The sequence below is a fragment of the Balaenoptera ricei genome, chromosome 15 (genome assembly GCF_028023285.1).
Source record: "Balaenoptera ricei isolate mBalRic1 chromosome 15, mBalRic1.hap2, whole genome shotgun sequence".
Lineage (NCBI taxonomy): Eukaryota > Metazoa > Chordata > Mammalia > Artiodactyla > Balaenopteridae > Balaenoptera > Balaenoptera ricei.
Genome location: NC_082653.1, coordinates 10,013,379 through 10,135,274, shown reverse-complemented (window position 1 = coordinate 10,135,274; position 121,896 = coordinate 10,013,379). Strand labels below are relative to the sequence as shown.

The following is a 121,896-nucleotide window of genomic DNA, read 5'->3' as shown; positions in this document are numbered from 1 at the left end:
CAGAAAGGTCACTTTCAAATACTTATAGACTTTGAAGCGCAGAGCTTGATGCTTCTTTTAAACACATTTGCGAGGTCTTACCTTAATACCGCGATTGCAACATCCACTTTTGAGAGGTAAATTTACTTATCCTCATTTTGGCCTAGCTTAGCTAATTCTCCATTTTTCTTTTATTTAGAAATAGTTGGATTAAAAGAAAAAAAAAAGAAATAGTTGGAATTAGTCACAGAAAAGTGTTAAGGAAGGATCTGGGGTTTTTTGGTGTTTTGGGGTTTTTTTTAGGCAGAAGTCTTGAATTTCCGTGGATGCCAAGAGCAATAAACCCTCGGCCAAAAGCAGTTGCTTCTTTGAGCATATTACGAGACTTTAATTAAACTTTGAAAGCTAACTCATTTTCTTTGAAGAGAAATGAGCATTCCTTATTTAAGCGGTTAATGATTTTGTTTGGAAACAAGAAAACAGACCTAAGGGAATAGCTAGGACTGAGAATAATTACTCCACAAGAAGTATATGCTTTCTCCACTGGAAAAAGTGCCCCTTTAAATGATTTACATGGTTACAGAATCCATAAAATCAGTGGTGCCAAGGAGAGAAGCAAGCAAAGGTATGAATTAGCTGCTGTGGTGTTTAGGTCTCAATCAAGACAAGGTCGGAGTCACAAGGTTAGTCAAATATAGCTCTTTGATGGATTCAACATAGGCTCCCAATACCAAGGAAGGGCCTAGAACCAGCAAGGTTCTGCCATTTTGTAACTTCCAACCACAAGCATCCAAATGTCCTGGGGTAATTTGTCGAAGGGGTGGTGGAGAGGGGGTAAAATGAACATGTAGGAACCAATGAAATTGTAACTACTGCTGAAATACCGTTGCTCATGTGTCTATATTTGAAGAAGACACGCAGAAAACCCACCTTAGAAATTACCCCACCAGCCTACTTTTCGCAGTTTATTAATCAGAGAATGATGATATATGTCATTTCATGCATGTCCCACGTGTTATGAACTGCAAAGAACCACATCACCTTGAAGGTAAAGGAGCTGCCCACCGCCTGGGGGCTTCTGACCCACATGACTTCCTTCCTCAGTCCCAACAGATTGAACCAGGAGACTCTGCCTGATCCAGAGTTGGGACAAATCATACCCAACTAAGTAGGATAGTGTTGATTTTCTGAACTAAACGGGAAACAGTGATGGCTAACTATTTTACATTACTATGTCTCAGATTAGATGAGCATAAAAATGCATCATCTCACTATTGTCTTATGAATCAAATATCATCCCCATTTTGCAGACAAGATATCCAAGGTTCCATGTTATCTTGTCTTAGGGCAGGCACCCCGCCAAAGGGTTGAGCTGGGACTTCTTGCCCAAATGAAGAGCCAGTGTTCTCATGATGAACCCTTCTTTTCCCCAGATTTGAAATGTACCTGTTTCATCTAACTCCTGGCTCATTTTCTTTCTGGACTTTCTATGTATCCTGACATGTAAGTTTCCTGTTTGGGCTCAGGGATCTGCTGAGTTGTAAACAACGGGAGTTACTTTTGAAACTCTATTGAAGGGCTTCCTGTAAATGTGCAGATTTTTAACACCTTCCCTGATGTTAGGGTTTAGCTAAACTGTCACCTGACTCAGTGGCTCTTGGCAAGTTCTGCCGCCATAAAGGTGCAACTTTTCCACCTGGAGGTGGGCCTCTCCCAAGCTGTCTCCAGGCCCTCTGCAAATGCACGTTCCTCATGCAAAGCAACAAATCCTTTCCCAGAACACTTGTCTTTAAGCAGGTTCTGGGCGTGCCAACTGAAAGCAGAGGGCCAGCAGGAAAGGTGGAAGTTTATTCTTTTTTTTCAGCTTTACTGAGATATAACTGACAAATAACAGGAAGTTTATTCTTAAAGTCAAAAGCCTTTTGAGACTCCCTCAAATCATCATCCATCAAGTATCAAAAACAGTTGTGAATACACAGAACCTATAGAGGAAGACACAACGCAGGCAGGTCTCAAGTTAAAAGAACACGTTCTATGGCAGCTGTACTGCTCACAACCTATTCTGGCTTCAAAGATTAAGGCCGAGAAAACAGCCACACACACACATACACGCTTACAAAAACAACCGCAAACACACGTGGAAACATTCATAATCTTTGTCCTAGCAATCCCTCAAGGAGGAATTCACCCTGGAGTCAAGTGCAAGAAAAATTAGACCACAAAGATGATCAAAATCAAAGTCTGAAGGAAACATGAATACTGTCTAGCAATAGCTGATTAAACATTTTTGTATTATTGCAGATATTTAAAAAGGATTAGCCAGAAATGTGCTTTACCTTGGAAAGATGTCTCAAGTATGTGAGAGGAGGAAACATATTTTTCACTTAAGTAAAACAATTCTCATACATTCGAATCTAGAAAGACATAAAACTTAGCTGTAGGGTAGTATCAAGTGTGAGAAAGGATGAAAATTCTGAATACTTGGGACTAGGGAATATTAGTTTAGATCAGCGGTCCCCAACCTTTTTGGCACCAGGGACTGGTTTCGTGGAAGACAATTTTTCCACAGACAGGGGTGGGGGAAGGTTCAGGCGGTAATGCGAGCGATGGGGAGGGGCAGACGAAGCTTCGCTTGCTCGCCTGTCGCTCACCTCCTGGCCTGTCGCTCACCTCCTGCCGTGTGGCCCGGCTCCTAACAGGCCGTGGATTGGTACCGGTCCGCTGCCCAGGGATGGGGACCCCTGGCTTAGATCCTTCCATTTCAATTATCTAAATGATTGGGTTTATCTTGCTCTCAGTCAACAGAGTGGCTGCTTTACCCTAAATTTAGATGAGTTCAGGTCAAAGAACATCAAACCTCGGGGAGGAGGGCATCCGCCTGCAAAGGAAGTTGACACGCAGAGCTCACATCAGGTCAAAGGCCATAAGGACACAACTCCTAGACCTTTCCTGGATGTCAAAAGACTCCTTTCCAGGATGCTGCGGTACCCACAACCATTACATAATGAGCCTGATGCTGTATCTTGCAAAGACACAACACAGCACAAGAGGGTACTATGCCAGGAGGACATTACCATGGTCCTGCCCTTATGTCTGTCCTCAAGGAGCACTTTTCCCACCACCCTCTCTAAGACTCTTCCCTTGGAATTAAATCCCACCTCCTATGTGATTCTCAGCCCATCCCCTTCTAAGCAGCCAGCCTGTTAAGTATGAGATGATTAAAAATACTGTCTCTCTGGGAATTCCATGGCGGTCCAGTGGTTAGGGCTCTGCACTCCACTGCAGGGGGCACAGGTTTGATCTCTGGTCGGGGAACTAAGATCCCGCATGCAGTGTGGCATGGCCAAAAAAAAACAAAAACAAAAACCAGAATCTGTCTCTCTGCCCAGTGACGTGTAACCAGGTATGGATGGGTTGAGATGTGGGATCATCTAGGGCCTGATAAATTTTCCACAGCTACAAGCGAACACAAGCAAAGTTCTCTAGAAGGAGAGGACTCTAATAAAATGCCTTAAAAAAGAAAGATACCAACCAGCAAGTGGTTAGTTGTGTGTGCTTGAGTAGTGGGTCAAGCATAGATGTAACCAGATGTGTAGCTTCAATTCCAGGACCCAGAGGGTCCCAAGGGAGCTGGAAATGATTGTCAATTAAGGATTCTCAGGGTTTTTAAAAAAATTTTTTGGCTGCGCTGTGCAGCATGTGGGATCTTAGTTCCCCCACCAGGGATCGAACCCGCACCCCCTGCATTTGAAGCGTGGAGTCTTAACCACTGGACCACCAGGGAAGTCCAGGATTCTCAAGTTTAGAGCAGAAACTACCAGAAAAACTTACATACACGCCTGGTGGTGAAAAAAAGAACCATCCAAAATTTATTCTCCAACAGACAGACAGCATCAGCAGGTAAAAACTACAGGGGTTTCTCCGTAGATCATACATTCACAAGGCATTATTAGCTTAACAAGTGAGAAAGCCTCTGGTGTATTTTCTGTAACAATATCCACTTCACAGTGTAAACAGGTACTATTATTGTGTTCACTTACAATTCCAGAAGGAAAGGCACAACTTGGCAAAACAAAAAAAAATTTTTTTGGATCCTAAAGTCAGGTGCAATTACCGAGAGACAGACTTGAGAACAGTTGCAATCCACTTTTCCACATAGAGGGGCAAAGACTTCACCCAGAAATGTGGGTCTTTCTTTCTCCTTCCGTGTTAAATCCTCAAGAGTAACGCTTCATCGGCTGCTTAATATCACATATACAAAAGGGGGATTAAGAAAAAGAGAATCACAACAACATCTTGAACTTCCAGCTGCTCCCACCAATACATCAACTCTTAGGTTTACGACAGGGCCTAGGAACACTTCAGCGGTCATCAAATAAGAAAATAGAGACTATAGCTACAAAAATAACACATGAATGAGGTAGATAAATTAAAGCTTTCACATCCAGGACTTGCCTGTTCCAACTTGGTAGCCTTCATGCAATACTCAGAAAAAAAAAAAAAAAATCTTCATAATTACTTGGCATAAGTCACAATCAAGGAACTTCTGGTACAAATTAGTATAAGAAGTTATTAGTATATAATAAGAAGACACGCCCTTCTGGTGAGTTTGTTTCTTCAAGAACGGACACCCAGCTCTTCAGAGTAGGCACCGGTGAACTAAATTAAGTCACCTGAGATTCCCTGCTCAGGTGCTCACCTCTCCTGGTTTTAGGAAGAAGAAGGGCATCTGGAAAGCTTAGGGAGGACACCTTGGCACTCTTGGGGCTCCAACTGAACTGTATTTAAATAAGCAGCAACACGCACACCGACTCTCTAAGGACTAAAATCTGTCCACTTGAGGGCATTCTACTTAAGGTTCCAAGGTTGAAAAAAAATTTGGAATTCTACAACCTTGGTTTAAAAAAAAAAAAAAAAAAAAAAAGTACATTCAAAAAAGAAAAGAAAAATGGGCATAGGGTTGGGAGAATACCAAACAGGTCCCTAAACAGACGACAGACCTTGTCCATTTACCCGCATACAGTCACCGCAGAAGTAAGTATACAGTACCCACCCACCCCTCCCCCCAACCCCCAACCAGGCAAAACAGTTGTCTTCTCCATGGTGCGTCAACACCTTCCAACTTGAAGTAGGTGACAGTCTTTGGAAACAGTTACTCTAGGTTGTACAAAGGTTTTATGCATATAGTTTGTTGCAAGTAACAAAACTACTTTGCAAGACCCGCTTCTTTCCAAAATTAAAAAAAAATACTAGTCTATATTTGTTTTAGTATGAATTTTTTTTTTGATTTTTCTTTGTTTGTTTGTTTTTTGCAAAGCAGCATAGCAACATTGTGATTGTAGGATGTGCCTGAGGTTGTGGTCACAACTGTAAACATTATTTGCACATCAGGAAGAAAACTGGAGGAGATGGGGGTCTTTAAGAAAAACAAACAAAAAAGGGACAGTTCTAGAGAGGTCACTGCACTGCTCCTTTGACGTGCGTTCTCCTGTAGCTTAGCTGACGGCGATCTTGTTTTCCTCCAGGAAGTGAGGGAACTGGTGTTTGGGGACGCTGTCGGCAGCTCCCGGCTTCTCCACCTCGGCACTGATGGCCGACTGGGAGCCATCCATCTTGGAGGTAGCGGTGTTATTCACCACGGAGCTGGCCCCCAGCGACACCGGGAGGGTGGGAATGCCACCACTCTGGATCACGGAGATTTCGTTGGTCTTCATGGCCAGACCACCATTGAGCATGGTGGTGTACTGGTTCCACACAACAGGGTCCACGTTCACCGAAGGGGCCAGGATTTCCTTGGGAAATATCTCGGGGACCCTCTTTCCGTCCGTTCCTAATAGAGCCATGGTGTTCTCGATGGCCAGCTTCCTGCCACGGCGTGCCGAGCTATTGTTGGCCCCATGCGTCATATAATGGACCTGTGGGAAGAGGGACAGAAAGGTTTCCACCAAAACAGAGATGGGATTGCATGTGGGCAAACCAAAGTCAAGTCTGCCTATGGGTTTGGTCTATCTAAACTTATATTTTAAAATTAGATTTCATACTAAAAAAATCCAGATATTGGGCTTCCCTGGTGACGCAGTGGTTAAGAATCCGCCTGCCAATGCAGGAGACACGGGTTCCAGCCCTGGTCCGGGAAGATCCCACATGCCGCGGAGCAACTAAGCCCGTGCGCCACAACTACTGAGCCTGTGCTCTGGAGCCCGCGAGCCACAACTACTGAGCCCACGTGCCACAACTACTGAAGCCCATGCGCCTAGAGCCTGTGCTCCGCAACAAGAGAAGCCACCGCAATGAGAAGCCTGCGCACCGCAACAAAGAGTAGCCCCCGCTCGCCGCAACTAAAGAAAAGCCCCGGTGCAGCAACGAAGACCCAATGCACCCAAAAATAAATAAATTTATTAAAAAAAAAAAAATACAGATACCTATTCTCTTGGGGGAAAAAAAAAAATCAGATCATCTGGCAACCATGGATCTACATTCCTGCCTAGAGGCAAGTAAGGGCAACAGAGGTGGGGAATACACACTCCAATTTTCCCCTCCCACTGTTCACATGTACAGTTTTGTCAACACCTACTACATAGCAGCGTTGTTTCAAGTGCTAGGGTTACAACTTGTGAACACACAAACTTACACAGTTAACAAATGGTACGGAACTTAACACATACAGACACGGAGTATAAGTAAAATGGGGAAATCTATAAGACCAGTAGGTTACATCAATGTCAATATCCTGGTTCTTATTTATTCTATAGTTGTACAAACTTCTATCACTGGGAGAAACTAGCAAAGTGGGTAAGCATCTCTGTATGACTGCTCCCTTCGCATGAATCGACAATTACTTGAATAAAAATTCGAGTTAAAAAAATAATCTTTGAACAAAACAGACCCTGGCCTGATGGAGCTGACATCCTAAATACATAGTGTGTCAACAAGAGTAATCACTGCTGCAGAGAAAAATAAGCCTAGTTGGGAAGGTTACACGAGGCCACGGGGAATGAACGTTATTTCATCTATGGTAGCAGACAAGGCAAGGACTCTTCTGAAGAGGACAGAGATCCTACCACTTACTGCTTCTTCAACCTGGCCGGCCTCCTTTCTGCAATTATTTTCCTGGTCTGGCTTTTGAGTTTTCAAATCCCTTTCTTTATAAAGAGTTGAAGAACGTGGTGGGTACTGGGTTTCAAGTATTCTCACGTCACTTCACTGACATCCTTAGAAGTTAGTAGTTATCCCAGCGGGCTCAGAAGTGACTTGCTCTTCATCACTCCAAGAAATTACTAAGATGTTCCTGGCATCATGTGAAACACTAATACAACTCAATTAATCTCCAAGCAACCCTGAGGTCATTACCACTTTCCCCATGCCTGAGAAACCGAGGCACAAGAGCCACCTGCCCAAAGCCACTTACGCAGCAATAGCAGCTCCAAACCTTCCCCAGATTGATTCCAAGGCCCCTGAACAAATTTAAGCTTTATATTTCTGGAAGTTGGGATTACAGATTAAATGACTTCCATGTTCCTCCCCTGACATTTTTGCCACCTAGACTAAAAAATTAAAAGAATATAGTTTTTTAAATAAGTACTTTTAATTTCTAACATGATATGAGGTCTTCTAGGTCAACTTTAAAATGAAGTTTCAACCTTTATTCTCACTACAAAGAATTCAACTAGTCTACTCACTGGAGAGCTGGCTAGAGAAAAGAGGCCCAGAGAAACACACCTGGAACAAAGTAGAGGCAGGACCATGAGGGAAACCCAGGTTTCCCATCCTGTGTCCTTACACAGGCCACTTTCGATCCTTACGTGGGACAGTTTCCCAGGTAATATCTTAGGTGGAACCAACTTACCCTAGCAATAGACACAGGACATTCTTTGGAAGAACCCAGCTGTTCAGTTTCAAAGAAAGGCCAATAAACCTGGAGGCTTTCTTCCTTTAACTCCAGTGGCACTATATATACGTTTAACTCGTGGTATTTATTTCAACCTAGCAGGCCAGGAAAACAAAAACCCACGTACAGGGTGGTCATCAAGTCTGAAAGCACAGGCAAATCCGTAAAGGATTTATCAACGCTACATTACGATACACGACAAACATCATCCGCGTTTCCAGACTTGAACGATTTCACGCACGCACTGACTACAATGAACAATCCCAACTTCAGAGATGTCGTAATGTGAGAAAGTCTCTTTCTTCTTTTTTCTTTTTTTTCTTTTTTGACTGCACTGCGAGGCTTGAACTCACCTTCAAGTTGCCTTTGGTGGTAAAAGCTCGCCCACAAATGTTACACACGAAAGGCTTCTCCCCGGTGTGAGTCCGCTCGTGAATCTGAAGCGCGCTGGCAGATGAGAAGTTCTTCCCGCACCTCGTGCAGCCGTGCTGCTTGGCCTGTCGTCGGGGCTGGATGGCAAGCAAAGGTGTCACGCCTGGGGACATGGTCGCGGGACCAACAAACGCACCAGGAACTTCAACTTTGACATAGGCTGGCTGGGCTCGGATAAATGTCGGTGGGCCACTGCTCCGACCTGGTGTGCACAGAAAAAAAAAAAAATCCCAAATTATCATCCTACAGTCATTCATTCTTCAATCCAAAAAGAAAAGGAGCTTTGACCACAACTGCCCCACTGTTTGACAGCCTGGAAATAGCGTTCAGGAAATTGACACCTTGGAAGCAGCTTTCCTTTTACTTGTTTATCTGCACGGAGAATGACTCCAACACTTCAGAGAAGGTTACTATTTTGGCTTTAAAGGTATCGGCAACACAGTCACAGGCAATGCAATTCCAAGTTCAAACTCCTGCATACAGTTACCTTTATAAAGTAGGCCCTGACACTATCTTTCTGATGCTACGCTGTTGCTGTTCCCCCATTTTTGCCATTAATGCCGTCAGTAGGCACCCCATTTATATGGGGCGCGTTTAAAATAGGTTAGGTTCTTTTCTCTCCCTCAAGAGTTATTAATTTGTGAACTTTACATAAGGGAGTGGGATTTCAGAATCAAGGAACCATGGCTTATCTCACTGGCCAAAAAGCAGTGCCCACTTTCTCAAACATTCTTCTACTGGAGCATTTACTTAGGATTACCCACGTTGCCCTCACAGGGCTCAAACACAAAAATAAAAACCCACCAAAATTAAGTATGCTGTCCACACCCAGCCTGCAAGAACCGTCGTAAATAAAAGCATGTCTCTACTACGACAGAGGTAGTTATTATTGCCCTCTATCCAGAAGTACCCACAGAAAGGCTAATCGCCCTACAGAGGAGCTATTTCACATATACCACACTCTCCATTTGTCAAGTTCAACCCAGGTTCCTTTTGGATGACTCTGTGCCCAGAATGGACCTAAGTTAAATCCAAAGCTCTATCACCTTCCGTCTCAGGGCGGCTGTTCTCGGAGCTGTCCGCTTTGCCACCGGCATCAGGAGACTTGGACTTGACACTCTCCGCTTGGCTATTGGCTGGGGAGACTGCCTGGAAGGACGCGGTCTCCAGGACATCTGGACTTCGGCTTGGATACTCCTGGTCCCCCAGCACTGAGGAGGAAGAGTCGTTGGTCAAGCCATCACTCTCCACTGAACCATTCTCTCGGCTGCTCTGTCGCTGCAGGACAAGACCAGCGAGACCCGTCTTCCCTGGGGCATCTAGGGAAGCCACCGAGGACAGCCCTAGAGTAGGTGATGCCGAGTGGATGCTGGGAAGGGGCATGGGGACCTTCGAGGAGCTGCCAGGGGCCTCCTGGGAGCAGACTTTGTCTACATCGATGCTTTCGACATCGTCGTGACAGACAACGCTTGTACTGCCATTTTCACCGACCATCATTGGCTCGGGACCCGTAAAGTCACAGGGATTCTCCGGCAGAGGCGTGTTGGGAATCTGACCGCCCATGTGCATCCGAATATGCTGCTGCAGCATGACCGCGTTGGTAAACTTCTTCTGGCAGATGGGGCACGAATGCTGCGTCTTTATGGATGTGTTGGTCCGGTGCACCCCGAGGTGCGTCTTCAGGTTGCCTTTGGTGGAGAAGGCTCGACCACAGATCTTACACTGGAACGGCCTCTCCCCGGTGTGGGTGCGGTAATGCATCTTGAGGGAACTTTGGCAGCTTAAGACACGGCGGCATATGAGACATTCGTTGGGGTCGATGGTGGCCTTGTCGATGTTCTCCACCAGCTGCTGCAGTTTCATGGTCTCTGACCCCGGCTCGGGTGTCCCACTCCCTTGGAAGGCACCAACCCTCGGGGAATTATGGTTTAGCCCCACCCCAGGTAGGATGGATCCATCCTCACTTTCCGGAGAAGGCCCGGGCTGCAGGTCGTTGGGCAATGGGCCACCCATGAGGTCCTTGGGGTTAGTCCCCGAAGAGAGATTCTGAGGTAGCCCTACATTGGGGGTCCCCGTCGCAAGGACGGGTTTGTTGTCTAAGGAGAGCCTGGATTCATCTATGGGGCCAGGGCCAGAGAGCGCGTAGGGAAGGCCACTGCCTGCCGCCATCTTGTCGTGGAACTCGGCAAACAGCTGGGGGTTTGCCTTCACCTGGGGATGCCGATGAAAGTGCACCTTGAGGTTGCCCTTGGTGGTGAAGCGGTGGCCGCAGACAGAGCACACGAAGGGTCTCTCTCCGGTGTGGGAGCGGAGGTGGATCTGCAAGGAGCTATCAGTCCCAAAAACCTTGCTACAGTACTTACACTTGTGCTTGTAGAGGACCTCGTCCTTGGGTTTGACATCTACCGGGGAGACACTCGGTGGCTTCCCTTTCCCTTTCTTGGACGGGTCTAACGCCACCGCGGAGAAGGGGCTCTGGAAGAGCACAGAGCCTGGGGCCTGAGGTAGCAACGCCCCCGGGAGACGCGACAGGACGTTGGGGAGCACCCGGGTCCCATCTGGCTTCAGGGCAAAGGGCGTCAGCCCCGGGGACACGGAGCTGGCAGCGGAAGGGATGCTGGTGTGAGGTAGCTTGGCTGGCTTCAAGGTGTCCAGGGGCAAAGCCGGGCTCCCCGCCTTCTGGCTGAGCAGAGCCACAGCCGCCGAAACCTGCTGGGACACGTGGCCGCCCAGCGTCTTCAGGGAGTCGGCTCCGGCCACGCCGCTGGAGTGGAGGGCGTGGGAGGCCCACAGGTTCACCTGCACGCGGATCTGCTCCGTGAGCTGGATTTGCTGGAGCTGCTGCTGCTGCAGACACAGGATCTGCTCGAGGACCCAGGGGATGCTGCTGGCGCCGGGCAGCGGGGCTGGGGGCGCGTCCGCGCCCCGCTGGTTCACGGCCACCTTGGTGCCCCGCAGTGCTTGAAGCGTGACGTTGGTGTTGGCCACTTTGCCTTTGGGTAAATAGCTAATGTCCTGGGGTGTAGGCGGCAGGGCGGCCTCCGTCTTTAAGTACACAACGGACTCTGCCCCCGGCTTCTCCCTCGTGTCCCCTGAGCTGCCACCGTCCTCTCTGTGACCGTCCTTCCTGCTTGGGCTGCGTGGCTGGCGGCTCAGCACAGCCCCGGAGAAGTCTTCTGAAGGCACCGGCCCCTCGCTGTCGTTCATGATGAGGACAGGTGGATTTTTAGTGCAATTTTTCTTATGGTCTAAGAACTCCGAGAAACTGAAGAACTCGGCACAGCATTTCTCACAGATGTGGGTCTCCTCCCGCCGAGGCCTCTTTATCCCTGCTCCGTCCACGTTCACGTCATCGCCACTCTCTGGGGGGTTCATTGGAGTACCTGCGACAAGACAGAAAAAGCTAAGAACTCTACCCAAGAAAGGATGTAGGGCATTTTCTTGAGAAAAACCACAGCTCACAATCCAGAGGGCTTCGTGATCTGCGTCCCAACACGCACAAAACTGTGTAAGGGAACGAGGCATCCAAAGAGTCTCAGTGAACCAATCACTTAGGTAGCGGGTCAAATCATAACGCCCCAAAATGTCCAATCCTAACCCCTGCACCTGTGCAAGTGACCTTCTTTGGGGAGGGGGGGGAATCTTTACAACTGTAATTAGGGTGGGTCCCAAGCCCAGTATCTGGTGTCCTTAAGGAGAAAAGAAAGGGACATGAGACAGAATAAGGCCATGCGAAGCCAAGGCAGGAGTTATGTGGCTTTTATAAGCCAAGGACGGCTGGAAGCCAACAAAAGGTAGGGAGGAGGCCTGGTACAGACTCTCCCTCAGAGGCTCCAAAAGGAACCCTGCAACTCCTAAATTTCAGGTGTCCACCCTCCAGAACTGTGAGAATAAATCTGTCTTAAACCATCTAGTCTGTGCCAACTTATTAAGGCAGCCCTGGGAAACGCATACAATTCATTAAAATAATCCCCTTGGAGCTCTGGCCCTCACCCTCAACTGAGAGCTGGCTTGAAAGCCAAATGGATTTCATGCCACCATAAAATGATGTTGGAAACCTGCTCAATTCATGGCCGCTCATCTCCATCCTGGGCCCATCAAAAGTGAAATTGCAGTAAGTCACTCATTCAGACAATGTGGTAAGTGTACCTTCCCACCAGGGACAATGAAAGTTTAAAGGTGCTAAAAATTATGAGAGCAGTAATAAATTCACCTATAATATGGAGAACCGTACACGGGAAGATCAAGCAGATAGTCCGAGGAGTATTTTCATACAAGAAAAAACACACTGAAAAAAAAAGGAAAGATTGCATGTCCAAGAAAAAAAACTTCACTGACCTTTCTGATTATGAAAAACCTATAGAAATGCCTTAACAGGACATCAAAGGATTAATAAGCCATTAAACAAAGAAAGAAGCCCAAGAAAGGAAGGAAGGGATGGGAATGATGGATTTTATTCCTCACCTTCCATTTGCAACTTCTACTCTGTTACACAAAAATCAAACAACCATCCTATTCTGGGTAGTTCTATTCCTGAAAATGAGTGGTCCCTGGACTTCTTTTGCAGTTGGGTCCTATTTCCTTCACAGTGACTGCTAGTCTGCACGTTAAAATGCCTGTCGGGGAACTGTGCTTTAGCCAGATGCCTGAGTCCTGGCGGGTGGAGAATCTCTAAGCTACTTTATTTTTCTCATTTCTTGCCTAACCTATTATATGTACACCTTACCACTGAGAAGTCATATAGGCACACGTCAGACCCAGCAACTCCAGGTGTGCAGATCCAAACCACAGACATTTGCACACGTATACAAAGATCCATGGAGAGGACTTCCCTGGTGGCGCAGTGGTTAAGAATCCACCTGCCAGTGCAGGGGACACGGGCCGGGAAGATCCCACATGCCGTGGAACAACAAAGCCCGTGCGCCACAACTACTGAGCCTGCGCTCTAGAGCCCATGAGCCACAACTACTGAAGCCTGCACTCCGCAACAAGAGAAGCCACCGCAACAAGCAGCCCCCACTCGCCGCAACTAGAGAAAGCCTGCGCGCAGCAAACAAAGACCCGACACAGCCAAAATAAATAAATAAATAAACTTATTTTTTTAAAAAATCCATGGAGGAAGAAGGATATTTTTCACAGAAATGTTTATAGCCACAAAAGAAAAAAAAAAAGGTAAATTTTGGTTTACCCACAGTACAAAAACGATGCAGAATTTCCGTATGTCCTGACATGGAGACAGAAGTTAGGTGGAACTAGGTTACAGAACGGTTTGTAAGGTGTGACCATTTTTGTTTAAAACAAAACCTATTTGAAATGTACAAATGCATGGGGGTAAGGCCAGGCAGTATCCACTTATCTTTTAAATAAAATGATCACTTTGTAAAGCCAACTAACCCATTTTGCCTCAATTCTTTGGGTGATTACATTTCCCAACAGCATGGATTTTTGACTGAGGAGTCAGTCAACAATTTGGGGAGGGGCTGATCTTGCAACAAAGTGTATTTCTCTTGAGAAAGATCTATGCTTTCCATCAGATTTTCAAACACTGGTTCTTTTACATTTCCGTAGCACGGTGGCCTTAATAAATTGACTTAATTTTTCCTAATTTCAGACTAAATAATCATCAGAAGTTCTGCAAGGTGTATGTGGGTCGGGGGTGAGCCGAGAGAAAGAAAACAGGTCAGGAGCAATCCATGGAAAACAGGTTTGATATGGTGGGCTTACCCCTCAGGATTTCTATTAAATGTGTAAAATCATGACAACCACATAAGTTAGATGCCTGTGTTAAGTGATGTGATTAATTTAACAAATGTTTTTTGAGTGCTGACTGTGAGCCTGGCACCATCCTATGACCTGAAAGTGCAGATACTGTACGTATTCAGTGAACATCAGTTTCTCCACCTTTTCTATTTCAGCGGCTTATCCGGTTACCTGGGCAACTAGGGTTGCTGAACACAATAATGCTTGTACCAGTCATTTAAAGCCTCACTCATTTAACAATACGTCTCGCCTCCTACCGAGTGCAAGGCAGGGGCTACGGGGGCTGATGAAAAGATGAGCAGTCTACCAGCCTCCTGTAGTCCAGACTAGAACCTCCAGGTGCCCTGTGCTCCATACTACACTCATCCAACCCTATTAAACATCAGCCCCATTTATAGATGAGAAAAACAGACTCGGAGGTAATGTGACTTATACCCAAGGCGGCAACACAATGAAAAATCTAGTCATAGATAACTTTTGAGCACTTACTAGGTACCAGGTGTAATTTACATGTTATTAACAACTCTTGAGGTAGAGACTATTATACTTAGCAGAGGGGGAAACTGAGGCACAGAGGACACTAACTTCCCCAAGGTAGGGCATGTGGTAAACTGCGAAGCCAACGTTAAAACCCAGGCACGCAGGACCCAGACCCTCCCTTTGAACTCTTCCTTGATACACTTCCTCCCAAGCATAGTATGTTTCTTCTGTTGAGAGGGGCAACTATCTTTCTTCCCACAGAAACCCCAGGAGGGACAGGAAGCTTGAGGGGTCAGGTTTGGGGGTGTGGGGAGGTTAACTTAGGACACAATACACCCCTGCTACTTCCATGTGGAGTGTAGCAGGTAGGTACCTCCTTCCTTCTGGCCCCACAACTGCTCCAAAGCAATCAAATTTCCAAGAATCAAGTTAAAGATATTCGTCAATTCCCAGAACCCTTAAGATAGTATCTATTGGTACACTTTCCCAAGACTTCTAATGCGGTGTTTGCGGGGTGGTTGTTAAACTGGCACAATCTTTCTGGAAGTACAATCTTGGCAATTTTGTGTCAAGAACTTTAGAAGTGGAACTTAAAAAGTTTCTCTTGGGAGGGAAATACACCAGTAGGCCGGTGCCCATAAATACATACAACTGGGACTTCCCTGGTGGCGCAGTGGTTAAGAATCCGCCTGCCAATGCAGGGGACAAGGGTTCGAGCCCTGCTCAGGGAAGATCCCACATGTCACGGAGCAACTAAGCTCATGAGCCACAACTACTGAGCCCGTGCGCCACAATTACTGAAGCCTGCGCTCTAGAGTCCGCGAGCCACAACTACTGAGCCCGTGTGCCACAACTACTGAAGCCTGCGTGCCTAGAGCCTGTGCTCTGCAACAAGGGAAGCCACTGCAATGAGAAGCCCGCGCACCACAACGAAGAGTAGCCCCCGCTCGCCGCAACTAGAGAAAGCCCGCGCACAGCAACGAAGACCCAACGCAGCCAAAAATAAATAAATAAATAAATGTTTTAAAAAATTTAGAAAAAAATAAATAAATACATACAACTTCTTCAGAGCACAATCCACCAACATCATGATTTTAGTGCAATGCTCCTTCCACCCAGCAATTCCCTTGTTAGGAGTTTACTTTCTGTGATACCAGGATACAGGTTTCATAGTAACAAACAGCCTAAACAAAAAAGGATGCACTCTGGTCCGTCAGTATGGTTCTGATTGAATAAATCAGGGTACAGGAAAAATGACTACTTTGTAGCCTTCAAAAATAAAGTAGATCTTTATTATATATGCTTGCTCTATAAGACAACCGACCAAGACTGATTTCAAGAGGAAAAAAAGTGTAGAGAACAGGATGTATAGATAATGTGCTCCCCCCTCTTTGTGTTTGGGGATAAAGATATAAGTATGTACGTGGGAAACTTTTGAAATAATAGATGCTGTGGCTGGTCCCTGCCTCTTGGAGCACAGGCCTGGGGTGGAAGAGAAACTTTAAAAGGTATACACTTTTGGGGCTTCCCTGGTGGCGCAGTGGTTGAGAATCTGCCTGCCAATGCAGGGGACATGGGTTCAAGCCCTGGTCTGGGAGGATCCCACATGCCGCGGAGCAACTGGGCCCGTGAGCCACAACTACTGAGCCTGCGCGTCTGGAGCCTGTGCTCCGCAACGGGAGAGGCCGCGGTAGTGAGAGGCCCGCGCACCGCGATGAAGAGTGGCCCCCGCTTGCCACAACTAGAGAAAGCCCTCGCACAGAAACGAAGACCCAACACAGCCGAAAATAAATAAATAAATAAATTAATAAAGTTCCTCCAAAAAAAAAAAAAAAAGGTATACACTTTTGGGACTTCCCTGGCGGTGCAGTGGTTAAGACTCCACACTTCCAATGCAGGGGACGCAGGTTCGATCCCTGGTCGGGGAGCCACGTGCCGTGCAGCGTGACCACAAAAAAAAAAATAAATAAATGTATACACTTTTGTACTTTGGCTTCTTTTTAATTAGCATGTTACATCCCTTTTCTCAGCCATTCTACTTCTGGAAATCTCTTAACAAAGCTCATGTACAAATGCTTATTAAGGGCCAAAGCAAAACTACTACCATCCTCCACAAACTGCAACAAAGCACTCACTTCAGACTCCTATACCTTAACTCACTTATCTTCGTAGCCCCGTAAACAAGCATCTTTGTTCCCAATTTGCAAACATGGAAACTAAGACTCAGAAATAACTGCCTCAAGGTGCCATACTGGTAAAACACAAGAGCAGGGATTATACTCTTAAATACTATTGAAGAAGGGAACTAAAGTTAGTGTCCTAATTTATAATTGTTTCTTCTAGAGCAGTTTCTTGAACTTTTTTTCATTTTACCCCTCTAGGAAGGCTTTTAAAGTTTTTTTTCCCTAATCACCCCCCCAAATTTTAATACCACCAATATACTATATTATCTGTTTATGCACTATGGTCCTTTGGAAGGCCACAAACCACTGTAACATCAATAAACATTTCCACCCCCCCCCGCAAAAAAAAACCAATTTTCACCCCCTTGGGGACAATATTCCCTTACTGACAATGCAGGTTTTAAAGGAGATAACTCTTTAAACTGGGGCCAATGAAATTAGACAGGAAAAAAAAAATGGCAACCTTATTTTCACTCAGCTGAATTAAAACTTAACATTTCTTTCAATTATGAGCGTGGGGAACATAACCTCAGCGGTATTTGCAGAACCCATGCCTATGTCATCAACAGAAAGCAGGTATTTTCCTATGATGTCAATGCGGTTGCATTACTGGAAATTCTGGTTACCTGACTGACTGCTAGATCTCCTTTATTGTGTTCATAAAGAAGCACATGTTACTATATCACAAATGTTTTCATTTTTACTAAGTGTTATCTCAATGCAATTTATTTCCTTGGTATTTCTATGTATCTTATTGTATGCATTTAAATACATTCTGTTGAGAAGGGGTGAATGTGGCACAAAAAAGGTTAAGCTCCCTGCCTAGAAGGATCCAACAGTTCCCAAGAGTGATTTACAACCTGAATACCAGCTTGCCTGCACTGTATACACAAGCTTGCCTCTTCTGTAGCCTCCAAGCAATACCGGCAACATCCCACTTGAGTCTTCAAACAGCAGGAGCTCTGTTTGCTGGTGCAGTAAAAAGTACTTCGACATCCAGACCACCACTGGCAAATACTGAAAGCGTATTTGCCAAAGAGTAAGCGGACTCTGTTATGAACAATCGCTGGGTATGCTTAAGTTAACCCTTCCCAAAAGGAAAAAGCAAAGTTCAGAGGGATTACACAGCAACTAGATCTTCCATCCTTCCACCCCACCCCCACTCCGAATTTTAGGAATGTTATCTCTCAGCATCTAGTTATCCAATAAGTTGGAAGAATGCAGTAAACCCAGCAGGGGGCTTAGATTCAATCACTGCCAAATGGATAGAAAATACTCTTACTATTGTATAGGAAGAAAGCTCATCTGCCAGAGGCCAATCAAATTCTGGAGCCAGTGAAAATGCTTAAGAAACAAACCTGTGTATCTCCAGAAAAGCATTATGCCTCAAGCTTATCTCCCCCCCCCCCATTCCTATATTAAAAGAACTACAATGAGCAGATTATCTAGAGTACATAAACATCTTCTACCCCACCCCCACCGGTAGGATAACTGCTTACCAAAAAACAAAAGGAAACTGAGATGTCCTTAAGTACTGAACCAGTTCAAAGAAACTGGTTTACCAGTTTAATTTTACATCTGAATTCAGCAATCCGAGAAACACTTAAGGAACAAGCCCTTAACTCAATTTGTAGGTGGCAAATTAGAGCAGTAATTAACTTTCTATTTAATTAAGGTACAAAAAAAAATTGTTCCAAATGGTCTTGGATCAAAATTCAAGTTGGCTGAAAAGGAAAAGGAAAAGAATCAAAGTTTCTTTGGGCTAAGGTGTGCGAGCTCTGCTATTTACGCTGTAGAGATACGTCCCATATTGCCTCAACTGGAGCTCATCTTTTAAGCAATTTGTAAACTCCATGAAGGCAGGAGCTTTTGCTGCCTCCTTCCCCAGATCCCCCTAGAACAAAGCCTGACATAGACTTGAAATCTAGAAAAAAAAAATAGATGGCAATGATCAGAGATTCAGTTCTTACATGGATTTAGAGCTTTTAAAATTTTTAGATGCTTTTTTAAACAATCAAAAGCACAACAGGTTAAGGATGATGAAAAAGGGAGTATCTTGAACTCTTCCCATCATTTTTTCCAAGGCAGTAAAGCCCAGAGCACCAAATGCAAACTCTGCTTTATTTTCGACTTGCTTCCCAGGACCTCTTATTCTAAAGCCTGCAAAGGCACATCTCAAAAATTAAAAGGGAGGAGGAGAGATAACACTCAACCAGCCGAACACTCACCATAGCTCCCTCATCTGATAGAAAATCCCATCCCATAACCAACTCTTCTAAAACCACGATAAACACAGCTTCTTGGATTTAGAGCAAGGCTCAAATCAAACAGGACAAGGCAACCCTGGGCAAGCCATTGCAACCAGGAGTTAAAGTTTACTCTAAAATGAGTAAAAATGAGGATTACAGATAATGTCGTTGAGGTCCCCAGCCTGGTGTCTGGCACACAGTAGGCTACAGATAAAACTGCAGAATTATCTCAACTTGGCAGTTCAGTGCCATCTTGACACAATAAAAAATAAAACATTGTTATTTTGAACAAAATTAATTACTGATCGCATTTCCAGCACACAGTGGGTCTTGTATAGTTGAAACTATCTAAATAAACAGCATGCTTCATCTCCATGGTACAGAGGAAGAACCCAAAAGCTCAGAAATCAAGGTTACACAGCTGAAAGTCATACAACCAGATTGGAATGCACACCTCACTCTAAAATCTTACGAAAACCTAACTTCATTTAAAAAGAGGAAGCATTAACTCTATCCCTCCCTCCCAAGATGGCTCCCCAACTCCCCACCGTGGGAAGGCAGCAGAGGCTTGAAGGACCAACTAGCATTGACTTGTGCAATTTCTTTTTAATGGAACAAAAGCGGTGTGGGCAAGTTGTAGCCCCTTTCAGAAACTCAGATGGAAACACAGAAAGTCGGCCTGCAACATTAACTAACGCTTCGATCAACAAGATTTCCCTCTCCCTCTATTAAAATATAAGCTCCCAAGTGCCCTATTCTCAGAATCCTTACCGCCAATGTAGGTCATTTCAGTTTAGAAACTGGGGCTAGGCAGTTATTTGAAATTTGGGAATCTTAATCGTTGATGGCTGTAATCCAGTTTAGCACAAAGGGCATTTGAAACTCTTTTGAGAAAATGCTAATTTTCCTGTATGTAGCCTGAGTCCCCTGACCACCTGCAGATTTTTTGATCTGCTAATTTTTTGCCGGACTTCATTTTCCTCCCGCAAAAAGTACATTCTTTATAAGTGGGTCTCAAATTGGTTTTGCAAAATAAGACCAGTCTAAACTGGATTTTTAAAATGATACATACAGGCTGCTCAAATACAAAATGCATCAGTTAAAATGTACTGCTTGGGAAAGCTACCTTCTGTCCCATGGTGGCAACTGGGGGACTCTGCAAACACATTCGAGGATCGAAGAATTCTTTCCAAGAATTCCAAAGACTTGGCAAAGAAAACCCGGCACAGCCAGGGATAGCTCAAGCAACCGACTGGAGTCCCTAGCCCAGCCCAGCGCTCTCCATCCCCCTGCCCCAGCCTGTCCCACCCATCAGGTGTGAGCCGGTACCTGCGAAGGGACCCGCCTCTCAGCAAAGGGCGAGGTTCCAGGCTGGGCCTCCAGGGGGCGCCCGCGCGCAGCTCGGCCGTCCACTCCAACCCAAGCGATCAATAGCAACTCCCCCTCCCAAATCGTGGAGGGAGCGCACAGCCAGGCCCGCGATCCTAACCAGCTCGGGTTAACTGATTGCAAACTCCAGCTACCGTTAATTTAAGAAGCTCCCCCTAAGGTGCCAAACACCACCAAAAGCCCCACTTGAGCGCGCCCACCCAAAATGAAGCGGGTAGGGGGAAGGGGAGGTCAGAGCAGGACCAGGGGAGGGGTCAGAGCCAGGAGCTCGCCCCTCCTCTCGGGAGGAAGCGGGCGGGCAGAGGGTTAACCCTTTTGTTCCAGGTGGGCCAGGCAACGAAGTCTCTCCATTCTCCCCCCCACTCCCCCTCCCAAGGCACAAAGAGAGTCCACTCTCCTCCGACCTTGGGTGCACGCTGCCCTGACCATCGGACGCCCGAAAACGCACAGCCGCCCCCTCGGTCAAGCCGATCTCTTTAATTTGCCCTGGAAAAATGTTATTTGGGGGGAAAATAGGGATTTACATTATATTACAAATTTAGGAAATTTACCACATTCCCTCCCCGAAATAAAAGGTACGGTAAACAAAACGTAGCGACTGTTTTCCCATCGGAGTTGCGGCTCGGAGAGTCTGGGGTTGCCGCGCACACCCCCATTACGGGCTGGGAAATTAGAAAGCAGGCGGCGAGAGGAGAGAAGCCACCAACAAGGCCCAAGAGGACGTTAAAAACGCCCCCTCCCCCCACGCGTACGCGAAAAACTTATCAGGCGACAATTTGGCGGGCCAGGACGGAGGGGAGATAGTGGGAAATCGACTGGCTCCTAAAGCCCCCTGGGTTACATGATTAGGAAGAGAGGAGTTTGCTCGGCCGCTCCCGACCGGGCTGGGGGTCCCGAACTCCTCCAGACCCTGTAGACGCGCGGCGCGGAAGCGTGGGCCGGGTCAGCCCCCAGAGCTCGCCCTGGCCACGACCGCCCAGCCCTGGCCCGACCTCTCCCCTCTGGCCCCCCGGGGCGCGCGTTTGGAAAGCCGGGCGCCCTAGAAAAGCCACGCAAAACGCCAGGCTGGTGCACCCCAGCGGGGCTGCTGTGCGCCCGCGACCCCCGCCCCTGGGGGCCCGCACCCCTCCCGCCGGCCGCGGTTTATTTTTAGGAAGTCGGAAATCAAAGATGGCTGGAGGTCAGGCCCCGAAAGGTTAGGGCGAAGATCGGCAGGCGGCGTAGCCCCGGGAGAAAAGAGGAAAACCAAAAAAGAAATTTTTTTTAAAAAGGAAAATACTGTGCTCTTCTCCTCCACCTCTTCGGGCCCTCCAATCCCCTCCGCAGCGCTGGTGGCCCGCACCCCAGCTCCTGGGGGTGGGGAGAGGTCGCGCCCCCTCCCCCCTCTTGGCCCGGGAGGGGCGCGTGCAACAGATCGTGCTCCCCCGGGAGGTCTTCCTAGGGTGCGCCCCTTCCCCAGCCTCCTACAAAGACCCTAACGGGTGAGGGAAAGAGTGGGGACCCCCGGGGTCTTTCTTTTAAAAAGCAGCGCCAGGGAGGGAGGAGGGGAGCCTAAGTTACAAGTGGGGGGGAGGCTACTAGTGAGGGGAGTGGAACCAATTACGAGAGGGGCAGAGGACAAGGAGAAGGGAACCTTTCAGGAATGAGGGACACAGGAGAGGCTGGGGGTCAATTTTACAATAAGAGCGAGACCTGGGGGTGAAACTTACACAAGAGGGGAGAAGCGATAAAAGGGGAGAAGTGTAAAATTAACGAGGGTGGGGGTGGGGAATGAGGCTGCCGCTCTCCTCTGGAACTAACTGAGCCCCCAGATCTCGGTTCCACAGCCTGCGGTGGTAGCCGTTGGCTCCCCAAAGTCCGCGCCTTCGAGCGTCCCGCGAACGTCCCGGAAACTGCCCGCCCGGGGCGTGCGCCCCCAGCCCCACTCACCCGGCTCCCCCGCCGCCGGCGCCGCTGCGGCCGCATCTGCAAACTCCGGGGCCGGCTGCTGCGGCTGCTGTTCGCCCTGGTCCTCCTCCGAGTTGATGTGTTGGGGTTTCGCCTGCTTGCGCCTCGACATGGTGCGAGCATCGGGGCGCCTGGAGAGCCGCGGTTATTTGCCCACTCCGCCACAAATTCCTGGAGTTGGGAAATTTACCCCCCTTCGGCCGGAACGCGCATGTCCCAGTAATTATTATTATCAATAATGCATTGCGATTTATCATGAGCCCTGACAGCTGATTGGCCTGGGTCCAAGACCTCAGAGATCATTTAAATAGGCCCTCATTGATCAGGGAGGGGCGAGGCATTCTGGGCTTTGTAGTCCGGCCCTACAAGCGACAAAGGCGTGTTCCTCGAGGGAGAGCAACTAATTAGCATCCGGGCTCAGATTGGCTGGATCGTGGACGAAATCCGAGGGGGACCCATCCTCGCTTCAGCTATCTGAGTCCTTGGAGAGAAAAAGAAAAATGATTGTGTATTTACTAAAAACTTGGAGCTTCCGTAACAGTTTTGGAACGAGCGTATTCGGTAGTGTGCTCCAAAAATTACTTTTGTAAGGTTGATATCCTCGCAAGCCGGGGAGGAAGGTCTTTTCAGTGAAATATTTTGCCTCAGTGTTTACATCTACCAAAAGACAAAAAAACAAAAACAAAACAAAACAAAAAACTGAGATTTGACCCGTGTCCCCTCCCATCTACTTTTTCACTGAAATGTTTAAATTGAGTCTGGAGGTATCTGAAGAATGGTAAATGGTGGTATATTCAACCTTCCCACCCCATCTCAACTCTTAAGGTGGCCTTCAAATTTCCCAAATTTCAGATTATCCCCTCACCATGATATATTTCCTTTAAATGCTAAATAATAACCTCCAGGATTCATACTCAAAAGGTTTGGTTTACTGTCAGTGCAGACCTTGATTTTTGGTTTGGGTTTTGGGTTTTGTTTTTTTTTAATTTAAAATGACTAGATACTAAATATAGAAAAGGTAGATTAAAAGCAAATATAGTCAGAGATAATATCAAAACAAGGAGGGACTGCACTTTTTCCCCACAAGCCATAAATGTCTGATAACATCATTTTATTACTGAGACAATCCTCTTACATCTCCCATGGATCAGCAATGGGCATTGTCATAGTAACTGGGTGTTGCCAAAGTAATCATTATCGGAATTTTTTGCAATATGGACTTTACTATGGAAAAGATGTGTAGTTCAAAGTGATTGCATCATCCTGACTCGGAGATGCCTGGAATTTTCTAAAATTGTGTATGTGTGTATAATATTATATGTATACACACCTCTACAGTAAATCTCTATATTTTATTCCATTAACTGCCTTGCATGATGTAAATGCTCAATAAATGTTGAATAAATGATGAAATCTTCAGCCTTCTAAGTCTTTGATTAGTGTTTCCCTAGTGCCTCTGGGCATGCGTCTGTATTTAGCATTTACTTCATTGTAAGGAACTGTGCAATTATAGACCCTTCCTCCACATTTGTGCATTGCATTTTCTTGATTAGTTATTCATCAGGTTCCCAGCTTGTTAGAGTTTCTTGTAAGCTCATTGGGAATGCAAGCAAAATAGAATGCTAAGCTGATAAATATGTTCACCTGGGTGTTTGGACAACCCAAGGCAGAAAATAAATCAGCTTGATCATCTTTTTGATATTCATGGCCATCAATAAAAACTTACTGAAGGAAGGAAGGTTAAGCTCCAATTTTTGAGTCTTTGTTTGAAAATGCTTGGCATTGTTTTAAGTCCCCTAAACCAAAAAAGATAGAATTACAGTCAACAGCCCAAGTTGGAAAAGTAAGAATTTGGTTTAATAATACATGGAAGCTGTTTAGAATTCTCATACTGAGTAAAAAAGCCAATTAACAACTGCCTCACTGACTAATCTGCTTATATTCCCAACACCTTTTCTGTGTAAGGTGGTGTGGTAGATGTAATTTACCAATCTAAATGCATGTGCACTAGGTTTACAGCTCAAGAAATGTTAGTGGTTTAAGGAAAACTTCATTTAAGATATAGTTGTTTATACTTATTTTAGTTGGTGATAGTGAAAACACGATGCCATTTCTGCTTAGAACAAGGTATTAAAATTATGCCACTTGAGTCTCCAAGTGATAATAATAATAATTGATTGAGCTCCTGGTATGTGCCACAGGCTGCACTAAATGCACACTTTCTCCTTTTATCTTCCAAGAGAGATTGGCATTGTTTTGTCCATTTTGAAAATGAGGAAACTGAGGTTTAAGGACGTGAAATAACTTAATTAGGAAGTGGATGAGCTCAATCCCTAAGCCCGATTTCAAAATTCTTTTATCACATCCCAATGCTTGTCGTTCAGTGGTAGCTGAATATGGACAAGATAGCTAAACAAGAAAAAATTGTGGTAAAAGAAAACATATGTTAAATTAAGCCTGTCCTGAAAAATCCACAGTCTGTGGAAATAACTTCTACAGAGAAAGTCAAAGAGAAGTTTTCCCCAAAGGAAAACCTTCCATGAATATTATATTAAGAAAAGAAAGGCACAGTACACTTTTTGAATCTACTTCCAACTGATGAGCCAGGAGCTAGTAAGCTAGAGGTGAAGTAAGACCCTAGAACAAAGGCGGGGGGGGGGGCGGGCAGTAAATAGAGCATGGCAGGGCAGAAGGCCAGTCCCTAATCCACGGTAATTTTTTGGATGATTTAATATTCCCTAAGACCAAAAGACCTGGGTGTGATCAGAGTCAGGGGGGAAAAAAATATCATTGTAAAGGATGGTATTAAACTTTGTAATGCCTTTTGTTAGGTGACTGGGTTTATGTATAATCCAGTCCTTCTCACTGTTTGCCACAGGCAGAAATTGTTGGAAATCGACTTCTTGTTATATCTTTCCTCAAGCAGTCTATGAACATTGAGGCTTTACTGTGTCTAAGGGTATCTGGGATACATAATCCCATTTCAGCTTCATTAAAATCCTTTTTTATTCCCATTTCATCCATGGCAAAACAAACTCAAAGCTCCCATCAGCGCCTCGTGGGTACTAACAGTTGTATGCTGAATATATGAATTCAGGAACTTTCCAGTTAAGGGTATAGGTCCCTGTGGAACTCAGACCTTCCAACTCTGTCCACAAAATCCCACCTTTGCTCTGCAAGGAACTTTCTTCCCTTCTACTCTTTACCCCTCTTCACCTGCCCACTTCTACTAAGCCTCCAGTCTCAGTTCAAATGTTTCTTCCTAAAACCGGCTTTTTCTCATCCAAATTAGAACGGTCTCACCTATTAGTGTCGATCTGCTAGAAGCTGGTTCTTTCCTTTTATAGCATAGTTCAAAGTTTATAATTATAGATTGAATTGTCTATGTATTTATTACTTGTTTTTCACACTGCAGGCTCCACAAGGGCAGACACCTTCACCACTATGTCCTAAGCACTTAGCCACGGTAACAGAACACAGAAGTCACAATAAATGAACTTGGAGAATGACTTTGGAGACCTGAATATAAAATAGAGTATTAAGGGACTTCCCTGGTGGCTCAGTGGATAAGACTCCGCACTCCCAACTTCAGGGGGCCTGGGTTCGATCCCTGGTCAGGGAACTAGATCCCACATGCATGCCGCAACTGAGAGTTCACATGCCTGCATGCCGCAACTAAGGAGCCCACGAGCTGCAACTGAGATCCAGCGCAACCAAATAAATAAATAAATATTTAAAATAAAATAAAATAGAGTATTAAAAGGCAATTACTGTTGGTGGAAATGTAAAATGGTGCAACTGTTGTGGAAAATAGTATGGCAGTTTCTTAAAAAAATTAAACGTAGAATTACGGTAGGATCCAGCATTTCCACTTCTGGATATACATCTGAAAGAACTGAAAGCAGGGACATGAAGAGATACTTGTTCACCCAAATTCATAGCAGCATTATTCACAAGAGCTAAAAGGTGGACATAACCCAAGAGTCCATCAACAAATGAATGGATAAACAAAATGTGGTGTATACATACAATGGAATATTATTCAGCCTTAAAAATGAAAGAAATTCTGGGACTTCCCTGGTGATGCAGTGGTTAAGACTCCACGCCCCCAATGCAGGGGGCCCGGGTTCGATACCTGGTCAGGGAACTAGATCCCACATACATGCTACAACTAAGAATTCACATGCCTCAGGTAAGGAGTCAGCGAGCCACAGCTAAGACCTGGTGCAACCAAATAAATAAATAAATATTTTTTTTAAAAATGAAAGAAACTCTGCCTTGCTACAGCCTGGATGAACCTTGAAGACATCATGCTAAGGGAAATAAGCCAGTCACAAAAAAGACAAATACTGTGTGATTCCACTTCTATGAGGTACCTAGAGAAGTCAAATTCATGGAGATAGAAATTAGAGGGGTGATTCCCAGGGGATGGGTGGAGGGGGAAATGGGGAGTTATTGTTTAATGTGTATGGAGTTTCAGTTTTGCAAAATGGAAGGAGTTCTGGAGATTGCACAATAATGCGAAATGTTCTTCATACCACTGAAGAGTTCACTTAAAGATGGTTAAATGGTAAAATTTTATGTTATGTGTATTTTACCACAATTGGGGAAAAAAGGCAATTACAAACTGATGGTTGCCTAACTATATACATTTATTAAAAATCACTGAAATGTACACCTATAATGGGTGAATTTTATGATATGTACAGTGTATCTAATAAAGTTGTTTTTGGTCAGAAGAGCCTTCATCAAAAAGTCTACAAATAATAAATTCTGGAGATGGTGTGGAGAAAAGGGAACCCTCATACACTGTTGGTGAGAATGTAAATTGATACAGCCACTATGGAGAACAGTATGGAGGTTCCTTAAAAAACTAAAAATAGAACTACCATATGACCCAGCAATACCACTACTGGGCATATACTCAGAGAAAACCATAATTCAAAAAGAGTCATGTACCACAATGTTCATTGCAGATCTATTTACAATAGACAGGACATGGAAGCAACCTAAGTGTCCATCGACAGATGAATGGATAAAGAAGATGTAGCACATATATACAATGGAATATTACTCAGCCATAAAAAGAAATGAAATTGGGGCTTCCCTGGTGGCACAGTGGTTAAGAATCCGCCTGCCAATGCAGGGGACACAGGTTCAAGCCCTGGTCCGGGAAGATCCCACATGCCGCGGAGCAACTAAGCCCGTGTGCCACAACTACTGAGCCTGCGTGCCACAACTACTGAAGCCTGCGTGCCTAGAGCCCATGCTCCACAACGAGAGAAGCCACCGCAATGAGAAGCCTGCACACTGCAATTAAGAGGGGCCCCCACTCGCCACAACTAGAGAAAGCCCACGTGCAGCCACAAAGACCCAACACAGCCAAAAATAAATAAACTTTAAAAAAAAAAAAGAAATGAAATTGAGTTATTTGTAGTGAGGTGGATGGACCTAGGGTCTGACATACAGAGTGAAGTAAGTCAGAAAGAGAAAAACAAATACCGTATGCTAACATATATATATGGAATCTAAAAAAAAGGAAAAAAAAAAAGGTCATGAAGAACCTGGGGCAAGACGGGAATAAAGACGCAGACCTACTAGAGAATGGACTTGAGGACATGGGGAGGGGGTCCAAAGCTGGGACCAAGTGAGAGAGTGGCATGGACATATATACACTACCAAATGTAAAATAGATAGCTAGTGGGAAGCAGCCGCATAGCACAGGGAGATCAGCTCAGTGCTTTGTGACCAGCTAGAAGAGTGGGATAGGGAGGGTGGGAGGGAGGGAGACGCAAGAGGGAAGAGATATGGGGATATATGTATATGTATAACTGATTCACTTTGTTATAAAGCAGAAACTAACACAATTATACTCCAATAAAAATGTTAAAAAAAAAAAAAAAGAAGGCAATTAGGGGGAGTTCCCTGGTGGTCCAGTGGTTAGGACTCGGCAGCTTTCACTACCAGGGCCCAGGTTCAATCCCTGGTCGGGGGCCTAAGATCCCGCAAGCCACGCAGCCAAAAAAAAAAAAAAAGGCAATTAGATATTTGGTTGTCCCTATAATTGAAAGGGCCATAATTACATGTGTGGTTTTTTTCCTATGTGGGATTCCCAGCATCTTAAGCTTGAAAAACTGAAATGGCAAGGCTGGTGTCCGTAAATCATGTTCTGCCACTGCAAAAGTATTGCCCCTTTGGGTCTCTAATTATTCATGCCAGGAAATGGTCAAGTGGACCGATGTGGTAACCGCTGCTGCTTTAATTTGGGAAATACACAGTTTGGAGTCGGGAAGTATAAAGAGTGGCTTTTTTCTCAACATGGACCAACCTCTTGGAGGCTCTGGACTCATCAATTTGATATCTGCCTGCCTCAAAGAGAAGGCTTTATATGTCTGGAAACAGCTGCTGAAATCTAGAGATTTAGAAGTTGAGCTAAAGTTGCTTCAGAAATCATGCTTGTAATTCACTGGGAGTGCTTTCTTATGGGGCCAAACATCCACTTTCCTGAGTGTCCTGGCCCAGAGCCCTTCTACTGGGATGATTAATAAGTGCAAAGTCTGGCTAATTGCAATCATCACCACTTAACTGATGATACTGCCTCCTCGTTTGATATCTCTCTGCTTGTTGCCATTTTATCACTCCCAAATTGGTACTGAACAATTTCTAGCTCCAATTAGTCTTCCCGGTTAATATATCCCCTGATATGTTGAAGCCCACAACTGTGTACTCAAAAAGAGAAAAAAAGTAAAACTATTCCAGCAAGTTCATTAAAACAGGAGTGAATTTCCAGAAATGAGAATTTCTCCTGCAGTTTCTTCAGCTGAAGAGGAGATGGACTAGGAATAAAGAAGTTGATGCGACTGGGTTTTTTTTGTCCCTCAGTCCCTTGCCGGGCTCACTGTGGTCCATGCACGCGGGTCTTTAGGTCAGTCTGGAGCACTCACACGCTGCAGAGAAGGTTGACTCTCTTAAGTCCATGGCAGGGGTTCTCAGTGGGGGGCAATTTTACCTCCTCCCCCAACTGGGGACATTTGGCAACACAAGAGCGCTACTTATATGCTAGGTAGAGGCCAGGATCATGCTAATACCCTACAATAGCCCAGGACAGCCCCGGACAACAAAGAACTATCTGACCCAAAATGTCAGTAGTGCCGAAGCTGAGAAACCAGGTCTATAGGAAACATGATTTCAAGGCCATATTAGCAACTACCTAATCCTTTTTTTTTTTCCCCAATAGTAAAATACTTTCTAATTAAACTAAGTACTAAATCACAATCAAATCCTCTTATCTGGACTTCCCTGGTGGCACAGTGGTTAAGAATCCGCCTGCCAGGGCTGCCCTGGTGGCACAGGGGTTAAGAATCCCCCTGCCGATACAGGGGACACGGGTTCGAGCCCTGGTCCGGGAAGATCCCACATGCCGCGGAGCAACTAAGCCCGTGTGCCACAACTACTAAGCCTGAGCTCTAGAGCCTGCGAGCCACAACTACTGAGCCTGTGTGCCACAACTGCTGAAGCCCGCGTGCCTAGAGTCCGTGCTCTGCAATAAGAGAAGCCACCGCAATGAGAAGCCCGCTCACCACAATGAAGATCCAATGCAGCCAAAAATAAATAAATAAAACAAAGAAGTTTAAAAAAAGAATCCGCCTGCCAGTGCAGGGGACACGGGTTCGATCCCTGGTCTGGGAAGATCCCACATGCCACGGAGCAACTAAGCCCGTGAGCCACAACTACTGAGCCTGCGCTCTAGAGCCTACGAGCCACAACTACTGAGCCCGTGTGCCTAGAGCCCGTGCTCCACAACAAGAGAAGCCACTGAAATGAGAAGCCCATGCACCGCAAGGAAGAGTAGCCTCCGCTCGCGGCAACTAGAGAAAGCATGTGCGCAGCAACAAAGACCCAATGCAGCCAAAAATAAATAAATAAATAAATAAATAGAATTTTTAAAAAATCCTCTTATCTTCTATGGAGAACCAACTAGCGGTTACCAGTGGGGAGAGGGAAGGGGGGACGGGCAATAAAGGGGTAGGCATTAAGAGGTACAAACTATTATGTATAAAATAAGCTATAAGGATTCTAAATCAGCTATACTCCAATAAAAATTTTTTTACAAGCTACAAGGACATACTGTACAACACAGGGAATATAGTCAATATTTTATAATAACTATAAATGGAGTATAACATTTAAAAATTGTGAATCACTACATTGTACACCTGTAACTTGTACAATATTGTACATCAGCTATATTTCAATTAAAAAAAAATCCTCTTGGCTTCTCCAGGGGAACCTTGTTAACCTCCCCCGACTAAATCAAAGCCCTGCATTCTGGCCTTTTCTTTCAAAGATTATACAATCTTATATTCACTCGTTGGGATGATTTGAGTAATTTTTCTGCTTCTTCTGCAGATGAGAGAAAGATAACATTTGAGTGAATTTTCTTCTCATCTTGCTTCCATGAATATCATAACTTTTACAGAGTTGAGATCCATTTGAAAATACATCTTGGCATTCTGTTTCTTTCACTTGAACAGGATATCATCAGCCTTTTCTACCTCACTAAAAACAAATCTTTGTCAATGTGTTTTATCAGGTAATTTTTTCACTCGTGGATGAACCTTTAATCTAGTTAACCAATCCCTGTTATATATTTGAGTTGCCTTTATTATAGAGAATAAAGTCCGTGAACTTTCTGTTCACACAGCTCTGTCCAAATTTTGGATTTCTTTTCCTAAGACCTCGTATCCTGAGTCTCTCTGCAATGAATGTTGGTGTTTCACAAATTCACAACCCTTCAAGAGCTTTTGAAAATACTCTCTTATTCCTTTGTGGGCTCTTGTGCAAGACATGAGCCTGGGTAACGTGAGTGATCAAGCTAAAAGGGTAAAACCATAAACATGCTTATCGGGACATTCACATATTTCGTAACTGGACCGGAGAAATGTATAGATTTTCAAAAACAAGTTGAAGGTTCAATTGATTGAACAATTTTTCTGCTAAAAACGCTTTCCACTGCATTCCCTTTTGTAGCAGTTGTGATTCATTCTTTAAACATTTCTGTACTGGCCCCTGCAACCTTTCCTAAAAGTTTTCTCTTCTTTCTTTTTTTGATTACCTACCAGACACACATCCTGCCTCCCCCTTCCAAAAAATACCTATTCTGAACGTGTCTTTAAAAAAATATCACCGAGGAGGCACTTCTGTCCATTTGCCACAAGCGTTCTTTATTATAACAAACCTTTAAGAGCTAAAAGCCCAGCACACAGGAAAGTTTACTGTCATAAATATCTATCTGTCATTGCAATATAAATTATAATTGAAAATAAACTTTTCAGAGAACTCTGCCCAACACGCAAAAAGTGAGCCAGTGAGAGCGAGGCAATTAAGAATGTTAATTGGCACAGAGAGAAAAGCAAAGGACAGTCATTGTTAAGATAACTGGTCTATAAACACCTAAATGGATTTTGTGAAGGGGAAAAAAGAAAGGACCATCTTTTGACCATGAAAGGGAATATAAAATGTCCCTTTCTTTGTTTTAATGTGTGGAGAGATTTTGACTTCTTTTCTCAGCTCTGACTCCCAAATAAACAAATGACTTGGCTCTGGTCTGGTTACAGAGACTGAGATGAGGCACCTAAATGGAGGGAAAGAGGGAAAAGCAAAGAGAGCAGACAAGAGCAGAAAGAAGCAAAGGTTGAAGAAGAAAAAATAGGAGGGAGAGGGAGGGGAAGGGGTGATAAGCGTAGGGGAAGAAATACAGACACCAGAAGAGAAGGAATAAAACTCCCGAGAAACAGAACAAGAGTTAAGCACAGGGAAGAACAAGAAAGTTTTCATCTATTTTTCACCCTTCAGGTGATCTGAAACTTGTTGTTTTGTTTGTTTTTGTTTTGTTTTGGGGGTGTTTTTTGTTTGTGTGTTTTTGTTTTTGTTTTTTTCCGGCTCTGCCGTGGAGCTTGCAGGAGCTTAGTTCCCTGACCAGGGATCGAACCCAGGCCCCCAGCAGTGAAAGCGACGAGTCCTAACCACTGGACCACCAGGGAATTCCCTGAAAGTTCATTTCTTAAACTGGGCAGCGTGGACAAGCCAGGGTATGGGTCCTGCCTTTGTAATTTCCCTCCAGCCTGTCTCAGTCTCTCCAGACCTTGTTTCCTTCCCCAGTAAATGGGGAGACTAATCTCTATTTGTGGCATTGCCCCGAAAATTAGAAACGATTGTCGTAAAGCCTCTGGCTTAAACTGGTGTTCAGGAAACATGTATCATCATCATACATATTTTTTCAGGCTCCAGCAGGAATATTTATCGAAGGTTTTTAATCTCATAATATTAAGTAGACCTGCAACATACATGATAGTTTTGGGGCCAGAGTTATTTTATTTACTTGGCCATTCATTCATTCAACAAAGAATTATTTTGTCCAGTAGGTACCAGGCCTTGGGCTGGGTGCTGAGGATTTTAGGATGAAAAAACTCAAGTGGTCACAGTCTAAAATGGGCAAAAGGGAATTCCCTGGCTGTCTAGTGGTTACAACTCCGTGCTTTCACTGCCGAGGGCCCGGGTTCAGTCACTGGTGTGGGAACTAAGATCCCATGAGCCAAGAGGTGTGGCCAAAAAAAAAAAAAGGCAAAAAAAAGCTGATGTCAACACTATTGGGTCATGCAAAAATGGTGGTCTAGGGTACATGCACTCTGCCTAGAGTGGGGCTGGGATGGGATGAAGCCGTGAAAGGCATAAGTCGCCTTGCAAACTAGTCACTCTGTGACAGAAGGGGCCCTGGTCACCTCACTCGCCATTTCGTAAACAAATACCTTTAATATGTGTCAGCTAGAAGTGAATGCTATGAAGACAGTGAAAGCAACAGAGAACGTCAGAGGATGCTTTTTTTGTGGAGTAATGAGGAAAGACCTCACTGATAAGAAGACATGTGAGCGGAGACATGAAGGAAATGAGAGCCACGCTGATATCTGTGGGAAGGGCATTCCAGGCAGAGGTAACAGACAGTACAAAGTCCCTGAGGCAGGAATGTGTTTGACATGTTTGGAGAACTTGAAAAAGGCCACTGGGGCTGGAGTGGAGTGAGTGAGAGGTAATGGGGGGGCAAGCACACGTATGGCCTTAGAGATCGTGACTCTAATTTTTTTTTTTTCAATTAAAAAAAATTGTGATAAAATACATATAAGATAAAATTTAGCATCTTAATAATTTAAAATTATACAGGTCAGTGGTATTAAATGCATTCACATTATTGTGCAAACACCACTACCATCCATCTCCATGACTCTTTTCATCTTGCAAAACCGAAACTCCGTACCCATTAAACCGCAACTCCCCACTTCTCTCTCACCCCAGGCCCTGGCAACCACCACTCTACTTTCTGTCTGTAAATCAGACTACTCTGAGTACTTCATACAAGAGGAATCATACAGGGACTTCCCTGGTGGCGCAGTGGTTAAGAATCCGCTTGCCAATGAAGGGAACACAGGCTCAATCCCTGGTCTGGGAAGATCCCACATGCCATGGAGCAACTAAGCCCATGAGCCACAACTACTGAGCCTGCGTGCCACAACTACTGAAGCCCGAGTGCCTAGAGCCCGTGCTCCACAAGAGAAGCCATCGCAATGAGAAGCCCACGCACCACAAGGAAGAGTAGCCCCTGATCTCCTCATGTAGAGAAAGCCTGCGCGCAGCAACGAAGACCCAACGCAGCCAAAAATAAATAAGTAAATAAATAAAAAGAGGAATCATACAGTATTTGTCTTTTTGTGACTGCCTTATTTCAATTAGCATAATATCCTCAGGTTCATCCATGGTGTGGCAAGTATCAGAATTTCTTTCATTTTTAAGGGAATAATATTCCTTTGTATGTATATACCACATTTGGCTTATAGCTTTACCCATCAGTAAACACTTGGGTTGCTTCCACCTTTTAGCTATTGTGAATAATGTTGCTATGAATATGAGTATAGAAATATCTCTTCAAGACCTGGCTTTTAATTCTTTGGGGTATATATATATACCCAGAAGTGGAACTGCTGGATCATATGATAATTCCATTTTTATTTGTATTTTTTTATTTTTTTTAATTTTTATTTTATATTGAAGTATAGTTGATTTACAATGTTGTTTTTGTTTCAGGTGTACAGCAAAGTGATTTAGTTACACATATCTATTCTTTTTCAGATCCTTTTCCCATATAGGTTATTACCAAGTATTGAGTAGAATTCCCTGTGCTATACAGTAAGTCCTTGTTGATTATCTATTTTATATATAGTAGTGTGTATAATTCTATTTTTTTTATTTATTATTTTTATTTTTGGCTGTGTTGGGTCTTCGTTTCTGTGCGAGGGCTTTCTCTAGTTGCGGCGAGTGGGGGCCACTCTTCATCGCGGTGCACGGTCCTCTCACTATCGCGGCCTCTCTTGTTGCGGAGCAGAGGATCCAGACGCTCAGGCTCAGTAGTTGTGGCTCACGGGCCCAGTTGCTCCGCGGCATGTGGGATCTTCCCAGACCAGGGCTCGAACCCGTGTCCCCTGCATTGGCAGGCAGATTCTCAACGACTGAGCCACCAGGGAAGCCCCCTATAATTCTATTTTTAATTGTTTAAGAAACTGCCATACTATTTTCCTTTTTTTTTTTTAAATTAATTTGTTTATTTTTGGCTATGTTGGGTCTTGTTTGCTGCGTGCGGGCTTTCTCTAGTTGCGGCGAGTGGGGGCTACTCTTCGTTGCGGTGCACGGGCTTCTCATTGCGGTGGCTTCTCTAGTTGCGGAGCACAGGCTCTAGGTGCGTGGGCTTCAGTAGTTGTGGCACGTGGTCTCAGTAGTTGTGGCTCACGGGCTTAGTTGCTCTACGGCATGTGGGATCTTCCTGGACTAGGGCTCGAACCTGTGTCCCCTGCATTGGTAGGAGGATTCTTAACCACTGCGCCACCAGGGAAGTCCTGCCATACTATTTTCAACAACAGATGCACCATTTTATATTCCCACTGACAGTATACAATGGTTCCAATTTATCTGCATCCTCACTAACGCTTGTTATTTTCTGGTTTTTGATACTAACCATTTAATGGGAGTGAGGTAGTTTCTCATTGTGGTTTTGATTAGCATTTCCCTAATGATTAGCATGTTGAGTATATTTTTCTAGGTTTGTGTATATTATATATCTATCCCAAATAAAAGCTGCTATGACCTCTTTTTTCCTTCCCACCATTTACTTTTTTATTTTCCCCCCTTCTATTTATTTTAAATGTCATATCACAGTGGCACCTTAACAAATAGATACCCAAATAACTGCCAGGACATTTCAAAGTTGTAAAGAATAACTCAAAAAGGGTAACTAGTAGAATGTTTAAGAAAGTCTTAATTGTCCTGCACCAAAAACACGTAAGAGTCGAAATTTTTAGATAGGCTTCATCTTAATATGACTGCTAAGACAATCACAGTAAAACAGCCCTCCCTTTTTAAAAAGAACATTGCTTTTTGTCTAGTGAGATGCAAAGTCATTGGAAGGTTTCGAGCAGAGGAAGGACGTGACTTTCCTTAGGTTTTAGAAGGAGAACTCTGAATGCTGTGATAGACTGCACCTCGAGGGGAACAGGCAGTGGAGACTCTATAGCAATAGTCCGGGAGGGCAAAGATGAAGGGTTGGCTCAAGGTGGGAGAAATGTTTGGACAGGAATATATTGTGATTGTGTGGCTGATAGGACTTGCTGACAGACTGGATGTGGGTGGGAGAAAGAGAGGTCAAGGATGATTCTTAGCTTTTTAACCTGAGCACCTGGAAGAAAACAAGTGCCATGTCCAGAAATAGGGAAGGCTGGGGGAAGTCAATATGGCTGTGGAGGCTTCATTACTCACTTGGGACTTGTTATGTTGGAGACACCAATTGTAGATTCAAGTGGAAACGTTAAAGCAGGAGTTGGAGAGACCAGTCTGGAGTCCAGGGGTGAGGCCCAGGAGACTGGAGACATCTGCATGGGTAAGATGGGATTTGAAGCCTTGGGACTGGTTGGGATCAACTAGGGAGTGAGGGGAGATAAGGAAGAAACAAGGGCAAAGGTGAGGCCTGGGGAACACTGGGGTTTAAAGGGGGGAAGGTGAGGAGGAACCTACAAAGGGGACCGAGAAGGGCCGTCATCTCCTGAATCAGAACCAAGACAGAGCCATCCAGGAAGCCGAGAGAGGAAAGTCTTCATAATGGAGGGTGTGATCCAAGGTCTGAACACAGGGCTGCTCTTTCAAGGCAGGTGGACCTGACTGGTGGTTCGGTTGGGTAGAGATGGCTAGTCAGCAGGAGAGAGACTCCACTGGGGCCATAGGGGCAAAAGCTGATGGGAAAGGGTTGAAAAGGAATGGGAGGAGGTAGTGAGTAGGACCAACACTTTTGAAGACGTTTCATGGTAAATAGGGGGAGGGAAGGGTGGAGTGGGGCAGGAAGGGGGGCTTCAGGGGGAATATGAGCTTAAGGGAGGTGTTATAGCAGGTGTTGGATGATGGGAGCAAGGATTCAAGTGAAGAGGAGTTCTTGATAATGCAGGAGAGAAAAGGAACAATTACCGAGCAGTGATCTTAAGAAGGTGGGGAGGGATGTGGTGTTGGCCTGTGATATGGTCCCATACAGTCCATCCATAACGGCAGAGAGGGAGAACATTTGGGCCCACATCAAGATAAGTGGGCTGATTTAGCTTGGGGGTGTGTGGAAGTCCTCCACCAACAAGAGTACAGAAGGGGAGAGAGCGCTGAGTATCAGAGGAGAGAAAGGAGGGGTAGAACAGCCTTCCAGGAGAGATGGAGAATGGATGGGAGAGGGAAGCGCGGGGGGTGGCCCGGCCCCCGTTGCGGGTCATGCATGTAAGAGAAGCCAGTTGTCACGGTTGTGAGTTTTCCCCCAACCTTCTTCAGCTGTTTCCGTGCAGGTGCAGAATGGGCTAAGAGTTGGATTTCACCCAGAATGGGGTTTTAGCCCAGAAAGTCCACAAAGAAGGAAGAGAGCAGTGGCATCCCGGGTGAACATGAGGCGGGTATCATGATGGACCGCAGAGCCCAAGCCTGATAGGATGGGACAGGGGTGTAGAAGAGTGAAATAATGACAGTCAGTAAATGTGGAGGTTACAGGAAGGTCAAGGAATTGGTGGACTTGGGGTCCCCAAAGGACTGAGCTAGAAAGGTACTGGGTCAGAGAGAGAGATGCTTGATATTGAGCTGGTGGAGGTGATGTTGCTATTGGAATCGAGGTGAGTTTGAGCCCGGGAGTGTGCACTGAGACGGGGTGTGGACAAGATCCCTTGTGGAGGGGTGGTCGAGGAAAGGAGCAGCTGGGAATCAAAAGGGTTATCTTCACAGAGATGGAAAATGTCAAGAATTATTACAGGTGAGCGAGATATTGAGTCTGGTAACAAAATCTTCAAAAGCTGAGGAGCAGGATGTCCAGGTCTGCAGAGGATGCAGCGAGAACAGGGGTGTGGACAGGAAAACCTGAATTCTGGGTCTCCAAGCACTGAATGGTTTGAGGAGAAGAGAAGCAAAGAGCTCAGGTAGCCCAAGTCCACGCTGGTAGACTTGGGTGTCACAGGGAAGAAGCCACCCCTTGAGAGAGCCGGAGGGGAAGCTGTGTCCCCAAGGGCAAACCCAGGGTCAGTTGGAGCAAAATGATGCGGGGACATTCAGAGAAAGGGGTGAGGATAAAGGAGACTTTGCCACAAGGGACCAGAAGGCCCTGGAGGAATGTTGCGGGTATTGAGGATGGGGCTGGAGATCGGGTCGAATAAGTACCTGGGTTTATGGAATTGGTTATTCAGGACCAGGCACTGTTTTAACCACTTCGCATGTATTTAATCATGTACCCTATGGGGTAATTACTATTACTATCAGACTAATTTTCCAGGGCAGCAGATTGAGGTACAGAAAGGTAAATGACTCAACCAAGGTCTCACAGGGTTAGGGCCAACTTTCAGAACTAAGCAACTTCCTCAGGACCATGTCAGCAAACCACAGCCCAAAGGCCAAATCCAGCCTGCCAATGGTTTTGTATGACCCGCAGGCTAACAATGGGCTTTACAGAGGGAACCTTCACCATCTCGTGGAGGACAAGAAACATTACTATGAACTCCAATCAAGCAATGTTATTCTCCAGAAGAATTCCATTCTTCTCACTCACAAACCTATATTGAAAAATAAATTATAATCAAGTATTGTTATATCTGGAAGTTCATCAATTGAAATTTTGTTTTCTCTCTTGTGTAAGTATCTACATAATATCCTTAGTTTTGCCTCTTGGTCCGCAAAACCTAAAATGTTTCTATCTGGTCCTTTACAGAAAATGTTTGCCCAACTCTGTATTCTATTCCAATCTCTCTCAGGAGAGGAAATGCTCAATAAATGTCAAGTCGTTATTGCTGATGTTGTTATTTTCATCGTCTTTGGCACCTAATTCATAGGACTGAAAACAACCTGGTTGTAAGTTATCTTGTGAGTGGTGTCACCCAAAAGGTATTAAAAAATAAATGTTAGCTATTGAATGAATGGGCGAATGAATGAATGAATGAGCGGTGGGAGGAGGGAAGGAGGCAAGAAGTGGGGGTGGGCATTGATAGCATCTTTCACCAAGACAGAGAGCATCTCAAGACAGGGAGGGTCAGAAGCGGTGAGTTCAGTTTCAGAAACTTTATTGGAGGTGAGAGTCGATTAGGTCAGCATAAACCCAGGGAATGCTATTTGAATCTAAGCAAATCCATCATTGTCCTCGGTATCTGACCCCTGAGAGAAAATTCCATAGCTATGCAGAAAGCCCTGTATACCTCTGGGATATTTTTATAGGGAGTATAAAAGAACTGGGTGTGGTTGGGCAGATGGGGAGAAGATTCTGGAAGGCTGGACCTTTGAGAAGAGTTTATCAGGAAAGACCAGTATTTATCGGGTTCCAACTAAATTAAACACAATGTGCTGGGGCCCTTATGTAATTATCCTCACAATTCTGAGAAAGAGGTATTGTTATTCCCATTTTGCAGATGCAGAAACCGAGGATGGGAATAACTGTAACCTGTCTCAGGGCTCACATCTCGGAAGCAGCCAATCCAGGCTTTCTATCAGCTCCTCTGACCGCCAGTCACCCATTTGCTTCTTCATGCAACCTACGGGGCAGGCAAGGTTCTAGGCCCCAAGATTCAACAATGAAGGGCCAGCTTCTTGGAGCTCAGAGCCCAGTGGGGAAGACAGACAATAGGCACGTAATCAACACACACACACATGTTGTGAAGGGTAAGATAATTAGAGAGTGACCAGAGATGGAGACCAAAAAGAGTTGGGAAGTTCATGGGTGACCACTCTGAGTCCAGAGCTGATGAGCTAAAGGAAGAATGTTCTAAAAACAGCAAGGGCCCTGAGGCGGGAATGAGCTCGGACAAGTTGAAGATCAGAAATGAGGCCGCCGTCCTTGGACAGTGCCCAACAGGAGAAAAGGTACTCCCGTCTTGTCAAAGGAAGTGCCCCCAGGTGGAGTGAGCTTCGTGTCGAGGTTTCAAGAAAGGCTGAAAGCTGGCTGGGACTGGTCTCCTTTGGGATGGATCTTTCTTTTATTATTTGTAATCATTTCTTCTATGCCATTTTTTCCCTTCCTCTTCTTTTTCTTTTGTGTTTTTTGGCCCTGAGGTCTCACTGGTTATAGAAGAATAATCCACGTTGAAATGAATTGCTCTGGGAATTCCCTGGCAGTCCAGTGGTTAGGACTCCGCCCTCTCACTGCCGAGGGCCCGGGTTTGATCCCTGGTTGGGGAACTAAGATCCCACAAGCCGTGCGGCACGGCAAAAAAATAATAATAATAAAAAATAAACGTCTTGAAATGAATTGCTCAGTTGTCAGGAAAACATAATATCTGCTTTTTTAAAAAAAATTGCCACATAGTTACCAAGACTTGGAACACCATTATTTATGGAAATGAGGACTGTGGTGAAATTAAGGGCTCATAACCTCAGCCTTGTACTCAGGAGCTGCGTCCCTGGATGACTGAGCCTCCTGACCACGTATACCAAATTTGGTGCATTTTCCTGGCGAGAAGCTCTCCTGAGATTCTCAAAGGGCCTTTGTGCCCCTCCCACTGTCCTACATCTAAACTCTCCATCAGGGTTTCTTAAGCTTCACACTATTGACAACTTGGGGGTGGATAATGCTTTGTCCGGGGGCTGCCCTTTGCATTATGGGATGTTCAGCAGCATCCCAGGACTCTACTCACTAGAGGCCAGTGGCACCCCGTCCCTTCAGTACGACAACCAAAAACGTCTACAGACATTGCCGCGTGTCTGCTGGAGAGGGGGAGCAGAAATGGCCCCTGGTTGAGACCCCCCGCTCTAGATGGCTCATGGGGATACTGAGTCATGAAATATGACAACAGCTGCCCGCCCTGATGCATGTTGGCCCTGTTGCCCTACAGCACTGTTCCCCTCCCCACTTTCAAGCAATCCTTCCTAAGCCACGGTCCTTCCCAGAGGGCCCCTGACTCTGAGACTAACGACGCTTACCTTGACCCAACCGAAAGAACTCTTCAAAGCATCCAAGGAGATCCTGTACCTGCCACCAAACGTGTACTATGCACTAACAGCACTCGAGGAATCATGATAAGTGTCATCGTCACCACAAAGAGAAGCTATTTTAATAAACACTTGTAAAATACTGATCCCATCAATCAATATTTTAGACGGAACTCTTCTTAAGTGTGGGGCAGATTACACACTCTGTATCTCATCATTCTCCTTGTACCACTACAACTTTATACTTGCTCAGCAGCTATTTCCTGAATACCTGCTCTGTGCCAAGCCCTGAGATCCACAGGGCAACCCAGCAGTGAGTGGCACCCCCATCACTTGCTGTCTTTATTTACCCTGCTCTGTTGTTTTCATAGCAGAAAATTTTCATACCAGACACTGTATTCTTTGCATATTTATTTGTCTCGTCCACTAGAAAGAAGCTGGGATTTTGGACGGTTTCTTTCACTTCTAAATCCCAGCCTTTAGAACAGGGCTTGGCTCACAGCAGGGATTTTTTGGGAGAAGTCTTTTGAACCTTAAAAGAGAAATCTGGGGTGGAGATAGAACTTGGGGAGACACCGGTTAATAGGTGGTTTAGAAACTGCAGGAGCAGATGACCCCTGGGGAGAGAGTGTTCAGTAAGAGGTAACAAGGTCCTTGGGGCTTTCGATGTGGTCCCAGAAAGGAGGCGGAGCCCAGAGGGGTGAGTGATGGTTAACGGAGGGGCTTTCTCCAGAAGGGAAGCAGGACTTGTCTACACTCCTGAGTATCTCGATGCTGCTGAGAGACGAAGATAAGGGCTGGAGAAAATGCCTATTGTATTTAGAGATAAAGGCCAGGAGGCCAGGGAGCGCCCTTGGTGACATGTGTAAGGACAGTTTCCACGGATAATGGAGGCCAAAATGAGGGGAAATGAGGCTATGGTAGCAAAAGCCTTTTGATAAAGAGGATATTAAGGAGAGGAAAGAGATGGGACAGTAGCTGGAAGGGAATGGGGGGGGGCAAGGCAGTATTATTATTATTTTTTAAAGATGGGAGAGATTTAAATGTTGGAGGGAAGGATACAATTCAAAAGGAAAACTCGAGGGACTTCCCTGGCGGTCCAGTGGTTAGGGCTCTGTGCTTCCACTGCAGGGGGCACGGGTTTGATCCCTGGTCAAGGAGCTAAAAAAAAAAAAAAGGAAAAGGAAAGCTCGAGTCTTCAAGAGGGAGATGGAGTGAGGAAGGTTCTGAAATGTCAGGAGGGGCTGGGAGACAGGGCTGGTCTCAGGTGGAAGGTCCTTTAACAGGAGGAGAGAAGCTGAAGACCTTCCAAGGGTGTGCAATCCCTCCACGGTGGGTCCCTGCCTCTTCTCCAGCTCGTCTCCCATCTCCCTCCTCGGCCTCTCATCCACTCTGCTCTGCCACCTGCTCCCTTGCCTTTTTTCAAGTCCTCCAACCAGGCTCCTCTGTCTCGCTTTTTCCTCTACCTGGGACATGTGCAGAGATCCATGGGGCTCAGTCCTTCACTTCTTCGGTCTCTGCAGTTCCGTCCCTTTTTCAGAGATCTTTCCTGACACCCCCCTGCCTCCCTTGGGTATTGGCATCCTCCTGCTATCAAGGTCCTTGTTATCATAAGCATCGTGCCCTGGTCTTGCTTGGGTTTCTCAGCAAGATCCAGCAGTGTATCATGCATTTTGCTCATATTTATTCCTTATCTGTCCCCTCTTAATGCCTTTGTCCTGTTTACTAAGGTGGGGTGTAGCCCCACCACCTGTTACAGTGCCAGGCAGATACGCCTGAGAATGGATCTAGGGATAAGTGGTTTACGTACTGGGCTGGGGCAAGTTGGGGGTGTCCCCTTCTGATGGAGTCCCCTTCCTGCACGATGAAGGGCATGAGATCATGACTTGTGGTGATGGGGTGTGAACTGGGGAGCAGCTAGTCAGAGATTTGAGGACTTGGGAGACTAGGTTAGGGAGAAAGTGGAGAGTTGGTTTAATTTGGGGTTGTGCATCAAGGGTTTGGGGGAGGAAATTCATAAGGGTCTTGACGAGGGTGTTGCTGGAATGAAAGTCTCTGCAAGCTAGGTGAGGAAGTGTTAGGGGAAACACTGACTGAAACCGCCCACCCTCGCCAGGCAAAGACAGTAACAATTTGCATGAGTTATTTTACAGAGGAGATCCTGGTAAGGAACAGGGAACTAACAAGCCACCACCAACTGGAAGAATTCGGGAAAGGCCAAAAGAAGAGAGGAGACGCCAGTCCGCGCGTCCTACCAACCTCCCAGAATCCTTCTCCCTGGAATCCATCTTGGCTGAGTGATGCGTGCACCACCAGAAAGGACCCTGAGTCAGAATGATTGGCCAGAGACAACCCGGAAACTAATCACATCACCGTAAAACCTGAGACTGTGAGCCATGTGGCAGAGCAGTCCTCCTGGGGTCCCTTATCCTCCCGCTCTCCACCCACCTGCCCCTTCCCAATAAAGCCTCTTGCTTTGTCAGCACGTGTGTCTCCTCGGACAATTCATTTCTGAGGGTTAGACAAGGGCCCAGTCTTGGCCCCTGGAAGGGGTTCCCCTTCCTGCAACAGAAGGATGAAAACTAGTTTGGCAGAAATACCAGAAAATCCCAGAGTAAGCAAGAAAGGAAGGAGGAGAGGGTGGGTGCTACGTACTATTCTCCCCGTTTTACAGATGAGAAAACAAAGGCACTGAAATGTAAAGTGACCTTCCGAGGTTCCCACAGCTGGGACCCAGTCTGCATTGGAACCCAGATCTGCCACATTCCATAGCCAGACTCCTCAGCCTTGGCTTTAAGGCATGATTTCAGGCCAGTCACCTAAAATGATTCTGGTTTCTGAGCCGGAAAATCAAAAGGAAGCATCCCCAGGAGGGGTTTTAGGTGTGTTCTAAGGTGGGACAAAAAAATCTCTTTTTGAGATTTCAGGTCTCTGAGATCTCTTTTGTTATGCTTACATTTCAATATCCTCTGGATTTTTTCTGTCTCCTCCCCACTCTCTATTTTTTAAATTCCTTTAGTGTTTTGCTTGAGGTCTGTTGGGTGTGGCTGAAAAAAATCTAAACTGGAGGCGTGGAAGCTTCTTGCTCAATTTATCAGGTGACTTAATATCACCAGTTATTATGATAATAGTTTCTCCTGTCAACGCTTTTGAGCCCTTTACATGTGTAAATGAAGCTCTTCTTTAAGGCAGCAATTTTTAACCTGAAGTCCAAGGTCTGTGGATGGGACCACGAAGCCTTTGCCATGGTATAACAAATTTTGTGCATACCGGCATATTCTTCTCCCAGGGAAAGAAGTCATAACTCTCATCAAATTTTCATGACCTCCCCACTTTCAGCCTCCAAGTCTCCACCAGCTTCTTTTCAGATCTTCTCGTACCACAGGGCCTTTGCGCCTCCCTGCCTGGAACCCTCTGCCTTCCCTGATCTTGTTAATGACTCAAACTTGAGCCCTAGCTCAGGCATCTTGTCTTCAGTCCTGTCTCCCCTTCCTCCCTGACTAATTCAGGCTCCCTCACACATGACCCTTGGAGAACTGGATACCTCTCTACTAGCGTTTATCATAGCTACGATTTTGCTTATTTGTGAGTTTATATGACCAAGATCTACCTCCTCTAGACTAAAGGTGCCACCTAAGTAGGTGCCACATCTATTTTACCCAATCTTGTATCTCCAGTGCCTGGTATAGCGTGCCAGACACCTAGCAGGTATGCCAAGCTGTAGTCATTGGGCATACTCATGTGTCAGAAACATGGCTCAGACTGAGTTCCAGATCTGAAGACTGAGGTTCAAAATATACCATCTGGGCTTCCCTGGTGGCGCAGTGGTTAAGAATCCGCCTGCCAATGCAGGAGACACGGGTTTGAGCCCTGGTCCGGGAAGATCCCACATGCCGCGTAGCAACTAAGCCTGTGGTCACAACTGCTGAGCCTGCGCTCTAAAGCCCGCGAGCCACAACTACTGAAGCCCGCATGCCTAGAGCCCGTGCTCCGCAACAAGAGAAGCCACTGCAATGAGAAGCCTGCGTACTGCAACGAAGAGTAGCCCCTGCTCGCCGTAACTAGAGAAAGCCCGCGCGCAGCAACAAAGACCCAAGGCAGCCATAAATAAATACATACATTTATAAAAAAAAAAAAACCCGGGCTTCCCTGGTGGCGCAGTGGTTGAGAATCTGCCTGCCAATGCAGGGGACATGGGTTCGAGCCCTGGTCTGGGAAGATCCCACATGCCGCGGAGCAACTGGGCCCGTGAGCCACGATTACTGAGCCTGCGCGTCTGGAGCCTGTGCTCCGCAACAAGAGAGGCCGCGACAGTGAGAGGCCCGCGCACCGCGATGAAGAGTGGCCCCCGCTCGCCGCAACTAGAGAAAGCCCTCGCCCAGAAACGAAGACCCAACACAGCCAAAAATAAAATAAATAAATAAATAAATAAATAAATAAATAAATAAATAAATAAAAATTTAAAAAAAAAAAAAAAACCCAAAAAACAAAAAAACGAAATATACCATCTGTACCCATTTATCGTGTACCCAAACCCATGCCGTACACATTCGTTACTGCCCTATTTTTCCAAGAATACCTTTCATTTATCGAGATGATATTGCATAGAGGTTAAGAGTGTCCTCTGGAATCAGACTGCCTGGATTTGACTCCTGGCTCTATCTGCCATCTATGTGGCCCCAGTCAAGTTGGTTCAGCTCCCTCTGGGCCTCACTTACTCATCTGTAAAATGGGGATAATAATACATACATTATACACCCATTACGAGGATGACTGCAATCGAGTACACATGGTGTGTACTCAAGTTAGCTACTCTTTCCATGTACCAGGTTTCACATTAAACTCTTACTGATTTTTACTCTGAGCCCCTAGAGATTATCAGCCCAAGTTTCAGGCGCATGCGTCTTTATTAATGTCTCAGAAAGCTTGAAATGGAGGTTGTAGGCTCAATGCCTGAACAAAGTGCAGGAACCTCTCTTTACCGATGCATCTCCAACTGGCTAAATTCCGCTTTTCAAAGAGCAGTAATTATTTGCAAGAGATGGATGGCAGGAAGTGAATGAAGGAATAGATACATTCTCAAGATCCAACCACAGCTTGGACATCTTGGGGGCTGAGTGGGTCAGGGGATGAATTTATTGGCTTCCATGTCAGATGCTCTGTGGGTCGTGAGATGTGCCTTTGGTCCTGACGTCAGCTAAGACTGGATCTTCTGCAGGATTTGTCTGTCAAGCACATTTGCTGAAACATCTTGGCTTCATTACATTTATGAGTTTTAAAAGCATGTAAAATATTTTATGTGGTTCTTGCAAAAGGGTAGCAACATAAATAACCAGCTGGGATAGGACGATCTTCAAGAGATGGGGTCTGTTGGCTCACCAGTGTCAGCTCTGCAGACATCCCAAGTGTACAGAATATTCCATTTTCTCTTTCCTGCTCTGTGCCCAGGAGGCTGACCTTCGGGGACTATAGTCCCTGGCTCCTGTGACATCTGGGTTTTTGTTGGCTTCAGACAATAGGGAGCAGGGGCTGGAGATGGGAGGTCAGGAGATAGTGAGTTTGGGGTGTTGACCCTTTGGCCGGCCATGGTTCGGCAGCGGCTGTGTCCCTCTACTGAAGGCACAGCTCCCTTGGGGTGGCCCTCTCCGGCAGCTTTTGCCAGGTGCTTCTAACTGTTCCTTCCTTTTGCCTTTTCCGGCCTAGAGGAGGCAAGAGCCCCCTGCTATTGATAGCCCCAGGGTGCTTCCCTACCCCTACTGGTTTCTCTACACCTGCTTGCACCTTTGTAAATACGCCCTTCATTAAACTCTCCTGTTAGCCTGTTGGAGTGAGCCGTCTAATTCTTGCTGGGACCCTGAAATGGGCTTACATATTAATATCGGATTAAGGTTAGAAATCAAACTCTTAGAGGAGCTTGAACTTTTATGTTGTGGTGGCTTCCTGTCCCAATGGGAAGAAAACGCTTCCTGTAGAGAGGTCAAGCTCAAAACTGTAGCCAAAACCCCCAAATATTTCATATCTATCAGGTGCCTTTTACATATGAGGCACTAGAGGTGCAAGCTCTACATGATTTCAACTGTCCAGGAAACATCTATTTTAGCAGAGAAGACAGACAACTCAATAAGAAATCATCATATAGGAGGAGCATGGCTTAGTAGTTAAGAGTACTGGCATTAGAGTTTGCTAGGGCTGCTGTAACAAACCAGGTGCTTTAAACAGCAGAAATGTATCGTCTCACAGTTATGGAAGCTGGAAGTTCAAGATCAAGGGTGGGCAGGGTTGGTTCCTTCTGAGGGCTGCAAGGGAAGGGTCTGTCCTGGGCATCTCTCCTTGGCTTGTAGATGGGCGTCTTTTCCCTGTGTCTCTTCACGTCACCTTCCCTCTATCATTTCTGTCTCTGTGTCTAAATTTCCCCCAAATGACATGAGTCATTCTGGATCAGGGCCACTCTAATGCCCTCATTTTAACTTGATTACCTCTATAAAGACCCTATGTCCAAATAGGGCTACATTCTGGGGGGGGGGGGGGGAAGGATGACAACATATCTTTTTTGAGGGGACACAATTCAACCCATAACAAAGTCCAACACAGATGAGTTCAAATCCAGGCTGGGTCACCTGGGACAAGTTATTTAAACTATTCAGTGTTTCCATCTCATCATCTGAAAAATGGGGATAATGCTGCAATCATTTTGCAGGATGACAGCAAGCATGTTATGAAATAATGGGTGGGAGAATGCTTCAAAAGTGCCTGGCACATGAACAGTGTTGATTAAGGGTGGGCTTTTATTACTCTGGTGCTAAGGTGTTCCACTCCTAGGTGCCATCTCCATTTGGATGACTTCAAGCGTCTCAAATTTTCCTCTACCCAACTGGCTCCTTTTCCAATCTCACTCATAGGGAAAATGGCACCCAATAACCGAGTTGTTCAAGCCATCCACGATTCCTCTTTTCTCACCATCCCCATTTCACTCCATCAGTGAGCCTGATAGGCATCCCTCCAAGGACACGTCATATTCTGAATTTATTCCCTTCCTTCCCTCTCTCCCAGTTAGATCGCAAAACAAGTCATCAACGTCCTCTCTCAGACAGTATCTTCAACAAGGCAGTGGCCTTGCCTTCTATAACTCATACTCTATATAGGAGCCAAAGGGGTCTTTTAAAAACATGGATCACATCATATGATATTGCTTATATGTGGAATCTAAAAAAATGGTACAAATGTATGGTGTAAATGTATTTACAAAACAGAAATACAGTCACAGATGTAGAAAACAAACTCTGGTTACCAAGGGGTGAAGGGGGGGAGGGATAAATTGGGAGATTGGGATTGACATATACACACTACTATATATAAAATAGATAACTAATAAGAACCTATTGTATAGCACAGGGAACACTACTCAATACTCTGTAATGACCTATATGGGAAAAGAATCTAAAAAAGAGTGGACAGGACTTCCCTGGTGGTGCAGTGGCTAAGAATCTACCTGCCAATGCAGGGGACACGGGTTCGGGCCCTGGTCTGGGAAGATTCCACATGCCACGGAGCAACTAAGCCCGTGTGCCATAACTACTGAAGCCCGCGCACCTAGAGCCCGTGCTCCGCAACAAGAGAAGCCACGACAATGAGAAGCCCAAGCACAGCAACGAAGACCCAATGCAGCCAAACTAAATAAATAAATAAATAAATAAATATTTTTTTAAAAAAAAATTAAAAAGAGTGGATATATGCACATGTATAACTGATTCACTCTGCTGTACAGTAGAAACTAACACAGCATTGTAAATCAACTATACTCCAATAAAATTAACTAAAAAAAAAAAACAACACGGATCTATCCTGTCTGTTCCTTCTCAAAACTCTTGATGACTTCCCACTAAAATTAGAACAAACTCTAGCATTCCTTGCTCTGGCTTCCCAGGCCCTAATGAGCTGGCCTCTGCCTGCCTCGCCCTCACGAGTCCCTACAACCGCCCCCCCCCCCCCTTGGTCACTACATTCCAGCCACATGGGCCTTCTTGTTCGTCCTCTAAGACAACAAGGAGGTCCAGCTTCAGGGCCTTTGCACCTGCTATTCCTGTCACCTAGAATGCCCTTCCTAGAACTTTGGCTTTCTCCCCACTCCATTCTGGTTTCTGCTCAAATATGACCTCTTCACAGAGGTCTTCCTTGGCCACCTTTCCTGATGATGTTGGCTCTTCTGCCCCCTCCACTTAATTGTATCATTTTATAGTATTTTCCTCATAGCACTTACCCTCAGGAGTTACCACATTTCTATACTTGTTTATTTATGGTCTGCCTCTGTCATCAGAATGCAATTTCTCTATCTAATAGCTGAGAACTCCCTTGCTCATGGCTGAATCGCCAGAGCCTAGAACAGCGCCTGGCGCCTAATAGGCACTGAGTAAACCTGCGTGGGGAGGGGGACGGGAAACCAGTACAAAATGATAGGCCTTTCTCTGCTCCCTCTTCCTTCCCCCCCCCCCCCCGGAACAAAACCAGCAGCGGAGGAAAGAACCAGCTGTCTGAAAGAGCTGTCAGGATTCTTGCTTCAGAAAGATGGCTAGGGGCTGGGAAGCTGGGACCGGTCTAGAATGGGCAAGCACTGGCTCCTGAGAACTGCGGTATCGCACGATGTAAAGCGTGGGTGGGCTGGGGTGACAGATCCACTCGGGGTGGAGGCCGGGAGCACTGCGAGGTGTTTAAGCCCGTCAATAAAAAAAAGTGACCGCTGCTTTGTATCTGCAGCTACTCAAGGGAAATAAAGCCGTTTGCTTATAAAGAATTTCCATAAACATTTCTGAGGATGTGTATTAGGGGTAATCTTGGGATGTGCATTAAACTAAACAGGGTAGTGTAAACACAGGAACAGGCTGAAAGAGGGAGAATAAATGGCCCAGATTTGCCCTGGCCCAATGGCCTCAGGCAGAAACCCAGAGACTTCGGTTCTTTATTTAAAGCCGGCAGAGACAAGGAGGGGGAGCCCAGGGCACCCCCCACCACCAGCAGATTCTTGAACCATCTCTGGAATTAGGCATATTTTTTTCTTTCTCCTAATGCTCAGTGCTTTGGATTCCTGAAGTCATCTGTGTTGAAACATGAAGAGGTGGCGCCGTTAGGAGGGTGCCCTGTGCCAGGCCAGTTCTAAAAGCTGCGTGTGCACAATCTCATTTCAGCGTCCCGATACCACTACCTGGAAGGTCACGCTATTGTCTCCATTTCACAGATGAGGAAACTGGGGCACAGAAGTGGGATGATTTGCTGAAGGTCACAAAGCTAACTGAGCAGGAGTGGGAGCTCCAGAGCCTGAGCTCTTCCAAGGATGCTCTAGTGAAGGAAAGAAAATGCACACCTGTATCATCGTCTGCATTTTATCACTGAGCCTTTGGATTTATTCTGAGGAATCCAGGGCGCACAGTGGAATGCATCACATGCCTCCGTTCGGCATTGTTAGTCTGTGCAAGAAGATGCTTCTAAAATTATTTATTTAAAAAAATAATAAATGTATTTATTTATTTATGGCTGCATTGGGTCTTCGTTGCTGTGCGTGGGCTTCCTTTAGTTGCAGTGAGCAGGGGCTACTCTTTGTTGAGGTGCGCGGGCTTCTCATTGCAGTGGCTTCTCTTGTTGCGGAGCATGGGCTCTAGGTGCGTGGGCTTCAGTAGTTGTGGCGCACAGGCTTTGTTGCTCCGCGGCACGTGGGATCTTCCCGGACCAGGGCTCGAACCTGTGTCCCCTGCATTGGCAGGTGGATTCTTAACCACTGCGCCAGCAGGGAGTCCCTAAAATTATTTATTTATGTAATCAATGCATGAATGCGTTAGCAAATTTAAAAGGCTCAAAAGGCGGTAATGGGGATAGAAGGTCTCCATCTCCCTTACCCTCTCTCCCAGCCACTCCATTCTCCCTGCCCCAGGTCCCTCTGGGATCAGTTTCTCTGTGTCTTTTTTGAGAGTGAGAATTCATGCACAGGCAACAAACATGCATATGTTCACACACATGCCTTTCTGTTTACACACTGTCTTACTTGGTTTTTTTTGTTTGTTTAACAGTGTATTTTGGAGTTTATTCCATAGCCCCACCTATAAGATTTACAACCTTCTTTTTAATCACTGCATAGTATTTCACCATATGGATGGACCAAGATGAAGGTGGTCAGAACCCTTAACCTCTACCTAAGTATTTAGGCTGTTTCTAGTATTTTGTGATTATAAGCAATGCTCTGGGTTGGTGAGTGTGGGGCAGTGTGTGTATAATTTTGTACATATGGATGTGTGTATGTAATCTCATACATGCGCAAGGATAGCCATAGGACCAATATACAGAAGTAGAATATTGGTGCCCTTTACAAATTATTTTACAATTTTCCCCTTCATCTCCATCTCCAATCCCATTTCCTTCTCTGTCACGTACAGCTACCCTTGTGTATTTATAATGAGTCCTTCAAATCCACTTTCTGTATCTTCTATTTACGTTGTATATCTTTAAATATACATATATGTATGTATATGCATATACAGTATTGTTTTGCGTATGTTTAATTTATATAAATAATGTTTTGCAAAATATTACACAGAATCCTCTATACCTTTCACCACTTTTCCCTTTTGTTAATGTTAGTATCTTATATAACCACTCTGCAATGATCAAAACTAGGAAATTAACATTGGTATATTACTATTAACATTGGTACAACACTATTAACTAAACTACAGACTTTTTTCAGATTTCAACAGTTTTCGCATTGATGGTTTTTTCTCTCTGTTTCAGGATCCCGTATGGCAGCTGTGACAGTTCCTTGATCTTTCCTTGTCTTTCATAACTTTGACACTTTTAAAGAATTCTCGTCAGTTATTTTGTAAAATGCCCCTTAGTTTGAGATTATCTTATGTTTACTCATAATTAGATGCTATGCAATTTTGGCAAGGATACTACAGAAGTGATGTGTCTTTCTCAGTGCTGTTGCTTCTTTTTTTTTTTATTGGAGTATAGTTGCTTTACAATGTTGTGTTAGTTTCTGCTGTACAGCAAAGTGAATCAGCTATATGTATACATATATCTCCTCCTTTTTGGATTTCCTTCCCATTTAGGTCACCACAGGGCAATGAGTAGAGTTCCCTGTGCTATACAGTAGGTTCTCATTAGTTATCTATTTTACACATAGTAGTGTATTCTTAGTGCTTCTTATTGAGGCCTCTGTGTTGTCAATATGTCATAGGATTTGTGATGTTAACCTTCATCCTTCGGTTAAGGTATTATCCTTATCATTTTCAGCTCTATTGATGATATTAAGTGTGATTCCTTCCTCATGACTGCTGCAGAGAATTCCTCCTTTTTCATATTGTACTTGTCCTTCATAATATGCTGAAAATTTTATTCCTTGTGAAATAAATTATTTAAAATCTTTGGCCAGATCGATTGAAGAAGGGTTAAAGAAAGTGTGTTTCAGTCATACTGTGGAATACTATGCACTATCAAAAAATAAAACCAAGTTAAAAAGAGTTAAAACTATAGATAAAGATGGGGGAAAATGCCCAAGACATATTATTATGTTTAAGAAGTTTCAGAAAAATTAATATTTCCAATACAATGTTTACAAAAATATTCTCAAATTATTGGAATATATTTGGAATGCAAAATGGTCTAGAGGAACAGCCACAGATTTACAATAGCCAAGATATGGAAGCAACTAAGTGTCCATCAACAGATAAATGGATGAAGAAGATGTGGTATATATATACAATGGAATATTAGCCATAAAAAGAGTGAAAGTTTGCCATTTGCAATAACATGGATGGACTGAGAGGGTATTATACTTAGTGAAATAAGTCAGAGAAAGACAAATATTGTATATTTTCACCTATATGTGGAATCTAAAAAATAAAAAAAATGAATGGATATAACAAAGTAGAAACTGACTCACAGATACAGAGAACAAATTAGTGGTTACCAGTGTGGAAAGGGGTGGGGGAGGGCAAGATAGGGCAAGGGCATTAAGAGGTACAAACTACAAGGTATAAAATAATGAGATATAAGGATGTCATGTACAGCACAGGGAATATAGCTTATATTTTATAATAGTTTGAAATGGAGTATAATCTATAAAACTATCAAAACACTATGTTGTACACAATTTAATATAATATTGTAAATCAACTATACTTCAAAAAAAAAAAAGAAGAAGAAGAAGAACCACAAACTATTAATAGTGGTGAGTTAAAAACTCCAGACAGTAAGAACTGGGGCTGGGAACAGATGCAGAGTTTTTACCTTATATTCCTTATATACAGTATACATTTATGTACATTATAATGTGGTCCTTTCAAAGAATGAGGAAGCTCCTAGGAACAGATATGAAATGATCTTCAAGATAATGTGATTAAGAGGAAAAAAGCAAGCTGCAGGGGAAAAAAATGTGTACAGTATGCTATCATATGTAAAAGAAACAGAGGGAAATAAGAATCCATATTTGTATTTGCGTAGAGATATTTTGCAAAAATCTATAAGAAATGATGGGAGGGGACCTGGGTGGAGGAGGAACAAGAGTTGGGCGGGGGTGGGGAGCTCTTTCCATTTTGCCCATTCTTTTCAGGTTTTGGATCATGTGACTATATTACCTACTCAACAATTTGAATTATTTAAAAAAAATCTTCCGTGGAGATATAAATTTTAAAGTTTTAAAAAAATGTGATGCAGGGACTTCCCTGGTGGCGCAGTGGTTAAGACTCACGCTCCCAATGCAGGGGGCCCAGGGTTCGATCCCTGGTCAGGGAACTAGTTCCCACATGCATGCTGAAACTTAAGAGTTTGCATGCCACAACTAAGAAGCCCACGAGCTGCAACTAAGGAGCCCGCCTGCTGCAACTAAGACCCGACACAACCAAATAAATAAATAAATAAATACAAATTTTAAAAATGCGATGCAAAAAAAAATTTTAAATAAACAATAGGAAATGAAGGAAAGCATTCAGGAATGCAAAGGCAATATGTCCCAACATTTTATAACAGCATAACCTTGCTTTTGATGTAAAGGTTAATTGTAGAACTAAATTAGATGGCAAGCAGGTTGGAGCAGGATGAAAACATTGATGAAGTCACCCCTCCTATTGCCTTATCTACATGGAAATTATCTTCATCAAGGAGGTCAAGCAGTTTTCTCTCTCTCTTCTCCCACTTGCCTACGTGACCTACTTCACAGTCCTGGTGCATTAAAAACAAATATAACTCCTTCAAGTGTTCTGGGAAGAACTGTAGAAGACAGAGATGGGGGGCTCCAGAAAGGCTGAATATCAATATTATCACTGATGTTTTGATGATCATCATGTCTGTTTCCTGGGAGGCAAGGATTAGAGAAACTCATCAAGTTAGCCTGAGGCTGCTCAAACCTGAGGTCAAAACACCTGGGAGAAGAGGTCAACTCAAAGATCTGGTTGTTTCCACATACCTGGATTCATTCAACTGACAACTATTTATTGAGCACCCACCATATGCCAGGCCAGGGTGGGGACTAGGGTGAGGCAAACAGGGTGCCTGGAGCATCCAAGGTAAGGGGCCTCCCTTGCTCCATCCTCATCCCTACACATGCCAGGCACTGTTCTAGGCACTGAGGATATAGCAGAGAACAAAACAAATAAATAGGGAGGAAAAAAAAAAAAGCTGAACAAATGATCAAGTCTTCGTATTTTAGGGCTCTATATTATGGTGGTCAGTTGGTTCTGTTAGAAACAGAAGTTTTGCCCACCCTTCCCTTTGGAGGTACTAAATGACCTCATGTGCAGTTTTACCTTGGTTGGTTTTTCAGTCTGCTTCCCCAGGTTGTTCTTTGTGGCTCACGACTGGCTCAGACAGTGGGACATCCCACGTCCTGAGTGCTTACCAATGCCTGGTGCTATAGATGCATGGACCACTCTAATCTTATGTTGCACCCGTAAAGTGAGACCCTTGACTGTCACCATCTTTCCAGGCTGAGGTCACGGTTGGTGTGTAACCTGGGAGAGGTTGCAAAGTTAAAGAAGACTGGCCAAGATAAGATTTGACCCTGATGTGGATCCAAATAGCCCCTGGGTGGGTGCTCTTCCCTGCTCCACATTGTTACTTAAGATTGGTTGAGACTGGTTGACTCTTACTTCCTGGTGTCTGGACAGGAGGTCAAGATATTGCCTTGAAATGCAGGCAGGGGCTGTTCTTTCTCCCTGTCAAGTGCTAATCCAGGTGAGCCTGAGATGCCATCATTCCCCACCATCCTTCCTTTTGGTCCAGCCGCAAAGAAACGTTTTAGCTGAGGTTTCTGGTCCCTTCCACCATCTCAACTCAATCTGCCCCAAACCGTTACCTACTTTCTCAGAATCTTCACCAAGTCACTTTAGCTACAGTGTCCACAGCAATAATAACAGCCGACATGCCATGAGTCCTCCCTCCTCCCTTCCTTCGAACAACAGAATTATTACGTGACCATCTACTATATGCCAAGCCCTGTGGTTAGCACTGAGACACACCAACAAACAAAAGTAGACACGGTTCCCATCCTCATGGAACCCATGGTCTACTGGAGGGAGACAGATTTCAATCAAGTAATCGCTCTCAAATATTTAGAGAAATACCATTGCACACTGGCATAACTGGTATGAAGAAGAGGTGCAGGGTGCTACTGGGGGAGTGGGTTAGTCCAAGGGGGCTTCTTTGAGGAAGGGAACTTTGAGTTGAAACCTATAGGATGAGGTAATTGGGTGAAGAGGGCAGGAAAAGCATTCCAGGCAGAGGGAACAGCATGGTCTGTAGGTAGCTGGGCGAGGAAAAGGAACTGAAGCCCTTGGTGCTGGAGGATGCTGAGCAAGGAGGAGGGTCTAGTGATGAGGCTGGAGAGGAAGAGGGAGTTCTACTTGGGAAGGGCCTTGAGGTCAGTCTACAAGCCCTGATGGGGCACGTCTTCAGGGTCTTGCGTAGGGAATTCATTCATTTTGCGTTCAGTCAAGTCCACCCTGGCTGCAGTTGGAGAACCCACTGGAGGAAGTAAGAGTGGATGGGAAGGAACTTCCCAGGCGCTCCAGTGACTAAGACTCACGTTTCCACTCAGGGGGCACGGGTTCCATCCTTGGTTGGGGAACTAAGATCCCTCATGCTGTGCGGTGTGGCCAAAAAAAAAAAAAAAAGAGTGGATGGAAGACCAGTGAGGAAGTTCCTGCCAATCTATAGCTGAGACAGCAGTGGGATCAATGGAGGTGCAGACGGATGGGTTCCTGACGTAGCATGGAGGTTTGGCGATAGAGCGCAGCAGGGGTGAGCAGGGGAGTGAGGGATCCCTGGCCTCGGGCTCAAGCAACTAGAACAACTGTAGATCCTGCAGCGACCTTCCAGTGACCTTCCCAAATTCAAACCATCCGCCCCTCCCTTGCATGGGTGAGAAATGACATAGGAGTCTATTCGTTGAAGAAAGACTCTGTGGTCCTCTTTGGTTTTCTCTATGCTAATTAAAATGCCCAGTGGAAACTGGTTTTGGCCAGTGACATGAATTATGTTGAGAAACTAGCATTTCCTTCTTCTCTCTTTGTGTCTGTTGCATTCTCAAAAGACACACTATCAGGGCCAAGATACAAGAATGAACCAATCAGAAACAATTCTCAAGTCATTCAAGGCTTACTTTCATCAGCAAATAAAAACTGCTTCTATTACCACCTCTGATGTTCGGAATTCAATGGAATCAATTTAGGAAGGTCTCAGAGGCTTCCCAGGTTGAAAAATCAATTAAAGTGTATTTTCTTTCATAAGAGTCGATAGTATCAATATGTATACACTGTTCATTAGGTTCGCAAGGCCTTATCCATGTTACCTTCCCAAATGGCCTGGCCAGGAAAAAATGTGACTTCCAAAACAATAAGTAGATATGATTTCATTTATAGAAAAACAAAACAAAACAAATAAAAACCAAAAAGATACCCAAATTCAGCAGTATCAGCATCATCTAGGAGACAGTTAGAAATGGGGAAGCTCAGATCTCACCTCAGACACACTGAATTAGATCCTGCCTTTTTTTTAAATCTTTTTTTTGGCTGCACCATGCAGCTTGCAGGACCTTAGCTCCCTAACCAGGGACTGAACCCCGGCCCAGCAGTGAAAGCGCCGAGTCCTAACCACTGGACCGCCAGGGAATTCCCTCAGATGCTGCATTTTAACAAAACCCACAGGTGAGTTTTCAGCACGTAAAAGTTTGACAAGCACTCCGGTAAGCTTTTATATTTATATATATACATAGGAACACCTATTTGTGTATTATATCTATCTATCTATCTGGACCTACATAGAAATATGTATGTGAATAGAAATGTAAATGAATAGACAGGTCTGGAATTACATGCACTAACTCACAGTGGTTAACTTTGAGAAGGAGAATTGCTTTTGAGAAGGAGAATGTGGAGGTGAAGGGTAGGGGGTTGAGAATTCAAAGGGGACTTTCACATTTTACCATGTATCCTTCTGGATTGTTTATTTATTGGTTTAAGCTACAGGGAGAACGTGTTCATGTATTATTTGGGTAACCTAAATGTAAATATGAAGGTAGTGAAAAACAGAAGGCATGAAAACCTAGCCCTATAAATAACAACGAACGTCTCAAGTCCTCCTTCTCCACCCATGGGCTAATAACAAACTCTTTGACCCACCATTTCCACTTGGAGGGCCGCCCCTGCAGAATTACTCACACATGTGTGAAATGATGTCCCATCAAGATCAGCCAAGGGAGCACTGTTTGTAATAGCAAAAGATCAAAGGCGACCTAAACGCCCATCAATTGGGGACGGTTAAATAGGTTAAGGCACATTTACAGTGGAACAGTATGCAGCCATAGAAAAGATTGATGAGCTCTCTGGGTACTGAGATGGAACAATGGCCAAGATCAATGTGTCGTCCATGGGAGAAAGTGCCAAACAATCTGTAAGGTATGTTAACACTGTGTAAGAAAAGTTCGAAAAGGAATATATATTTATATTTGCTGATGCACGCACAATACATCTCCGAATATTATAATGCACAAAATAAACTAGAAGGGGTTGACTCTGAGAAGGCAAACAGGTGACTGCAGAACAGTAGTTAAGAGAGACTTTTCACTGTTTGTTATACTCTGTGATTTTTGAACCACTTGGAAGCATTACCTCGCCAAAACTTTACTGAAACAAGAACAAAACAAAACAAACAGAAGCCTCTAGGGTTCTCTTTATTCCTCTGAGAATCCTTACTCCTGGGAACTACATCTGGGGAACTCATTGTGAATCTAATAACCCAGGGGCTTGGTTTCCCACGAAAAGAAGGCTGCTTTTCATGGAAGAAGAGGGACGGTCCCCATCCTAACGGGACACGCACATCCCCCAATGCTCCCTTTATTACCATTTTGTCCTTTGCTTCTCTCATTTTATGTGACTCAACCTTTTTTCTTAAAGGTCCCACTAGTTTTCTTTAAAGAGAGTACCCCAAATACAAATCTTTGTAATTTTCCTCTTAAACCATCCCCCCCCCATCTCATTTAAAAAACAGTAAAGATCTTATTCTAGGATTAAAATGATGAATAGGAAATAGCTGTTTTCATCCTTCTTTTCCCCACCCCTCAACTATGGAAATAACACTAAATAAAACTAAAAGTGAACAGAAACAGCAGACAAGGAAAATATGTCAAAATCAGGACGTTTCATGTCCTTTGTAGCCCACAAACCTAGTACCCAGGGGAAAAATTCTATCAAAAAATGCAATTTTTAAAAAAGTGGCACATGCTTGTTACGAAAACACTTCAATCATCTTCAGAGTAGAGGAGCCAGAAATACCTTGTTGTTTTGCTAGCAATTGCCTTATCTTTCTCATGCTTTCCTGAGATCGAGAAAAAGAAGAGAACAAGACAGAAAATAATGCTTGCTTAGGTAAATATAATCAGCCAAGGAAAGCTTCCTAGAAGGAGCATAATTCACTGAGTCCTAGTTTATAGAGAGAATCCCCAAACAAAGGACTTTTGTGAGGGGATCAGTCTGGAGCCCACCATAACTTAGCATACAATGGGACAGCTTCATAAAAGAGCTTTCCAAGTTCCATCCTGGTTATCAAGGAGCACGCAAGGGGGGGGAGGTGAGAGAGAGAGAAAGGAATAAACATCTGGAATGTTCCCAACTATCTTCCTAGTTAGCATTCATGAATGCATGAAAGGTTTCTTATCAGCCTGAGTTCCACGCATTTTTCAAAATAAGAAGTTTCTGCTATTTTCTTCTGGATCAAGAGAGGTCCAGGGCATTTGTAAATTGATGTAAATACCTTTTCAATGAATGTTAGCATTTCAATGAATGTCTCAATGTTTATGTTAAATGACCAGGTGTAATAAACAGCCCTGTAAATTTATATATATATATATATATATATATATATATATATATATATATATAAAATACACATATAATATATATACATTTAATTTTTGAAATGTTCAAAAATTAAATGTGCAATTATTGATTTTGTTAAGAACAGAATCTTTTGCTCTTGGGATTGAAAGACTCCGAAAAACTAAGTCCAGGTCAGTGGCAGGTGCCGGTTAGCATAATGATACATTTTGTACCCATTTATGAATTCTGTATTTTCTTTAGCTGGTGCAAAGCTCTGTGGGTTCTTCAATCTAGTGCCCCAGAAGCCTATAAAAATATCCCTGAAAATTTAGGCAAAGCAACCCTTGGCTTTCTAGTGAATCTGACCCCACCTGCTGTCCAGTTCCATTTGCTATTCATCTTAAGGCACATTTCTGATTTCTCCTTGTCATTCTGTCCTTGTAGCCTCAGGAGGTGAGGGTGAGGCTCAGAGGCGGTAGGAGTTTGGCTCCAGGTGTGACAATTAATCTTCAAGTATTTCTTAATCTTCCACTGTATGCAAATACTCTACTCGATAAAAAAAAATATAAAACAAAATCCCTTCAGGAGATTGCAAATGAATTCTGTGGATTAGGTTAGTAGGCTGTATAAGAGAAGATTCTTGACCTAGGCATATAAGAAAAATGCAAATATAAATTATTATGAGATATCTTTTTTTTTCATTTATCAGATTAGCAGATATGAAAGTTTGATAACACTGTCTTTGCAAAGCATGGGGCCATGGGCTCTCATACATGGCCTTGGTGGGTGGGAGGCTGGGAGTAAACATTGGTTCAACCTCCTTGGGGGGGTATTTGGAAACATTTACTAAAAGAAAAGATGTACATATCCTTTGACCTAGTAATTATTCTGCTGGAAATTTATCCTACAGACCCTCTATTCAACACATGACAAATGATATATGTTCAAGGAAATACATGACAACATTGTATGTAAAAGCTAAATAATGGAAACAACCAAAATGTCCATTAGAGGAAACTGTCAAAATAAGTTATGGTCACCTATAACATGGCATTGTATTTCTGCAGCTGGAGGCATCTGTGTTTGGACTGATATGGAATATTCTATCCGTGGTGGAGTGAAATGAAAAAGTGAGCTGCCAAACCGTGTTTTGGATGCTACCAATTCAGTTGAATGGAAAAAAAAATAATAGGCTGAACCATATGAAAGTGCCAATATTAGATCATTTTTGACATATAAACACAATTCAATAAGATTCAATACTATATGTATTTAAAAATATATTTATATATTATATATTTATATAAATATATATAAATTTATATTTTTTATATGTTTTTTTAAACAAACTTTCAGTTTTGAGATATGTGTAGATTCATATACAGTTGCAAGAATTAATACAAAGAGAGCCCAAGTACTTCCCATAATGGTAACATCTTACAAAATTTTAGTATAATTATCACAGCCAGGATGTCGACATTGATACAGTCAAGATACAGAACGCTTCCATCTGTTCTGACAAGGATCCTGTATGTTGTCGTTTTATAGCCATACCCACTTTCCTCTCGCCTGACCCCCTCCTTTTTTTTTTTTTTAAATTTTTATTTATTTATTTGGTTGCATTGGGTCTTAGCTGCGGCATGCGGGATCTTCGTTGTGGCATGTGGGATCTTTTTTTTTCATTGTGGTGCACAGGCTCTTAGTTGTGGTGCTCGGGCTTCTCTAGTTGTGGCTTGTGGGCTCCAGAGCGTGCAGGTTCAGTAGTTGTGGCTCGTGGGCTTAGTCGGCTCGTGGGCTTAGTCGCCCCGTGGCATGTGGGACCTTTGTTCCCCAATCAGTGATCGAACCCACGTCCCCTGCATTGGAAGGCAGATTCTTAACCACTGGACCACCAGGGAACTCCCCAGACCCCCTCCTTAACCCCAGGCAACCTCTGATCTGTTCTACATTGCTACAGTTTTGTCATTTCAAGGACATTATGTAAATGGAATTCTATAGTATGAGTATGTAACTTTTGAGATTGGCTTCTTTCATGCATCCAATCCTCTGGAGGCTCATCCAGGTTGCTGATTGTATCAAGAGCTTGCTCCTTTTCAGTGTTGGGTCCTCTTCCACGGAATGGATGTACCACAGTTTAACCATTTACCTGTTGAGGAACATCTGGGCCAATAGTGAATAAAACGGCTATGAACATTCAGGTACAGGTTTTTATATGAACATAAATTTTCATTTCTCTGGGATAAATGCCAGGAGTGCCTTGCTGGGACATATTGTGGTTGCATGTTTAGTATTTTAAGAAACTGCCAAACTAGTTTTCTGAAGCGGCTGTAACTTCTGACATTCCTACCAGCACCGTATGGGTGAACTAGTTTCTCCATACACTCACTGGCATTTGGTATGTGGTTTGGTTTTTTTTTTTTCTTGCTGTTGTTGTTTTTTTGGCCTTTCCCATAGGTGAGTAGTGATATTTACTTGTGATCTTATTTTGCATTTTCCTGATACCTAATGATGTTGATTATCTTTCATGTGTGTGTTTGTCCTCTGTGTATCCTCTTTGGTGAAATCTCTGTCTTCTGCTCATTTTCTAATTGGTATGGTTATGTTAGTGTTGAGCTTTGAGAGTTCCTTATATATTCCACCACCACAGAGAGCCTTCACATTGGATACTACTGTCAGGTATGTGATTTGCAAATATTTTCTACAGGATGTAGCTTGTCTTTTCATCCTCTTAATAAGGTCTTTTACAAAGCAAAAGCCTTTACTTTTAATGATGTCCAATTTATCACTTTTTCCTTTTATGGGTTGTGCTTTTGGTGTCAAGTCTAAGAACTCTTTGCCTACCCCTAGATTCTGAAGATTTTCTCCCATGTTTGTTTCTGAAAGTTTGACGGTTTATATTATTTCCCAAACATGCTCCCCAGAACATCTAAAGATGATGGCAGAGCTGGCAGCAGGGGCTGTTGAGGGCACCAGGTTTGGCCAAGTCTCCATTTGTATCATGGAGGGCAAGGAAGCATATGTGAAGCTAAGAAGAAGTGATTCCTCACCTTTTCTTTCTTTTTGACCTTGTACTTTGTAATTACAATAGATTGTTCCAGAAAAACCAGCAAGTTCCCTTCAGGAAGATAATTCAGACTTCTTCTCCATATTATTAGCAAGCAACAGCGTCTGGAATTTCAAAGGACAAAGGTCCTTCCAACACATCACCTTGATAACAGTGGTAGGAATTAAATAATAATTATAATATAATTATTGATAATGTAATTATTAATACTAAGAATGAATAATAATTATCTATCTTTGTCCAACGTGTCTCAGTTATCACACCAAGCACTTTACACCTACTCTTACTGGGGGCTCCAGGAAATCCCAGGAGGAATATGCTGTTAGTATAATTCCCTTTCATAGCTAAGGCAACGAAGGCTCTGAGCAGTGAAGTGGCCTGCAAAGGTCACGACCTGTAGTGGGGGAGAATGGGATTTTGAATCGTAGAGCACAGGAGGACGTGTTCTTCAACATTTTCAGGCTTCAGAGGTGCCTCTGAAAATCACACCTGAAGAGTATCCACAAAATTTAGTATTTGTGCTGGGACATCTGGCAATCTATATCCAAACGAATGGACCTTTCCCTCACACCATATACAAAAATTAACTCAAAATGGAGCAGTGACCTAAACACAGAAGCTAAAACCCTAACAATTGTGGGAGAAAACAGGACCTTGGATTTGGCACTGGATTCTTACATGTGACACAAAAAGCACGAACAACAAAAGACAGAATAAATTTGGACCTCATCAAAATTAAAAACTTTGTGCATCAAAGGACGTCATCTAGAAAAAGACAACTCCAAGTTCTGACGGCCTCATCTGTGACTAGTTTAGGCCTGGGCATGTCATGAAATCATGCCTAAGGAGGGATGAGGTGACTTCTGCTGGGAATGGGTGCTTCTGTAACAGAGATTCTTGCTTAGAGACTCACAGAAGAAATATATTTCTTCTAGACGTCATCATGTTTGCATGTGATTTCTAGAACAAGGGCGGCTCTAGAACACTGGGCAATCGTGAGGTGAGCCACCAAGAGCAGAGTAGACACATACTACATCAGAATGGAAAGAGAAGAGAAACCTGCATCTTTAACCCATTGTTCAGATACTAAATGAGCCATTTTTGAGCCATCTTAACTTGGCACGCTCTGTTAATGTGACACAATAAATTTTCCTTATTGTTAAATGGTAAAAGAAAAAGAAAAAGAAAAAGAAAACTCACTGAATGGGAAAAAATAATTGTAAATCCTATCTCTGATAAGGGTCTAGTATCTAAGAAAAAAAAAAAAAAACTCTTACAATTCAACAACAAAAAGACAAATATGGGCAAAGGACTTTTCCAAAGAAGATATACAAAATGGCCATCAAGCACATGAAAAAATGCCCAACAGCATTAGTCAGTAGGGAAATGGAAATCAAAACCACAACGGGATACCACTTCATACCCAGTAGGACAGCTGTCTTTGCAAAAACAAAACACAAAAATAAAAATGGAAAATAATAAGTGTTGACAAGGATGTGGAAAAATTGAAAACTCATATGCATCCCTGGTGGGAATGTACAGTGGTTCTGAAAAATAGTTTGGTGGTTCCCCAAAAAGCTAAGCATAGAATTACTATGTGATCCAGCAGTTCTGTTTCTAGGTACAATACTCAAAAGAATTGAAAACAGGCACTCAAATACATGTACACGCATGTACATATCAGCACAGTGCACTACAGACAAAAGCTGTAAATAACATAAATTCTCATCACATAATGAATGGATAAACAAAATGAGGGGGACTTCCCTGGTGGCGCAGTGGTTAAATCTGCCTGTCAATGCAGGGGCACAGGTTTGATCCCTGGTCCAGGAAGATCCCACATGCCACAGAGCAACTAAGCCCCTGCGCCACAACTACTGAGCCCGCACACCTAGAGCCCGTGCTCCACAACAAGAGAAGCCACTGCAATGAGAAGCCTGCGCACCGCAACGAAGAGTAGCCCCCGCTCGCTGCAACTAGAGAAAGCCCACACGTAGCCAAAAATTAAAAAACAAACAAACAAACAAAACAAAACAAAATGAGGGCTATAAATACAATGGAATATTAGTCTGCCATAAAAAGGAATGAAGTACTGATACATGCTACAATGTGGATGAATCTCAAAAACATGACAGTAAGTGAAAGAAGCCAGACATAAAAAGCCACGTGTTATAGGATTCCCTTATATGAAATATCCAGAATAGGTAAGTCCATAGAGACAGAATGCAGATTGGTGGTTGACAGGGGTTGGTGGGAGGGGGAAACACAGAGTAATTGCTTAATGGATATGGGATTTTCTTCTCAAGTGATGAAAATGTTTTGTATTCGATAGAGCTCGTGGTTGTACAATACTGCGAAGGTACTAAATGCCCCTGGATTGTTCACTTTAAAATAGTTTATTTTATGTCCTATGAATTTCACATCCATTTTTGAAATTATCATTTGATTCCAGGGGTTTGGAGATTAGTTGCCCCTCACTGTGGATTTTTACTGTCTTCAGGGCAGGGATAAAAAAGGGAAGAGCAAAATGGGCATATCTCCTTTAGGAAAGATATTACAATTTACTTGATACTAATCTCTCAAGTCACTTGGCTTCCCATGTCACAGAGCACTGGACTTAGAACCTGAAGAAGAAATGCTTCCCAATATTTGACCTTGAGTGAGACACTTAGACTTTCTGAGCCACTGTTTCAGGCAGGCAGCCCCGCTCCACTGGCAGCTGTGGGGTTTGGGAGGAAATAACGGATGCAAGTTGGATTGTTCCTTCTTTCTCTCATATTCCACAGGCTATCAGGGTGCAGACATGGCTGCAAGCAGAGGGAGCATTGGCCCAGGCTTGCAGAGGCACCAAAGAACTGGTCGGTTCTGTCCATTTCATCCAGGAACTAGTCGATGGGGTGAAACCATCATATTGGCCTTTGCCAACAAACAAGAGGTTGTCAGGTTCAGGGACTGCCAGTTGTCTTGGCGTGGGCAGATGCAGCTATGACAACCGCCCCATTCAGGCTGCCTGCCCTCACAAAGGCTTTACCAGGATGCATGGACCCCTGGCTCTTGATGACAACAAGACATCGGATAAGAAGCTCTTTACATGTGACAGAGAACACATTTCAACAGCCCAGAGAGGTGGAATTATCACAGAGTGGTGTAAAAGGAGCAAAATTATTTTGGATAAACCATGAAGGAATTTTATTACCCAGTGATGTTATAAATCAACTTCTCTGTAAGTGCAATAAAACAATTGTTTAGTCTGCATGATTCATACCACAAACGTTAGGATTCTGGGTTTTGATCTTATTGCTGCAATAAACTGTCTAGACAGCAATTAACAAACTGTTTTTCCCTCAGATGTTTGGAGTGCCAGTACAGCGGGAATCGGCACTTAGAAATACAGGCGCTTCTTCCTGGCTCCTATTAATTATCGGGTTGGGGTGAGTGGGAAAAGCCCGAAATCGTCAGAATTAGCCTCCTAGAAGTGTCCTTCTCTCTTGAGGGTCATGCATCACCACATAATGCTGATTTATAATTGGCAGGAAATCTAAATATTCAGATTTTTTTTTGGTTTGTTATTTTAGTGTCAATTTAGAAAGAGGTTGCCACAGGGAGATCAACTCAATGCTTTGTGACAACTTAGAGGGATGGGATAGGGAGGGTGGGAGGGAGGCTCAAGAGGGAGGGGATTTGGGGATATATGTATCCATATAGCTGATTCAATTTGTTGTAGAGCAGAAACTAACATAACATTGTAAAGCAATTATACTCCAATAAAAATGTGAAAAAAAAAAAAAGCAGCATGAAAAGTCTAAGCTAGACACCTCAGATCCTTTGGGAGATAGAAAGAGATGGGCTGTATTTTAACAGTGACAATCTGTAGCTATTGAGGGTCCCCCAAGGGGCAGGTGACCCCCACAGTATTTAAGTCAGTCTTCACAATAGTCCTAAGAGGGGTGCAGCTGAGGGTATCAAAACTCTGAAGGAGAAGTAACTTTGCTGGAGGTGGTAAGAGGCTAGGATGAAATGAACTCTATTTGGTTCTGCAGCCCTCTCTCTTCCCACTAGGTCACATTGTCTAAATTGATGGAAAACAAATACACCAGATTCTAAAAGCAACTAAGTTTAAAGTCCCATGAGCACAGGGCTTTCATTGGTTGGTTACTCTGTATCACATATGCTGCTTTCAAATTACTGATGAATGAATGTCCCTGGTACTGGTGGATAGGGATGCGGGCTGAGAGAGAAAAACTAGAAACCACCTAAATGTCAATCAATAGGGAACTAAACTATTAAGCCATGGGATATATCCAAACTCTGGCTAGAATAAAGAAATATTCTTCAGGAGTTAAAGAGAAAGAGACAGGTTTATATAGACTTGGGAAACTACATATATTACTGAGTGACTTAGAACAAGTTGCAAGACAAAACACAGAAAACACAAAACAATGCATAATTACGGACATGGATTGGAAAAGTCCTGGAAACCTACATTCCGAATGGACGGCTGGGGTTTCTAATGGGGGAGGGGAGGAAAAGAAGATGGGCAAGTAGGTCATCAAAGGGGACTTTAGTCTTATTTGGAATATTTTAGCTTTTTTGCAGAGAATATATTCATGTATTATTAATGAACCTAAAAATTAATTAAAGAAAAGGAGAAAGTCCATCTATAGAAGAATAGCTAGATAAATTATAACACAAACCACCCATGAAATACAATGCAGCATTAAAAATAGTGAGGCAGATCCATGACGACTCTGCAGAAATCCCTCCAAGTCTCACAACTAAGTAAAAAGAGCAAGTGGCAGAAACGCTTTACATGGAATGATTGTATTCACGTAAAAAGAAATTCTAGAAGGATATATACAAAGTGGTTATTTCTGGGGAGAGTAATGGCCTATGGGGCACTAAAGGTAAGCTTTGATTGATTTATTGTTTTTGAATTTTATTTTATTTATTTTTTTATACAGCAGGTTCTTATGTTATCCATTTTATACATATTAGTGTATATACGTCAATCCCAATCTCCTCATCACACCACTATCACTCCCCCGCCACTTCCCCCACTTTGATTTATTTTTAACTCTATATTTGAATAACTTTATTCTAAAATAAAGATGAATTACCTATGTAGCTTTAATTTTGTAATGAATAACAGAAACAACAGAAAAAATTTTTAAAAATATTTATTTATTTATTTTTGGCTGTGTTGGGTCTTCGTTGCTGCATGCGGGCTTTCTCTAGTTGTGGCAAGTGGGGGCTACTCTTCATTGTGGTGTGTGGGCTTCTCACTGCGGTGGCTTCTCTTGTTGTGGAGCACGTGCTCTAGGTGCGTGGGCTTCAGTAGTTGTGACATGCGGGCTCAGTAGTTGCGGCTCGCGGGCTCTAGAGCACAGGCTCAGTAGTTGTGGCATACGGGCTTAGTTGCTCCGCGGCATGTTGGATCTTCCCGGACCGGGGCTCGAACCCGTGTCCCCTGCATTGGCAGGCAGATTCTTAACCACTGTGCCACCAGACAAGTCCCAAAGGAATACAAATTTTAAGAAAACAACAAGAGCTAACATTAAATTGAGGTTACCGGTGGCCAGACACTGTGGGAATGTTTCCCAACCACCCTATAGGATATAAATGTCTACTCTAATCTTACAGAGGAGGAAGCTGAGGCACAGAGGTGAAATCAGCAGTCTAAGGCCACACAGAGTCAGAATCAGGCACACTGGCTGATTGATTCGGAGGCTGCAGGCTTAGTCACTTCCCCATCACTGCCTCTTGGCACAGTGGGGACTCTGTCCTGTCCTGGCCAAGGGCGAGTGTAAATCGTAAACTGAACAGTCTTGGAAAAGGACTTCACAATCATCCCGTCCATGCTACTCACTGGACCCATAGGATTCTGAGGTCTGGAGCGCCCAAGTGAGTTCTACGGTCACATGGGGACAACCAGGGGAAGAATCCACTTTCTACCTAGGCTCTCTGACCACGGCTCCATCCATAGTTTTTCTAGCCCTTTTATGGTCAAGGGCCCCAAAACAACTTATAAGTTGGAATCTCCTTAAACACCCACACTATCTATCTATATATATATATATATATTTTTTTTTTTTTTTTTTCCTCTTAATGCTCCAATCTCCATTGTCTGGTTTGCAAAGCAATGGGAAGAAAACTTTCCATTTGTTGCTGGAAAAGGTAACATTGGACACATCAGTTTTGTTCTTGTTTAGCTTTTGTATATCCTTTAAGAAAAGTCTGCATGCAGGGGACTTCCCTCATGGCTCAGTGGTTAAGAATCCGCCTGCCAATGCAGGGGACACAGGTTCAAGCCCGGGTCCGGGAAGATCCCACATGCCGTGGAGCAACTAAGCCCATGTGCCACAACTACTGAACCTGCGCTCTAGAGCCCGTAAGCCACAACTACTGAGCCCACGTGGCACAACTACTGAGCTCACGTGGCACAACTACTGAAGCCCGCGCACCTAGAGACCGTGCTCTGCAACAAGAGAAGCCACTGCATTGAGAAGCCCGCGCACCGCAACGAAGAGTAGCCCCTGCTCGTCGCAACTAGAGAAAGCCCGTGCTCAGCAACAAAGATCCAAGGCAGGCAAAAATACATAAATAAATAAATTTATTAAAAAAAAAGAAAAGTCTGCCTGCAGACAAATCATTCATTCATTGATCCATCCATATATTCAGCAGCAGGATATAATGGTTCAGCATGCTCACTCAGGACTCAGGCAGAGTTTTATGTCATTTTGGGTTTGTGACTTAGCTCTCCTGAAGCTTATTTTCCATATATTGAAAATGGTGGGGAAGATGAAATTAAATAATCTGTGTAAATTTCCTGGCACATAATAAGGGCTTAAAAATGTTCACTATTACTGGCCTTCCCTGGTGGCGCAGTGGTTAAGAATTGCCTGCCAATGCAGGGGACACGGGTTCGAGCCCTGGTCCAGGAAGATCCCACATGCTGCGGAGCAACTAAGCCCCGTGCACCACAACTACTGAGGCTGCGCTCTAGAGCCCGCGAGCCGCAACTACTGAGCCTGTGTGCCACAACTACTGAAGTCTGCGAGCCCTAGAGCCCGTGCTCCGCAACAAGAGAAGCCACTGCAATGAGAAGCCCGCGTACCACAACGAAGAGTAGCCTCTGCTCGCTGCAACTAGAGAAAGCCTGTGTGCAGCAACGAACACCCAGTGCAGCTAAAAATAAATAAATTTTAAAAATTTAAAAATTTCACTATTATTATCTGTCATCCATCCATCCATCCATGTATTCACTCACTCACCATCCCTCTATCCATCCATATATCCATCCTCTCTCCCTCTCTGTCTCCCTCCCTCCTTCCTTCTTCCTTTTTTCTTTCCATGCATCTACTCATCATTCCAAACTTCCTTCTTTCTCTTTCTTCCTACCTTCCTTCCATACACTTATCTCTCCATCCATCCATCCTTCCATCCATCCATCCATCATCCACTCATTCATGCCTCCCTTGCCTGATGCTCTATGCCAGATCGTTGAGATTACAAAAACAAATAAAACATAACCCCTGACTCCGTGGAGATCCCAGTTTAGATGAAAAGACAGAATTAGGCCTCTGGCTGTAGGGAGTATTTCATCCTGAAGGGAACAGAGAGAGAAAATCTGGGAAACTGTTTAACTTCCGTCCTGCCCTGGCAGTTGTTTAGGAAGATATGTGATACCCACTCATCTCCCAGTGCTCTTGATGGCTAAGAGCTCAGTGGATGAACATGGCTTAATCAACACAGTCGGTAACAGTGCGATGCTGCACCTTTTGTCAAAGGGCCCCCACCAAACAAACAAACAGCATAATTTGGGTTCAAGGGTGACGGTCTATCACGCTCTTCAAAAGTAAAAGGCTCCTCTGGCTTTCTTCCACATCTTCCCTGCTTCTTTCCACAAACTCCCTCACCTCCATTTTGTACCAAATACCATATGCATTGAGAGGATACTGCCCAGGCCACCCTGGGGATTGTTGCCTTATTTATAGAGAAAACAGGACTCCTTAGATTAACAGGATTTGTAAAGGAAAGCTCTCCTAGAAAGGAATTCCAGGTTTCTCTCTTGAGGGCCGAGCAGCAGGGCTGGGGGCTGCAGTAACTCTCCAGAGAAACTGACTCTTAAATTTCCCTCCTGGCGACAATTCAATGGCAGGGAAGCATTTCACATACCATCTTTTGCCTCAGCCTCTAGGAGCTGCCATTTTTCATCCTGGCCCTTAACAGGGCCTGGACACTGGTCAATGGCCCTGTCCTTATGAGACTCAGTGTCTATCAGGAGAGACTAAAGAAAGAAGTTTGGAATTACCATGAGCTGTTATTAAGTATTTGAATGTGAGGTATTGGGCCTGTTTTATTTTTGGGTTGTAAGTGACAGAAACAGATTAAGCCAGACAGGGATTTTTAACATTATAAAACTGGTTGAGCATGAACTAACCCATTTGACCTTCACAACACCCTGTAGGACTGCCTCCCTCCTCTACCCACCTCCCTGCTTCCACCCTCGTACCCCACAGTCTGTTCATGCAGCCAGAGGGATCCTGTTAAAACCCAGATGAGCCTGCATACCTCTTCTGCTCCAAACCCTCCCCTGGCTCTCACCCCACTCAGAGTAAAAGCCAAAATCTTGACTATGATATACAAGATCCATCCCCTCTCTGATGTAATTTCCTGGTAGTCTTACTCTTACTCTCTCCAATTCCACCACACTGGCCTCATTGCGGTTCCTTGAAGCCTCCATGCATGCTCCAGCCTCAGGATCTTTGTACTTGCTGTTACCTATGTGGTTCCGTTCTACCAGGTATCTGTATGGCTTGCTCCTCACTTCCTGCAGGTTTTTACTCAAAACTCAGCATCTAGGGACTTCCCTGGTGGTGCAGTGGTTAAGCATCTGCCTGCCAATGCAGGGGACAAGGGTTCGATCCCTGATCCAGGAAGATCCCACATGCCACAGAGCAACTAAGCCCGTGCGCCACAACTACTGAGCCCACGTGCTGCAACTACTGAGACCACGGGCTGCAACTACTGAAGCTGGAGCGCCTAGAGCTCATGCTCTGCAACAAGAGAACCCACGGCAATGAGAAGCCCGCACACTGCAACGAAGAGTAGCTCCCGCTCACCGCAACTAGAGAAAGCCCGTGCACAGCAACAAAGACCCAACGCAGCCAAAAAAACCCCAAAACAAACAAACAAAAAACTCAGCATCTAAAGATATTTTTCCCAGATCATCCTACATGCAATTTTACACCCCCTCCTATGCTTCCTATAACTCTTTCCTGCTTTAATCTTTTTTCATTAGCATTTATCTCTATAAAAGTTGCCATATATTTTACTTCCTTTTCTTTAATCTACTTACCTTTTCAAATAGAATGTAAGCTTCATGAGGGCAGGGATTTTTCTGTATTAGTCACCGTCCTCTGTGTCAGAAACATCATAGCACTCAGTAAGTATTATATTTCCTTAATAAGTAAATTTTGATTGTGCAGATGAGAAAACTGCCCAAAGTTACAAGGTGGATTTGAATCCAGCAGTCAGACTTTAGAATCCAATAACTGCCTCTTATACTGCCCCTCTGTGCTAATGCTTTGGTTCAGGTTCATGCAACTGCAAACTCCAGGAATTAAAACTCTAGGGTGCATGAAGACTCCTCAAAAATTAAACCAAAATTTAAACCAAAATTAGTATATGATCCAGCAGTCCCACTTCTGGGTATTTATCCAAATGAATTAAAATCAGGATCTTGAAGAGCCTTTTTCACAATAACCAAGGTGTGGAAGCAACCTAAATGTCCATTGAGGGATGAATAGCTAAAGAAAGTGTGATAAATACGTACAAGGGAATATTATTCAGCCTTGAAAAAGAAAGAAATCCTATCATACACTATCACATGAATGAACCTTGAGGGCATAATAAGTGACATAAGCCAGTCACAGAAGGACAAATACTGAATAATTTCACTTAAATAAGGTATCCAGAGTAGTCAAATTCATAGAAACAGAATGATGATTGCCAGAGGCTGAGGAGAGGGGGTGAATGGGGAGTTGCTGTTCAATGGGTATGAAGTTTCAATTATACAAGATGAAAAAGTTCTAGAGATCTGCTGTACCATGTCGTGCTTAGAGTTAACAGTACTGTACAGGGTACTTAAAATTTTATTAAGAGAGTAATCTCACATTGTTATTATTATTATTATTTTTGCTACAATATAAATAAATAAATAAACCTCTAGGCTGCAGGTATGGCTGGATCCAGGGGCTCCACCTGTACCATCAGGTCCTAACTTCTCTCAGTCTCTGGATCTGCTTTCCTGGCTCATTCAAGCCAACATCTGACAAACCCATCAACAACCCCAGAAGAAATTAAGGAGCTTCTCTTTTACAAGAGTTTCAACAGAAAACCCAGGATTGACTCCGGTTTGCCCATCTTTGGTTACTCAACCATCTCTAAATCAATCACTCTGGCCAGGGGACTGCAGAAGATCACGGGTTGGCAAACCACAGCCATCCAAATCTAGCCCCCTACCTATTTTTTAGTGACCTCTGAGCTAAGAATGGTTTCTACCTTTTTTAAATTGTTGGGGGAAAAAAATCAATATTTCATGACCCATGAAAATCATATGGAAAATTTCAAATTTCAGTGCCCATAAGTAAAGTTTTATTGCAATACAGCTGTGTCCATTTGTTTACACGTCACCCATGCCTGCTTTCTTGCTTCAACAGCATTGTGGAGTAGTTGCAACAGGGACTGTACGGCCCACGCAGTCTAAAATATTTACGATCTGGTTCTTTACAGAGGAAGTTTGCTGACCCCTGCATAGAAAGAATCACTTGGCCTGTGAGTGGGTGGGGCGAGGTCAGGGACTCCAGGTCAGATGAAGGTATTAGTTAGGGAACCAACACTAGTTGCCCTTCTGTGGGTATTTATTTAAGATGTGGGTTTGGGGACTTCCCTGGTGGTGCAGTGGTTAAGAATCCCCCTGCCAATGTAGGGGACACGGGTTCGACCCTTCGATCCCTGATCCGGGAAGATCCCACGTGCCGTGGAGCAACTGATCCCGTGAGCCACAACTACTGAAGCCCGTGCGCCTAGAGCCCGTGCTCCGCAACAAGAGAAGCCACCGCAATGAGAAGCCCGCGCACCGCAATGAAGAGTAGCCCCCGCTCGCCGCAACTAGAGAAAGCCCACGCAGCATGGTCCAAGCTGGCTCTCCTCCACATCCTCCAGAAGGAGAGAGGGCGGAGGGAGGGCGTGATCCTGAAGGAAGTGCCTGGGAGCCCCTCGTAGCTCGGCCACGCACAGCCCGTCATGTGACCGCACAGCAGGAGTGTGGGTGGGGCGTGTGCGCGTCCCTTAGGGCGGCTGGAGCTCATCTCTGTTTCTGCTAAAAAGTGGGCAGAGCACTAGTCGACTCTGTCACACCCTCTGTGGACTTGATGGCAGCCCATGCACCCTCGTGTGGATGTCTCAGTTTCTCGTTTTTCTGCTCCTTTTTCTGTTGCGAACACAACTCCAGGGCTGCAAAAGGGGTGGTGCATTGAGAATCTTCATGTTGTGCCCCAATGGCAGACCCTCTGGTTTTTCAGCAGGGAGGAGGTGGGTCCCTGGGGAGAACTGTGGGAAGACCCAGGGCTGTCTCTGAACTTTACTAATTCTGGGTCTGGGACCTTGGACTCAGCAATGAAAAACCTCTGAGCCTCAGTGAATGGGGTAAAAAAATAAATGATTTCCACAGAGTTGTTGAGAAGACCAAATTGCATCGCCAAGTAAAATTTGAAAGGGAAAAAGTTCTATAAATTATTGTGTGCTTTGTCATTATTGTTACCATCTATCTATCTATCATCTATCTATGTTATCGATCTATCGATCGGTCTATTGATCTATCGATCTATCTATCTAGTTTTTTGCTGAGCTAATATAGCTGGATTTGCATAAGTATAATGGGTCCTTATAAGAATCATAACATTTTATGTAGAGAGAAAGGTATAGTAGTCTTTCTCTAAGCTTTACCAACATACCATTCTTTTTTTTTTTTCTTTTGGCCACGTTGCACGGCTTGCAGGATCTTAGCTTCTCTACCAAGGATTGAACCTGGCCCCACACAGTTGAGAGCGCTGAGTCCTAACAACTGGACCGCCAGGGAATTCCCTAACATACCATCCTTTTAAAAAATATTTTAAATACCGTATTCTTTTATTTATTTATTCATTCATTTATTTATTATTTATTTTTGGCTGCTCTGGGTCTTTGTAGCTGCGCGTGGGCTTTCTCTAGTTGCGGCGAGCGGGGGCTACTCTTCGTTGCTGCACGCGGGCTTCTCATTGCGGGGGCTTCTCTTGTTGCGGAGCACGGGCTCTAGGCATGCGGGCTTCAGTAGCTACAGCACACGGGCTCAGTAGTTGTGGTGCATGGGCTTAGTTGCTCCGTGGCATGTGGGATCTTCCCGGACCAGGGATCGAACCTGTGTCCCCTGCATTGGTAGGCAGATGCTTAACCACTGGACCACCAGGGAAGTCCCATACCGTTCGTTTAAATTAATGTGAGTTCCCTCTAAATGTACTGGCCTGGACCTGAGGCTCAGGTCAGGGTGGGGAAAGATTCTCTGAACACGTCGTGGTTAGGTTGGTGAGACACTTACAAGCCAGGACCAGCATCTGATCACAGAAAAGAAATCAAAGGACAGTAGAAGTTCCTTTTCCTGGAAAGGCCATGATGTCTCCAGGAATGGCATAAATATTCCCTGGAAAAGTCCTCATTCCAGGAAACAACACTCCTCAGGACAAGGCAAGGAGTGTTGCCTTGTCCCCAGACAGACGCCCTTGGTGCTAAGTGGTCTCTCTTGCCTCCAGCTTGCCACCCAGTGTCTACCTGGGATGCTCTTCTCTGACTTTTTCTCTCCTTCCCACTTTCATCTCAGCAATACTGAGTCCCCCACTGATAGGAGTAATCAGAGGCTGAAAACTTCCTGGTGGGGATGTCACAGAGGTGACATGACCTTTAACATCACCTCAAACTCTGAGATTCAATGGCCCAGCGATTCTACTGTCCTCAGAGTCAGTAAATTCATCCGTCCATGGATATTGATGAGCTCCACGTGAGAAGCTCAGGAAGAGGAGATACAGGGGCAGATGAGATCTGACAAATGCAGAGCAGGCTACAAAGCAGACCTTGTGGGCAATGTGTAGCGTGCCCAGGACTCTCTTCAAAATTCTTCTCCTCTTTACCTTTATTTGTTCCCATCAGAGGTTCTCAACCTCTGCACTTTATTTATTTATTTTTATTTATTTACTTATTTTTTTGGCCACCCCGTGCAGCTTGTGGGATTTTAGTTCCTGGACCAAGGGATTGAATTCAGGCCCTTGGCAGTGAGAGCTCGGAGTCCTAACCACTGGACTGCCAGGGAATTCCCTCAACCTCTGCACTTTAGAATCACTCAGGAAACTTCATAAAATCCTTATGCCTGAGCCTCACCCCCAGACAAATTAAACTGGAATCCCTTCGGTGGGACCCAGGCATGAGTGTTTTTATTTTTTATAAATTTATTTATTTATTTACTTTTGGCTGTGTTGGTCTTTGCTGCTGTGTGCGGTCTTTCTCTAGTTGTGGCAAGCGGGGGCTACTCTTCGTTGCGGTGCGTGGGCTTCTCATTTTGGTGGGTTCTCTTGTTGATGAGCATGGGCTCTAGGGAGCGTGGGCTTCAGTAGTTGTGGCTCAAGGGCTCTAAAGCTCAGGCTCAGTAGTTGCGGTGCACAGGCTTAGTTGCTCCGCAGCATGTGGGATCTTCCCGGACCAGGGTTTGAACCCATGTCCCCTGAGTTGGCAGGTGGATTCTTAACCACTGCGCCACCTGGGATGTCCCTGTCCTATGTCTTCACCAACATTTGATGCTCTCAAATTTATTAGTTTTTGCCAACCTGGTTATTTTAATTTACATTCTCTTCATTATTAATGAGGTTGGTCATCCTTTATCCATTTATTGGGCATTTATGTTTCTTCTGAGAAATGCCCATTCAAATATTTTGTCCATTTTTCAGTTAAATCTTTGTCTTTTCTTATTGATTTGTAGAAGTTCTTTACACATTCTGGATAATCTTCTAATAACTATAAATGTAATCTTCTCCTAGCTCATCTTTTCAGTTTCTTTGTGATGTCCCCTGATGTAGTTGTATTTGTCAATTCACTGGATTCTAATGTATTTGTATTTACCAATTTTTTCTTTATGAATTGTCTTTTGTGTCTTACGTAAGAAATCATTTCAATTGTAGCTGTTTTTAAATTTTATTTATTTATTTATTTATGGCTGTGCTGGGTCTTCGTTTCTGTGCGAGGGCTTTCTCTAGTTGCGGCAAGCGGGGGCCACTCTTCATTGTGTTGCGCGGGCCTCTCACTATCGCGGCCTCTCTTGTTGCGGAGCACAGGCTCCAGACGCACAGTCTCAGTAATTGTGGCTCATGGGCCTAGTTGCTCCGCGGCATGTGGGATCTTCCCAGACCAGGGCTCGAACCCGTGTCCCCTGCATTGGCAGGCAGATTCTCAACCACTGCGCCACCAGGGAAGCCCCAAGAAATCATTTCATAACCCAAGCTTATAAAAATATTTCCTTATATTATCTCCTAAATATTGGCTTTTCACAGTTTAGTCTTTAATCACCTGGAATATATTTTGGTTTTGAGATATAATTCACATACTATAAAATTCACCCTTTGGAATAGATTTTTATGTCTGGTATGAGGACAAGATCTAATTTTATTTTTTTTCCTGTGGATAACTAATTATCTTGCACCATTCATTGACTCTCTTTCATTCCCCACAGAGGTACACTATCATCTTAATAACAGATTAAATCTTATTATAATTAAAAATTTTTCCATGGCTATATTCCTGGGCTCTTTGCTCTATTCCACTGGTTTTGTTTTCTCTCCCTACACCAATACTACATTGTCTTATTAACTATAGATTTAGAAAATGACCTTTAATATTTGGCAGGGTGCATTTCTCCCAAGTTGTTTTCCATGAGAGTTTCCTTGGCTGTTCTTGGTCACTTGCTCTGTCATAAAACCGTTAGAATCAGCCTGTTAAATTCTTTTAAAAATCTGATTCTACAGGTTGAGCTCATTTTCACAAGTTACATTTTCCTAGGAATTAAACCATTTCATCCAAGTTTTCAAATTTATTGGCATAAAGTTGTTCCTCATGTCCTTGTGCTTTAAAACTTTGCTGTATGCATAGTTACCATCTTGTGATATTGTTTATTTGTTCTGTTCTGCTTTTTTCCTTGATATTTTAGCTGGATATTTGTCAATCTTAATTAGACTTTCAAAGAACCAATTCTTGATTGTGTTGATCCTTTCTTTTGTGTCTCTGTTTTTTTTTTTGTGTGTGTCTCTGTTTTTTATTTTGTTAATTTCTGCCTTTATTTTTATTATTTCCTTCCTCTGTTTTTTTGAGATTATTCTGCTATTTTTCTGACTTATGTTCTTAAGCATTTAATTCCCTCACAGTCTTCCAGGCACTGCTTTAGTCGCGACCCCTAAGATTTGGGTAGCATTTTGATTATTGTTGAGTTATAATAATTCCCAAATTCAATAAGGATTTCTCCTTTAGCCATGACTTTTTCAGAATGTGTTTTAAATGTTCCAAATGTGTGGGGTTTCCGTAGTCATCCTTTTGCTATTGATTTCTGACATTTTAATCAAAGGACATAGTATGAATGATAAAACCGAAACTTCATGAAGTGTGCCTTATTTTTGTAGTGAAGAATACAAAATGATATCTTTTCTTTTCGTAAGTATTTGTTAGTAAAAAGCATTAAAACATCCAGGAAAGAGAAACTCCAACTTCAGGCTGGGGGTTTTCCCTGGGGGAGGGATAGAGGGAAATGAGCTCATGAAAGGTGGGTGGAATGTTAGCTCTATCTGTTATGATATTTTTCCTTTTAAAATTGTATAAAAAGATATTTGAAACTAATCTGATAGAGATCCACAATATTCCCCGTGGAACCTGGGGCATCCCCTGTAATCAACCACATTGCTATATTTGCAATAAAATGTCTGTATTTCAAATTAGGTGAAATATTAGGATTATACATAGCCTCCCATCAGCTACAGGTACTGGTTTTCAGGGCTTTTTATATTCTGTGAGTGTAGATAAAGAATCATGGACTTGTAGGTATTAACATTTATTAAATCTGGATGGTGTAAAAACAGGTCTATCTGTTCCATTATTTGTTTGCATTTCTCTGAATATTTGAAATAGTTCCAAATGTACGATTATTAAAACTTTTGTTAAAAGATAAGAAGGACTCTTCTCAAATTGCTTTCCTCCAGGTAGTAAATGAAAATCTATATTACAAAAAAATAGAGTCTGTATGCAATGTGGTTTGCTGGGTTGGCTCTTGGAACAGAAAAACTGGTGACATCCAAATGAAGTCTGTAGTTTAGTTAGCAGTATTTTACCAGTGCTAATTTCTGAGTTTTGACAAATGCACAATAACACGGTAATATGTGAACTTTGGGGGAAGCTGGATGAAGGACATAAGGGAACTCTGTACTATATTTGCAATTTTTCTGTAAATTTAAATTATTTCCAAATAAAACATTTACTTAAAAGAAAAGAGGGGTAACACTCAGTGTTGGTGAGGGTATGGACTTAAGGGCTATCGGGAACCCTTATATGCTGGTTAGCGGGAGTGTCAATATTTTAAGGGTATATTAGTTCCCTAGGGCTGCAACCACAAAGTAAGTGGTTTAAAACAACAGAGATTATTGCCTCACTGTTCTGGAGGCGAGAATTCCGAAATCACTGTGTCAGCAGGACCAGGCCCTCTCTGAAGGCTCTAAGAGCTTCTGTTGGCTCCTGGAAATCTTGGCTCTTCCTAGGCTTGTAGCTGTATCATTCTGATCTCTGCCTCTGTCTTCACATGGTGTCTTCCTGGGTCTCTGTCTGTGTCTCTTTTTCTTCTTCTTACAAGGACACCGGTCACTGGGTTAAGGGCCCACCCTACTTTAGTAGGACCTCATCTTAACTAATTACATCTGCCATGACCCTATGTCCAAACAAGGTCACCTTCTGAGCTTCTGGGAAGGAAAAGGATTTTAGGAGCACAGCATTCAATCCAGTAGAGAAGGTAATTTAAATGTGGGTCACGTTCCCCGCAGCGACCCTGCTCCTGGGTAATATCCACAAGGAATGTAGGCAGCATGGTGGTTATGAAGTGCGTGTTGCAGCGTGGTATTAGTAATGACAAACTAGAACCCAGCTAACTCTCCATTATGGATAGATATAGCCAAACAAACTGTTTCATTCACATTCAAAAAAATCTGTGAAGCAGTTTAAGAGAATGAGGGATACTCCAAGTATTACTAACATTGGCAGTTTTTTCAAGTGAGAAAGGAAAGTTAGGGTACAATATATACAGTTTGATCCAATTTATGTATTTTTTAATACACAAAAGGTATGAATTTTTATATGGGTACAAACGCACAGAAAAATCTGGACGACTACACACCACAACGATACTGACTCTAAGAAGGGAGTAAAAAAGGAGAGCTGTGATGTGGACTTTCTGTTTGTTCTATGTGGTTTTTTTTTTTTTTTAAATTTATTTATTTTAATTTATTTTATTTTTTTTGGCTGCATTGGGTTTTCCTCACTGTGCGCGGGCTTTCTCTAGTTGCGGCAAGTGGGGGCTACTCTTTGTTGCAGTGCACGGGCTTCTCATTGCGGTGGCTTCTCTTGTTGTGGAGCACGGGCTCTAGGCGTGCGGGCTTCAGTAGTTGTGGCTTGCGGGCTGTAGAGCACAGGCTCAGTAGTTGTGGCGCATGGGCTTAGCTGCTCCGTGGCATGTGGGATCTTCCCGGACCAGGGCTCAAACCCGTGTCCCCTGCATTGGCAGGTGGATTCTTAACCACTGCGCCACCAGGGAAGCCCTGTTCTATGTGGTTTTGACAATTTTGTAACAGAAAAGTTTTAAGCTACTTCTTGTTAAAATTAAAATTAAAACTAAGCAAGATGTAGATCAGTATGCATAATTGATCCCAGTTTTGTAAAAAAAAAAAAAAAATATATATATATATATATATATATATATACACACACACATATATATATGTATATATATAAGTGATTTTCCATAAACACACATACCTTTTAAAATGTATGGAGAAAAAAGTCTGAAATAATTTACAGGTGGTATATATTGCTGTTCACTTTTCATTTTATACACCTTTTTAATTGTTTGAATATTTTCATCAATCTTTAATACAAGATGCATTCATTCTGTAATTTAACGTTTTAATAATGTTTTAGCAAAAATTTTTCTGAGGTTTAATTCATTCTAAGTGTCCAAATTTTCTGTTGACCATCACAGGTATGAAAAGCAAAGCAAAGCTCCAGTGACCTGGTTCATACCTAACCTTGTGTTGGTGTGTAACTCTGACATGACCAGCACACATAACATTACAAAAGCATAGGACCACTGCTCTGATATAGTTGTTAAATTCCCTCCATACTTTTGGGATCTGAAAAGGAAATTATAAGCACAGGCTTCACAGTGATATTTTTTATTGTAAATCTGTTTATTATTTTAAAACTTTACTGCGCAATATGGTAGCCGCCAGCTACATGTGGCTCTTTAAAATTAAATTAATTAAAATGGAATAACATTAAAAATTTAGTTCTTGGTCACACTAGCACCATTTCAGGGGCCCAAGAGTCACTTTGGTGAGTGGCTACCATATTGGATGATGTAGATTATAGAACATTTCCGTCAATGTGGAAAGTTCTATTGGACGGTACTGGTTTAAAGCACAACGATATACAAACATTCTTGTTGTTTACCTCATTTGGTAGGACTTTTACCGTGGGAAGGCATTCTTTGTTTTAAGTACTCAGAGACATCCAGGGGAAGGTAGTTCAGTGGATAACTTCTCCTTAAGTCCCCACTTTTGAGAGCAGGTCGTGTGCGATTCTGGGCTCGTTATCCCACTGACCTGCCACCCTAGTCCCTCTGCATCTCTCCATGCATTTAAAATATCCCAGTAGATCCTATGAAGTATTCCCATGTTCTGGTCAAACTGGTTTATGAAACCACGATTTGAGAAGTCCAGTCTTGCAGGCGGCAGGGCCCTGCCTTTGTGTGGCCGTAATAAGGTTATTTATGGAGGATGGAGACGACTCTCAGAGAAGATGAAAGGTTTGATGGTAAAGGAAAGCAGAAGCTCGGAGAAGCAGGTTTCTCCTTATAGCAATGACTCTCCAGATAAGATAAATCACCTGGGACCATTAAACCTTCAAGAAGAGTGCTTGTAAACTTCCCCTCGAAACTAACAAAGCATCTTCTCTCCTGGAGCCGCCCATGTGGTGAGGGGCTCACGGCTTTTCCCAAACCACCAGCTAGTCACAGTGTTACCCTACTGGGCTCTCTACCCAGGACACTGAACCAGAAAATCACTTTTGAAGTCATTCCTTAGGGCGGCCAACTGTCCCTAGTTTGCCAGGTACTGAAGAATTTCCTGGGATTAAACCTGGGAAAGTCACAGGCAAAAACTGGGTGGCTTGGTCAACCTACTTCCTCTGTGCCTTGAGGACAAGCAATGCCTGGGACTCAGCAGGGCAACGGAATTTTTTTTTTTTTTTCATATTTAGCTACCATTTATTGGGTTCTACTGTGGGTTAGGCAAAGATAGCTCTTTACTTGCTTTTTCTCCTTTAATCCTCACAACCAAATGGGGGTGGTGTTATTATTATGATTCCCATCTGACAGATGAAGAAACTGAGGCTCAGAAAGTGGAAATGACTTGCCCAAGGTCACACTGAAACAGTATCCATGTCTCCACAGCCCATGCTCTGAATTGCTCTATTTCTCTTTCCTCTTGTTTCTTAATTGGCCTCCTGCACAAATGGGGATCTCTGGGGTTTCCAGAAGCTTCCCACTAAAAAGGACTTGGAAGCAAGCATGCTTTCCTCGTTAACCAGGAGGGTAGGAGCAGGCCCCAGAGGGTCAGACTTGCACCTGAACTGCGTTTGCATGTTCAAAAGTCAAGTCTAATTTTCTATAACTGTCTGGACCTTTTCACTGGCAAAGGCCAAGTTGGAAAGGTGGTCAATAAATCACTCACAGATGTACCCTGGCCGTGGCTGCACAGATCCCTTCCTGCTCGCCTCACCGCCTGGGTGCTCTCGAGACAGGACGAGGTGAGATCTCCCCACCAAATTCAGCATATCTCGGAGTTCAGAGCACCTGTGACCAATGGGAAAGTCTGGCTACACCAAAGTCCTCTCCAGAGGTGAGAGAGGAAAGCATCCCTTTATTGAGGCTTACATGCGCCAGGCAGGGCTTTATTTCATTCCCTTCCCACATCTCACTATCTGTGAAATAGATAAGATTGTTATTCCAGCTCAGAGATGAGGAAACTGAATCGATTTTGTCCCGAGGGGACACGTGGCAATGTCTGGAGACAACTGTGGTTGTCGAAACCTTGGGGGGGAGGTGCTACTGGCATCTAGTGGGTAGAAGCCAGGGATGCGGCTAAATGTCCTACAACGCACAGGACGGCCCCCTTCTTCCCCAACTAAGAATTATCCGCTGTGCATGGCAATAGTGCTGAGGTTGAGAAACTCTGGTCTAAACCAAGGAAAGGCCCACGGTTTCTGATGGATCCTGTCACCCCAGAGCTTGAGGGATTCACCTAGAATCTCACGCCTTGCAAGGGGCACAGTAGCTATTAGATCCCTCCTGCCCTCAGCTTCCTGTACCTCGAAGAACAATTACTCAAAGGTCAGTTTAGGAGGGTACAGATTTTGTGTTCATCTGATGCTGGAACAGTGCTAGGCATGAAATAGGTGCCCAGGAAATACATGTTGCATGCATGAATGAATGAATACGAAGTACCATTCATCGAGGGCTTTCTGTCTGCCAGGGTTCATACCAAGCATATTACCAGCATCACCTTGTTCAATCCTCAGAACCTATCTCAGAGGTAGGCATTGCGACTCCCAGTCTTAGATTACAGAGCAGGAGACAGGGCACAGGGAGAAGAGGTCCCGTGCCAGGGTCACACAGCTAGACAGTGATGTAGTGGGTCTCCAATTCTACTGCACTGTGTCACGCCAGAGTCTCCAGAGATAAGAACAAATTCTGGGGCTCAGATGCAGTAACTTTTCTCATTGTCCTGGGATTTATGAATACACCCCTCTTTGTAGCACTGACCTTTTTTTTTTTTTTTAAATTAGTTTTGGCCCTAATAGGTGCCATAGAATATACAATAAATAAAAGAACGTTGGAGACAGCTGAAGAAAAGGCCCCATTGGCAAAGCTGTCCTGTGATCAGAAAGAAAAAGTTTGAAATGATATTTCGCAGTTGGAGGTGAAGCCATATACGGATCACGGGCCCCTCTGGCCTTTCATTTCTCCAGAGACTGGAGGCCCCTTGACCAGGAGGGCAAGACAGTTTCCCACCCAGGGGCCCAGCCTTGACTTCCTCAGATTTCTGTCAACACCAACATTTTAATGAGTCTACCCAAGATGTGGGCTCTCCATTGTATTTCCATTTTATGACATCTTTTTATATTCCAGAGGAGAGGATTCTGAATAAAAATGAGCCAGGCTTTTAGGGCTCTTTTTTATTATTAGCATTTGGTAAAAAACAACCTTAATGAGGTGTTAAGAGTCATCCTGCAGCCTATTGTGCAAGAGGCCTGGGAGCTCATAAAATCCTGAAAAGCCACAGGGCAATTTATGATCCTTGATACCACCCCTTCCTGACAAAGCTTCCGAGGGCGCATCCTTAGTTCTGGGGTGCTTCCGGCAATTTACACGCCCAAGCTGCTTCAGCTACAAACTGAATTAAACCTTATTAAATGTCTGCGAGGATTCTCCTTGCCAAGCTGCTCACTTCAGAGAAACTCAGCCGGGTCCACCCGGCATGAATTCAATTTTACATTGAGTTTGGACCAAAGGACCCTAGGGATTGACTGTTCACGTTTCTCCCCTCACTGGTGAGGAACCGAACAGTGGTGCTGCTAGAAAGAAAATAAAAGCAATGACTTTTGCTTCTCAACAGGGAGAAGAATTCCTTGGCAAATAAATACAGTGATATTCTCCTAATCAGTCAACATTGTTCCTGAAATAAGCGTCATTTAAGGCTGAGGGTTTGGTTTTTTTTCTCCCCCCGCAAAAAGATATGTTACCTATTAGTGATGAAAAACAAATCAGCCTCTGGAATGGGAAGAGATACCTCAGGTTTAATCTTGGAGTTTATAATTTGAGGAAAAAGGAAATAATTTAATCCTTCATATTCTTCTCATTTGGAATTTTTTTTTCTTTAAAGAAAATCCTATATATCACAATATATATTGACCCTTCCTAACTTTACTCAGTTAAACCTTATAATTGGTCAATAACACTGTATTATATACTTCAAAAGTGCTAAGAGACTAGATCTTAAATGTTCTCACCACATGCAAAAAAGATAAGTGTGTGATGTGACAGAGGTATTAGCTAAGGCTTTGATGGTAATCATATTGCAGTATATAAATGTATCAAATCAGCATGTTGTTGTTGTACACCTTAAACTTACACAATGTTATATGTCAATATCTCAATTTAAAAGTCTCATAATTGAATCTTAGATTGATATTTTTTCATTGCTATTAAATTGTAATATCAGTATTTCACACAATCCCGATTTGATTTTCATAGTTCCTTTCAATGGAATACCATTTATATTTAACTTGAAAACATATGATTATAGTTCCCTTGAGTGAAATATAAAGAAAAAGTGTGTGACTTATTTTGTCATGCAAGATTTTATGGTGTTTCCAGAGTCTGACTGAATAAATAATTCATAGGTGAAATCTATGTTTGTTTCCTAGGTCCTCTGGGGAGATTTATGGGGGAAAAACCCCACAAGATTTGGTGTTGGAAGGCTAGAGTGAAAGTCTTGAAGTGACACTTAGCAACAGTGTGGTCTTGGGACTGTCCCGTCGCTCACTGTCACTGACCCCAAATGTTTTTATTAGTAAAATGAAACCAATTATAACTATGTCGCTGGTTGTTAAATTACTATTATTTATTTTCATTTACAATTATGTAATTGGGTGTAAACTGTGAGCAAGGTGCTGTGAATGCATTACGTCACTTAATTTACTAAATAACCTAAAAAGGGGGACAGTTGTTAGTACACTCATGTAACAGGTAAGGATCCTGGGCCTCAGAAGGGTTAAGTGACTTGCCCACGGTCACACAGCCTCCAAGTGGCAGAGCTGGGATTTGAACTCGAGAACATGTGACTGCAGAAACTGCCCCAAATCACTCAACATAAAACTGTCTCTCTGGGATTATGTAAATGAGATTGATTGAGAGCTGTAAAGCCATCTCTAAACGCCTGGTTCAGAGAGATGTGGCCAAGGCATCACAGACTTTCGAGAAGAAAAAGGCACTGGGAATTACCTAATTAAATAACCCAATTTTACAATGATGAGGCTGAGAGCCTACCTTAGGTTACAAACTAGGAATGAGATTTCAGATGAGAAGAAAGATCCCCAGCTGCCCCCGAGTCTCACTGCAGTGTTGTGATTAAATACTCAGACTTGGGATCCAGAAACCTGGCTTCTAATCTGAGCTCCATCATTCACTAGCTGTGTGACCCTGGACAAGGTTCATAAATTCTCTATACCTTAATTTCTGCATCTATAAAATGGGATGGATGAGAGTAATTACAGAAGGACTAAATGAGTTTAAAACGTGTAAAATGCTTAAGACAGTGTCTAATACATGGTGACATGTACATATAAATGTATCATTATTCTAGCCACAACTAATATTTGTAAAAATCATACCATTCCTGGGCTTCCCTGGTGGCGCAGTGGTTGAGAATCTGCCTGCCAATGCAGGGGACACGGATTCGAGCCCTGGTCTGGGAGGATCCCACATGCCGCGGAGCAACTAGGCCCGTGAGCTACAATTACTGAGCCTGCGCGTCTGGAGCCTGTGCTCCGCAACAAGAGAGGCCGCGATAGTGAGAGGCCCGCTCAACACGATGAAGAGCGGCCCCCACTTGCCGCAACTAGAGAAAGCCCTCGCACAGAAACAAAGACCCAACACAGCCATAAATAAATTAAAAAAAAAAAAAAATCATACCATTCCTAGTTGATGAGTTGAACATAAAGAAAAATCCATGGGGTACCATTATCAACTATCCCTTGGTAAACAGCTAAGGATGAATGAACTTGTACAAGTCATCTTTTTTCTTTTTTCAAATTTTATTTATTTATTTTTGGCTGCATTGGGTCTTCATTGCTGTGCCTGGGCTTTCTCTAGCTGCAGCGAGCGGGGGCTACTCTTTGTTGTGGTGCACGGTCTTCTCATTGCAGTGGCTTCTCTTGTTGTGGAGCACGGGCTCTAGGTGCGCGGGCTTCAATAGTTGTAGCACACAGACTCAGTAGTTGTGGCTCACGGGCTCTAGAGTGCAGACTCAGTAGTCGTGGCACATGGGCTTAGTTGCTCTGCGGCATGTGGGATCTTCCTAGACCAGGGCTCAAACCCGTGTCCCCTGCATTGGCAGGCGGATTCTTAACCACTGCGCCACCAGGGAAGCCCTACAAGTCATCTTTGTAAAACACGAATCTGATCATTTCACTGCCTGATTAACTCTTTGCCATAAAATATTTGCAAATCATATATCTGATAAGGGATGAGTATCTGGAATATATAAAGAACTCTTGAAACTTAAAAATTTTATTATTTTTAAGACAAATAACTCAATAAAAAATGGGCAAAAAATTTGAATAGACATTTCCCCAAAGAAGATGCATAAATGGCCAGTAAGCACATAAAAAGATACTCAACATCATTAGTCATCAGGGAAGTACAAACCAAAATTATAAGGAAATACCATTTCTCACCCTCTAGGGTAGCTATAATTTAAAAACTGGACAGTAACAAGTGTTGAGAAGGATATAGAGAAACTGGAAAGCTCATACATTGCTGGTGGAAACATAAATGGTACAGTCACTTTGGAAAACTGTTTGGCAAGTCCTCAAAATGGTAAACATAGAATTTCCATTGACCAAGAAATTTTACTTTTAGGTATATTGTCAAGAGAATTGAAAACATATGCCTATGCAAAAACTTGTACATGAATATTTATAGCAGCATTATTCCTAATAGCCAAAAAGTGGAAACAATCCAAACATCTACTTACTGATAAATAGATAAATAAAATGTGGTATATTCATACAAGGGAGTCATAAAAAGGAATGAAAAATGGAACAGAATAGAGTCCAGAAATAAACCCGTTATATGGTCAAATGATCTTCAAAAAGGGTGCCAAGATAACACAGTGGGGAAAGGATAGTCTTTTCAACAAATGATGCTGGGAAAACTGGATATCCACATGCAAAAGAATGAAGATAAACCCTTATCTTACACCATATACAAAAGTTAACTCGAAACAGAATAAAAATCTGAACATGAGACCTGAAACTATAAAACTCCCAGAAGAAAATATAGGGGAAAAGTTTCATGACATTGGAATGGGCAATGATTTATAGCATATGACACCAAAGGCACAGATAACAAAAGCAAAACATAGACAGCTGGGACTACATCAAACTTAAAAACTTCTGCACAGGAAAGGAAACCATCAACAGAGTGAAAAGGCAAACAATGAAATATTTGCAAACCATATATTGGATAAAGGGTTAATATCCAGAATATATAAAGAACTCCTACAACTCAATAACAACGACAACAACCTGATTAGAAAATGGGCAAAGGACTTGCATAGACATTTCTCCAAAGAAGATATATAAATGGTCAACTAGCATATGAAAAGATGCTCAACATCACTAATCATCAGGAAAATGCAAATCAAAACCACAAGGAGATATACTTCACACTCATTAGGATGGCTACTATCAAAAAAACCCCAGAAAATAACAAGTGTTGGCAAGAATGTAGAGAAATTGAAACTCTCACACACTGTTGGTGTGATTATAAAATGGTACAGCTACTATGGAAAAAGTATGGAGGTTCCTCAAAAAATTAAAAATAGAACTACCATATGATCCAGCTATCTCACTTCTGGGTATATATCCTAAAGGATTGAAAACAGGATCTTGAAGAGACACTTGTACACTCATGTTCATCGCCACGTCATTCACAATAGCCAAGATGTGGAAGCAATCTAAACGTCCACCAATGGATGAATGGATAAATAAAATGTGGTATATACACACAGAGGAATATTATTCAGCCTTAAAAGAAGAGGGAAATCTTGTCATATGCTACAACATGGAGGAACCTAGAGGACATTATGCTAAGTGAAATAAACCAATGACAAAAGACAATTACTACATAATCCCATTTATATAAAGTATCTAAAGTAATCAAACCCATAGAAATAAAAAGCAGAAGGGTGGTGGCCAGGTTTAGGGTTGCCAGGGACTCGGAGGAAGGGAAAACAGGGAGTTGCTATTCAATAGGTGTAGAGTTTCAGCCGAACAAAATGAAAAAGTTTTCAGACTTTCCTGGTCGTCCAGTGGGTAAGACTCTGCGCTCCCAATGCAGGGGGCCCGGGTACGATCCCTCGTCAGGGAACAAGATCCCGCATGCACGCCACGCAACTAAGAGTTCACATGCCTCAACTAGAGATCCCACATGCTGCAACTAAGACCCGGCACAGCCAAAATAAATAAAAAATAAATATAAAATGAAAATGTTTTCGACATCTGCTGTACAAGGATGTGCCTATAGTTAAAAACACTATAACGTCCACTTGAAAATTGTTAAGAAGGTAAATTTAAAAAATGCCAAAACAAACAAAAACAAAGAAGGAGAAACTGATAAAAACAAACAAAAAGGAATGAAGTACTGATTCATGCTACAACATGGATGGACCTTGAAAATGTTATGCTAAGTGAAAGGAGCCAGACACAAAGGACTATGTTCTGTATGATTCCATTTACATGAAATGTCCAGAATAGGCAAATCCACGGAGACACAATTAGATCAGTAGTTGCCAGGGGCTGGAGGGAGGGGATGAAGGGGAGTGACTGCTGATGAGTACTGGTTTTGGGGGGAAGCTTATCTAACATTGTGTTTTCCCCCTAAGGCACATCACAGCCTCCTGAGCTTAGGAATGGTAGGTAGCCAGCACTTCAGCCCTGCGCTTAGGGACCATTTTGAACAATGAAATCAACAAAAAGCACAAGGATGTGAGAAATATGGCACTAAATGGATGGATAAAAGGACACCGTTTACAGTATGAGAGCTGAACCGAGAAGGCAGAGCATGTGTCCGGACAGCTCTGAACATGTCTGCAAAAGACCGAGAAAGAACTGGGAGTGTTGATTTGGGGGTTACAAATACATTTTAGTCGGTAGGCTAAAATACGTACTTCTGGAATGATGAGAATTGACTCTCTTTTGAGGACTACCTTGGTGTGAATGCCGTCAGAAGAGGCAGCCTCCTCATTCTGATGGTCAAGGTTTCAGGGCTACTACTGGAGAGTTGAAACTTCTCACTCATGTTCAGCTGAGAGTCTCCTAGCTGACTCAGTGCCTCATATTTCACCAGAAATTATGCAGCAAGGTCAGTGTTTTTCCTAGCACCCAGAAACAAGAGATTTCACACACTCAAGACGAGTTACAATTTATTACATAGAGTTCTCAGTGGCTGGGAGAATCTAATCAAGAGATGAGGAATGCAGACGTCCTTCTTCCCCAGGACAGGAAAGCACATCTTATTATTATTTCCCTACCTCTAGTTTGTAAGGCCTGGCTCTTTAAAAACTGACACCAGTATATTTTGGTCCCAGGGTACTCTGGAAAATTCACATGAGTTGCTAAAGTTCATATAATAGCAGGCACAGATACCCTTTTTGGCTGCTTGGGTTCTAACCCTAACTCTATCACATCCTAGATGTGCACTGTTGAACAAGTTAACATGCCTCAGTTTTCCTCATCTGTAAAATGGGAATAATAGAGGTAACACTGTTGTGAGGATTAGAAGAGTTCCTGGCAAGGAAGAAATGTCATAAAAGGTCAAGGAATGCTGGCTTTTAAGAAGAAGAGCAGCTAACATTCATTAGGCCTTTGTTCTATTCCATTGTATATTGTGTCAAACAATTCACATTGCAATTTTAATTTAAATATTGCTTGGAGGGGCTTCCCTGGTGGCGCAGTGGTTGAGAATCTGCCTGCCAATGCAGGGGACACGAGTTCGAGCCCTGGTCTGGGAAGATCCCACATGCCGCGGAGCAACTAGGCTTGTGAGCCACAATTGCTGAGCCTGCGCGTCTGGAGCCTGTGCTCCGCAACAAGAGAGGCCGCGATGATGAGAGGCCCGCGCACCACGATGAGGAGTGGTCCCCACTTGCCACAACTGGAGAGAGCCCTCGCACAGAAATGAAGACCCAACACAGCCACAAATAAATAAATAATTAAAAAAAAATATATATCGCTTGGAGAGCCATCTCTAGAACATCTGATCTAAAAGAGAACCTCCCCCAGCCTGCTTTTTCTATTGCAGAGAGCCCTTATCATGACTTTCAATTACTTTACTTAAATTTATATTTTTCTCTCTTCTCATCACTAGACTGAAAGCCCCATAGGGACACGGACTGCATTCCTCTTGTTCATCTTGTATCCTCAGCACAGTGCCAGACATTTTAGGTGCTCAATAAATTGCGTTGATGGAATAAATGAACGAACGTCAGAATCAGTGTCTGACTCTAGTCCCTGCTCTTAACTCAAAGCCGTGCATCCTCTCCCGTCCTGCTTTGGGGTTGGGCAGGTGGGCGGTGGTCACGAGTTAGAGCAGCACATCCAATACAGTAGCTGCTAGCCACACGTAGCTACTTAAATTTAACTTTAAAGTAATTAAAGTTAAATAAATTATAAAACGCAGCTCCTCCGGCGCACTAGCAAATTTCACGTTCTCAGTACCCACAAGTGTCTAATACTTAGTAGGCAGTCCAGATATAGAACGATTCCATCATCACAGAAAGTCCTACTGACAGAGCTGATTTAGATCAGTGATTCTCCACTGGGGAGGATTTTGTCCCCCCGGGGGGTTATTTGGCAACAGCTGGAGACATTTTTGGTTGTCACAACTTGGGAGATGCAACTAGCATCTAGCGTGGGTAGAGGCCAGGGATGCTGCCAACATCCTACAGTGTACAGAATGGCCCCCACAGCAGAGCATTATCTGGCCCAAATATCAATAGTGTTGAGGTTGAGGAACATGGTTTACAGGAAGGCACTTGGGTGACAGCTCTCTGTTTGACCAGAATGCTAAGTTTCCTAGGATTTGGATGGGTTAATTTGTAATTAAAAGCCTGGTGAGGGGCTTCCCTGGTGGCGCAGTTGGTTAAGAATCTGCCTGCCAATGCCGGGGACACGGGTTCGAGCCCTGGTCCAGGAAGATCCCACATGCCGCAGAGCAACTAAGCCCGTGCGCCACAACTACTGAGCCTGTGCTCTAAATCCCGTGAGGCACAACTACTGAACCCGCGTGCCTAGATCCCGTGCTCTGCAACAAGAGAAGCCACCGCAATGAGAAGCCCACGTACTGCAACGAAGAGTAGCCCCCGCTAGCCGCAACTAGAGAAAGCCCGCACGCAGCAACCAAGACCCAATGCAGCCAAAAATAAATAAATTAAAAAAGAAAAAAAAAGCCTGGTGAGGATTTTTCAGTGTATGTGGCATGAAGTCCAGTTTCCTGGCTTAAATTCCTGGAATTCCTCACTACGTTTTTGAATAGGATATTAAAATCCAGAAATCATTGTCCAGCTGTGTTGTCAAGTGTACATACCTGCCTGTGACAAGAGCAAGACCCATCAAATATGAATGACATCATTCAGACCAAAAGGGGTTTCCAAGGACAGATTCTTCTAGATCAAGGGTCTGTAAACTACAGTCCCTGGACCAAATCCACCCATGAGCTAAAAATGGTTTTTACATTTTTAGATGGTGGAGAAACAATCAAAAGAATACTACTTTTATGACACATAAGAATTACAGAAATTCCAATTTCGGTGTCCATAAAGTTTTATTGGAACCCAGCTGCCACCGTCATTTACTTAAGTGATATCTGTGACTGTTTTTATTCCACATTCATTGGTGGGCAGTCACACCACAGAAACTGTATGAGTCGCAGAGCTAAAAATATTCACTCTCTGCCCCTTTACAGAAGAAGTTTGCTCATTCCCGCTCTGGATACTAAAGATCTTGGTGGATTTTTCTTTATTTTTTTTTCTTTGTTCTTGCTTTATTTTCTTTCTTTCTTTTTTTTTTCAGGTCATAATTATCCTGATAAATTGCAGGTGGAGACTCAGACCAAATGACCAAATGGACTTTCTTTGGGAAGCAGAGCGCAGGAGGGGATTAGCAGGAATGCAGGGGCGTTCATGTGAAAGATTCCTCTTAGATGAATTTAGGGAACAAAGACCCCATAGTCAATGATTTCTGTGGGTATAAAAGTAGAAGAGTGGCTGGCTCCTTTTGTCAGTTTTGCAGCACAAATCATACAGTTACTGAATACCCCCATCTGCAGTAGTATTCTTTTAATGCTTAACTCCGTGACCTCACAAAAATAATTGCTGGGAAGCAAATTTACTTAGCTCTCTGCCTTTATTTGCTGACCAAGAGGCTTGGCCTGATAGCCATATTGTTTATGGAAATGCTGGAGGGGGTAGGGTGTGGGGAGGAGAAAGAACACAATTTGGCCAGAAAAGTTGGATGTATTGAAAGGATTGAGGGGATTTTGTCTTTGCTTTATAATTGGAGTCAGGATTTCCCTTCAAGTTACTCACTGCAGACTCAAAATCTCCCTGGGCTTCTCAGCCCAAAAGTCCTGTTAAGCTCTTTCTCACTGGGTTGGCATCTGGCTTTTAAAATCCTTGTCATTTTTATGATTATAATGAATATTACAACTTGTCCAGTGAATGGGCTTTTCCAAATGCTGAGAATGTCTGTAGTCAGAAAGACAAGGAAAAGTTGATTAAAAATGATTAGTATGTTTTGGGGGCAGTTGAGAATTTTTTTTTTAAGTCCCCAAGAATTTTCACTTTAGGAGGCACTGCCAGTGGCTCCAATTCAGCTTGGAATTTTACTTTTAGAAATGGAAGATTTCATCTTGAAAGAAAGCCCTAAAAGAAACTTATTTTGTCCCATACTCTGATTTTAGAAAACAGATGACCCGTGATTACAGTGGAGAGCACATTCAGTGATTTGGAGATTGCCTTGGTGGGCAAAATAATTGGGAGATTTTCCAGCCCTTTTAATTTGTAAAATCAAAACCTGTGTTGGCTGCAACTGATCAGAAAAAAAATTAGTATACCCAAAGCAAAAGTCAGCAACCATAACTTTAGGAGGCGAGAACCAGTTTGTTAAGCCCCTCTGAAGGCAATACTGAAAGTGGCTTCCTCAGGAAAATACTTCACCACCCAATCGGTCAAACCATCTGATAACTGCTTATCTTCCCTAATGCGATTGGGAGTCCATTTGATGCCCCTTTGCATTCCAATCACAAAGCTCATCTTAGGTAAGCACCTTGAGGAGGAAAAAAAAGAAAATTCATGAGTCTCTGCTTCTGCATTCATGGAATTTTCTTTTCACAATAGAAGGAAGCATGTTAAGCTGGGTGGGGGCAGGGTGGTGGTGCTGAGGTGAAAATCTTGGAAAGGGAGGGGTATGGTGTTCAATTGAGGTGAAGCACTTTATTCTGGCTAAATGGTTGAGAAACAATCAAAAGAAGATTATTTCATGATGCATGAAAACTACATGAAATTCACATTTCAATGTCCATTAAGAAAACTGTACTGGAAGGCAGTTTCCAGCCTCTAGAGCTAAAATGCAAAGCAAAGCAAAGCAAAGCAAAGCAATCCTCCGAGAGAGTCGTGGAAGATGAATTGGCTACTCTATTCTCCATTTTTAGCTACCCAGTCACACAGGAAAAATTAAGGATGAGTGTAAGCGAAGATTTCCAGGATTTGTGATACGCATAACTTGCAGTATCTGCCCTCCCTGCATTCACGCTCCCTTTTATAATCCGCTAGCCCAGAAGTCTTCTATAAAATGCGAGAGGCAGAGTGCCTCCCTCATGAGAGTAAAAAGTTAATAAATGAGAACAGTATGGCACATGGTAGGTACTCAAAAAAATCTTAGCTATTATTCTTTTTTTAAAAATTAACTTATCTTTGGCTGTGTTGGGTCTTCATTGCTGTGCGGGCTTTCTCTAGTTGCGGCGAGCGGGGGCTACTCTTCGTTGCGGTGCGCAGACTTCTCATTGCGGTGGCTTCTCTTGTTTTGGAGCACGGGATCTAGGTGCACGGGCTTCAGTAGTTGTGGCGCATGGGCTTAGTTGCTCCGTGGCATGTGGGATCGTCCTGGAGCAGGGCTCAAACCCGCATCCCCTGCATTGGCAGGTGGATTCTTAACCATTGCGCCACTAGGGCAGTCCCTTAGCTATTATTCTTATTCTTATTAGGTTACTGTTAACAGCAATTGTTCCTTTACCCCACCATCTCCCCTTGACAGCAATTAGGCAGTATCCATCAAATTTTTAATCAATATGTACTTTGACCCAGCACTTCAATTTATAGAAATTTATCTCACAGATAAACTCCCAGTCAATGTGTCAAACAATTCATATTTTTGTTTGTTTTGAGTTCCATACTATGTGCCTGTGTTATTCTTTCAGTTCTGTGTTATTAAGGATATACAGATTTAGGATTATGTCATTTGGTGAACTGACCCCATTTTCATTTTTTTTTTTTTTTCCCATTTTCATTTTGAAATGTCCCATTTAATCCCTGGTAATATGTCTTGTACTGAAGTCTACTTTGTATGAAATTAGTATAGCCACTCTGCTTTATTTTGCTTAGTGTTTGCATTGTGTATCTCTTTCAATTCTTTACTTCTAATCTCTATATTTTTATATTTAAAATGGGTTTCTTGGAGATGGCATATAGTTGAGTCTTGCCTTTTTTTTTTTAACATGATGTATTTTTTAAAAAATTTATTTATTTTATTTATTTATTTTTGGCTGTGTTGGGTCTTCGTTGCTGTGAGCAGGCTTTCTCTAGTTGCAGCGAGTGGGGGCTACTCTTCTTTGCAGTGCATGGGCTTCTCATTGCGGAGGCTTCTCTTGTTGTGGAGCTCGTGCTCTAGGTGCGTGGGCTTCAGTAGTTGCAGCACATGGGCTCAGTAGTTGTGGCTTGTGGGCTCTAGAGCGCAGGCTCAGTAGTTGTGGTGCACAGGCTTAGTTGCTCTGCGGCATGTGGGATCTTCCCGGACCAGGGCTCGAACCTGTGTCCCCTGCATTGGCAGGCGGATTCTTAACCACTGCACCACGAGGGAAGCCCGAGTCTTGCCTTTTTATGTAGCCTGACAATCTCTGACTTTTTAATTGGAATATTTAGGTCATTTACACTTATAGTAATTTTTGATATGATTGGAGTTAAGTCTACAATCTTGCTCTTTGTTTTCTATTGTCTCATTTGCTCTTTTTTTTTTTTTTCCTGCCTTCTTTTGGGTTAATTGAGTTATTTTTTAGGATTCCATTTTATCTTCACTGTTAGATTATTAGCTATATCTTTTTATTTTTTAGTGGTTGCTCTAGGGTTTATCATATGTATTTTAATTTATTGCAGTCCACCATCAAATGATACAATACTTGTAGTAAGATCTTTCCATTTCCCCCACATGTCTTTTGTGCTTTATTTGTCATAAATTTTATTACTACTTTGGTTATAAATGTTAAAATACTTTGACATTTTTGCTTTAAACAGTCAATTTTACTTTAAACAGTAAAAACAGTATCCCCCATTATTAACATCTTACATTAGCATGGTACATTTATTACAATTAATGAATCAATATTGATACTTAATTATGAACTAAAGTGCATGCTTTATTGAGATTTCCTTAGTTTTTATCTGATGTCTTTCTTCTGTGCGAGGACCCTATTCAGGATATCATATGATATTTAGTTGTCATGTCTTCTTAGGCTCCTCTTGGCTGTCACAGTTTTTCAGACTGTTCATGTTGTTTCATTTTGACAGTTTTGAGGAGTAGTGTGCAGGTATCTTGTAGCATGTCCTCAACTGGGATTTGTCTGATGTCATATGTTTGTGGGAGGAAGACCATGGCAGTAAAGCCATTCTCATCACATCGAGGGTACGAACTATCAACACTGTTTATGTTAACTTTGAGTGCCTATCTGAGGTAGTATTTGTTAGGTTTGTCCCTTGTAAAATTTCTTTTTTTCCCCTTTATCCATGCTGTACTTCAATGATCTTTTTTTTTTTCAATGATCTTTTAAAGACATTAAAAATAGAGGGGAAAAAAGTATTTTATATTTATCCACATATTTATCACTTTTGGCACTTTTTATTCCTTTGTGTACAGCCAGTTTTCTATCAGATATCATTTTCCTTCCATTTGAGAAATTTTCTTTATCATTTCTTGCAGTGCTGGTGACAAATTCTCTCATTTTTGTTTGTTTGAAATGATCTTTATTTTGCATTCATTTTTGAAAGATATCTTCACTGGGTATTGAATTCTAGGTTGACAGTTTCAGCACTTCCATTGTGTCTGACTTGCATAATGTCTAACAAGAAATGTAACTCTTTCTTCCTGTATATTCAATGACTTTTTTTTTTCTTCTGCTTTCTCTTAAGATTTTCTCTTAGTCATTGGTTTTCAGGAATTTGTTTTTTGTTTTTGTCTTTTTTTCCAACAAAAGGTTCTCACATATTTATTTCTGAGCCAAACTACTAGTGCAGATAAACTAAAACAAAGAGAAAAATCATTTTCCCAATAAAATACATCCAGTTGTCCACATAGTAGTGGTTTTCAGGGTGAGATGGTAAGATGCAAATGACCTTGATTCAGCATAAATATGTGTACCATCTCATGTGCGATTCCTTATAGACCCAGCTTGGCTCTTCTCCAATATCTCCTCTTGGAGTTGTACCTGATTTTATTACCAGTTTTCAACCAAATCCACTGAGGAATGGGATAATTCTCCTTTTTTTTGACCAGGAATTGCTTGATCCTGAAAGTCTTGTGAGAAGACATGGTGAGGAACAGAGTCGACTGCACACACCAGAATGGCAGAGGAAAACTTCAGGAATTTGATTATGATATATCTTCTTGTGGTTTTATTTTTATCTGCTTTGGGTTCATTTAGTTTCTTCGTTTTGTGAATTGATAGTTCTCACCAAATTTTGAAAAAATTTGGCCTTTATTTCATCAAATATTTTTTCTGCACGCCTCCTTCCCTCCTCTTATTCTGAGACCTCAATTACACATATGTTAGACCACTTGATATCGTCCCATGGGTCACTGTGACTCTGTTCATGTTTTTCAATCTTTTGTCTTTTCTGTCTCTCAATTTGGATGGTTTTTATTGCTATGTCTTCATTCATTGAGCTTTTCTTCTGCAGTATCTAAAAAACTGTTAATATCGTCCAGTAATTTTTCCACTAGCAGTTCCTTTTATTTTTTTTTTAATAAATTTATTTATTTATTTTTGGTTGAGTTGGGTCTTTGTTGCTGCATGTGGGCTTTCTCTAGTTGCCGTGAGCGGGGACTTCTCTTCACTGCGGTGCACGGGCTTCTCATTGCAGTGGCTTCTCTTGTTGCAGAGTACGGCTCTAGGAGTGTGGGCTTCAGTAGTTGTGGCACACGGGCTTAATTGTTCCACAGCAGGTGGGATCTTCCCGGATCAGGGCTCAAACCCGTGTCCCCAGCATTGTCAGGCGGATTCTTAACCACTGCGCCACCAGGGAAGCCCTCCTTTTAGTTCTTTATCTTTCATTTCTCTCCCCACTTTTCAAGTTTTCCTTTAAATATTTGAACAGAGTTATAATAGCTGTTTCAATGCCCTTGTCTGCAAATTCCCTCATCTCTTCAATTCTGGGTCTGTTTCTATTGACTGATATTTTTCCTGGTTATGGGTCATATTTTCCTCCTTATTGCTTGTCTAGTAATTTTTTTATTAGATGCTGGACACTGTGATTTTAAATTGTTGAATATCTGCATTTCATTGCCTTCCTCTGAAGAATGTTAGACTTTGCTCTAGCAGGCAGTTAAGTTACTTGCAGTTCAGTGTGATGCTTTTGAGGCTTGTTTATAACCTTTGTCAGGAAAGAACTAGAATAATCCAGGGATATCTAGGGGTAGTTTAGCCTCACTATTAAGATGTGGCCCTTTTGTGGTCTTTACTAAATATCCTGAGTGATCAATGAGAGCTCTCCAATCGGGATGGTAGGAATTTGAAAATATCCAGCTCTGTCTGAGACCTGAGAATTGTTCAGCTTAAAGCTTCCCAGTCACTCTTTGCTCAATATTGTGGACACATGTCATAATATTCAGCAAAGACTGAAAGGATTCCTTATGTAGATCACTAGAGCTCTTTTTCTGTGTTGTTCCTTTCTTTCTGGAATTCTGTCCAACAACTTCCAGTCACCTCAGACTTTTTGAACTCCAATATCTGTCTCAACTTAGTGAGACAGCCATGCTGTGCAGGATATTTTCCTCTGTGCTCTGCATTCTCTTTTTCATTACTGTTACATTTCTTTTATTTGTAAAAAAGGTTACATGTTGCTGAATATATTTTCATGATTGGCACTCCTTAATTTGAATCATCTACTTATGACATGCATCCAATTTCATCTGGGGTATTAGTAGTTTTTATAACAGCTTATTACCATTTTATAAAATAAAACTTTGTCCAACACGTTTGAAAAATTCAAGTGAAATTAAGATTTATTTTAATTAAAGGGAGGGGGTATCTCTCCCCTTATTTTCTTTCTTTTTTTACAAATTTATTTATTTTATTTATTTATTTTTGGTTGTGTTGGGTCTTTGTTGCTGTGCATGGGCTTTCTCTAGTTGTGGCAAATGGGTGCTACTCTTTGTTGTAGTGTGTGGGCTTCTCATTGCAGTGGCTTCTCTTGTTGCGGAGCACAGGCTCTAGGCACGCGGGCTTCAGTAGTTGTGGCACGTGGACTCAGTAGTTGTGGCTCATGGGCTCTAGAGTGCAGGCTCAGGAGTTGTGGTGCACGGGCTTAGTTGCTCCACGGCATATGGGATCTTCCCAGACCAGGGCTCAAACCTGTGTCCCCTGCATTGGCAGGCGGATTCTTAACCACTGTGCCACCAGGGAAGCCCAAGATATTTTAAGATGGATAGAAGTTGAGATGGTTTATGAATGGCAGGTCTACTGGTGATGAAAGGAAAGGGGAATCTTTCTGCTCTGAAGGCACCAATACTGGAGGTGAACAGATTTACAAAATGATAATGAGCACCATAAATGGCAACATGTGCACACAAGTGTAGGTTCTACTTTAATTCTTTAAAATTTTTTTAAATTTAATTTTTCTTGTTTTATATTTAAGTGTATTTAATATTTACAATATTAAATCTTTTTTTTAGTTGAAGTATAGTTGATTTACCATGTTGTGTTAGTTTCAGGTGTATAGCAAAATGATTCAGTTCTATATATATACTCTTTTTCAGGTCCTTTTCCATTATAGGTTGTTACAAGATATTGAATAGAGTTCCCTGTGTTATACAGTAAGTCCTTGTTGTTTACCTATTTTATATATAGTAGTGTGTATCTGTTAATCCCAAACTCCTAATTTATCTTTCCCCACTCCTTACCCCTTTGATAATTGTAAGTTTGTTTTCTATGTCTGTGAGTCTGTTTCTGTTTTGTAAATAAGTTCATTTGTATCACTTTTTTTTAAGATTCCACATATAAGTGATATCATGTGATATTTTTCTTCTCTGACTTACTTCACTTAGTATGATAGTCTCTAAGTCCATCCATGTTGCTGCAAATGGCATTATTTCATTCTTTTTTATGGCTGAGTAATACTCCACTGTGTATGTATGTGTATGTATATGCGTATGTGTGTGTATATATATATATGTACCACATCTTCTTTATCCATTTATGTGTTGATGGGCACTTAGGTTGCTTCCACGTCTTGGCTATCGTAAATAGTGCTGCTATGAACATTGGGGTGCATGTATCTTTTCAAACTAGAGTTTTTGTCTTTTCTGTATAGATACCCAGGAGTAGGATTGCTGGATCATATGGTAACTCTATCTTTAGTTTTTGAAGGAACTTCCATACTGGAACTCCATAGTGGCTGCACCAATTTACACTCCTCCTCCTCCAACAGTGTAGGAGGGTTCCGTTTTCTCCACACCCACTCCAGAATTTATTATTTGTAGACTTTTTGATGAAGGCTATTCTGACCATTGTGAGGTGATACCTCATTGTAGTTTTGATTTGCATTTCTGTAATCATTAGTGATGTTGAGCATCTTTTCATGTGACTGTTGGCCACTTGTATGCCTTCTTTGGAGAAATGTTCTGCACTCTTGACTGTGCCTCCAGGCAGAAATCCAGCAATCAAAGTTTCACTAATTTGTTTCCTTTTTCTCAGACAACCTGTCAAGATCTTCCTATTGCCCAATGTCTGAAAAGGTAGGCTTCACATATTTAGTGCGGTTTTGTTTTTTAATTATTTAAGGACTGAGGATAAATCTAGTCTCTGTTATTCCATCATGGCCAGAAGTGGAAATCTGTGTATGTACAATCTATTTGAATATTCTAAAATAGTGAGTGGCTTGAGAAGCACTGTGTTATAATACTGGATTCATTAACAACATTTTATGAACGAATGACTATTTACTTTCTTTATACATCTGGCTTTTCTGGTGCTATGTTTATTTCTTTCAGGCAGTCACTAAAGGGATATTGTCTAGCCAGTACATTTTTGGGAGTCATGGACCATTTTGCCTGGAAATGTGTTTGGGAGTTTCAACCTACTTATTTCATGGATGGGAAAACTGATAGCCAAAGTGGGGCCCTTTCTTTATCTGCCTTCTGGCCCATTAAACATTCAGTGCTTCCTGCCATAGAGGAATGACAGGCTATGTCAGACTTATTAAGAGAAGGTATGACGTTTATTTACAAGTTAAGAGATTTTTTGAGGGCAATTTTATGACTCTATGTATTTTTTACCTTCCACACTGGCTTTAAAACCAAATTTCCATTTAAGATGCAACTTCACAAATTGTACCGCTATAATTTGTGGATAGTAAAATTACCCAAAGCCACAGACCATTTTCCTTTCTTCTACCCTATACTGATATATAATCAGACCGATTAACCAATAGGGACGTCTATTCTCAGTCTCAGCTCCTGGAGAACAAAGGTTTTATTTTAAAAACTGAAAATTTAAATTGAGTTTTATAACTTTGGACTGAGCATTTTCACTTCTGGGATTTCATTCTGCAGAGTCAGGGCACAAGTGAGGCACATTTTATGTATGAGGATGTACTTTGCAGCACTGTTTGCAACTGTGAAAAACTGGAAACAAACTCAATGTCTAGCAGTAGAAATGATTAAGTATATTGATGTATATTCATACAAAGCAAAATGATGAGGTAAAAAAAAAATGAATGAAATAGAAAGTCTATAGATGGACATGGAAAGTTATGTAGAGCAGTGCTATCTAATAGAACTTTCTGTGATGATAGAAATGTTCTATGTCTGCCCAATACGGTAGCCACTTGCCACCTGTAGCACTTGAAATGTGGCAACTGTAACTGAAGAACTGAAGGTTTAATTTTATTTAATTTTTTATGTATTTAAATTTGAATTCCCACAGGAGGCTCATAGTACTGTACTGAACAGCACACATCTAGAATGTATTGTTTAGAGAAAAAAGCTAGTCGAAAGATAGTATGAAGAGTATAATTCTCTTAAAAGATAATAATATATGTTAATTTATACATTAAAAAAAGAATGGAAAATACACCAAACTAGTAATAGTGGCTTTCTCTGGGACATGGTGTAGACTTTCACTTTTATACCATATATTCACACAATATTTGAATTTTCAAATAATGAACAGAATTTTTTTGAATTTAAAAAATAAATACATCCCACAAAATAAAATCAAATTCTGAAATTTCAAGTCACATCAAGCTGAATGAACAGGTAACATGGTTGGAGGACAAATCTGAGAGAATCTTCCAGAGGAATTATCAGAATCTCAAGCACCCTGAGGAAGAGGATGGGGCTGCCAGGTTTGAAGCCACTCAGGTGGGGCTAACAGGCTAGCATGGGGGCTCTTGGTAGATGCGTTTAGAAAATAATTTTTACAGCTAATGACAAGGGAGAGCTGAACTCTAATTCTCTGCTGTTGTGGTGGGTTGAAAGGCCTAGGTCAGTGTGTCTTCTTACTGCTGTACCTCTAGTGCTTATCACAATGACTAGCACAGAATCACTGTGCAATAGACACAAATGAAAGCATGAGAGGATGATTCAAACCCTTCAGTTACCAGGAATTCAGCATCCAAATTTAAACACGGTCTTTGTTGATACCAATGTGCAACCAGGTTGTTTGTTTGTTTTGTTTTTGTTTTTTAAAAAGAACACTCTAACTATAAAGGAAGGAGGCCAATACTTACTTCTCCCTTATAATTGCCAGCCCCTCTCCCTCCCAAAGTCTAGTATCTGATATATGTGAATCAGCATAGTGACGATGGGCATTAGGGGGAGGGACAGAGGTCTGTTTTTGCCTTCAGGATGATGCAATGAAGGGACAGAGGTGGAGGTGAGGATAACGTGACTCTAAAGGCACCTGATTTGGGAAATTTTCCTTAACTTTAAAAGTAAATTGTGGGGCTTCTCTGGTGGCGCAGTGGTTAAGAATCCGCCTGCCAATGCAGGGGACATGGGTTCGAGCCCTGGTCCGGGAAGATCCCACATGCCGTGGAGCAACTAAGCCCGTGCACCACAACTACTGAGCCTGTGCTCTAGAGCCCGTGTGCCATAACCACTGAAGCCCGCATGCCTAGAGCCCGTGCTCCACAACAAGAGAAGCCACTGCAATGAGAAGCCCGTGCACCACAACGAAGAGTAGCCCCTGCTCGCCGCAACTACAGAAAGCCCCCGCACAGCAAAGAAGACCAAACGCAGCCAAAAAAAAAAAGAAAAATTACCTACTCCAATTATAATCTCCACACAGTAAACAGAGGTTGGGTGTACACAATGTGGAGGCATAACCACATAACAGGAGTCCAATCATTCTACAGCTATTTACTGAGTCCCCTCCATGTGCCAGACCCTTCTTTTTTTTTATCTCTCTAGGTCTCAGTGTCCCCATCATAAAATGGACACAACTCTTTGAGGCAATGCACATCAGCATTCAGTACTGTACCTGGCACCCAGCTTACACTCAATAAACCATAGCTGTATTATTATTCCACCAGGCCTGGTGTCTCTCAATTAAGTAGCCAATGAATTTTAAGTACACTGCATTATGTGTACTGAACACCAAGACACTAAGACGTAGTCCTTTCTCTTTGGGAACAAGCAGCCCATTTGAGAAGGCAACAGTCTGTCACGTGAACAACAGATCAGGAATAATTCCAGGATCTGGATGCTAAGGCACCTCCATTAGCTGTTCCCCATCCTCCTGGACAGCTGACTTGCTATAGCCAAAGCCCCCGGGAAAGCAACCCTGCTGGACGCTCTCAGCTACTGAGTACTCGCCACTACAGGGCATTATTTTCTTAAGCCTCTCTGGTCTCCTCCTCTGTCAGCAGACATTTTTTTCCCGTTGGATTCCCAGCAAACAGTCTGATTTTTTTTCCAAATGTAACAGGCATTACCACATGGTGAATGATTCACTCAAAAATATATATATTGAGCACAACAAACACACAGGGAAGTAGACACATAATGTGTCAGGAGTGATAACAACTCTAAGGAAAAATAAAGCAAGGTAAGGCGGAATGTGAGGCTTTTAAAATATATCTGCAAGTTCCTTGACCCTCCTCCCTTCAGAGGATGAAGTCTAACTCCTTTCCCTTTGTCCAAGATGCCATCATTTCTTACCTGGATGTTGGGATTTAACAGGCCTCCGTAATGTGCAGCCAGGATAAACCAATGCTTGAGACCAGTGGTTCTCAAACTTCAGTGTTTCTCAGCGAGTGCAAAAAATCACTTGGAGAAGGACTTCCTTGGTGGCGCAGTGGTTAAGAATCTGCCTGCCAATGCAGCTGACACGGGTTCGAGCCCTGGTCTGGGAAGATCCCACATGCCGCGGAGCAACAAAGCCCGTGCACCACAACTACTGAGCCTGTGCTTTAGAGCCCGTGAGCCGCAACTACTGAGCCCACGAGCCACAACTACTGAGCCTACGTGCTACAACTACTGAAGCCCACGCACCTAGAGCCCGTGCTCTGCAACAAGAGAAGCCACCACAATGAGAAGCCTGCGCACCACAATGAAGAGTAGCCCCTGCTCGCCATAACTAGAGAAAGCCCGCACGCAGCAACAAAGACCCAACACACCCAAAAAAAAAAAAAAAAATCACTTGGAGAGTTTGTACAGAGGCTGATTGTCGGGGAGCACCCCTAGAGTTTCTGATTCAGTAAGTCTTAGTTGGGGCCCAAGACTTGCATTCATAACAAGTTTACAGATGCTGCTGACGCTGCTGGATTGAGACCGCATTTGGAGAACCATGGCTTTAGGTGGTCATTAGAATAGCTCCAATAAACACCAGTTGTGTGTTGAGCATGCGTAATGAATTACTATGTGGGGCACATACTTCCCGCTAAGAACTGACCCTGCATTGACCCAGTCCATTTCCAGAAAGGCTTCCCTTGGCCCAGATCAGGACAGGCACTGTGTGAATTCAAATGGGAGTCATCTTGTCATCGGGTTGGCCGGGGGACGGAAAGGCAGCTGGAGGGATGGGCAGGATTCAGACCAGGGAAAGCGAGGGGAAGGGGTAAAAGGTGGCTCTTCCAGGACACCTGTGGTCCAAGTTCCAAAGGTGGCAAAGGAGTTAAGGAGAGGCCTGTGTGAGCAGAGTTCACAGTGCAACGAGGCGGGCAGGGAGAAGGCTCTGGGGTCCCCAACTAGTTAACAACTACCCTACCGTGAAGGACCCTGTCTGCTAGGAAATGAGAACACCTGTGACCAAAATAGAAAAGCTCAAAACCAGATAGTTCCCTTTGCCCTTGACCAACACTTCCTACCCTCAACGGGGTCAGGACATAAGTCCACTTACGTATGAGATGTATACCACCCCCAGTGAAGCACCCAAGCTGGAAATTAGTTCAATACTTCGTTTGTTTATAAATTACGGTAGATTCAAAGTCACCTCTGTCATAACACCACCCATGCTCACTTGTGTTAACATTTTTTGAATTGACTTTTTCTGGGTGTCCAGTTTGATGTGTTTTAACACATGTATCAATTTTTGTAACCACCACTACAACCAGGATACAGAACAGTTCCATCACCCCAAAGAACTACTTTGTGCTACTCCTTACATCCTCCTCCCAGCCCTAAGTAAAGCCTTGGAGCTGGGTCTACAAGTGGGGATAAGTGAACTCAGGTGTGAGGATTGAAGACTTGTGGGCTAAGAGACCCAACAGGTCAAGATAGAGACATTATTTCAACCTCAACCTGAGACTGAATTAGAAGAGCAAAAACATTTCATGTGGTGTGCTACCTCCACCCAACTGCCTGGAATGCTGGGTTGAGAAGGATTCTGAGTTGTAATGGGGATCAGTTGAAGAGTGCAGTGATTGATTAGTGATGTCTCTCACGGACACAGGCTAGTGAAGAGGGGACATGTGTGCTGGGAAGTATTATTCATGTAAGGGTGGCTTGCCTCTCACAAGAGCATGGGAAAGGACTGAGGGAACGGAACAGAAAATCCCCAAGCCAAAATCAGACACCCATGTGGATTGTGTATTAGATCCAAGATGCTTCATCTTTGAAATATTTATACCATTTATCTTTGTTTAATTGTGCTCAGAAACAACAGAAACCATGACTTCCTTATAAATGCATAAAATCTTGAGGGGATATAGAAAATTAGAGTAGAAGAAAAAAAAATAGATAAGTTATGTTTCTCTGGATATTTATATCAGTGCTTAGAAAACTCAGATTGATTACAATTTGAAGCTATCGCAGAGGGCTTCAAACACAACAATACTTAAAGGAAGTGAGTTAATCATCAAAGAGAAAACTAGGAAACAACTCCATGACCCAACAGTGGGAGATCATGGGCTGTCCAGAAAATAGAAGTCTGCAAAGGGGCAGCAGGGGGGCATTTTGGGGGCTGACCGAACACTCCTGTATCCTGATTGTGGTGATGGTCGCACACCTCTCAAAGAGCATTAAAACTCATAGAAAGTGTACACATATACAAAGACAATAATAAAAAAAATCTAAACTCTATTTAGCCTTTAAATATGACGCTATAGAACTTTGCCAAAATCTGATGCACACCTCTGGCTGTGCACAAGATGATTTAGAACCATACATAGATGAACATTTGAACATTATCAGTTATGTATTTATATTAATTCATATTAGCAGAACGTATAACTAGTTTATCAAGCCTCTAATTTCAAGAACACAATTGCATAAGGTTAGGCTAAGAAAAAAATGTGAGTTGTCTAAAGGAAAATATTAAGTAAATAATTGAAGAGGTGCAATGCATATATGACAAAATTTGAGTTTGGGGTATGTGAATAAAGTTGGAGAAATATTGGTCAAAGGCCCTACCCTTAAGGAGTTTACAGACTAGCAGATGCAGAAAAACGCTTAGGTTAGAGATATGGAAAGAATGTCATACAGTAATAAAAAAATTGAAAAATGGGTTATATTCTGAACATATATTCAGCATGATGTCATTTTTGTAAGAGAAGTACAGAGTCATGCACAGAAAATGAGTTAAAGATATACAGTGCTGGGGCTTCCCTGGTGGCGCAGTGGTCGAGAATCTGCCTGCCAATGCAGGGGACACAGGTTCGAGCCCTGGTCTGGGAAGATCCCACATGCCGCGGAGCAACTGGGCCCGTGAGCCACAACTACTGAGCCTGCGTGTCTGGAGCCTGTGCTCCGCAACAAGAGAGGCCGCGATAGTGAGAGGCCCGCGCACCGCGATGAAGAGTGGTCCCTGCTCGCCGCCACTAGAGAAAGCCCTCGCACAGAAACGAAGACCCAACACAGCCAAAAATAAATAAATAAATTTATTAAAAAAAAAAAAAAAAAAAGATATACAGTGCTGATATTGGTTATCTCTGAATGATAAGAGGATGGGTGATTTTTATTAAGGTTACTTGCCTTCTTCAACATTTTGTAGAATAAATACATATTAATTTGCAATAAAATTTTATTTAAAAGGCTTTTTTTTAAGGTAATCATTTGACCTAAGAGACAAATATTTGCTTTATCCCACAATATATACATAACCGTCTAAGAAGAGCAGTATCAACTTGACCACCAACAATATGATTAAGAAAAATCGTTTTTAAGATTTGTTTTTACAGGGTTTTTTGTCCTTAGGGCACACACACCCGGCCAAGGATACACAGTCAAATTATGAGATCTGAGCTACTCCATTTCAGAAGGAGTTTGGGACTTAAGTCCCTTGAAATTTTTCCTCTCTGTGTAGTTATGCTACCAAGTAAATATACGGTTAGGTTCTTTCTTTCTTTTTTTTTTTTTTAATTTGTTTTCAAATTTTAGGGCTTGCTTTTTTAAAAAACCGAATTTAAGTTTCAGTTATGTAAGAAACGTAGATGGGACCAAAGTGAAATTACCAGAGTAGTTTTCAGAGAAGGTTCTGGCCCGTCTCTTCTCATTTTCCTCCCTTCCCTGTTGGTAACCAGTTTTTTAAAAAAGTTTTTATTTCATCTTTCCACTATTTGTTTTTTAATATAGGCAAACATGTATTTGTATTTGTACCTCCTCCCTTTCTTAGATGGTTAATAATATACTATATACAGCTGACCCTTGAACAAGGTAGGGGTTAATCCGCGTATAAATCATAGTCGGCCCTCCTTTATCCTCGGCGGTGCCTGCGGATTCAACCAACCGTGAACTCCGCAGCACTGTAGTATTTATTAGTGAAAAAAATGTGCGTATAAATGGACCCATGCAGTTCAAACCTGTATTGTTCAAGCGTCAACAGTATACTTTTCTAGATTGTTTCATATAGCAACATGCCTTAGCGATCCCTCCACAGTGGGATTTGGTCGTTTTTACGGCGGTGTAGAACTCCTCATTCTGTGGAGGTGCCATGGCTTACAGGTCCTGCCCACTATTGATGACTGCATCCCTTTTTTAAGACAAAAGAAAACCTTCCTGAAGCCCCTGGCAGGTTTGCTCTCATGTCTGATGGACCAGAATGACCTCAAGCCCGTAACTGCACCCATCACCTGGCAGGACACACAGACAAGCCAGGAACTGTACCCTGGCTCTGCGGAGAGGCGGCCTCCATGGGAATGGGGCCACCGGGGAAGAAGTGATCTTTGCAGTGGAGGCACAGGCCTCAGTTTCCTCGTGTGCATAAGGAAGGATTTGAAAGAGACCAAGTGTTTCCAAATTTCAGCCCTGTAAGCACTTCCCTTATCTGTGAATCACTTGTACAATCACTTACATAATATTTTCCTTTAAGCCATCTTGATATTGACTCACTTTTTCACATTTAGCCTCATCCTGGGAAATGATGTCTGTAAAATGGACTTATTGGCTTGTTATATATTTTTCCAAAAGCCATTAAAAAATATAACTATTTAAATAAAAAACGTTCATTGTTATACCACCTAAAATTATCTCATGTGTACCACCAGTGGGATGCATATCACCATTTAGGAAATAAATAAAGAGACTCTAGTGTTCCTTTCAGAAGATTGTGCTCTCCTGTGATTTTTTTTTTTATTATTCATAGCAAAAACAGAAAGAAAAAAAACCCCACAAAACAAAAAGCAATGATGTGGGGAGGTCAATGTGATGAAAACAAAATAAGAGTAAAAAAAAAAAAACACTAAAAATGCAAAGTGGTATCCTGGATTAGATCCTAAAACAGAAACAGGACATCAGTCAGTGGAAAAACTGATGAAATCATAACAAAATCTGGAATTTAGTTAATAGTGTTTTACTAATGTTAATTTCTCAATTTTGTCAAGTGTACCATGAAATGTAAGATGTTAAAATTAGGGGAAATTGGATAAAGAGAGCATGTGGGAACTCAATATCATCTTTACAATTTCTCTGTAAAACTAAAATGATTCCAAAATGAGAAATTTATTCGAAAAGGCTAAGTCCAGAAGTTGGAGCGATCTTATCTTTCTCCTTTTAAGTTTGTGTTGCTGTCATTAACAATAGCCATTGAAGTGACTACATTTAGAATTTCCATAAATGGCAGTACAGCACTGGGACCAGGCAACTACTGAAATGGTAAATTTAGAGAGTCCCGAAACAGAAGATAGAGATCCTCAAACTCAGAAGAGGTGATTTTGATTTCCACCACGCCCATTCCCCCCATCCCTCCACCACTACCACCACTTAGCGTTCTATAAAAGCTGTGCAGTGAGAAATGTTCCTTTGGGTACCCTTAGCTTCCAGGCCTACATTGCAAACCTTCAAACCCCAGGACGCTCACATGAACCCATCCATGCATATGGATCAGGGGCCAAATAGTCTACTTGTGTTTCCAGAAATATGAGGGGGAGTACTTCCCAAGGAGAGGTTGTTGTCTCTTTGAAATTTGACCCTTTAAAAGTTAGGCTGCTGGACATTAATAAGGAAGAATGGAAAGTGCAGATCAATAAGACTTGCTGAAAATAAAACACACATTAGCATAGCGTATCCCCCATAACCAAGATTAATGCCTTTTTAAACCAAACCAGAGCACAAAGGTATATCTTTTAGGCTAATTGCCACTAGCGGATTGCAGAGAGAAAGGAAGACAGGCTTGGGGGCAGGGGGCAGTGGACAAAACCCAACTGCAGAACTCCAAAGAGCTGGAGTGAAATGAAATAACCCCTCAAGTTATGCAGAGAATTTAACCCGCACTAGGCTTGGGCTTATTATATTAGGCATGCATTTGAAATTTAAATATGTTCTGGGGACAAAGCATTTTTACAGCATGGCCGGGAGTTTGCCCAATAGGAACCCTGAAAGTTTATTAACAGGAGGACCTGATCAAACATAAAATAGCAGGCAAAGGGCTCCCTTTTCTTGTACAGCCACGCCGAAAGGCCTTCTGTGGAATTCCAATCCTGCACCCGACACACCCCGTGTCTAGGACTGTGTTTACTCAGCCACTCTCCCCTCCTTCTAAATTTTATTTGCAATTAGCAATTCCTCATTGCAAAGCCACTTTGGGAGATTTTAATATCCTTGTATATGGTGCTCTTTTTAAGAACTGTAATACCGATAGTTCTGCTGGTATAATATTTTGGTATTAAAAAAATATGAGGGCTTCCCTGGTGGCACAGTGGTTGAGAGTCTGCCTGGTAATGCAGGGGACACGGGTTCGAGCCCTGGTCTGGGAGGATCCCCCATGCCGCGGAGCAACTGGGCCCGTGAGCCACAACTACTGAGCCTGCGCGTCTGGAGCCTGTGCTCCGCAACAAGAGAGGCCGCGATAGTGAGAGGCCCGCGCACTGCGATGAAGAGTAGCCCCCGCTTGCCACAGCTAGAGAAAGCCCTCGCACAGAAACGAAGACCCAACACAGCCAAAAATAAATAAATTAATTAATTCATTAAAAAAAATATGAAATCAGAAGAATTGGTGGCTTGAAGTATTCCCAGATGCATACATATTTCGAATCAAATGTGCACTTGTTTAAAAAAATTTCCTAATGATGCCCCTTACACGTTTATAAACCTTTCCGTGTATTGCACAGTGGTTAAGCAGGTGGAATCGGGAACATGATTTGTCTGGACCCAAACCCAGGGCTTCTCCACCTTGGCCTTGGTCAAGTTCCTTAACCTCTCTGTAGCTCAGTTCTTCATTTCCCACACGGGGCTAATAGCAGTGCCTACCTCAGTGGTTGTCTTTAGGATATACATGTGTGGACTTCCCTGGTGGCGCAGTGGTTAAGAATCTGCCTGCCAATGCAGGAGACACAGGTTCGAGCCCTGGTCCGCGAAGATCCCACATGCCGCGGAGCAACTAAGCCCGTGTGCCACAACTACTGAGCCCGTGTGCCACAACTACTGAGCCCACACACCTAGAGCCCATACTCCACAACAAGAGAAGCCACCGCAATGAGAAGTCCGCGCACCGCAAGGAAGAGTAGCCCCTGCTCGCCCCAATAGAGGAAGCCGCGCACAGCAACGAAGAACCAAAAGCAGCCAAAAATAAATAAATAAATATATAACAAAAAAGTATATACATGTGCGTAACGTATGTGTGCATATATATATATGCATATACATACTGAATACATATGCATTGCACGTGCAACAGTTTATGCAGGCATTGGAGATATTGCGGGCTCGGTTCTGCCATAAAGTGAATATCGCAATAAAGCAAGTCACACAAATTTTTTGTTTTCCCAGGGTGTATAAAATTTACGTTTACACTATACTGTAGTCTATTAAGTGTGCAATTGCATTATGTCTAAAAAAACAAAGTACATGCCTTAATTTAAAAATAATGCTGTTGGAAAAATGGTGCTGATAGATTTGCTCGATGCAGGGTTGCCACAAACCTTCAATTTATAAAAAATGCTGTATCTGCGGAGAGCAATAAAGCTAAGTACGATACAACTCAGTCTGCTTGTATTTATAGCACGTTGAGGAAAATTCTCCATAAATGGGAGCAGTAGTTGATTTAGCTTTTTCTTGTATTGTGCCTAGTGAGGCTCAGCTATGTCCCTGTTTCCCCCAGAGCTGCCTCTGGCCATGGAACAGAATGGGATGGGGGCTGAGAGGAGGGAGACTAAGGAAAACAGGAAGAGTGTGGTGGAGAGAGAAGAAAAGGAGGGCAGAGGGTCCAGTCTCAACTCCTGGAGCCTGGAAACCCCTTCCCCCAGGGCTGGTCTCTTAGCTTGTCTCTTTCCCTCCAGGGTTGGTCCATTCTCTGAACATCTGACTCCCTTTTCCTAAGATAATTTTTTTCAAACTTGACCTTCCCCACTGATCCTACCTGGAAAGACTCAGGCCAGCTGCTCAGATGAAGTTTGATCCCTGGCTATGGTCCTATCATGGATGGAACAGCATCTAAGGACAAAGCATAGAAGGCAAAGTTAATGATATTTCACTTTAAAGAAAAGAAAATATGGCTGTTAATTAAGCCAGATAATATTGTAGGAGAGGCAAAACTTTTCCTCTACCTTTTAGGGTCACTGGCTGGACATGAGAATTAAGTTGACACAAGACAGATTAACAGGAGAAAAGTATATACAGTTGACCCTTGAACAACATGGGTTTGAACCGCGTGGGTCCACTTATATGCAAATTTTTTCTGCTAAATACATACTATGGTGCTACACGATCCACAGTTGGTTGAGTCCACAGATGCAGAACCACGGAAACAGAGGGCTGACTGCAAAATTACACTTGGATTTTGAACTGCCCAGGGGTTGGCATCCCAACCCCTGCGTTGCTCAAGGGTCAAGTGTACATTTTATTTAATAATTTAATAACTTTTTTACATGGACATGAAGATTCAGAAAGCAGTTAGGCCTAAGTGCTTATATACTCGGTTGAACAGAGTATGAAAAAGTAAAATATACGGGAGGCTTCGTTGGTGGCGCAGTGGTTAAGAATCCACCTGCCAATGCAGGGGACACGGGTTCGAGCCCTGGTCCAGGAAGATCCCACCTGCCGCAGAGCAACTAAGCCCGTGCACCACAACTGCTGAGCCCACGCTCTAGAGCCCACAAGCCACAACTACTGAGCCCACGTGCCACAACTACTGAAGCCCGCGCACCTAGAACCTCTGCTCCGCAACAAGAGAACCACCGCAATGAGAAGCCCGCGCACCGCAGCGAAGAGTAGCCCCCGCTCTCCGCAACTAAAGAAAGCCCGCGCGCAGCAACGAAGACCCAACGCAGCCAAAAATAAATAAATAAAATTCATTAAAAAATTAAAATAAAATAAAATATTTGGGGATGCTTGGGACTTCCCTGGCAGTCCAGTGGTTAAGGCTCTGCGCTTCCACTGCAGGGGGTGTGGGTTCGATCCCTGGTTGGGGAACTGAGATCCTGCGTGCCTTGTGGCGCGGTAAAAAAAAAAAAAAAAAAGGAAAATATATGGGGATGCTAAAGGCAGACAAGGGTTATTTCAACAAAGTTTGTGCAGACTCTTCTTGGGCTCAAAGCACCCCCTCCCCCCCTGCCTGGTCTCTGGTGACAAGAATGTTCTACGCCTCCGGCGGCCGTGGTGGCAGTGAGGGGGTGGGCATGTTTCATAGGGGAGGCATTCTTTCATCTTTCACGGGGCATCTTTCATCTCCTGCTTTCAGGAAGAAAAGGGGAGGTTGGAGATCTCTTTTGGTATCTGCTGTTTTCCAAGTGCCTTACCTCAAAATTGTCAATATGCCAAACCAGCATGTTCTGGGGTGGTGTGTCCTGAACCCCCTCAACGTCAAGACACCAGTGTTGTTTTGCTCAGGCCTGGGAAGCACTGCGTGCTGTCAAAGGGAGAAGAGTGCCTGCCCCAGAACTCCTGCAAGGAGACCTGGGCCTTTGGGAGAGAGGCCCATAATTGCTGGAGGTAGAAGGTGAGGTCCCACCTTGCGTTCACCCCACTCCCCCATCCGCCCAGAGTTCAGTGTCAGCCAGAAATGGAGGTTTGGGGTGCGTGTGGGGAGGGGATCCTTTCAGGCCCGTGTCCCCATGAGGCTGCAACCCTGGCCATAGACTACTAAGTCTCTCCAGCATCCAGACAGAAAAAGAAGACTTAGAAAACTCCAGAGAGGGGTTGTAATTAGTTCATGTGACCTCCACGAAGAAGAGTGTGTGCCGACTTTCCTGGTGGTCCAGTGGTTAAGACTTTGCGCTTCCACTGCAGGGGACGAGGGTTTGATCCCTGGTCGGGGAAGTTCCTCATGCTGTGTGGTTCGGCCAAAAGCAAACAAAGAAAAGTGTGCCTCTGACAATAGTGGTCTCATGGATCCTTCATTGGGTGTCAGGAGAGCTAATGGTCTCAGGTTCTCATATGCTAAACACGGGGACTGTCCTTCAGTGTGTTCTGAGAAAACTTAATCCGAGAAATGGTCCCCAGTAAAAGGGAGTTTTATAGTCAAATAGCTTTAGGCATACCTTCCTTAGAAAGATTCATAGGTCCACTGGCATCCTGAAGGCCCTGACAAGTCCTGCAGAAATAAAACCTGTTTGCCATTGTTAACTCAGAACTTCCCATGCTCTTTGACAAATACCTTCTCCATTTTTAATATGCATGCCAACTAACATTCCATAACACTAGTGTTCTTAGGAACATACTTTGACTCTAACTGTGCTAGAACCTTTCTAAGATTCTTTTTAGCTTTTATATTCCATAATGGATCATTCAGGAATGTGTTTGTTTATAGGTAACAGAAGACTCTGTGGCTTCTGAAGATAAAGATATATATATATACCATATATATATGGCATGACACCATATATCTGGGAGAGGAAATCTGGGGTCAGTTCTATTGCTCAAGGATGCCTTTAGGGAGCAGGTTCCCACATTTCTGTTCTGCCATCTTCATCATATGGCATTTGTCCTCATGGTTACAAGAAGGCTGCAGCTGCTCCAGGTCGGCAGAGACAAAAGCTTTCTCTTTGTGAGTTTTTAAAAAATTCATAAAGGGATGTCCTTCCTGGGAATCTTGCTTGTATCTCAATGGCCAAAGCAGAGTCACATGGCAATGCTCGGCTGCATGGGAGTCTCAGAATAAAAGTTTTTTTTTTTTTTTTTTTTTTGGTTGGGGGGCCACACCACGCAGCTTGCAGGATCTTAGTTCCCTGACCAGGGATTGAACCCAGGCCCCCGGCAGTGGAAGCACAGAGTCCTAACCACTGGACTGCCAGGGAATTCCCAAGATAAGTATTTTAGACTCCTAGCCTCTGTAACAGAGGAAGGCAAAGAAAAGGAGGCTAGTGAATGGTTTTGGAGGCGCTAATCCATGATGTCTGCATATCTGTTGGCCACAGGCTTGGTGGCTCTAAGAAAGCCCAACAAGATAGAAGTTTGCTTCTCTATCAACAGTTTGAGGATAAGGAGCCCAGGACCGACATGGTGGTTTCCTGGTGACAAGGTCCCAGGCACCTTCCATCCTGTTGCCCTGCCATCCCCAACGTGTGGCTCTCATCTCATGGTCTGAGATGCTGTGCCACGTGATGATCAGCAGGGAGGAAAGCAGGGGGAGAGAACGCACACTTTTCCTCTTCAAGGGGATGCCCTTTAAAGAAATTCTGTATCTTATTCTCTCTCCCATCCCACTGCCAGAACTTAAGCATGTGGCCACACCTCATTAAAAGGGAGATAGGGAAAAGTGATATTCAGCTGCCATACCTCCAGCTGAAACACGGAAGTTCTAATCTAAAAGAAGAAGGGGAGAATAAATCCTGGGGACAAGCTTTGCCCTGATCTGCCACAGAGATTGTACCCACACGATACTTCTTTTGTTATGTGTATCACTATTTCTCACATTAAAAATAGCACAACATGGTAACCACGTGGGGTGATCGATGTGTTAATTAGCTTGATTGTGATTGTCCCACAATGTACACATATATCAAATCATCATGCTGTACACCTTAAATGTATACAATTTTTATTTGTCAATGCTATTTCAATAAAGCTGGAAAAACAAAGTAGCACAATGTGATGATCACGCGTTTGTCACTAATATATCCTTCAAAACCTAGCTCAGGGACTTCCCTGGTGGGGCAGTGGTTAAGACTCTGAGTTCCCAATGCAGGGGGCCTGGGTTTGATCCCTGGTCAGGGAACTAGATCCCACATGCATGCTGCAACTAAGAGTTTGCATGCCACAACTAAGGAGCCCCTGAGCTGCAACTAAGGAGCCCGCTGGTTGCAACTAAGACCCGGTGCAACTGAATAAATAAATAAATAAACCCAAAAACCGAAAAAAAAAACCCAGCTCAAATGTCACTTCTTCGATGAAACCGTCTTTTAAGGGTTGAGGATTTCTTCCTTTGTATAGCCATTAGAATCCCAACACCCTTCCTCCACCCCACCTTCCAGTCTGTTTTTCTCTAAAGTTGGCATTCTTTGCCATGAAGCTATACAGCATCTCCCTGGATATTCTGTTTGTGGAGCTCAAACTGCCGTACTTATTAGCAAATCCATCTCCCAACCGGATACAGAGTCTCTTGAAGACTGAACTGGCCTGATGTGTTCCTGACTCCTTGCACAAGCTTGGTATACAGTATGGACTCGATAAATGTTTTTCAATAAATAGATAAGGCATTATGGGAGTATCTCCAGTAAACTTCCACCAAGAAGGTGACATTTGAGTTGGGACTTGAAGGAAAAGATGGAACAATGAGATTTTTCTGCTGTTAAATACTTTTTAAAGATATAAAGTCTCCCACAGCCCTCTCTTGCTTCTGATTTCTAAGATCCATCCCCCCCCACCACTCCCACTTAGAAGCTTTGAGTTATGCTTCCCCAGCTTCCAACAGAGTTAAAAGCTCCCTTCTCTGTGACTGCACAGCCCTGGATTCAGGCAGCTATCACAGCCCTTGTCTCTCTGTGTCATGAATAACGAAGTGGTCATGTCATTGACCTTGCTGAGCCTCAGTTTTCTCACCTGAGAAGTGGGGATAATGGTGATATAAAACGCACTGCAATGGGACTTCCCTGGCAAGTTCAGTGGTTAAGATTCCACGTTTCCAATGCAGGGGATAGGTTCGATCCCTGCTCGGGGAACTAAGATCTCACATGCGGCACGGCCAAAAAATAAAAAAATAATAATAATAAAAAATAATAAAATGCACCGTGATGAGTGCTGTATGGGAGCTGATTCCCCTGTAATGCAACAGTCCGAGGGGTAATGCCCATGCCTTTCCCATTTCTCCGTTGCCACTGTCTGAAGCAGGGTCAGTGCTTGTACTGTTTATTGATGTGTAACAAATTATCCAAAACTTAGTGTCTTAAAACAACCAACATCTATTATCTCATAGTTTCTGTGGGTCAGGAATTTGGGAGCTGCTTAGTCAGATGGTCCTGGCCTGGAGCCCCTCATGAGGTGGCAGTCAAGACGTGGGCCAGGGGTGTTGTCATCTAAAGCCTTGACTGGGCGGGAGGGTCCCCCTCCCAGATGGTGCATTTATCTGGCTGTAGGCATGAGGCCTCAGTTCCCAGCTGCACAGATCTCTCCTTGGGGCTACTTGAGTGTCCTCACAACATGGCACTAGCTTTCCCCAGAGTGAGAGATCTCAGAGGGCAGGCTGGTAGCAACAATGTCTTTCTTTTTTTTTAAGTAGAATACTCATTTAATTCACATTTATTGTGGAAACTGACATGACTGACATGACTGATCTGATTCATATCACCTCATTAATTTTTCCATTTTATATGTATATATTTTTTTCTTTTATTGAGATAAATTCACTTACCATAAAATTCACACTATTAAAGTATACAATTCAGTGTTTTTTTAGTATATTCACCAAGTTGTGCCATCATCACCGCTACCTAATTCCAGACACATGACTCTTATGACCAAGTCCTGGAAATCACACACCTTCATTTCTGCAGCATCCTATTTGTCAACAGCTCAGCTCTATTCAGTGTGGGGAGGAAAGAATCACTGCGGACCATCTTGGACACTGGTTTTCCACAGCACTTGAGAGATATATATATATATATTTTTTTTTTTTTTTAAATAAATTTATTTATTTTATTTATTTTTGGCTGTGTTGGGTCTTCGTTGCGGTGTGTGGGCTTCTCATTGCTGTGGCTCCTCTTGCTGCGGAGCACAGGCTCTAGGCGCGCGGAGTGCAGGCTCAGTAGTTGTGGCACGTGGGCTCAGTAGTTGTGGCTCGCGGGCTCTAGAGCGCAGGCTCAGTAGTTGTGGCGCACGGACTTAGTTGCTCCGTGGCACGTGGGATCTTCCCAGACCAGGGCTCGAACCCGTGTCCCCTGCACTGGCAGGCAGATTCTCAACCACTGCACCACCAGGGAAGCCCCGCACTTGATATATTTTGAATGAATGAATGATTTTGTTAACTGAAAGGGGATGAACACTTCCACCTCGTTAAATTCAATGGTCAATTCTCAGACTTCATCTTTTTCTTATCAACATTAATTCATCCTCCTTGGGACACATTCTGGGCTTCCAGACATCACATTTGCCTGGTTTTCCTCGCAGTTCACAGGTCACTCCTTCCTCTTCCTCCCGCCTTCCTCATGGTGCAGAGCCCAGAGCTGAGTCCTGGAACCCCCTCTCTTCTCCATTGACACTCATACCATTTATGGTCTCATTCAGCCTCTGTGGCTTTAAACACCAACATCCGCCAACAATGCACCTGGAGTGCCCACAGCGCTCACACCTGTCTCCAAACTCCAGGTTCAAACAGCCACTGCCTTCTGGATATTTCCACGCCGGCCCAGAGAGGCTCTCAAAGGCAACATGTCAAACCGAACTCCTGGTCTCCTTCAAACCTGCTCTTCTTACAGGATTCTCCAGCTTGGCTCATGGCCACTTGATCCTGCCCCTTGGTTAAAAAAACAGGGGACCCCTTGATCCTTTCCTTCTCTGATGTCCCCATGCCTTCCACAAATCTGTCTCCACCTTTGAAACGTGTTCAGAACGACCATTCTCTCCCGCTCCAAGTCTGGGGATGGTGATGGCTTCCTAGCTGCTCTCCTGGTGCCTCCTGCCCCGCCATGTTCTACACAGGCAGAGGGATCCGTGAACACGTAGATCAGATGACATGGCTTGTCTGCTCGAGCCAGAAGAAGCCTGGATCCCACAGTCCCACTGACCATGGCTCTTCCCACTCTCCCCGTTACTGGCTCCTCCTTGAAATCCAGAAGGAACCCACGTGTGATCCCACATCTGGGCCTTTGCGCTGGCTGTCCCCTCAGCCTGGCACACCCCCCACCAGATATTTCCCTCCCTCCCTCCCTTGTTCTGCTCTTCCTTCAAGTCACCTTTTCTGTGACCTTCGCTGACCTTTGGATATAAATTGGCAACTCCTACCCATCAATCCTGGTTCCCCTCTCTACTATTTTTAACCATAGCTCTTACTGCTATCTAACTGACTATATGTTTTGCTTAGATTATTTTGTTTATTGTCTGTCTCCCTTCCCCCAGCCCCAGCCTGAGCACCATGAAATCAGGGACTTTGCTTCGTTCACTGCTCTATCTCCTGCTGGAACGGTGACTAGCACATGGAACGGCTCAATCCTTTTCTGTTGAATGATTAATGTCTGTCCACTTGAGCGCTATTTCATCTTCCACGTTACTCAAAGGAAGGCACCGTGTCTGTTTTTGCTACTCTCGTGTCTGATGCATAGCGGTAGTTCAATACATCTTGGGTGACTCTATCTCCATGGCCCCCCAAGGGCCTCTGCTCCCCTCTCTGCAACACGAGGAGTGGCCACGAGAAAGCTCAGTTCCACCCTCAGGGCAGCCTGTCTTTGGGCCCAGCCAGGTGCCTGTCGCCTCCTGGGAAAGCAGGCCTAGTGTAACCAGATCTTCCCATTTGTCAAAAGAATATGATCTGAATTCTTATGTGAGTGCCCCTAAGTTTGAAATGTTAATTTAACATTTTGAAAAAGCAGCTGTTTCCTTCACAAAAAACCACCCCAGCACTGAGTGGCTTCATGCAACCGCCCCTCATGCAGCTCACGTCCTCCGTCTAGGGCGGCTCAACTGACCTCTCCAAATCAAACAATCCTTCCAGGCGACACAGATTAGAATCTACACCCAGGCGACACAGATTAGAATCTACAGCGCTGGCAAGCACAGAGCTTTTGTACTGAAGGAGGAAAACTCTGCCACACCAGAAAAGTTGGCATGAAATTAAGGTGACAAGGGAAAAAAGAGTCATGAGCTGCTGGCCACATAATTCAGCTTAATCTCCAGGAAGTGACTGTCAAAGCATTAGAAGGTGTCTGTGCAGACAAGGGGAAGCCTGGCCGACACAGCCCGGTGGTGCTGGAAACAAATTCATATTACAGGTCACATGCCCCAGGACAGCCAGCTCCGGACGCAACAATGGCTATATTATATCATGGAGAATAAATAATTCTTTTAGGTGTGGGGGACATTTAATGATGAATAGAGGGAACAAGAACCCCCAAATTAGGATAAGCCCACAGTTACTGAGCATATGATCAGTGGCTACCGGGGTCACAAGTCACTTCCACTTTTCTGAGATTCTCTGAATATGTACTCCATGTATACAGAATAATATATGTACATTCTATATACATTGTATGCAGAATATATTATGTATTCTGTGTATACAGAATATATTCTGCATACATATTCTGTATATACACATAATATATATACACAGAATACATAATATATTCTGCATATATATGATACAGAGTATTGTGTATATATAATTATAGCCATAATGATATATATGGTTATATATAATATATATTTTGTATATATACAGAAAAATTAAAAGTAGGGTATTTTAACTCAACTGTATGATATATTATCAAATCTGTGTGCTATATTAAGTGTATGCAGTTATAAATTATAACTTTTAACATACCAAAAAAAAAGGGAGGGGGGAAGAAACCTAAAAAGCAATGTGATGTAACTGTGCTAGTCAGAAGATAATTTAGAAAACATTGACTCATCTGTACTGTGTACTGCGGTCCAGGGATGAGACACCAGTTTAAAGTTGTACAAAGTCTTCCTGAAGGTGGACTGAATAGGGCAAGCGGTCTGGGTTCTTCACAAAATTAATGTCATAAGAAAAGCAAAAAGGTGGGGTTGGAGGGAGGGCTGTTCTGGATTTTGAAAGGGACATAGAACATACAACAACCACGTGGAATGCATGGTCCTTGATTGGATCCTGGCTTGAATAAGCCAGCTGGGAAGGGTATTTTGGGGGAAAATTAGGATTGTATTTAAAAAAACCTCCCTATGAGATTGGGATTGACATATATACACTAATAGGTATAAAATAGATAACTAATAAGAACCTGCTGTATAAAAAAATAAATAAAATAAAATTCAAAAAACACCCCCCAAAAACGCCCCCTGTGGTTTTAGAGACACAACCTGAGGGGTTTAGGGACAAAAATTCATGATGTCTGTAATTTGAAATACTTGAAGAAAAAAGAAATGATTCATGAAGCAAATATGGCAAAACGTCAACAATGGTTATATCTAGACAATGGTGGTCTGTGTAGCGATATAAATGAATTTTCTGCATGTTTGAAAATTTTCATAATAAAAAATAAAAATAGAACAAAGGGGGCTTCCCTGGTGGCACAGTGTTTAAGAATCTGCCTGCCAATGCAGGGGACACGGGTTCGAGCCCTGATCTGGGAAGATCCCACATGCCCTGGAGCCACTAAGCCCATGTGCCACAACTACTGAAGCCTGTGCGCCTAGAGTCCGTGCTCCGCAACAAGAGAAGCCACCGCAATGAGAAGCCCGCGCACCGCAACGAAGAGTAGCCCCCACTCGCCGCAACTAGAGAAAGCCTGCACGCAGCAAAGAAGACCCAACGCAGCCAAAAATAAACAAATAAATTTATTTTAAAAAAAAAAGAATAAAGAAAGCTCAGGAGTCTATGAGGAATATGAATAATATATTTGTACTTAATGTATTCATGTGTATTATAAATGAGGGTGAT

The 121,896-nt window shown here is 43.3% G+C and overlaps 2 protein-coding genes across 5 annotated transcripts; both read right to left on the bottom strand.

Annotated features, from left to right (window-relative positions):
• Nucleotides 1-5,271: 5,271 nt before the first annotated feature.
• On the bottom strand, nucleotides 5,272-112,323 carry SALL4 (spalt like transcription factor 4). 4 transcript variants are annotated; one of them, XM_059896113.1, is made up of 4 exons: nucleotides 112,252-112,323; nucleotides 9,346-11,682; nucleotides 8,221-8,501; nucleotides 5,272-5,894 (listed from the first exon to the last, which is right to left on the bottom strand). In XM_059896113.1, the coding sequence occupies exons 2-4, from the start codon at nucleotides 11,672-11,674 to the stop codon at nucleotides 5,475-5,477; spliced, it is 3,030 nt and encodes a 1,009-aa protein (XP_059752096.1). In that variant the 5' UTR covers nucleotides 11,675-11,682; nucleotides 112,252-112,323; the 3' UTR covers nucleotides 5,272-5,474. The 4 variants fall into 4 exon arrangements, with proteins under 4 accessions (XP_059752096.1, XP_059752095.1, XP_059752097.1 ...); XM_059896112.1 differs by lacking the exon at nucleotides 112,252-112,323 and adding an exon at nucleotides 22,290-22,453; XM_059896114.1 differs by lacking the exon at nucleotides 112,252-112,323 and adding an exon at nucleotides 22,290-22,453 and having other exon boundaries at nucleotides 10,663-11,682.
• On the bottom strand, nucleotides 97,179-97,331 carry LOC132349465 (large ribosomal subunit protein eL39-like). Its single transcript, XM_059897848.1, has one exon. The coding sequence runs from the start codon at nucleotides 97,329-97,331 to the stop codon at nucleotides 97,179-97,181; it is 153 nt and encodes a 50-aa protein (XP_059753831.1).
• Nucleotides 112,324-121,896: the final 9,573 nt, after the last annotated feature.

Excerpts from the sequence above, each read along its gene's own strand:
- SALL4 (XM_059896111.1), bottom strand. The coding sequence starts at position 11,824 with ATGCCTCGTTCCCTTACACAGTTTTGTGCGTGTTGGGACGCAGATCAC. Across the intron at positions 8,502-9,345 it reads CAGCCGCCCTGAGACGGAAG|GTCGGAGCAGTGGCCCACCG; the intron begins GTGATAGAGCTT and ends TGTGCACACCAG. Across the intron at positions 5,895-8,220 it reads CCACCAAAGGCAACTTGAAG|GTCCATTATATGACGCATGG; the intron begins GTGAGTTCAAGC and ends CTCTTCCCACAG.
- LOC132349465 (XM_059897848.1), bottom strand. The coding sequence starts at position 97,331 with ATGTCTTCTCACAAGACTTTCAGGATCAAGCAATTCCTGGTCAAAAAA.